Here is a 144179-nt window from a genome sequence, read left to right on the forward strand (position 1 = left end):
TCCTCACCTCTGTTTCTTAGAATCTTCAGATTCTTTTAAGATTTGGGTCAACTATCAGGAGACATTTCCTGGTCCCTTTAAATGGTAATGTTTCCCCTATAAGGCTTCCTTCAATCTACTTGTACCTTGCAATTGCTTATTTTGTACATATTGTCTTCCTTACTAAAATATAAGCTCCTTGAAGGAAAGGACTATTTTTACTTTTTCTTACATCCCAATGCTAAGCAGACTACTTGATACTGATAGCAAAGAAACATGACGTCCAAATTTAGAAACATCTCCACTCCAAATGTACATGTGGACTATTTGTGCCTGACTTGTGGTAGAGCCATCACAGTTCATATTGGTCTTATCAGCTATAGTCGGACACATGGTACATGGATCCCCACATGGTGATGTTGTCTTGGTCCTCTTTGATTACGAAGGAAAACAACCTACCATGTGCCAATTCCTGCTGGACAATGAAGGGAAAACAAAACAAAAAAAAATATAAGACATGATCCTGGCCCTCACAGGCTTAAAACAGCTAGGGAACTGAGGAGAGATACTATGTGCCAGGCACTGTGCTAAGCACTTTACACATTTTTATCTAATTTGATCCTCACAACAACCCTGAGAAGTAGGTTCTATTATTATCCCTATTTTACAAATGAGGAAACTGAAGCAAACAGAGGTTAAGGAACTTGTCCAAGATCACACAGCCAGCAACTTCCTGGAGCCAGATTTGAATTCAGTCTTCCTGATCCAGGCTTAGTGCTCTGTCCAGTGTACCACTTACCTGCTCCTATAAACATACATACATACATACATACATACATACATACATACATACATACATACATACATATACATGCATGTATACACTTACATAAGCACACAATCACTAGAAACTAAATAATACTACAAAGCAGACAAGTCATTTTTATAGTATTTCAGAGATGACAGAGCTAGGAACTGCAGCAGGCAGGGAAAGCTTGAGAGTTGAACTGCACATTCAAGTATGGAGGGGGAAAATTTTAAAAGTGGGAGAGAAAGGAAAAAAGACTATTTTACACGTAAGGAACAGCTTGAACAAAGGTTCAGAGATAAGATTGGACATGAAATGGGCTGGGGGCGGGGGTGGGGGGTGGGGGGGGAGAGTAGGAATGCCAGTATGGATTCAACCATTTGGTCTAATTTAGGTTCTGTTGTTGTTGCATGAGTATTCCTAACTCATATCCAATTTTGTTTTTAACACACTCCTCTAAAAATGTGGTCTTCTTCTAAATCATTACCTACGTATATACCTAAACTCCCCTTACCAACTTTGGGAGATTCCACTGATCCTGGGCTAATACTTTTAACCTTGTCTGTCATTGATAAAAAACAAAAAAGAACGGTGGTGCTTTTTTGTTTTTTGTTTTTGTTTTTTCTTTTTGCCAGGGTTGGGTAGTTTGATTTCTGTTTGCTCTGTTTCAGGACTGGTAGAGCACTCCTTACAACTAGATTATTAATGTTGTTGAGTTGTTGTTTTTTTAAACTGATAATAACAATCTCTTGTAATAGTTCTTAAACTCAGAGCTCTTTTATTTGTTGATTTTGAACTCCTGCTCTGTGAAGTAGATAAGATAGCTATTATCAACTCTATTTTACAGGAGAAGAAACTAAGGCATAGAGCAGTTAAATGATTTACCTAGGATACTTTTTTTAGTTCTATGACTGAATAAATGAAAATATGAAAAAATTATCTGTTTTCTTTCTAATTGGAGTCATAATTTTTTAAAAATTGAGAAGAGGCCATATTAACCCCAAATCTTAATGACAAATTACATGCCAATGAAATTTTGATTACACAGAAAAAAATTGGGGTTTTAACTAAACTCCTGAAACAAAATAATGTACAGCATGAGGGAAAAGGTCATGGTATAAATTATTTTCATAATTCTCTGTGGCTTTGCTTAATACTTTTCATCCTGACAATATAAAGAAAATGGCTAAATAGAACATAATTATCTACATGTCTGTTTTTATAATTTCTCATGAATAAGGATTTTTTTTTAAGTGAGGCAATTGGGGTTAAGCGACTTGCCCAGGGTCACACAGCTAGTAAGTGTTAAGTGTCTGAGGCTGGATTTGAACCCAGGTACTCCTGACTCCAGGGCTGGTGCTCTATCCACTGTACCACCTAGCTGCCCCAATAAGGATTTTTTTACTCAAATCTCCTTATCTTCTTTTCTTTTCTTTTCTTTTCTTTTCTTTTTTTAGTGAGGCAATTGGGGTTAAGTGACTTGCCCAGGGTCACACAGCTAGTAAGTGTCAAGGGTCTGAGGCTGTCCTTATCTTCTTTAATAGTGGCATCAAAACAGTTAACCTTTACATAAGGCTTTACAGTTGTAATTCACTTCACTTTGCATAATCTTATAACAGCCCTATGAAACAGGCACTATGAACTAATGAAAAAGCGTCCTTACTATGTGCCAAGCACTGTGCTAAATGCCATGAATACAAAGAGAAAAACCAGACAATCCTTGCTCTCAAGGAGCTCCAATTCTAAAGGTAGAGATTGCTTGTATAGATTTCAGCTTCACATCAGATGGAAAAGTCCTATGGTCCTTTGGGTACAGTGAAAAAGCTGATGGTAATGCATCTTCTTTGATGTCATTTCTGTTAATAAAAATCACATTTATTTCTGATGCTGAACCAAGGATGGTACTAAGGACTTTGATGAGAAGAACTTTTCTAGGTCTTTAGTAGGTGTGGCTGATGGCTGATAAGCTGTATTTCCACAAGGGTTGTTCTTTTCAATGACATCTGTGGAGGCCAGGCTGGGAGAAAGGTTGGTGGTCTGGGAGGCACAGAAATTCCTGAGGGGCTTGGGCTTTGGGTCCTATCTGGCACATGCTGCCTCCTATCTCTTTCTCTGCTGTTTGAGCTGGGTTGGCTCACCATTCCCATGGGTGGAAGTTGGTTGGGGATGGTGGGGAACATGGGACCCTTTTCCATAGGGTTTACCCCCCTGTATGACTGCTTCAGGAGCCAGGATAACTATTCTTGAGGCTCTTGAGTTTACTGGCTCAAGGTGACAGTTGTTCAGTGATTGGTATTGGTGGTGGCAAAGATGGTGTGCCATTGTTGGCTACCAGAGCTGGGCTAGAAGCAGAAGCAGTGCTTAGGAAAAAGGAGTTACTGCAATACAAATAGCTCTTGGGGTTTGCATTCTGGCCTACCTGTCTATATTATTAACCTATTTTACAGATTTAGAGATTGGGATTCCCAGAATTCCGTTTGCTTCCTGAAGGTTACACAGTTATAATAAGAGACGGAGTAGGGACTTAAAACCAAATCTTTTAGCATCAAATCTTTAGATATTTCCACCATATGATGATACTTCCATTCATTCATTCATTCAAAAGCATTTATTAAGTGCCTATTATATATATATGTATATATGTGTATGTGTGTATATATATATATATATATATATATATACACACATACACATACATATATATTGCCTGTGACACATACTGTATGTGTGATCCTTGCTAGGTCAATTCATTCCCTTCTAGGCTGCACTCTGGACTTACTCCACCATGCTCCAGAAATCTTATCCTAGAAGTTCATTCCAGCCCTGGAATTCACACATTGGAAGTACTGACTCTCCTGCCCTGCCTTCCCTGGGGGGGGGGGGGTCCTAGAAACCTCCATTAAAGAGCAGGAACTTTCTTCTTAGAGTTGCATTCCCAACATTAGCACAGTACCTTGTATATAGTAGGTGCTTGACAAATAAATGGTTGTTGACCGACAGCTTCACAGCACTGTAGGCTACTCTATGATTATAAATTGTGGAAGAGTTCCTTATTTCCAGTTAATAGAGGAAGTTTTTTTCTGGTTTTTGATTTTGTTTTTCACCAGGAACCACCTGTACCAGTGAAATTGCAGGTCTGTTCTAAAGAAAAGGCCAGACCCTATGCTACGTACTGAAGATAAAATTACAAAAATGAAACTTCTTTTTTTTCAAGAAGCTAACATTCTATTGGGAGGAAAAAGAACACACACAGATAAACTAATACAACCATATGTACTGAATAAGGACAAAGCTGATTGAGGATAGGCTTTGATTAGGAGGTGGTACTTGGGAGGAGTCTTTAGGAAGTTAGGGATTCTTAAAAAAAAAAAAAAAAAGGAAGTTAGGGATCCTATTAGGTAGAGACAAGAAGAAAGTACATTCCGGGCATGGGGACAGGCTGTACCAAGGTTTAAAGACAGGAAATGTATTGTCATGAACAGATACTAGCAATAAGGTCAATTTGGCTGGAATGTAAGTGAATGAAATACAATAATGTACAATGAATTTAAAAGAAACATTTTATTTATAAAAATACATCAGGCTCTCTAAATTAAAATAATATTTTGACTTGTTAAGGTAAGATGACCTTATGCTCACCAATAAGATAATAAAATATTCCAGAAGACAAGAATTGCAATTCTGACATGTCAATAAGGGGGAGGCAGATGAGACGGAGAGGGGAGAATGCCTTCCATTAGCATAGATTGAAATTCTATAACTTGAGATGAAATTTTATTAAGTTGCCTGATGCTCAGCAATAGTGAATGATTTCCCCAGGGTCACAACTAACAAGTATCAGAGGTAGGATTTAAACCTAAGTTTTCCTGACTCCAAGACCAGCCTCCTGCCACTGCACCATACTGCCTCTGAACCTTGGCCTACAAGTTTGGCTTACACAAATTAGGACTTTGCCTAGTTTTTAATCTCTTCAATTTAACCTAGATATGTAGAAATAAGGATGGAGGAGAAGCTCAGTATGAATGGAAGATGATTTTTAGAGTGTTGTGCAGAACAGATGGCAGGAGAGAGAAGACACAGAAACTGAGTGAGGAAGGGGTTTCTGTTGCTTAATCATGATTAGATACAGTGAGTAAGAGAGATGGAGTGAAATTATCTTAAAGCATGTAAGACAAAAAAAGGACAGTAGTTTTACTCTTTGCAATAGGAAGCCTGATAGGGAAGAAAGTTACAGGTGAAAACAAGCGAGTTCTGGGTTTTTTGGACAGTTCTAAAAACTCTCAAATGATTAAGAATATATCCCCTAACAAGTTAGCTTTTTATTTTGACCAGTTCTCTTAGCTGTTATCAAAGTGGGCTGCCTTGACCTTTGATGGAAATGAGGCCTTCTGTAATGTTGCAAGGTGGCTGTTACTGATGTTACTTTACTAATACGTTTGAAGAGTAAACCTTTTCTCATCCTGTGCTGTTTATATAGCCAAGCTTTCATCAATTAAGGCTTCATTGTGACTTTAACAAACATTATCTTCCCACATACCAGGAACTAGTGGACATTTTGTTTTACACAGGAAAAAATTATTTGTAATAATAAAGCAGGAACTTTTCCTTGATGTTGCATTTTTTTAAAAGCTCATTTTTCATAGAATTGGGCAGGATAAGGCTGTCACTGAGAAATACCCCCCCCCCACACACACACAGCTGTTTACTGTTATAATACCTTTGACAACAGGATATTTAAGTAGTTGCTATAAAGAGCCAACGTGAGAAAATCAGACAAAACATAGGATGTGCTGAAGCACAGTTTAAAGCAATGTAATTGAAAGTAGTTTGGGGAATAAGAGCAATACTCTAGGAAGCTATAACCAGAGCATATGGAACCAGGGACATGCAGCCACGGAGATCCAAAAAGGCAGAAACTCTCCAAAAAACTGACTTCAGTAGCCCAAGAAAGGAATGAGGTAGTATGTTCCTCATCACTTGTTGTTGCTCAGTCATGTCTAATTCTTTGTGATCCCATATGGGGTTTTCTTGATAAAAATAACCAAAGTGGTTTGCCATTTCCTTTTCCTGTGGATTAGGCAAACAAAGGTTAAGTGACTTGCCCAGGATCACACAGCTAGTGCGCATCTGATATCAGATTTGAACTCAGGTCTTCCTGACTCCAGACCCAGTGCTCTATCCACTGAGCCACCTAACTCCTTATCATTTGAGGTATCCAAACTGAGATCAGGATGTATCTCTCTGATAAGGGATGTTATAGAGCAGATTCCTTCAAGGGTTGTGTAAAGATTGGAATAACGCTACCTGCTGGAGACTTACTGTAGAAGAGTTCTGCCCATGAAGCGAAGGTCTTTGAGGGCAAGACCAGGAGTCTTTTCTTTGGCATCAGGAAGTGACGCGGACTAGTGGGAGGAGGAAGGAAGAGACTGGCACTCACTCTCGCGCTCTTTCCTGAGGACACTGGTGGAGAGGGGAGCTAGAAATGTGCTCTCCCTTTAATAGATAGGAATCTAGGCCTTTTCTTCTCTCTTTACCAAACTCTTATTCTCCTTGATAAATGCTTAAAAGTCTAACTCTTGCTAAAGCTTATAATTTATTGGCGACCACTCATTAGATATTTTAGACAGTTTAGCTAGAATTTTAGCCCTTAATAGATGTGAGGCTATATTTTAAGTGATCTCTAAGGTCCCTTCCAACAAATATTCAGTGACTTTAGACCCCTTCAGTTAAAATACAAACGGATTAACATCAGTGTTAGGTGGCTAAGTTAATATTAGTTAGACATCTGGTTAAATCTTGACAGAACTAACCGAATACTATTACCACTAAAATCACCATCAAAGCCCAGCAGTTATTAGCATTTTAAATGTGTGTGTGACTTGGTTTTCTAAGCATAGTTAATAATCAAAGTATTTTTGGTTAGTCAGAGTGAATATTAGCCAGACTATTAATGTTATCATTAGCTATAGTTTGGACCTGTCAACTCAATATGAAAAGAGCTGCTACTTTTTAGGCGCACCTAGAAACAATGTCATCAGTGGCATCCTTTACAAATAAAGAGGGGGAATACACAACTATATTTTTAGAATGGAGAATTTTCTATCAAGAGCTATAGCTTTCATTCTAACTCTTACACATTAATTATGTGATCTTATGGATGCCATTAGCAAATAATACATATATATGTAGATAGGTAAAATAAATGCTTTTTATTTAATGTATCAAACAACAGACCTCATACTACTATATACTTGATGAGTGAGAGTATGTGAAAAGTTCTACAACCAGATATTATTACCATAAGAATTTCAAGTTGAAAACTGTTAATGAAGCAAAGTTTAGCATGGCTGTTTCCTCTTAGAAAACATCAGAAAAATCAGGAAATACCAAAAAGGGGGGGGGTGAAATAAATTGTAAAATATTTAGAGTTCTGTTAGCCACAAGCATCCAGCAACCAGCATAAGGTAATTAACTCCAATGTAAAGATACAGTACATGGGTTAATAATCTCCAGTGTTAGAATATTTTAATGATTTGGCAAGTTGGGATAGGATTTTACTTTCTGCATTTCTGTGCTTTGGTCTAATTATTTCCTTTTGTCAGAGAGGAAGAATCTAAGATAAAATGTTCTTTTGAAACTAGTTTTAATACACAGGAAAACTCTCAGGAAATCCTTTTTCTGCCTCAGGCTTCATGCAAAGAAAAAGACATAAAACTCAGATATTCATATAGTTTGGTTTCTGTCTACGTGAACAACAGCTGTTTCTTTAGTGTATTAACTCAGTTTGGTTACACAATTACAATAACTATTTTATGGAATTCAATTGTTTTTTAAATAAAAAACCTTCAAAATGCATACTATAAAAATCATATTTCAAACATTTTTGGGAAAGCATGTATATTTATTTTTTCTAACAAAAGATATTCTGAAATTTTAAAACCATAAATGCAAAAAAAAAGAAAGAAAGAAGAAGAATTTGGTTAAATCACAAGGATTTTGAGGTGTAGCCTTGTCATGTAGTGCCTGCAAAATACTTTGAATCAGAAAAGTACAGGAAGAAGAAAAATATTCAGCACTGCTGATATTATTGTGACATATGCTATATTTAATGAAGTGATTATGTACTTTTAATCATAAATGGCAGCTGGGCCAGGCAAAATACCCCATGATGGCCTTGAGAAGACTTTCCATAAGAAGCCTCGAGAAAACAAAGTGGGAAGGAGGCAGAGCTGATAATGGTTGCTATGTAAGAGCCAGGGAAGTGATGCAAACCTGATGAAATGGTGCTGAAGATTCATGTCTATGCCACACTCGCATGTAAAAGTTATTGATCAAGAATGTTCCCTGATCAACTTGGTGAGTTCCCTTGATCAATTTGATGAAGCTAGAGTGTGACCTTGGCAGTACATTCTCTAGGGCTGTCCACATAGATGATAAGGTTGATGAGCATCTTGCCAGAGTTAGCTCAGTGTTTGGGAGGCTTTGAAAGAAAGTGTGGGAAAGTAGAGGTATCACATTGCAAACTAAATTGAAGGTCTACAGAGCCATTGTTCTAACTACAATGATGCATGCCTGTGAAACCTGGATGGTTTATCAGCATCATGCCAGAAAACAACTGCTTCCCCTGGAATTGTCTCAGGAAGATCCTGAAGATTACCTGGAAATATGAAGTATGAGACACTGAGGTCCTCTTTAGAGTTGAACTGCCAAGCATTTAAACTCTATTGCAGAGAGGGCAACTCCAACTGGCTGACCATGTAGCTTCAATGCCAAATGCATGCTCACTCAAAAGACTATAACAGAGAACTTACACAAGTTAAGTGTTCACAGGGTAGTCAGAAGAAGTAATATAAGGACATTCTCAAGGTATCTCTGAAGAACTTTATTATTGACTGTGAAATATGCATAGGACTGCCCAGCATAGGGTGCCCACATGAAAGAAGGCACTGTACTCCATGAGCAAAGCAGAATTGTAGAAGCACAATCCAGAGCCACCTTCACCCAAAATATTCTACCCCATCTGTGGCAGTACCTTCTGAGCTTGTATTGGACTGATTAGACACAACTGAACACATCATAACGTCATTGGTCTTTGAAAAATGAAGAACAGGGGCAGCTAGGTGGTGCTGTGGATAAAGCATGGGCCCTGGATTCGGGAGGACCTGAGTTCAAATCTGGACTCAGATACTTGACACTTACTAGCTGTGTGACCTTCAGCAAGTCGCTTAACCCCAATTGCCTTGCCAAGAAAGAAAGAAAGAAAGAGAGAGAGAGAGAGAGAGAGAGAGAGAGAGAGAGAGAGAGAGAGAGAGAGAAAGAAAGAAAGAAAGAAAGAAAGAAAGAAAGAAAGAAAGAAAGAAAGAAAGAAAGAAAGAAAGAAAGAAAGACAAAGAACAAACAATAGATTGTGACCTTGGTCTGGAATCAGGAAACCACTCACCTATAAGAATATGGGCATGCTGATTGGTGCCTTATTGAGAGGATATGGACCTATTTTCTCTCTGTAGAGTATAAACTCCTTGATAATTGGGACAGCTTCATTTTTGCCTTTGTATATCCAGTAACCTGTATAAAGTAACACAGTGACTGACATGCAATAGGTTCTTAATAAATTATTTTGATTGGAACTGGGGCTATCTCTAAGATGACTGGGAATCTTGTCAGAGGAGTTGCCCTTTCTCAAGGGAATATCAAAATGAACCTACATAGGCTCTTTTTAAACTCCTTTTTTTCTTTCCCTGTTTAAAAGAAAGACACTGCAGAATGAATCTGTCTCTATTGTATATGTGCACAGTGTCATCTCCCCAGGAACTACTAATAGCTGCTTTGGTATGGAACCATATGGGAATTATCCAGCCCAAGGGAAGAGTTTCTGGTAGAGCACTTTCTCAACCTAAAAGATGTCAGCAGCTGGAATACTAGTGGGTATTTCCTGGAGAAGCACAGGCAGATGTGTTTGGCCATTCAGATGGAGAGAAGTTGATAGACAATGCTCCTGAACCTAAACCTATTGTACAGAAGGAGATTTTTATGCCTAAGTAGCATGATCCTAGAGGTAGCCTTCTCTCTCTAGAAGGAAGATTTCCTGGTCAATGTCAGCTTTGTGAACTGACTCAAAAGTAGTCTTATATTCAAGAATTTGGAATTAAGTCTTCTGGAAATAAATTAATACCTATTTATAGATCCTGTGTGTCTTTTGTACCTTGTGTATTTTCTAAGGCTGAAGCCTGACCATATGCACTAGTTTCCTTGACATTATGTTAAATACATTTATAGATTACTAAATAAGAACTATATCTAAGCTATGTTTTGAGATTTTCATGGATTAAGCTCTAGGAAAGGGCAAAGAACCCAAATAAGAAAATGAACTTCTTGGGTCAGAGATGTATATGTGTATATGTGTATATATATATATATATATATATATGCACACACATGTATATATTCACATGTATATTTATGCATACATGTGTTCCATTTCTTATTTGGGCTCTTTGCTTAATTCACAATTTTTTATACACACACACACATATATATACATACATGTATGTACACACACATACATGTATCTATTATATATATTGTACATTCCCTACAAAGAATAGGCATAGAGGGACCTTTCTTTTTGCTGTCATTAAAAGCATCTATCTAAAACCAAAAGCAAGTATTATTCTCAATGGGGATACATTACAACTTTTCCCAATAAATATAGGAGTAAAACAAGGATACCCATTCTCCCCTCTATTATATGATATAGTCCTGGAAAAGCTAACAAGAGAAAGAAAAAGAAGGTGAAAAAAGATTAAACCATCCCTTGTTTGCTGATGATTTGATGTTATACTTGGAAAATCCTAGAGAATTAGCAAAAATACTAAACAAAACAATAACTTCAGCAAAGTGGCAGTCTACAAAATAAATCTTCAAAAATAAACAGCATTTCTATTTAATAATAACAGAACACAAGAAGAAATAATGGAAAGGTGAATCCCATGCCAAACAACTACAAAATGCATGAAATATCTGAGGATCAACTTATCCAAGCAAACAAAGACATATAGATTAAATTATAAAATGATGTTTAAAGAAATAAAGAACACTTTAAATAGCTGGAGGAATATTCCGTGCTCACAGCTAGGCTGTGCCAAAATACATAAAATGACAATTCTACCAAAGTTAATTTACATTTAAAAAAATTTTTAAATTTAAATTTTTATTTAGAATTTTCCCCAAGTTACATGTAAGGAAAGAAAAAAAACAAATTTTTCACATTGATTTTAAAAAACCTTTGTGTTCTAAATTTTTTTCCTCCTGCCCTCCCAGACCCACCCTAAGAAATCAAGCAATTCAATATTAATCATACATGTGCAGTCATGCAAAACATCTCCACATTAGTTAGGTTGTGAAAGAAAAAAGACAAAATAACTTTAGAAAGAGGAACTAACAAATAACATTACACTTCAATCTGTATTCAAATACCATCAGTTCTTCCTCTGTTGATGGTTTATATTTTTCATACATCCTTCTGATATTATTCTGCTCATCATTTCTTTCACAGTTACTATTGCTAACTGTATTACCCTCCATCCTATTCCCTCCCCTTGATATTTACTCTATTTTCTATCTTCTTTCACCCTATCCTTCCTCAAAAATGTTTTGCTTTTCCCTGCTCCCTCCCCCAATCTGCCTTCCCTTCTTTCACCTCTCCCCACCTTTTCCTATCCCCTCCCACTTTCCCTCAGGGCAAAATATATTACTATACCCACTTGAGTGTGTATGTTATTCCCTCTTTGAGCCAATTCTGATGAGAGTAAGGCTCACTCACTCCCCAACTCCTTCCCCATATTCCCCTCCATTCCATAAGCTTTTTCTTGTTTCTTTTATGTGAATTTTTTACCCCCTTTCCACCTCTCCCTTTCCCTTTCTTCCAGTGCATTCCCCTTACCCTTTAACTTTATTTTAAAGATGTCATCATGGGTCAGTTAGGTGACACAGTGGCTAAAGCATCAGCCCTGGACCCAGGAGGCCCCAAGCCCATATCCGGCCCCAGACATAAGCCACCCCACCCTGTCTTCCTCCTCCCACCAAAGGATAAACAAAAAAAAATGCTTTGCAGATATCATCCCTTCATATTCAATTCACATCTGTGCCCTCTTTCTAAGTATATTCCTTTCAGCTGCCCTAATACTGAGAAAGTTCTTATGAGTTAGAAGTATTATCTTCCCATGCAGGAATGTAAAGAGTTTAACCTTTTAATGTCCCTCATGATTTCTTTTTCCTGTTTACCTGTTTATGCTTCTTTAGGGTCTTGTATTTGAAATTTTCTATTCAGTTCAGGTCTTTTCATCATGAATGCCTGAAAGTCCTCTTTTACATTAAAGTCCCATTTTTTTTTCCTGAAAGATTATACTCAGCTTTGCTGGGTAGGTGGTTTTTGGTTGTAGTCCCAGTTCCTTTGCCCTACAGAATATCATATTCCATGCCCTCTGATCCTTTACTGTAGATGCTGCTAGATCTTGTGTTATCCTTACTGTGGCTCCACAGTACTTGAATTCCTTTTTTCTAGCTGCTTGCAATATTTTCTCCTTGATCTGGGATCTCTGGAATTTGGCTATAATATTCTTGGAAGTTTTCCTTTTGGAATCTCTTTCAGGAGGTGATTGGTGGATTCTTTCAATTTCTATTCTACCTTCTGCTTCTAGAATATCAGGGCAATTTACCTGAGAATTTCTTGGAAGATGATGTCTAAACTCTTATTTTGGTTATGGTTTTGTAGTAATATTAAGTTTTAGAGAGTGTTTCAATTTTTGTTTTTATTATATGTTTCATGTGTAACAACTGGACAATAATTGTAAAATCTCTAAAAGATTCTGAATTTCCTTAGACGTGTTTTTGAGAACTCTTATTGTTTAATTTGATTAGCAAAGCTATTTAAAGTTATGTTAAGCTCAATTTGGTAGGAAATATTCCTGGCTGATTACCAGTATCTACACATTTGAAACATCTGAAAAGACTTTCATTCCACAACTACAACCAGAGGACAGCCCAAGAATCATCTGAGAAAAGACTTCCAAAGACTTAAATGGACATTTTCCTGTTTTACACTGTTTGTAATGTCCACCTTCTAAAGGGCAGTGCCCCCTTTAGTTTATTGTCAATGGGTCACTCAATTTCTTTTTTCTTTACATTGTTCCCTTTACATTTATAGACATAAGTATCTGTAATATTATTGCTCCATTAAGGAATCAATGTTTCTTAATGAAGAACGGGGAGGAATATGAGAAAATAATGGGATTTGGCAGATGCTCAAAGGCTTGCCTGGAGATAAATCTAAACTGATTAAATTAAGTGAGAGTGATTGACTTTGCTGATTAGCACTTCAAGTTAATTAGATTGTAACCACACCTGGCTGGCCCTTAAGAAGGTATTGTTCTCAAAAGCTAAGGACTTTAAACTCAGCTGGAGACCACCTCCAAGTTCAGTAAACCAATGGATTTGGATGATGCTAACCAATCAACCTGAAGCAGTATGTAAGGACCACCTATACTCCAGAACTATAAAAAGCTTCCACACTCAGTTTTCTGGGGAGTTCATGGTTGAAGCAGGCTCATGGTAGAGAACTTGAGGAAGAACCAGACCAGGCTAGAACTCTAGGCTAGATAGGCCTTTTCTTAACTCCATGTTTTTTTTTTCTCTAATACCTAGTATGCTTTAATAAATTCATTTTGGGGGGGGGCAATGAGGGTTAAGTGACTTGCCCAGGGTCACACAGCTAATAAGTGTCAAGTGTCTAAGGCTGGATTTGAACTCAGATCCTCCTGACTCCAAGGCCAGTGCTCTATCCACTGTGCCACCGAGCTGGTCCCACTTTAATAAATCTTAATGCCCAAAGACTGGTGCTAAAGCTTCTAATTTAAGGCAACCACACATTTAGATTTTAAACATCACAGTTTTTAGGTAGTTAAATGATTTTCAAATTATTTCTCCTGGATCTATTTTCTAGGTCAGCTGTTTTTCCAAGGAGATATTTCATATTGCTCTCTATTTTTTTTATTCAGTTGGATTTGCTTTACTGTGTCTTGGTTTCTCATAAATTCACTAGCTTCCATTTGTTCAATCCTAATTCTTAGGCAATTATTTTCTTCAGAGAGCTTTTGTATCTTCTTTCCCATTTGGCTTTTCAAGCTGTTGACTTTTTTTCATGACCCTCCTTCATCACTCTCATTTCTCTTTCCATTCTTTCCTCCATCTCCCTAAATCTTCCTTCTATCTCTCCCACTTTCTCTTCAAAATCCCTTTTGAGCACTTCCATGTCCTAAGACCAATTCATATTTTTCTTGGAAGCTTTGGATGTTGGAGCTTTGATTTTTTTATCTTCTTCTGAGAGTGTATTCTGGTCTACCTTTCCCCCAGAGAAGCTTTCGATGATCTGCTGTTTTCTCTGCCTACTCATTTTGACCGTCTATTTCTTGGCTTTTAACTCCTTCTTAACATGTAGCACTGCTTCCAGGACAGACTGTCCCGAGTTACAGCATGGCTTGTCCTCAGCCTGCCTGGCCTATAAGTAACCATAGCCTGCTTTCTCTTTGACCCAGAACCAAATGTGTGATTGAAATCTGATTCCCTATGGTCAGAAGCTTGGTGTGCCCCTCCCCAACTAGGTGGCTGCTACTCAAGTTTGCTTTGCTGGTTCAGAACATGGGTGCCCCTCCCCAGTTTCAGCAGAAACTACAGCTATTCCCCCCAACCACTGGACCCCCTCACCAGTCCACGAGCCAGTCTTCAGAAGAAGGAGGTGAAGATTTCATGGCTCTGCAGGACCAACCTGTCTGAGGCTGATCCTGCTCCACATGCTGCGCTCCTCTCCCACCCTGAATAGCAGGTAATCTCTGTCACCTAATTAAGCTGTTGGGTTTTTGTTTTTGTTTTTGTTTTTTACTGGAAAATAGTCTCACTCTGTTCTTATGTGGGCTATGCTGCTCCAGGAGTTGTCTTATAGCATTATTTTATGAAGTGCATGGATGGGTTTGTTGGGAGTGAGGACAGTTACAGCCTTTCCTCTGCCATCTTGGTTCTGCCCCCAATTTACACTTTTAATTCTATAACAATTAAATTACCAAGGAAATAGTTTATGGAACTTGATAAAAATAATAACAGAATTCATTTGGAAAAACCAAAAAATATAGAATATCAAGAGAAATGGTGAAAAAAGGTAGAGAGAAGGGGGGAATATTACTTCCTGATCTCAAATTATATTATAAAGCAGCAATCATCAAAACCATCTGGTATTGGTTAAAAAATAGAAAGATAGATCAATGAAACAGATTAAACAAAGGTGAATAACAAACATTAGAACTCAATAAACAAGTGTTTGATAAAGTGGAAAACATAAATTACCTGGGGAAAAACTCCTTATTTGATAAGAATTTCTGGGAAAACTGGAAAGCAGTCTAGCAGAAATATATTGACCAATAACTTATACCATATTTAATAACATATTTCTTTTCTAGGTGAATTAAAATATTTATTATCAAATACATTTTATTATAATCTAGGAATCACATTTTGCACATTTATTCACAGTACATTTGCTGCAAATAATTTGTGTTGTCTTATTTTTTTTGAAAATGTAACCTAATCTATGATCCTATTCTGGTACTTTGTAGTGTCACAAGTATGATACTTTTTGGCAGGAGATCTTCAAGATTGCCACTTGGACAATTTCTTTCTCTCTTTTTAAGCACTTTTACAATTTTAAGTTCTAAACTCTTTCCCTCTCTCCAGCCCCTTCCACACTCACTGAGAAGGCAAGAAATATATCAATTATACATGTGAAGTCTTATAAAACATATTTTTATATTAGCTATGTTGCAAAAAAAAAGTAAGAAAAATAAAGAAGCTCAAAAAAGTATGCTTCAATCTGCACTCAAAGTTCTCTCTCTGGATGTGGATAGTATTTTTCACAATTAATACTTTGGAATTGCACAGATCATTGTATTGATCAGAGTAATTAAGTCTTTCACAGTGGATCATTACACTATTGTTATTACTGTATACGTCTCCTGGTTCTGCTCATGCTCACTTTACTTTGCTCAGTTCATATAAATTTTCTCAAGTTTCTCTGAAACCATTCTCTTGTAATTTCTTATGTCAATATAATTCCATAATAATCATACAACTTATTCAGGCATTCCCCAATTGATGAGCATCCCCTCCATTACTAATTCTTTGCCACCACAAAAGAGATGTTATAAATGTTTTGTACATATAGGTTCTTTTCCTTTCCTTTGATCTAGTGGTGATGAGTCAAAGCGTATACACAGTTTTATTGCCCTTTGATCATAGTTCCAAATTGTTCTCCAGAATGCTTAGACTAGTTCATAACTCCACCAACAGTGTATTAGTGTCCCAATTTTTCCACATCCCTTCTAGTATTAGTCAGTTTCCTTTTCTGTCATATTAACCAATCTGATAGGTATGAGGTGGTACCTCAGAGTTGTTTTATTTTGAATTTCTCTAATTTTAGTGATTTAGAGTATATTTTCATGAATATATATGAATTGAATATACGTATATATATATATACATACATATGTATATATGCTTTCACACACACACATATATATATATATACATATATATATATATATATATACTTTCCAATTTGGGTTGCATTGGTTTTATTTGTGCAAAATCTTTTAAATTTTGTTTAATTAAAATTATCCATTTTATATTCTGTGACCCCTTCTACCTCTTAAGTGATCATAAGATCTTCCCCTATTTATAGATATAACAGGTACATTTTCCCATATTTCCATAATTTTATAGTTATATCGCCTTTTATGTCTAAACCATGTACCAAATTTGATCTTATCTTGGTATAGAGCATGGGATGTTGTTCTATCCCTTGTTTTTGTCTGACCGCTTTCCAATTTTCCTGGCAGTTTTTGTCAAAGAGTGAGTTCTTTCCCCAAAAGCTTGGATCTTTGAGTTTATCAAACACTGGATTACTATGGCCATTTACTTCCATATATTGCGTGCCTAATCTATTCCACTGATCAACCACTCTATTTCTTCTTAGATGTTTTTGATGATTGTTTACTTTGTAATGTAGTCTGAAATATGTTAGGCTACCTTCCTTTACTTTTTTCATTGATTCCCTTGATAGGACCTTTTGTTTTTTTCCAGATGAACTTTGGTATTTTTTTCTATATTTATAAAGTAAGTGTGATAGTTTTTAAGGTATGCCACTAAAAAGTAAGTTAATTTAGTTAGAAGTGACATTTTTATTATATTGGTTCAGTCTACCCATTGGCAGTTGTATAGATTTGTCTGCATGAAAAGTATCTTGCAATTCTGTTCATATAGTTCTAATGTGTATGTTTTGGCAGTTAGATTCCCAAGTACTTTATAATGTCTGCAGTTATTTTAAATGGAATTTCTCTTTGTATCTCTTCCTGCTGGATTTTCTTGGTAATATATAGAAGTACTGATGACTTGTGTGGGTTATTTTATATACTGTAATTTTGCTAAAGTTCCAACTAGTTTTTTACTTGATTCTATAGTGTTAAGTATACTATCATCTGCAGAATGATAATTTTGTTTCCTCATTGCCTATTTTTATTCCTTCAATTTCTTTTTATTCTGCTCTTGCTATAGCTAGCATTTCTAGTACAATATTGAATAATAATGGTCATAATAGACATCCTGGTTTCACCCTTGATCTTATTGGGAAGGCTTCTCCTTTGTCCCCATTACAGATAAGGCTTGCTCTTGGTTTAAATAGATACTACTTAGCATTTTTTTGAAAGCTCCATTTATTTCTATGCTTTCTAGTGTTTTTCATAGGAATGGGTGATGTTTTTTGTCAAAAGCCTTTTCTGCACATATTGATAAAATCATGGTTTTTTTATTCACAATATACTCTAAATGGATATGTAACCTTAAAGATTAAAGATCATACTATAAAAAACTTAGAAGAGAAACAAATCCTATAACTCTCACAGCTATGGGTAGGAGAGGTTTTCTTAACCAAACAAGAGATAGAAGCAATTACAAAACATAAATTGCATAAGTTTAATAACACGAAACTGAGAAACTTTTCCATAGGCAAAATTAACACAGATAGGATAAGAAGGAGAGTGATCAAATGGGGGAAAAATCTTTGTATCAAATTTCCCTGAAAAGGGTTTGGTATCAAGTGAATTAATATATGTATAAGGCTAATAGCTATCCCCTAACTGATATAGTCAAAGGATATGAATGAAAATTTCTCAAAGAAGAATTGCAAAGTATTCACAACTTCATGAAAGAATATGGCAAATCACTAATAATAAGAGAAATGCAAATTTAACAACAACAGAACAACAAACCTCATGCCCTGAAATCTGGCAAAAATGACAACTGCAGGCTCACTAATATATTGTTGGTGGAGCTGTGAAATGGACAAGTATTTTAGAAAGCAATTTGGAATTTTGAAAATAAAGCAACTAAGATATTCATACTCTCTGAACCACTTGGCTTATACCTCAAGGAAATCATAGAAAAGAAGAAAGCCCCTATATACTCCAGAATATTTATTGTAGCAGCTTTTCTGAATGGAAAAAAGAATTGGAAACAAAGTACATGTCTACCATTTAAGGAATGGCTAAGCAAATTGTGGTATGTGAATGTAATAGAATATTATTGTGTTGTAAGAAATAATGTGTATGATGAATACAGAGAAGTATGGAAAGATTTATGTGAAATGATGCAGAGTGAAATAAGCAAGACCAAAACCAAGAAAACAATATATACAGTAACTATAATGATGTAAATGGAAAGAACTATACACCAAAAAATAAAATAAAATAAAAGGTTAATGTAACAAAATTATAAAGCTCAAGTATGACTCAAATGAAAAGATTTGAGTGGACTCACTTTCCTCCAACTCACCCTTTCATGGAGGTGGAGGTCCCACTGGTGTTATACATTGCATGTTTTTTGGACTTCTTCAATGTATTAATAAGTTGTATTGATTTGTTTTTCTTTCTAAAAAAAGACTCATTATTATATGGGATGGTTCTATAGTGGGAGAGATGAAAGGATACCTGAGATTACTATTGTGATATAAGAAAATACATGATAAAAGAAGATATTTTTTAAAAGACTGCAAAAAATTATTTTACAAAAAGAAAATGAGGGGATTATACAAGATGATTTCTAAGATCTAGTCCAACTTTATGATTCTATTTGATGATTTCCTACAACAAAAGTCCTAAACCAAGTGAATGTACTAAGGTGAAGGTCGCTGAAGGCTATATTAGCTTCAGTAAATGGAGTTTGAACCACCATAGATCTAGGATGAGGAGTTTGCTATGATTTCAAGACATTTGGGCTTGAAATCAGGAGGCCTAGGTTTTCAGTCCTAGCTCTGCTGCTTTTTAGTTTTGTGACCTTGGGTCAATTGATTTATGTGTGAAATAGGGAGAATAATACTTGCAATATATACTTTACAGGGTTGTTGTGAAGAGAATGTTTTATGAACTATTAAAGTATAAAGTTTTATTATTATATTCTCTTTTCTTTCATTTTATATTTGTTAGAGGTCAGAAAGAAGTAGTTTTGGGACAAGTTGCTGTCCAATTAGTGTTCTTTTAGGGAGAACTAAGCTCTTTTTACAAATATTATCTCATTTGATCTTCATGATGATCCTGGGAAGTGGGTGCTATTATTTATTTATTTATTTATTTTAGTGAGGCAATTGTGGTTAAGTGACTTGCCTAGGGTCACACAGCTAGTAAGTGTTAAGTGTCTGAGGCTGGACTTGAACTCAGGTCCTCCTGACTCCAGGGCCGGTGCTCTATCCACTGCGCCACCTAGATGCCCCCTATTATTTTTAAAATTGAGGAAAATGAGGCAGAAGTTAAGAGACTCTCCCAGAGTTAGTGTCTGAGGAGGAAGTTGAACTTAGGTCTTCCTGGGTCCCTGCGTGCCCTTAGGATTGTAGTATTTTGTCTGGATATTTTCTAAGTATCTTGCCCCATTTGTTTTCAAAAAATACACATTAAATTGGCATTGCAAGAGGGTTAATAGTTTTAAATATGGTCTTCCCTTTGAATTTTGAGTTTAGGATGCCAGTCTCTTGACATATGCTGCTATTAACTTTCTCTTTCATAACTTTATGCTCAAATTGTCTTGCTTGGAGAAGCCAAGGTATTTTTTTTTTTTACTATTTTCCCCCAGTGGTTCTGTTTTGACCTCTGCATTTAAGCTCAGAGCTATAAGCCTCTATTTTAAAAGAATTTTATACTTGTTGAATGATAATTTTATATGAGTTATTATTATTGTTGTTGTTGTTGTTATCTGATGCAATTCTGGAAGATCTAGTTGGGCTCTGGATAATCTTTCATCCAGAAGCATTCTAGGTAGCACAAACTGGATTACTAGGTATTTCCTAAACTATACATTCCACTTCATGCTTCTCTGTATTCATTCCCTTAAGTGGTTCCCCAAAAGAGGAAGGCACTCTCTCTTCATCTGTTTTTCAGAATCCGTTTAGGCTTAGCTCAGGTGGTAACTCTTCCAGGAAACCTTCCTTGAACCCTCTGTTGTAGGTACTTTCTTCCTCCTCAAATTACCTTGTGTAATGTTTTTCTGTGTCCAATAAGATGCCAGCTTCTTGAAGTTAAGGACTATTAGTTTTTAATCTCTAGTGCTTAATTCATCCATGGTAACCACAGGGGTCTCAAATGCAATTTGAGTACTATCTTAGCTTGAACCAGGTAGGAATTAGACCAGTGAGTAGGTGAGAAAATTCGTCTACCAACTCATATATGTAACTATTTTGCCACTTGCAGCTTTGGGAATTGTTTGAAGGCACTTCAAATGTCAAGTGACTAGCCCAAGGTCACCAGTATGTGTCAAGATGGGGAAGGGAATTCAGGTTTTTGGCTCTTTGGGCAGCTTTCTCTCCACTCTACTGTCGTTCATCATTTATTTCCATTTCCTGTTGCAAAAGGTAGTAAGGTTTATTCCAGAAAGTTATCAGGCAAAATTTGTCCCTGGGGATATGGAAGATGAATAACAGTTTGGGCCATTCCTGAAAATCTTCCTATTGGCCTAATATCGATAAGGAATCTGTCCCATCGTCCTTGTGGAATCCAGTCTTTGGGCTTCTGTTGTACTGGGCACTAAAACCCTACTAAAAAGGCAAGGTTAGGAAGAGAAGATTCACTTCTGGTTTAGTGGTAAAGTAAAAATCCCTTTCCACTTAGGGCTTTCAAATTGTAATGCCTTAGACTGAAACTGGGCTGCTTTCTTGAAAATTTTTGAAATTTCTCAGCATAGACCAATCAGATAGAGTCCACGTGAACAGTCAGTCTGTGAAGGCTAAGATTTCAGGTCGAGAAAGATTTTTTTTCATCTTTTGGTGGTTGTTATTGGCTTTTTTTTTTAAGTCCATAAATGAGACCTTGTGTAATCATTTTCTTCCTCATCATGACCCAAGCTGCTCCATCCTGAAAAGTTTCCCCAATTAAATGACCAAGACGCAGTCATTGGGTGTCAAGAGAATGCTTTTTGCTCTTTCATGTCTAAAACAGACAGCAAAGATCAAGATGAATAAATCTAATAAATCCCTCCCCTCCCTTCCTGCAGCCTAAGCAGTATTTGGTTTTGCATTCCCGGAATAGTTTGTAAGTCTTGCTGTAGGCACTGGCATGTGCTGCTTTTGTTATTGGTTACTCCCGAAACAGATCGGGGTTGTTTTGGTGCCAGCTGTGATTCAGGTAGATTGTAATCTTGAAGTCTTTTGAGGGTTGGGCTGATAAGCAAGGGTTGGAGAAGTTTGAGACCTAAAGAGAATTAAAAGTAAGTTCGGGGGCGGCGGGGGGAGGAGGGGAGTGAGAGGGAGGAGAGGGAGAGAGGTCGTTTAGGTAACTTTCCTACTGGGCATGAACTTTCAATCTTCCGTCAGCCTTTGACTCAGAATGTGCGGGGCAGCAAAGCGAATCCTCAGGTGAAAGAGATTGACTGCCCGGATTGGGTAGCCCCTGGGACCACCGGCTCTTTCCTTCTCTGCCCTTCTCAGGGTCCCGGGCGAGCAGGTTTGGAGGACCCGCTTCTCCCATCTTGGGTTCGTTCTTTTGCCAGAGAAGCAGAAGAGGCTGGATGTGGTCACGAGGAATGTAGTGGGCTTTTAAACGAAAAATGAATCGCATACTTAGTTCTAGTCTCTCCCAGACTTGGGGAAGGTGTGACTCAAAGTCACGTTCATTTCCTCATTCCTCACATTTCACTGAGCACCCTCCCGTCGGGGTGCAGCCCATCCTTCGAAGACACCCGTCTCCCCTTAGGGGAAAAAAATAGAAAAAATAAAAAAAAACCACTCCCCCCCATACTCCCCCACCCGGGCACCAAACTTTTTCCAAACTCCTTCCCGGCGGCTCCCGGTCAAAGACAGAGTGGGGAAAGGCGAGCCAAGCTAGACCCGCGTGTGTGCGGAGCCGCGGGGGGGGGGGGTGGTGGGGGGGGGCGGGAGGCCCCCGGGGCGTGTCCGTGACTCAGCAGCTGCGCCCCTCCCCCGGCCCGCCCCACCGCTTAATTCCGACGCTCGGGGCCGTGGGGTGTGAAAGAGCCTCCCCAGAGCTAGGAGCGCGCGAGCCCTGCCCGCGAGCCCCGCAGCCGCGCCGCCCTCCCCCTCCGCGCCCCTCCCCCTGCCGCCGCGCGCCAGGACCCGAGAGGCAGCGACAGCAACGGCCGCCGCCGCCGCTGGGAGGAGCCCGGGCTCGCAGCCGCCGCCGCCGCCGCCGCCGCCGCGAAGCTCCTTTGTGAGACCCCGGCCCAGGGAGGGAGGGAGGTAGGTTCCCGGCTCGGGCTCGCTCCTTCACTTGACGCACAAAGACCGGGGGGGAGCCGGAGGGCACGCGCCCCGCCGCGGGGCCACCCTGCCCGCTGCCCCGTCTTTCTTCGCTTTCCCGCGGAGACCGGACGGACGCGTGGAGGGAAGGGAAGGATGACAACGGGCTGCCGAGCTGCAAGGGGCGTCTTCAGCTGGCAGGCTGAGAGGTGGTCCCCTTTCCTCTCCTCCCCTGAGGCGCCGAGGGCGATCGGGGGGGGGTCTCAGGGGCCCCCAAGCACCGCGCTTCCCGGGGCTTGTTGCGGTGAAAGTTTCCCGGGGCATCCCTGTGTAGTGAAGGAAGGAGGTGGGGGGCCGATTGGCCGCGGAGAGAGGATGCCGTGGAACATAAAGGAGGAGCGGGTTCGGGGAGGGGGGAAAACGGGGAGAGGAAGCCCCTCTGTCGGAGCCGTGGATTTATTGTTGTTTTCTCGGCTCTGAAAATGGAGTGGACGTGATCTGAAGAGAGATGCATCGCGCTCAGCCATGTGCTCCCCCCACCCCCACCCCCTATCCACCGCCAGATGTGGAGCCCACATTGGGGGTAGGATCCCTTTAGCTGCCAGCCACTGGACCTAGCTGGGTGTCCAAAGGACGGGATAGGTCCAGGGCTTTGAAGGTAGAAGGCAAACATTTTGGCAAACAAAGAAGGGTGGGAGAATCGTCTTCCTACCTGGGTTTTTAGGGGAAGGGCGGCTTTGTTTGCCCGCAAGTCATCTTAAAATAACTTTGGTCCGTTTCGGACTGTGCCTGTCCTCATCTCCACTGTCCCCAGGACATGCAGATGATTGCTGAGGAGAGGGGAGAAGTCCCAAGTCCTGATGGCAGCGAGTCAGCGAGCCCAATGTTGGGTCTCTTGGTGGGAATCATGTTCGCCAAGTCACCAGGAGATGGTTTTGATCGAAATGTTGAACCTTAGATCCATTAATCAGGGATTTTTAATGCACAGCATAACTGGAGAAATAAGAGATCTTGTTGAGAGTTCAAGTGGACAACAGATGTGTCTCTCTGCTGCCATACACCTAACAAATAATCACCTAACTTGTTTCAAGTCTAGAAGTAGAGCAGTTATTTGCTTTAGTTGTGAAGAATTACTGCCAACTTAATAGGAAATGTGGGTATCATAAAGAGGATACAGAATTATTAAATGAACAAAATGACTACCCTTTTTGTGTTTTGCCGAGTTTACCTTCACCAAGAGCACGGTTACAAATCAATTACATTAATTTTCTCCCCACCAGTAGTGTCAGTAAAGTTCTGCTGTATTGCACATATCCTTTTTATATACCCAGGAAATATTTATATGTTTGCAATGTATCGGTTATGGTATTTTGCTTGAGTTGCAGTTTAGTGGACTGTGTGATAGACTTATGGAATCGAAAACAAACTTCTTGTCATCTCCGTTCACATCAGTCTGAAACTTGGCACATAGTGACCTTTGGCTTTCTATTAGTGGGGTTGCTTTCAGACCTAAAATGTCGTTATGCAAAGTCGTTCTAAAGTACTGCATGTGGTTTCCATATAGCCTGGCAAATAGCCAGTCATTTGCCCAACATAAACAAGGACAGTAAGAGATAATGCTGTTTTAATTTAATTGTCACTTCTTCCTCAGAGGTGAAAAAATAAGGATTAGCAAACCTTTTTTTTATTGTCAATTTTATATAAGAAGGAATTCCGTGCGTGTGAGAGAGTGTGTGATTAAAAGGTATTACCCACTGAACAATTTGGGTACTAAGGACCTAACATTTTAATTTTTCTGTCAAAAGAGTAAAATTCTTAGCCAGTTGATTTGACTTTCTACTTACCATATTGAGTAGTAAGATGATGTAATAAAAAGTCTTCAAGTTGACAGGACTTGCAAGAAGAAAATTGCTTTGGTAATGTATTGTGTTGGTGCTAGTGTTGGGGCATAAATGTTTTTAAGATTCAACAGTAGTTCCTTAAAGATAGGGAAACAAAACCATCAGAATTCCTGAGTCAGGTGTGAACCATGTGAAAACAGCTGAGTGGAGAGATGATTTCCTTTTGATTTCCTTTTCTTGAGGTCTTTCTCTGCTGGGACCATGCGCAGATCCTTCTCTTTTAGATAGGATGGCCACTTCATCCTGGTTTATTGAGATGGAAAATGTTCTGAGGGGAATAACAGAAGTTGCATTCCTTGATTGTTTAGAACTAGATTCAAATAAATTTGAGAGATGCTGTGGGCAGTCTGTCTATTCTGACCTCCAGGAAGGCTCAGGGGGTTGGAACAGATGACTTTTCTTTTTTTTTAAGCCTTGGAAGCTAGAGGTGGAAAGGACTTCATAACTTTTCTTTGGATAGTGGTAAGAGGCAGAGAAATATAACTTAACAGAAAGGGGGACTTAGTGCACAGTTAGAGAATGAGTGTATGGTATACTGGCTTCTACTCTCTGCACTGGACCCAGGGCTCATGTCTTTTTCTCAGATGGTACTTCAAGCTGTGAAAACTTTACATAATACTAAAGCAAAGGGCCTTACTTAGCTCTGGGGAAGGAAGAAGAGGTGCATTCAGCAGCCAAGCAAGTGGGAAATAGCTGTGGGGAGCTGCAGGTCACCTGATGGGGGGCCCTGTTGTAGTTCACTTCCTTTTCCTTTCTCATTTCACATCTCTCTAATCTTGACTTATTTTTGTTTATCTCCTTTAAATAAACCTTTTTTCTCCTATCTGTAGTCCAGAGGAAGTGCTGGACTTTGCCCCCTTTTGTGAACTTTGATTTGCCTTTGATATTTTCGGGATTGGATGAATAAGAGCCAGGAGGGGGACCTCAGAGGTAACCTGTTTTAGCCTCTTTATACCGATGAAGAAATTGAAACCCAGACATTTGTCCAAGTTCACACAGGTGGATAAGTAAGTAGCAGAAATGGGATTTGGACCCAGGTCCTCTTGATTCCATATATAGGCCTTTTTACACTAAGCCTGGGGCAACCCACTGGATGGGGATGGGAGAGTGGGGAATGGAAGCAACAAATTACCCTTCCTCTCATCTTGGAGGAAGGCAGTAGTAGTAAGGTAGTAAGTAGTAAGAAGGTAGTAAAAGGGATGATAAAATCAACATTCCTTTTTGTTTGCCTGGTAGAAGGTGCTCTTCAGCCACAATGGATATAGGTAAGGGCCTCTAGGGATAATATTTGCATTTGTTACCTTCAGGTTTATAGGAGGTTTACAAGCTCATAGCATTTGGAAGACCTTATAGCTCATTCAAATCAAACTCTTATTGTACAGGAAAGGAAACTAAAAGCCAGAGAGGAGTTAAGTGACTTGGCTAAAGTCATAAAGGTATTAAGTAGCAGAGTCTGGGATTCCAAACCCAGGTCCTCTGATCCCAAGTCCAGTTTGCTTTTCTCTATGACAACTATGTTCAAAGAATGGTGTCTATTATGTAAATAATTGTTTAATAATAATAGCTGCTATTTATATAGTTCCTACTGTGTGCCAGGCAATGTGCTAAGCACCTTACAACTCTTATTTGATCCTCAGAACAATCCTTTGAAGTATTTGCTGTTATTATCCCAATTTTACAGATGAGGAAAGTGAGGCAATCAGAGGTTAAGTGACTTGCCTGGGGTCACAGAGCCAATAAATGTCTGAGGCCTTGTTTGAACTTAGGTCTTACTGATTTAGGCTTGAGCCTCTGGGCCACCTAGCTAATCCTAATTTCATTTATGAGCTGTGTGGTTCCCCCCCCCCCCCCCAGTGAGAATGATACTACTTATAGTTAACGATGGATATTTGAATTTTTTTTGAATGTGTAATGTGAAGGATGATCTTCAGGTGGGTGATCATCTGTGCCGATGGGGGTCTCAGGGGTAGGATGATTTAAAATTACATTTACAATGATGCAGTTTATAGCTTTAAGCAGGTGCTGTGTTGCTTTATTGTACTTGATTAAGCCCTATCCTGTTTAGTGCCTTGTAATTCCCTGCTGCACCTAGTCTCTCCATACTTTCTATGTACATTGCAAGACATTGGTCCTGGGTCCCCAACAGTCCTAACTGATCTAGGAGAATTTGGGTCTGGTATTTAGGTGAGGGTGTGTGTGTGTGTGTGTGTGTGTGTGTGTGTGTGTGTGTGTGTTGGGATGGGGGGAGAGCATAGTTTAGTTTTATACTTACACCTAATATGTAGTTGAATGGAAAATTAATAGTTATTAGAGAGGAGTTGTAAAGAACAGAGAAAAGTTAAGTTTTTTGAAAGCATGGAAGGTAGCTTTGGCTTATTCATTTTTATGTATTCCAAGTACTCACTTTGGATCTAACAGATGTTTAGTACTCCGTAAGTGCTGAAGAAATATTTGTTGAGTAAATATTTTGAAACCATATACTTTTTACATTTAGAAGGGAAAGGAGGGAAGAGGTAGAGGAGGTACAAATTGAGGAATAGAGACCAGTTTCACTTCATGTCTGCTTTTAGCAGGATTGTTCCAAAGACTTTGTTTAAAAAAAAACCTTGCATATAGCAGTGCACAGCAATATCTAACCATCTAGTACTATCCATGAAATTGATAATTTAAGGTTTGGGGAGATAATTGGGAAATAGCAATATTCTACAATAAGGATTTTAGACTTGTCTACTGTGAAAGAAGAAGCTTTGAATTTAATGTGGTCACCTTATTTGAAGTCATGCTGTAGTTTGGAATTATCTGGGTATCATCACTTATATTCCTGGCTCTGTTCCTGAGTTATGATAGACCCTTGGATATGCCATTTTACTATTCTCTAGTTTCTACTCTGTCTCTAAATGAAGAAATGTGAAGATATATAATTTTTTTTTTTGCAGGGCAATGGGGGTTAAGTGACTTGCCCAGGGTCACACAGCTAGTAAGTGTCAAGTGTCTGAGGCCGGATTTGAACCCAGGTACTCCTGAATCCAGGGCCGGTGCTTTATCCATTGTGCCACCTAGCCGCCCCAAGATATATAATTCTTGTAGTGGTTGTGAGACTTAGTTAACTGAAGTGCAGTATTTTGAGATCTCAGCTCTTTAGACAAAGTAATATCTTGAAATGAAGTATGGCTTAATAGTCTCCCGTCATCTCCCTCAGGTTTTTTCTTCCTTTTTTTTTTTTGGTGGTGCAATGAAGGTTAAGCGATTTGTTCAGGGTCACACAGCTGGTAAGTGTCAAGTGTCTGAGGCCAGATTCGAAATCAGGTCCTCCTGAATCCAGGGCTGGTGCTCTATCCACTGTGCCACCTAGCTGCCTCCTTTTTTTTTTTTTTTAAATAGGCACTGTTACTGACCAATGCATCTCTTGTAGTGTAATAATTCTGGATTCCTGTTTGTCCTTATTCCTTATCAGGTACTTGATTATTTTCTAGTGTGTTAGAGAATCTATCTTTCATTCTACATAGAAGTATAACTCATGTGATGGAAGATGGGACAGGAATGTCCTCTTGGATGCAAGAGTACATACAGTAAAGAGACTCCTGGTCCATTCTATCTTGCTTCTCAGTCTTCTGATAACTAAATGCTTAGACCGTGACACTTTCATCCCTGATGCCTGCTCTTTCTTTATTAACTTGTCCTTTTCTTTTGTGACAGGCCCCTAGAATCCTGTTCTCGTCAGAATTAGCTATATAACTAGTTTAGTATATCATCTGGACCGTGACTTCCTCATCTCTACATTAGGTGAACTGTAAAAATGACCATTCCATCTACTTCCTCCTACTTTCATGCTTCATTGTGTCATGAATGTGGCACAAGGTTCTCCAAGACTATGACCATGGTGTCTTTCCTACCCAGCTGGTGCGAAGGCCTAAGGTGAGATGAACCATCTTTCTGTCAGCTGGCAACCTGCCTCGATAATTTAGAGAAACTCCTCATGGTGATTAATTTTTCAGCCATAACTCTAGAAGTTCTGCTAAGTGTAGAGGGGTTACAATCTAAGGTCATGGAAAGAAATATTTGTGAAATCAGCCAGTCAACAAACATTTGATAAGTGTGTGCCTACATGCCAGGCACTGTGCTAAGCCATGGGGCTACCCTCAAGGATCTTACATTCTAATGTTGGAGGCATCTGTGTAAATAGGTACATATAAGATACATGAGAGTGTGATGGAGTAACTTTAGAAAGCAAGGTATTAGCTCCTTCATAAAGTGAAGTGTAGGATTTCTCAAAAATCAAGACTTTTGGGACACCCTTTCTAAACAACTGTTAAAGTTTACAGCTGCACTAAGACTTTTGGGACAGTCTATAAATATCTACTTCATAGAGTTGTTGTAGGAGCAGAAGGCTTGTCCTTATGCAAATGTCTAAGAAATATTAGATGTTGTAGGCAGGGCTCTAATCCCAGTCCTCTCAGTTCTTCAAGTTAGATGTTGAGATGTAATGAGGCACTCCTGAGTCATTGCAAAGGAAGTTTACTGTGTTCAAGCAAGGATAGTGATCCTTAACTTCTCTGGATTTACCCCTAGCAGTCAGATAAGGTCTTGTTATCAATGGTTACTCAGTGTATGGTTATTTAATGGTCTTTGGTAACTACCAAGTCTGACAAGTCTGAAAGGCACCAACTAGATGGGGCTAGGACCTTTTATGCCCCTAGTCTAGGGGAGCTGGGACCTGTCTGGTTGCATGTGGGTAGGAAACTGTGTCGCGGAAGCTGAGGCCAGTGAAGTTTAATGGGAGGAGGAAGTCAAGGAAGCCAGGGATACTGGGCTGAGAAAATGCGAGCATTCTAGACAACAGTATTATCTTTGCTTTTCAACAATATCTTTTACTAATAGAAGGACAAGAAAAAGTGTCCTACATTGCTAGAATTAACCCCCATTGAAATAAATAGTCTTCTTATAAGTAAAATGTAAAGGTATTCAAATATATTTGATTGTATGGCTCTTTGATACTATTGGAATCACCGATAGGATGGCCTTCTTAACCAGGAGATAATAATTTGTGATCCAAGGGGAGAAAAAGTATATGTGTGTATCACGTATTTTAATTCTAGGGTTAACTAAAAAGAAATAACAGTGTAGTCTTGGAGTTTTTATATGGCACTCTTGTAGGAACTTTGTTGAAACTGAATTGCCCTTAATTAAAAACATACAGCTACATAATTAGGCAAGGCTTACTTTTTTTTTTTAGTGTGGCATTTGGGGTTAAGTGACTTGCCCAGGGTCACACAGCTAGTAAGTGTTAAGTGTCTGAGGCCGGATTTGAACTCAGGTCCTCCTGACTCCAGGGCCGGTGCTTTATCCACTGCGCCATCTAGCTGCCCCAAGGCTTACTTTTAAAAAATATATTTGTTCGTTCATTCATTCATTCATTCTTTACATGAGGTTGGTAGGAAATGACACCATCCAACAAGATAGTCAGATTTTTACTATTTTTGAATGGAAATTAACAATACTTAATCATTTGTCCCCACATATATATATGTATATATATTATTCTCAATTTTCAAAAAATATATTAAGTTCCATTAATTCTTTTGGCCTGTTATGAAGAGACCCCAATGCTTCTGGTCAGCTTCTGTTACTGACTAACTCAGTATATCACTATTTTGAACTACAGAGAACATTAGAGCTGGGAATGAACTTGAAGATCATTTAGTCCAGGTCCATTATTTTGCAAAGAAGTTCATTGGTATTGCAAATATTTGTTTTTGAAAGAAACAATATTTGTTAATAATCTAACAGAGTGTAGTGAACTGGTAATTGAGACTTGGGTTCTCCTCCTGGCCCTGTCAGTGAATTGTGGTCTAGGGCAAATCATTTAACTTAAGATTCCGAGTTTCCTTATTATAAAATGGGGGTAGTAGTGGTGAGCTAGTTATATAAGGATTTTTCAAGTTCTAAATGCATAATTCTAGTTCAGTCATAACATTTTAAAGCAGAACACTCTTGTCAGGAGTTAATTCCAGTTTTGCCCTTGGTAAGTTATGAGTATGGTGACCACATGACACAGATTTTCCAGTACAGACCTGATTTCAAGGGGAAAAAAAAGTGTACTTTTAAAAATGAGGCCTTACAAAAGGAATAGCCTTTCTCAACCCATGTGTCCTGATTTTTTAGTTCAGAAAATAGGGTCACTTAGAGCTAAGAGGAATTTGAAAGTTCAAGGGGATCAAAACTACAGACTCAACCCTGTTTAAATCTAAACTCTGGCTCAGTCCTGATAAAGTCATTTAGTGACATTTAATACCTGTCTGCCTCAGTTTCCTTAATTTCTAAAATGACTATAAAAATGTTGATTAGTTTTTTCAGAGAATAAATTTTAAAATTTTGCTTTAATCCTAGGTTGTGATTTAAAACAACAAACAAAATAAATGTTGTTGAGTCATTTCAGTTATGTCTGACTTTTCGTACTCCATTTGGGTTTGTTTGTTTGGTTGTTTTTTGGCAAAGATAACTGGCATGGTTTACCATTTCATTCTCCAGCTAATTTTACAGATGAGGAAACTGAGGCAAACAGGGTTGTATGACTTGTCCAGGTTCACACAGCTAGTAAGTGTCTGAGGCCAGACATGAACTCAGGAAGATGAGTCTTCCTTACTCCAGGTCTGGCACTCTATTCACTGTACCACCCTGCTTTTGAGTCACTTACATTCTAAGAGAAGACAATTGCATGATGCCAGAATTTTAAATTAAAGATGTTAGTCCTTGTATCTGGTAGGCTGTCCATTCTGGTAACCACCAAGATAAAGTACCTTATTCCATAGCCTTTATTTTTCTCTAGTTGGTCAAAGATACACAGGGCAGCTAAAGGCAATCAGTTAATCAAAAAAACATTAAGCACCTACTATATATGTAGGAAGAATGATGAACTATGCCAGATTTGTCAAGGATGTTCTTAGCTTCTTTCTTTCCCCCTTTACTTCCCCCAAAAGAAAGCAAGTGTGTGTGTGTGTGTGTGTGTGTGTGTGTGTGTGTGTGTATTCTAAAACATGCATTAAGGCAGCATTGGGGATAATGGAAGGAGCCCTTGGACTTAAAGGCGATGCTGTGAGTAAGAGTGGTAGAGCTGGAGTCAGGAAGACCTCAGTTTAGACATTGCCTCAGATACTTACTAGCTGTGTAGGCTAAACTTATTTAACTAAGTCAAGGCCTCTCAGCCTCAGTTTCCTCATCTGTAGAATAGGGGTAATGGTATCTACTTCCCACTTGTTTTGAGGCTCAAATGAGATAACAGATGGACTGTTTTGCAAACCTTGAGGTGCTACATAAATGCTAACTTTATTATTATTAATTATTACATAGGTGTAGGTTTGAATTCCTTCTCAACCATTAACCAAGCTTCGTTCTTTTGTACAAGTCACAGGACCACAGGACCTCAGGTTCTTCATCTGTAAAACTGGAATTGGCTTCACCAGCCTCATAGAATTTTTTTGTTTTGTTTTGTTTTTGTTTTTGTTGGGACAGTGAGGGTTAAGTGACTTGCCCAGGGTCACACAGCTAGTGTCAAGTGTCTGAGGCTGGATTTGAACTCAGGTCCTCCTGAATCCAGGGCCGGTGCTTTATCCACTGTACCACCTAGCTGCCCCCAGCCTCAGGATTTTTGAGGAAAACTCTTTCTACTATGCCCTGCTGTCTGGGTAGCCCATTTCACTTTTAAAAAGCTATCTAGAAAAGTTTGGACTAATGTTTTTCTCTGTATAAGATTCCCTTCAGCAATTTTGAATCGGACAGACATGTTACCCTCATGACTTACTGTGCAGGCAAAGGTGAAGTTGGGCTCTCAGAGCTCAGAGGCTACTATGGCAAAAGCTTGGGCTAGTTCTGTTATGATAAAAGACTTTAACAACAAGCGGCTGACAGGACCCTGCTTGACTTTAGGACAGGCCTAGGTAAATGGGAAGTGCTCATCATCAGAAAGCTCATCATCATGGCTGCTAGGTGGTGAATTTTTTCTGTCCACAATGATCCATGAAACATACACAATTCAGTTGAACATATAGCACTGAGATAATTGAATGTATCACTAGTGACTTCCATTTTGAAGGTTTGGAAAGCAGTATCCTCCCCAATTTGATTTTGTGAATCTACCTTTCTTGGCTTCCTCTTTCCATTTCCCTCAAATTACATCAGATGGAAAAAGAAGTCCCTTAATCCAAGGAGTGATAGTGTCAAAGATAGTACGTGGTTATGAGGAAGATTGGAATGCTAGTCACACAAATAATGCTTGGGGGTGCAAGGAGTATAGTATTTATGGGCTGATTATGTATATTATGTGTATATTTTATATATATATATATATACACACACATATATAAAATACATACATACATACGCTTAGGGACTTTTTTTTTCTTTTTTAAGGAGACACTCTCAGAGGTCACTAATTTAGTATGTTGTGGTACAGGGCACTTCCCTAAAATATCCCTGTCATCTCTGCTTAGCTCCTTTCTTTCTTCATTTTCTTTTTTGGGGGGGGGGGTAAGGCAGTGAGGGTTAAATGACTTGCCCAGGGTCACATAGCTAGTTAGTGCCAAGTGTCTTGAGGCCAGATTTGAACTCAGGTCCTCCTGAATCCAAGGCCAGTGCTTTATCTACCGTGCCACTTAGCTTCTGATGGAGGACTTATTATCATCTATCTTTTAATTATCTTAGTTTTAACACCTTTGTAGGGCATTTTCTTTTTACAGCTTTCCTGGTCCAGGGTCCAGTTGGTAGAGTTATGTTTGTTTCTCCTTCCCACTGCCTACCAGAGTCACTGCTTTTGTGAGGTCCTGGTAGAGAAACTGAAAAGGTGTTAATTAGCATTGAATGAGCAGAGCACTGAGCTTCAATCCCAGAATTAACTTTTAATATAACTAAGACTTTTCTGTATTTTTGTACACTCTTCAGGCTTTTATTGTTAAACTTCACTTTATCACAGGTACTTTAAAGATATAGTAAGAAAGTTGCTTTTAAGCTTCCAACCTGCAGTTATTCATAAGCTTTTTCTTTTTCCACGCTTTAAAAATTGAGATATGTGATGATTGAAATATTAAGGCTTTCCCTCCTTTTTTCTTCAAGGAACAAAATAACTGGCAAATACAGTTTAAAACATGTTGCTTACATATGCTTCATTGGGGACTATAACACATAGTAGAATAATTTCAAATATTTTCTACTTGTAATCTCATGTGTTGGACTCTTCCTGTTTCACTCATCAAAATTATGAAGAAAAAATACACATTTTAGAAAATTCAAATAAAATAGTTGAATTATATTTGAGTTCAGTGACTGGCACATAGTAATTGACTTAATGATTCAAAAGTGACAAATATTTTATTCAAACAACCTAAAATTCCTATAAAATGTGTCATTTTAGTCTTGTAGCCATTGAGGTATTTTTGAAAACTGTAGTAGAATCTTAGGACTTAGAGAGTGTGCCTTAGGACTCATCTGGTAAAGCACCTTTTTTGGGGGTAATATACTTCTCTTCTACATGTTTCTTCCTGTTACCACAAAACCCCTTTCACTTCACAGAAAGAACAATGAAACAATAATGATCCGTTTTAAAAATATTTTTATTATATGCAGACTGCTCCACTTTTGTCTTTATATCTCTAAAACTCTGCTTGACATTTAATAAATGCTTATTGATTCATCAAATGTCCATACTTTGGTTTAAACATTAATACATGAGACTAATGTATTGTGTGCCTTCAAGGGACCTTCATTAACCAAGGAGAAACATTTTAGGATTAATCAAATTTCCGGCATCATTAATTGTATTCATCCTGTTCCCTTGCTTCTGTAGGGCACTTGCCATATGACTGTATTACTCATTATTACGTGTTCAGTAAATTTCCAAATGTACATTGGTAGTAAACATTGACTCCTCCTTTGGATTTGAATATGTTTGAGTACTTTTTCTACATATATATGTATATGCATGTATGTATAGTGTTCTCTCCATTGTAGGTGATTTCCCAAGAGTTTGAGTTGTTTTTCAGGGTTACAGTGTTGCTGTTACCATATAAATTGTTCTGGTGTGCTTACCTTATTCTGCATCAGTTTATACAAACCAGTTTCTCCAAAACTGTTCCTTTCATCATTTCTTTAGGTTGTATTTCCCATTACATTCATTATACTATAATTTGTTCAACTATACCCCAATCGATGGGTACTCTCTTTGTATCTGGGTCTTTGCTGCTACCGAAAAGAGCTACAATGAAAGTGTTTTATACATGGGAATCCTTTTTCTTTCTCTGCTCTCTTTGGCATATAGGCCTAGGAAGTGATACCACTGGGTCAAAGGGTCAGCACAGTTTGTTGTTGGGAAGGAGGTTAGTTTCAGACTTCTTCCCAGTGCATCGGTGTGCCTCTCTTCCTGATGCTTCTCTAACAATTTTCATTTTTAGTCTTCTACTTTTAACTTCAAGAATACTTTGGTGGATCTGTAGTTTCTTCAGTATTGGTATTACCTACATCTGTACTGATCTCAACCCAGCTATATTTTCTCATTCTGTGATGGTTCTCATTCATGTTTTCTTATAGGTCTTTTCCCTACTCCATGATATGTGTCTCATGGCTAACATTACTGCAACAGTACTTGCTTATTTTCATTCATAGAATGTTGTCAGAAGCATAGTGGGCCAAGTCAAGAGTCTAAACTTCATTTCCCCTTTGGTCAAGGACATGACCAGGGATAGAATATTTTTCTGACTATGCCTATTAGGCTTAATTTCATCACACATGGAAGGGGGGAGGGGAAGAGAAACCGTTTATGCTTCTAACTGCAGACTCAACTCATTTGTTTTGTTTTGTTTTGTTTTTTTGTTTTTTTGGTGAGGCAGTTGGAGTTAAGTGACTTCCCCAGGGTCACACAGCTAGTAAGTATCAAGTGTCTGAGGCCGGATTTGAACTCAGATACTCCTTACTCCAGGGCAGGTGCTCTATTCACTGCACCATCTAGCTGCCCCATAACTCAGTTTTTATAACTCTGAAATACCACAAGACATAGGTTTTACCCCATTAAAGCATTGTCTTCTTTGCAACAAACATTTATTTTATTTTTCCAGTTACATGTAAGGGTGGTTTTCAACATTCATTTTCGTAAGACTTAGAATTCCAAATTTTTCTCCCTCCCTCCCTTTCCTCCCCCCTCCACAGGATATCAACCAGGTTATATATGTACAATCCACAAGTGCTCTTTTCATCAGTTCTTTCTATGGGGGTGGATTGTATGCTTCATCATTAGTTCCTTGTGATTATCTGGGATCATTGTATTGCTGAGAGTAGTTAAATCATTCACAATTGCTCATCCAACTATACTGCTGTCACTATGCACAATGTCCTCCCAGTTCTGAAGAGTGAGTACTTTTCATGGAACTGCAGTTCATACCTCACCTCTTTAACCATAGCTTTGTGACAGTCATTGAGTCATTTATGACCTTTCAGTGTTCCAGGTAACTCTCTACTCTAGAGGTTGACTAATTTTTCACACCAGTATAATCACAGGTGCACCAGACTGAAATTGCCATGTGCCCAAGTTTATGTATATATGTATATTCCTTTCTTTTTTGCACTGCTCAGAACAGAGTGCTTATTTTAGGATTAGTTTGGGTGCCAAATCTGTTGTGCTTTCCCAGATTGACTGTTTGTATTCTTTTCCTTATCAAATAGTATTTCTTTGTACTTGTATATATATACTGTATCTTTCCAGAGGAATATAAGTTCTCTGAGAACAGGAGCTTTTTGATTTGGCTTTGTGTCTTCACTGCCTAATACAGTACTATTAGTATAGTAGACATGTTCAATGGTTAGAATTTGTTGAATAGTGGGATGGTAAACTGGCAGCCCGTTTTCAGGGGGTTTTGGTTTTAAATGTCTAATTTCTTAACTGGTTAAACATTGCTTATAGAATCTTGAGTCTAAGTTTTAAGTGGCTGTTGGTTTTTTGTTGGCTAGATAATCACTTACAAATGACATTTCCCCCTCTTATATGGCTATTTCATTTTGTTATTGTTCTAACTTTTTATATTTATTTGCTTTTTTAATAGGGACACTGACTGAAAGTCTGTGGCGTTGTTCTCTACCCATAGCTACCCCCTTTTATATTTGTGTTCACTAACAATTCAAGTATGATTACTTGCATGTTGGGGAGGTAAGAAATGTCGGATAATTTGACTATATTTTTTTGCATGTGTGTGTGTGAGGCAATTGGGGTTAAGTGACTTGCCCAGGGTCACACAGCTAGTAAGTGTAAAGTGTCTGAGGTCAGATTTGAACTCAGGCCCTCCTGACTTCAGGGTGGTGCTCTATCCACTGCGTCACCTAGCTGCCCCAATTTGACTATACTTTCAAGGTGAACCATTTCATAGTTTCATTTGGGTACAAACTACTCATCCCTTTTCATAGAGGTTTTAAAATGAATTTGAACTACTTTAGGGAACCTAATTTATCACTCATATCTGTTCAATAATATTTAAGTACTGCTATTACAAAGGGCATATCTGAGAATTGCATTTTAATTTGTGTTGGTATCTATTAAAATTTATTGATGCATTTTAAAAAAAGTCATTTTCCCAATATGCCCATTGTCAACAGGCATTCTTTTAACACCATGTAGAAATCAATCTTTGTAACAAAAAAGTTAAGTAAACCTGATCAACAAAGTGACTATATCTGATAGTCTGCATAGCATTCTCTACCCATAGTCAGCCATCTCCCTTCCTATAGTCAACCATCTCCCTACTTAAAAAAGGAAAGTATGTTTTGTCCTTCCTCACATATTAAGATTGGTCATTGCATTCATTTTGAGTCTGAAAGCCTTTCATTGTTGTTTTAAATTATATTTTATTTAGCAAGGTTGTTATTCTCCTGGTTCTGCTGACTTTGGTTTGCATCAGTTCATATGTCTTCTCTGAATTTTTCTTTTTTTTACTCTACGATTATATTCTATTACATTTTTTCAGCTACTCACCAATTGGTGGGTAAGGTTATACCCATTGTTTCCAATTTTTTGCTATAAAAATGCTACAGTCAATATTTTGGTATAGATAGGGATTTCTTTCTGTCTTTAACTTCCTGGCAAATACAGTGCCAGTAGGGGAATCAATTCATAAAAGAGTGAAGAGTTCAGTGATTTTTATTGAATGATCCCAAACTTGTTTTCCAAAAACAGTTGGACCAATGATTATAGAGCTCCATGAACAATTATATTCATGGGCCTGTTTTCCCCATAAAACCTCTACAACATTCAGTTAGTCAGTAAACACTTATTGTCTACTGTGTGCCAGGTAGTGGGAATACAAAGCAAAAAGTAAAATAGTTTCCCCTCTCAAGGAACTTACATTCTTTTGGGAAGTCATGTAAATATGTAAGCATACACAGCATAAACAAAAGGCATTTTTTTGGGTTGGGAATGCATTAGTAACATTGACTATTTACATTTTTTATGCTGGATGAGATGAAGCCTCAGAGTTGTTTTTAACTTGTGCTTCTCTAGTCAGTGATTTGGAGTATTCATTTGAATGTGTGTGGGTTTTTTTTTAATAAAAGTATTATATTATTTTTCAGTTACATGTAGAGATAGTTTTCAACATTTGTTTATGTAAGATTTCCAATTTCAAATTTTTCTCCCTCCTTCCCTTCCCTCTCCCCTCCCCTAGACAGCAGGTAATCTGATATAGGTTATATATAATAACATTAAACATATTTCTGCATTAGTCATGTTATAAGAGAAGAATCAGAGCAAAAAGGAAAAATCTCAAAAAAGAAAAACAACAGCACCAAAAAAAAAAATAGTATGGTCCATTCAGCATCTATATTCCACAGTTCTTTTTTTTTTCTTCTGGATTTGGAGAGCCTTTTCCTTCATGAGTCCTTTGGAACTTTCTTGTACCATTGGATTGGTGAGAAGAATCTTGTCTATCACAATTGATCAACACATAATGTTGATGATACTGTGTATAATATTCTTCTGGTTCTGCTCATCTCACTCATTGTTATTTCATGCAAGTCCTTTCAGGTTTCTCTGAACTCTTCCTGTTCGTTGTTTCTTACAGCACAATAGAATTCCATTACATTCATATACCACATCTTGCACAGCCATTCCCCAATTGATGGGCAACCTCTCAATTTCCAATTCCTCGCCACCACAAAAAGAGCAGCTATAAATATTTTTGTGATTGTGTGTTTTTTAAATTCATTTTGCACTTAAATACAAAAAGAAAAAAAACCATTTTCATAGGTACAGCAGAAAATAAGAGGATTCAATATAAAACCATGAATTTGTACTTCCGTTTACTTTAAAAAACAACTATGTAATAAATACTACACTTCATTTTCAGACTACCCTGATTTTCTGTGCCTCCTTGTAAATTTTCTTTTGTTTTCTGATGTGTACTTTTTTCTCTCTCTCCACCCTGCTCTAGAGAAGGCTACCAGAAATAAAAAATGTGTGTGTGTGTGTGTGTGTGTGTGTGTGTGTGTATGTAAAATAGTACTATACATACTTCTATTTATCAGTTCTTTCTCTGGATGTGAATGATATCTTCCTTCATAGGTCCTTTGTAGTTGATTTAAATATTTATAATATGAAAAATAACAGTCGTTCAGAGTTATTCTTAGAACAATATTACTGTTACGGTGTACAGTGTTTTCTTGGTTCTGCTCACTTCATTCTTTGTTATTTTGTCTAAGTCTTCCCATCATTTTCTAAAGTCAATCAGCTCATCATATTTTATAGCACACTCATATATCACAACTTGTGCCTAATCAATGGACCTCCCCTTAATTTCCAGGTCTTTGCCACTACAGAGAGCTGCTATAAATATTTTAGAACATGTAAGTTCTTTTCCTTTTTCCCTTATAACGTTGGGAAACAAACCTAATAGTGATATTGCTGGGTCAAAGGGTTTTATAATTCTGGGATAATTCCAGATTGCATTCTAAAATGGTTGGATCAGTTCACAGTTCCACCAGCAGTGTATTAGTATCCTAAATTGTTCCATATCCCTGCCAACATTTGTCACTTTCCCCTTCTTATCGGTGTAAGACGATATCTCAAAGTTGTTTTAATTTGCATTTCTTTAATCAATAGTGATTTAGAGTGTTTTTTATATCATCATATATATATATATATATATATATATATATATATATATATATATATATATATATTTGCAGGGCAATGGGGGTTAAGTGACTTGCCCAGGGTCACACAGCTAGTAAGTGTCAAGTGTCTGAGGCTGGATTTGAACTCAGGTACTCCTGAATCCAGGGCCGGCGCTTTATCCACTACGCCACTTAGCTACCCCCCATCATATATAATTTTGATTTTTTCATGAAAAAACTGCCTGTTCATATCTGTTAACCATTTATCAATTGGGGAATGACTTGTAGTCTTATAAATTTGACAGAGTTCTTTACATATTTGAGCTATAAGACTTTTGTCTGAGAAATTATCTATAAAAATTTGAAAGTTTTTATGTCCCAATATATGATCAGTTTTTGTAAAGGTACAAGCTTTTTTTGTAAAGCTGCTGAGAAAAAGGTGTATTCATTTCTGAGCTTGAATCCCAATTCAGACACTTAGTAGCTTTGTGGTCTTGCCAGTCAGTTTTTCTTTGTGTTACCCAGTTGTCTCATTTGTGAAATGAGAGTTTGACTCTGAGGTCTCTAACAACCCTTTCAGCTCTGCATTATGACCAAATATAACAAAGCTTTTCCTGATTTCCCTGAGTTATTAGTGTTTTCTCCTTCCTTAAATTATCTTGTATTAACTTAGTGCTTATTGAGAATGGAGAATGTTTTTAATTTTTGTTTTTGTGTAGCACAGTGCCTAGTACATAGTGGATGCTTCATAAGTGTGTGTTGAATTGAATTTGGATAAAAGATTTGAATTCATAATAGGGAAAATTTCATGCAGCCCAGAAAATTTGAGATATACTTCTAACCTGAAATCTTTACAGAGATTTGTTTTTTTCTTGTTTTGTTTTTTTATGGCAGGGCAATGAGGGTTAAGTGACTTGCTCAGGGTCACACAGCTAGTAAGTGTCAAGTGCCTCAGAGATTTGAAGTAGTAGAAAGAAATCAAGATGACCTAAGGATATTGTTCATTCAGCTAAAGTTTATAGAATTCTTCCCACTCAATGTGGAATTGTGGGGGTAGAATAACTACACCCAACATTTATATAGCATTGTAAAGGTTGAAAAGCACATTTGCATACATTCTCTCTTTTAAAAATTTATATAGAAGTATAAGTATGGGCCCTGCCTTCAAGGAGCTTATACTGTATATGGAAAGAAAAAAAGTTAAATAGCAGTGCCAGTAGGAATTGGATTCATAAGGTAGCAATATATGTCTTCCATTTTGTTGTTTAATAGGTAGGTTATCTTGCAACTGAGATTAGTTGAGGAGCTTGTTTTGACAAACACTTAGAAGAAGAGATCCATTTCCTCCTGTTGAAAGCTTTGTAGTTCCCTTATGTAGGTGCATGAGTCTCAGTGCTGCCATATTTGGAATTAAAAGATTTTAAGAATCCCATGAGAGACTATTTAAAAGTCTTGAGGCTTAGGGCAAAACTCAGCTAAAAAGGATGAAGAACAAAGGGCAAAGTCAATTTCTTTTGGCATATTTCTTTTTTTTTTTTTGTGAGGCAACTGGGGTTAAGTGACTTGCCCAGGGTCACACAGCTGGTAAGTGTTAAGTGCCTGAGGCCAGATTTGAACTCAGGTACTCCTGACTCCAGGGCCAGTGCTCTATCCATTGTGCCACCTAGCTGCCCCTTTTGGCATATTTCTAATAGTACTTAAATTTAATTTAGCCAAATGAATTTGTTGACCTGCTTGCTGCCCAAATGGAAAAATAGCTTTACTATAAAAAACATAAGAAATAAGCCAGTAATAAACTGGTACCCTCAGACACCAATACGCCAATTCATAAAGATATGGGTTGCTAACAAAGTGAACGAGGTCCTCGCATGAATAAGAAAATTTATCCTTTTAGGTATCACTAAGAGACATGACCATGTGAGACCCAATACTGGAATTTGACACTGGAAGATTGAGCCATATTCAAAAGGAAAAAGGAAGTGATGAGGAATCATGGAATAAAAGAAAGTATGCTCATGTGATGAAATCCAGAAACCAGTGGGGGGAATCATGATGACTGATATTTGGGTGAAGATAAATGGAAGCAGAAACAGAAGCTATATTGTTGCTGAAATATCTTACAAACCACCTAGTCAAAAAGAGGAAATAGTTGTATTTGGGAAACAGATTAAAAGTCAAGCATAGCGATTTGATATAGTAGTGGGCAGAGTATTTCAGTTACTTAAACGTTTTTCTGAGCCTTACCTTTCTACCAAAAGAAGCTCAGCTAATCATTTCTTGACTTGTGTTACTAAGGATTTCATTCTTTGAAAGGAAGAGAAAACAAGGGGAAATTATATTATGGTTCCCTTATTCTATTAAAAAACTGGTTACCAGGTGAAAATGTCTAAAGAGACAAATAAGTGACCTTTGAGTTCTCTTTGAATGCAGAGGTTGGGGAAGCTTGGTATGGAATCAACAACGAAAACAGCAACAACAAAACCCTCTGCCTTATTAAATAGGGAATATTTCTCCTTAGTGACTGTCATGAAGAGTCCAAATACAAATTTTCAGCCATTTAAAACATCAAGCCAACTCTGTCTTCTGCATTAAAGGCTGTGTATTTAACTGCTGGCATGTGTTAGAAAATTGCTCATCCTTTTTATTCCCAAAGTTTTTAGAAATGTAGTGTTCACTTTTTGGGAAGTGGGTGAGAGAAGGAAGAAGAATACAATTTTCCTTGTGATATAGCTTGGGTTAGTTTTATTTATAATGTGAGTTTAAATAGAATTAGGTTTTGGGGCTTTGTGCTTAACCTGCTAATACTTTGGCATTTTGGTGGATCTTTAATTTCTTTGGTATTGTACTGCATGAACTGATGATAGAGATGCCATCTCTGACTCAATTGAAAGCTGATAGTTTCATGAACTGAGAGAGGGTAAAATATGATAGCTCTCCTAGAAGTATTTGAAATAGTGTTCCACCCCTAGATTGAAATAGTTTTGTGTGGTTATAAGTCCATGCTAGGCTGTTCAAAGAGAAGATTGGTTGCTGGGTTTAATGCCTATCTAGGAATAAGTAACGTATGGTGCTTTTGAAGAACAGCCCTGAAGTCCTATAGTGGGGAGTTTTTAGGCTCTTAACAGTTGGCCTGGTAGTGCCACTGTCAGGGAAGGCAGTGCCTTTCAATATCTGTGAGTGCTACTGGCCAACCCAAGGTCTAATTGATAGCATAAGAAAGGGACAGAAATAAGTAAGAGATAAGGAAGGGAGAAATGTTAAGAGAAATTGCAAAAGGAAATACATGAGGTAGAGTAAGTGATATGGTACCATTGATTGTCTCACTTATTGACACCTGTGTAGCAGGCTGCCTCTTTATTGCTATATTTGTAGTTCTTGATTCTCTTAAAGAAATCAGAAAGGTCACTGTGATTGCTCATCATTTGGTATTATTCTTCTTATAATAAAGCATTATACAATTTAACATGTTTTGCTTTTCTAATTACATGTAATGTACTCTGGATATTTCATATGTAAATTACTCTATTACTTAGATAACTGAGATCCTTTCTGAATTTATGGCCCTGTAGTTCAGTATAAGACACTTAAAAAGTCAGAGCTCAGGAGGGATTTGAATAGCAGATGTTTTATTAATTATCAAGATTTAAAAACTACAGATTCAACGTGGTGCTAGAATATTTTTTTGGATATCTATGAGCTCATATGTGTGGACCTTTTCTTCACTTATACAGATCCTAACCTATCCATGCTTACTTAGCCTTTCTTAGATTTTTGTTCATATCCTTGCTAGCAATCTTCCATAGAAGACCTGCCCAACTTTATGGAGAACTTTGTCTAATAATTGTGATATATTTAATACAAGTACAGTACTTAGACTCTTATCTGCTTCACTCTTGTTACATGACTGACTCACCTCCTTTTCCCATTTTACATGTCATTAATGAGGTCATTTTTATGGCATTTAACTCATACAAATAATTTTTGATAATATTCTGCAGCATTTCAAAATATACCTTGCATTCTTTTGATTAACTGAAATTTTGATTCTTCTTATATTGTAGTGATCTACAGGTGATAGCCACATAGCTTCACCCAGAGAATATTGGTATTAAAAAGCTAACCTTTGGTGGCAGGGAGTACCTGGGCTTAAGTAGAAGTATAGCACAATTTCCTAAATGCAAAATTCTTTCCCCTCCCCATCCCCACCTTAGTTCTGGGTATTGCTCATTTTCCATCTCTGGTGTTGATCCTAGGCATATGTATTGATGGAATAAGTTGCGTGTGTAGCTAGAATTTTAGCCCTTACACATGTCATAATCTGAACAAAAAAATAATATTGCTATAGAAAATTAAAGTTACTTGTCACCTCAAATTTTAACTTGTGGGGGCAGCTAGGTGGTGCAGAGGATAAAGCACCGGCCCTGGATTCAGGAGGACCTGAGTTCAAATCCGGCCCCAGACACTTGACACTTACTAGCTCTGTGACCCTGGGCAAGTCACTTAACCCTCCCTGCTCCACCCAAAAAAAATTAACTTGTGGTGAAACTATACAGTTAGTTAATAAATATTTATTAAGCACCTTCTTTGTGCTAGGCACTATGCTAAACATTGGAAATACAAAAAGAGGCAAAATATAGTCCCTGCCCTCAAGGTGCTCACAATCTAATCAACAAACACATATGTACAAATAATCTATATCCAGGATTAATAAGCTATATTTAAAAGAGGGAAGGCACTAGAATTTAGGGAAAGGCTTTGTGGAGAAGATGGAATTTTAACGTGGCCTTAAAGGATGCCAGCAAAGCCAGTAGTCAGACATGAAGAGGGAGAGTATTCTAGGAACTAGAGATAGCCAAAGAAAATGCCCAGAGCTGAGAGATGGAAGTTCTTGTTCATGGAGTAGCCAGGGGCCTAGCTATCAGTAGATGAGTACATGTCAGGGAAGAAGGTATAAGAAGACTGGGAAGGTAGGAGAGGCTAGGTTTTTAAAAACATTTTTTGTTTTGTTTTGTGAGGCAATTGGGGTTAAGTGACTTGCCCAGGGTCATACAGCTAGTAAGTGTTAAGTATCTGAGGCTGGATTTGAACTCAGCTCCTCCTGAATCCAGGGCTGGTGCTCTCTATCCACTGTGCCACCTAGCTGTCCCGAGGGGCTAGGTTTTGAAGGAATTTGAGCACCAAACACAGCATTTTGCATTTGATCCTGGAGGTGACAGGGAACCACTGGAGTTTACCAAGCAGGGAGGTGACCTGGTCAGACCTGGGCTTTTGGGAAATCGGTTCAGTGACTGAATGGAGGATTGCTAGGAATTAGGAGAGATTCGAGGCAGGCCTACCCACCAGTAGGCTAGTGCTGCAGTGCAGGCATGAGGTGATGAGGAGCTGCACCTCTGCGTGGTGGCCGTGTCAGAAGGAAGAAAGAGCCAAGTTAAGAAGGTGTTATAGAGGTTAAATCAATAGGCCTTGGCAACAGGTTGGATATGTAGGGTGGGAGGTGGTGAGGAGTAAAGGATAAAACATAGATTTTGAGCTCGAGGGCCTGGGAGGATGGTGTTACCAAAGGGTCATTTATATGGTACTGCTTTAAAGTTTGAAAGCACGTCACATGTAGTCTCATATTTGAGCTGTACAGAAACCCTTTGAGGCCAGTGTATACACTGGCATTTTTATCCTTATTTTATAGATGAGGAAGTGGAGACTCAGATTAAATGAGTAGACCATGCTGTCACCGTCACGCTAATAAATGTCGGAGGTGGGGTTCAGACTTAGGGCTTCCTTTCCCAAAGTCTAGCACTCTTATTAAGTATTTGAGATTATAGAATGATGCTCTTCCAGGAAGCGTTTTCAAATCTAAGGATGAAGATTTGGAACTGGACGGGACTTTAGGGAGAAATCACAGATGAGGAAACAGGCCCAGAGAGTTGTGGTTTCTTGTCCAGGGTCACAAAGGGTAGTACTGGAATTCAGGTATTTTGACTCCAAATGCAGCACACTTTTCACTGTACCACACTGTCTTACAGATTAGTCAGTCAACAAGCATTTATTAAGTGCTGAGCACTGTAATAAGCACCAAGGCTACAAAGAGAGGGAAAAAAACCTCAATTTCTATTGTCCAAGAACTCACATTCTAATGGGGGAGACAACATGCAAACAAATATGTGCTCATAAGACATATAAAAGTAGATGAAAGGCAGTCTTGGAGGGAAGACACTAGCATTAAGGGAGACCAGTAAAGGCTTCTTCTAGAAGGTGGGCTTTTAGATTTGGAATTTGAAAGCCATCCAAGGTATTTACCTTCTCTTAAAGTTACTTTTCCCCCTTTAATATGTTTCTTTATGAACTTGTGTAATAGAAGACAAGTTATGACCAGCCCCAGTTTTCACAATCTATTTTGCTTGACCTTGTTTTTGGAGGACCCCCTGCCCCCAAACTGACTGTATGTCCTGTTCTCTCCCTCCCTAACCCCATTTCAGCTTAAACAGAGTACAAATGGTATACTATTTGCTGAGCTAGTTGAATACAAAATAAACATCCTGCTTGTTCAGGAAGTAGCCATCTTTACATGTAAGTGTCAGTCGTTGAGCTAGGCCCAGTGGAAAAAGATGGGTTGAAGCCAGATCAAGAGAGTAATTACATTGAGCTCAGTTTGGTTTCTGGCATTTAGTCAGGCTGATCAGTATCTAGGAAATAAAGGTTAATCATTTTGAGCAACCTATACTTAAAGACTGACTAGAATTGCCAGGTCTTTTGCTATTTGCCATGATTTTACCAGTCCATGAGTATTTCCTTCCTCATTCTTTAAGGAAACCATTTTTTTGACTGGGAAGTGCCAATGAAAAGGCCGGGGGGGGGGGCATGAAAAAAAAACCCATGAGCATGTAGACACACATACAGAAGATGCAGTTACATATAAAAGAGAGGTAAAGACCCTGGCCCAGCTCTTTCCATGCTGATTAGGGATCTGTAATTCCCACTTAGTCTTCAGTCCATTGACACTGGCTTCCTGGCTGCTTCCTGAACAAGACCTCCATCTTTCAGCTCCAGCATTTTCTCTGACTCCATCATTCCTGGAATGCTCTTTCTCTTCATCTTTGCCTATTGGCTTCCTCAGCTTTCTTTAATCTATATCTTTCTATAATCTATATCTTAGGATGTGCTTCAAGACTGGTCTCAGAGATACATAAATGGTATGTTAATGTTAATGCATTTAAAACTCAAATTTTAATTAAAGGGAGAGATTCCACTAAGTCTAAACCTAATTAAACCTGGGGAGACTATTTGACTTGGTTTATAACCATATCTAACTTTTTGACCCAATAATGATAAACCATGAGTCCAAAAAGAATAAAGATGACAGAGAGGCTATGAATTTAAAATTCAGAAAGAAATATATTTTTGGACATGTCTAATATGAGAATTTATTTTTCCAGACTACATAGATATGTATCAAGGGATTTATTTCTCAGGTTTTTATGAAAAAATGTTCAGTGGTGGACCAGAGGAGGGTAGAAGGGGGTCAGATTAATTTACAAAAAAATTTATTTGAAAAATAAAAATAATAAACCAAAAAAATACCATATTCATCTTGCACCTTTGCTTGGTAAAGTGTTTTGTTTTGTTTTGTTTTGCTTTTTGGAACAGGGCAGTGAAGGTTAAGTGATTTGCCCAGGGTCACACAGCTAGTAAGTGTCAAGTGTCTGAGGCCGAATTTGAATTCAGGTCCTCCTGAATCCAGGGCTGGTGCTCTATCCACTGTGCCACCTAGCTGCCCTGGTAAAGTGTTTTTAAGGTGTGTATGATGCCCAATGAAATGGAAAAACAGTTCTAAATTTGAAGTAGCACGCTAATGTTTCTGTTTCAGAAGTCTCACTGTGACAGGATCATAGATTTAGAGATGGCAGAGACCTCAGAGGCCATCTAGTAAAATCTCTCATTTTAAAGAGAAGGAAACCTAGGCTCAGTGAGGTTTAGCCACTTGCCTGAGCCTCACAGGTAGGATTTCAGTCTTAGCACTGACTCCAGAGCCCGCGCTTTTTATCCTCTATTGCAATAGAAAATTTGTCTTATTTAACTTTGGAATTTGAGTCATAGAATAGTTAGTTTTGCATAGTCATATAGCTAGTAGCTAACAAAGGCAGGAAAAGGCCTAGGGTCTCCTAAGACTTGGCTTGCCTAAACTGGATGTCCTCGTAGAAATTAGAGGTCCCTTTTTGTGTTTATAGTTCTAACTTGGTTACTATTATGCTTTTCCTATTTGTCCTTATCTGCTTTGGTTTATTCCCTGTATAGATTTCCTAGGCTGGTCGTCTGTAAGACTGTTTGTGAGTGACCCATACCCCTTGTTTATTACAGATTCATTCTTTCCCACTCTGTTCTCATTTCATTGGCTTGTCTCTCAGTGATAGGTCACTCTTGGAAGGAGGCAGCATAGAGTAGTTCAAAGAACACTGGTCTCTTTGTAGAGGACCTGCTTTTGAGTCCTAGGTTGAAATGTTCTCACATATATAAGTCTAGATCTCGCCCTGATAATCCTAACTGAGAGTAATGGCATTTCCATGCCATTTGGTTTCAAAAATCCCTTGGGGGTATAGGCCATTTCACTTACTTCTATCTTTAACACTTAGCATGGTGCCTAGCACTATGTAGGCACTTTATAGGCTTGTTAATTGAGTTATTGGACGCTGAGTACAGATAGGAAAGTTATGTAGGGGTAAAGGTGGGGAAGGAGATGACATCAACCCCTCCTTACCCAGCAAGGGTATCTCCCCAATCAGGATGGGAAGAGCTTGGCTGAGACCTTTGCCTCTCTTTTATATCTCTCTCTCTTGTTTTTCTGTCTGTATGTTCATGCTTTTAAAAAACGTTATTGATGCCCCATCCTTCTCAGTGGCACTTTCCAGACCAAAAAAAAAAGAGTTTTTCTTCAAGAATGATGAAGGAAGTTGTAATGAATTGGGAACATCTTGACAAATAGGAAACTTGACTGGGCAGTTCAAGTCTGTTATCTTTCCTGGATTCTTAAACCTTTTCTGTGTGATCCTAGGCAAGTTACTTAACCTCTTGTTGTCTCAGTTTCCTAATTTATAAGAAAAGGTTAATGATATATGCACTATCTACTTCAGAAGGCAGTGATATGTGAACATTAAAGGACTACATAAGGACGGATCTATTATTATTATTATTATTTTCATGGAATCTTATAGTTGAAAGAGAACTTAGGTCATCCAGTTCTGCCTGCTACCCCTCTACTTCATCCTTGACAGGTAACTATTTTAAACTCTACTTGAGTGCTTCCAGGAACTGAAAACTTACTGCTTTGTGAGGTTGGTAGCCTGTTCACTTTTTGGATAGGCTCTTTACATTATGGAGCCAGTATCTGTCTTCTCTGTTAAATTCTCCCCATAGATCTGTTTGTTCTCTGTACCCCTCCTCCTAGTCTTTTTCCTGTAGGCTAAATATCCTGTTTCTCTTGGTCATCATAGGACATGGTTCTTACCAAGGGTAACTATATTCTAGATTTATATGACCAACAAAGAATACACTGAACGATAATAATTTCCCTGTAACCTCCTGTGCTTATTGTTCAGTCATTTCAGTCATGTCCAACCCCATTTGGGGTTTTCTTGGTAAGGATACTGAGTGATTTGCCATTCCCTTCTTCATCTCATTTTACAGATGAGGAAACTGAGACAAACAGGGTTAAGTGACTTACCTAGGGTCATATAACCAGAAGTTCCTGAGGTAAAATTTGAACTCAGGTCTTCCTAACTCCAGTCCTGATGCTGTACTCACTGCACTACCTAGCTGCCCATGTGCCTGGTATCTTTTAAAAATGTTTATTGATATCCTTCAGTTTACAACTTTTGGCTGTAATCTTTTTTTTTTCAGGATATCTTTTAAAATTCAACTTTTTTGTGTGTATGCATTTTCTCTTTAAAACAATTCTAATTATTCTGAAAACAATACATTGGGTACTAAGTGTGCTGCTTATCACTGATGAATTTCTTTGATTTGCTATTGGCTTCAAAGTTCATTACCATTTAATTTGAGTTTTCTGCTCTGTTAATTTCTCAGCAGAGGGTATTTACTGAATTCTTTTTCTTTTATTGCCACTGTTCAAAGGTGATAGATATGGCAAAGTAGGAGCATTGGAAAAGGCTAAGTGTGGGGCTGTTATCTGGAAGTAATTCATAATCTTACTATCATCCAAAGTAACCATTAAAATAGAAAATGTTTGACAGAACTTGTGTTAAGTTATTTTTAGGAGATACTTGGATGCTTCTATGTAAATGAATTAAAAGAAAATTCACTTGACTTCCCCCTACTTGAGATTTATGGAAGGAGTACATAGCAATAGTTACTAGGGAAGAAGAAGCTTTAGCTGTCAAGGAATAGGGGCCAGTGGGGAAGTGTTCAGAGCCAATTAGAGAGCCATTCAGCTTACATATAATTCCTGACTATATGTGACTGATTTGGTTTAGAGGCACATGTTGGGGAGATATATGGTATCCTGCTTTTTTTTTTTTAATGAAGCAATTGGGGTCAAGTGACCTGCCCAGGGTCACACAGCCAGCAAGTGTCAAGTGTCTGAGGCCGGACCTGAACTCAGGTACTCCTGACTCCAAGGCCAGCGCTCCATCCACTGCGCCATCCAGCTGCCCCTATCCTGCTTATTTTTAAAGTGTATGTATGTATATTATTTCATCTACCTTTACTCTAAGATGCCAAATCTCAAAAACCTACTTTAAAAAAAAGAATATTAGAATTAAAATCCTGTATACTAAGATCTCTCTCAAAAGTTTGTTACATTGTAACAGGAAAATAATAAAATATTTTTAAGATTGAAACAAAAAGTTAGCCTTGATTAGAGCTGGCTAATTGAATAGAAACAGTGATATTTAGCCCACTGTTGGCTAGTGATTGGCAGCAGCGGTATGTGTAATGTGATAGTGAAATTCACACCCATACACCCACACATACCCTTCTGACTCCATCTTGGATTTGAGGTAGAGATGATAGCCACACATCTGCAAGAATTTAGAGAATTGGAAGTTTGGCAAAGTGGAAAGTGAACAGAGAAAGACTGATTTTCCCTCTTTGCCCAGGTATTAAGGAATACTTGTTTGTTGAATTTTGTGATAGTAAATAATAACAGCTCAACTTTATATAATGCTTTATGTTTTACCAAAGTGCTTTCATCACAATGACCCTTTAAGATAGGTTGTGAAAATATTATTATTATTTCCATTTTACAGATGAGGAAACATCTATTTCTCCAATAGATGAAATGACTTGCCCACACAACTGATAAGTATTGGGAGTCAGGACTGAAACCTAGGTCTTCAGATTCCTGAGTCTAGTAGTGTACCTTTTCAAAAAATATACACATACACACATATTGAACTCTTCTGTTATAAAAACAAACATTAAAAAAAATGCAAAAACTGTTTTCAGTGAATTATGTTTTTTTGTCTTTACTAAAAGAGGAATCAGATCCCTAAGTATATAAACCAGTTCTTCTGACGTTAATTTTATACTGAGATCAGTGCAGCATCATTTTCTGAACGAATTCTGGGGAGTTGGGGCTGAGTAACAAGAACAATAGATGAATGAATTCATAAGGTCCAGTGTGTTTTGTGTTTTCTTTTTTACTGTCAGATTTTCAATTGGAAGAGAAGGTAAATATAAAAATGTGGATCAAACAAACAGCATTACTTATAAATGTTTCTCCCCAAAACATTAGTTGATCTCTGCTTATTTGGTTGCCTCAGTTTTCCTTTGGCTCCATTAATGGAGAGGAGGAATAAAGAATCCCAGGGATATCTGTTCCTGATTTGGCAGGGCAGGATGTGGGTTACAGTGAATTCATTTTAACCATCCTCAAAGTTAATTGAACCAATAAATATACTTCTTGGCATTTAATAACACTCCCTAACAGTTATTTTAATAGTTTCTGGGTTGGGTTTTTGTTTTTGTTTTTTGTGAGAACATAAAATTTGCCTCTTTTAACTTACTTGGCCTTTAAATTATAGACTCATAGAATTTTAAATTTTAAATAATATTAAGTAGCACTTTATTACTAAATGTGTACTTTTAACAGAACAACCCTGTGACCTAGGATTAGTTCCATTTTTGTACATGATTCAAAATGATTTGCCCACTGTTGCAGTCTTGTTAATGTTTCACCTGGCATCACAACATAACTTTCTTGATTTGTAAGTGCGTGTTATTTACACTCTACTACACTTTCTTGAAGAAACAAAACAGCCTCTTTTTTTTTTTTTTTAAAGTGAGGCAATTGGGGTTAAGTGACTTGCCCAGGGTCACACAGCTAGTAAGTGTTAAGTGTCTGAGGTCGGATTTGAACTCAGGTATTCCTGACTCCAGGGCCGGTGCTCTATCCACTGCGCCACCTAGCTGCCCCTAAAACAGCCTCTTTTAATAAAGTATTTCTGATGCTCTGAGTCCTAGATTTCATTTTTCTTAATAAAAAAATAAGCCTCTTAAAATAATACTCTTAAAATCTACATGTAATAGATATGACATCTTGGCAAATCAACCTATTTGAGGAAGATATTTATAGAAAGCTGGAAAAGAGATAAAAGAGTAGGGATAGGGAATCAGTGTTATTTTGTAAAAGTGTAAATGGGGGCCTCGTTGCCATTCCCGGACTGAAGATACCTATTATGTATTACATACTGTCACACCACTTAATGAGGGAGTTGGTTCATAAGTGGCAAATGTTTGCTTTAGTGAATAGATTTAAATTAACTTGTACCAAGAGTATTTACATTCAGAGTAGCTGGTCAGTTGTGCTTACAGCTCACTCTCAGAAACAGCAGTTTCCATTGGCTCAGGCAATCAGTAACTGGTACTAGAGTTTCTCCATTCTGTTTTTCATTGTTTGCCTTAGTTTCTTTGCCATGTGAGGTCATTCAGCTGTACACAAAGACTGGTATATGCAGACATAACTCTTTTCTAAAAGTTGCTACTGGTTCTCCTTTTTTATTTTGGGCACAGATTTGGCTTCCTGAAAAGGTAAGTTTTATTTGGAAGTTCTCTTTTGCCATAGGGGGAAAAATTAGCATCTGCCTTCTTAATTCTGAACTTTTTGAGTGTGGTCATGGATTTGGAAGCTGTATAGTTAGTTATTCTAGGTGGTTAATATTTGGATTTTGTATCCTTTTTCATCTAAACAAAAAATTAGGTGGAAGTATAGTTATAGGATTTTGTTCTCCTCCAGCAATTTTTCTTGCCAAAAAGGTTTTTTTTTCTTTTCTTCCCCAAACACTTTTTATTTTGCTAGTTACAGCAGGAACTAGACACAAGCCTCAGAAAATATGTACCTACTGGAATCTTCTTATAGTTTCTTTGTAGATAAAATATTTTGCTAAGAGGAGGTATGAATTCTTAAGTTGTAGATTAAAAAACATAAACCCTAGGAAACTCAGATATTTTACTGTCTATGCTGTGGTGTTACTGAACATATTTTATTTCTGTGGGAAAATGCTATAAAGCAATAGTGATTGATTGTCTCCTTATCACTCCAATTCTCCCCCTCCCTCCCAGAAAACCTAAACTTTATTTGCTACTTTAAATTCATTTCCATCTAAGTTGCCTTCCTCATCCTTCTCTCCTCCCCGCCCCTTCCTCTTCCCCCCATTCTTGTGTTCAGCTCTGTCTCTGGCATTTTGGTTATGTTATATTAAAATGAATGCAAAAATAAATACCCATTATATACAAGCCATTGTGACAGTAGACCTGGGGAATTCAAAGCCAAAGTTAAGTTGTGGGTTTTCTTTCCTTATAAAGTTGTTAGCTTCACCGAAATAAACAGTCTTAAATGAAAACTATTGAGCTGATCTAATATTAATATATGAAGTTTTTTAAGATAAAGTAGTTAAAAGCTTTTAAAAAATTGTAATCCTCTTAATTCCTCATTCCTTCCCTCTAATTTTTTTTCCCTTATAGTTGCTGAAGTCTAAGTTGAAGTGCCATTTCAGAAAACCTTTGTAAATGTAATTTGTTTCTTACTATTTTTTTGGCTGTGATCAGGGAAAGTTTCTTCCTCCCTCTGGGGTGCTTTCCATGACTAAGGACTGAAGCAGTGTGTTTTCAGGAACAGTTACAGTACTTGAAAACTCATTAGATACTATTTTTCTTTTTTCTGGGGATTCCTATGTTCATTTTTGCAGTAAGTTGTTAAGAAATCAGTCCTGGGTTTTTAAAAATCCTACCTTTAGCTTCATGGGATGTCTGTGCTTTCTTGGTACCCTATTTCTATCTTTACTGATTTCTGAACTTTTACTGATCTCTATTCCCAGGCTCAAAAATGTTGAGCTGCCTTAAATTCAGAAACTTGCTGCAGTAGATCATGTATTCTCTTTCACATCTTTTACCTGAATTGGATATCCAGTTCCAGTATCCTCCTTCTTCCCTGTCGCATTTGAACCAACTTGAGTTTAAGGAAGGATAGTTCTTTATGAGGGGAGAGAGGATATAAATTCAAATATAAAACAATAGCAGAGGAATATGTGTAAAAAATCCATCTTTTGAGTCTGTCCTGTCCCTCTGAAGGTCTTGTGGACGAATAATACATAACGTAAATGACTTTTTAGCTTAGATACCATATCAAAATAATGTTCCTGTAAGCCTCTTATGGTCCCCCCTCTCCCCGATAGAACTTGGCCATTTTAGGGTTGTCTCACATAGGTGCTCTCTATCTGGACTGAGCTCTTTTTTTCCTTTCCAAGCCAAAGATCATTTTCAACCAATCAGGCGACTTTTGGATTGCTGCAGGACATTTGGTGACCCACCCACAATCTTTTTACATGATTGTTAACTCCTCTTTCCTTACGGGGAGGAAAGAAGAAAAACCACTCATTAAATAAATTGCGGGTTTACTCTTTGCCCAGATAAAAGAATAATTCAACCTACTGCTCTTTTCTCCAAGAAAATTCATGAAAAATTATTCCTTATTAACTATATAGTTCATGTTTTTCTTGGTTAAATGGATTTGCAATATCCCTGTTTAGAAAATATGGGCTGTTTTTCTCAAAATAGGGTGCTGATTGACTTCATGTTTAGTTGTACAAAAACTTTTAGTTATGTGAAGTTAAATTTTTAACAGGTTTCATAACTGTTGTTTAGCTTAATAGTTAACCTAAAGTCTTAATAAGAAATCTTATCTTTTTTGAGTAATGAAATAGTTCTTTATTAAATTAGTATAAACTTCATTTATTAGGTTGGGGTTTATTCTTATAGTCCCTATGTGTACTTTTACAGGTAGACAGTTTGGGTTCCCATCAGGTTTTGAGGCTCCAAGCCTTGCAGGCCCACTGGGGTGGTGGTTCTACCTTTGGGTAGAACCTCAGCCTCTACTATTGATTTGGTCTCCTTTCTTTGGAATCTTGCCCCAAATTCATGGAGGAACTAGGAAAACACTAGCTGAATCTTGACCAAACTTGAACAGCTTTAGAATGGACCTGAGTCCCAGCTCTTCTTGTTAAGAGTGGCTTGTGGGACCATAAGTTGAAGGGTGGAGCACAGAAAAGTGCTTGTGAAAGAAGTAAAGTTAGACATTCCCTGTATGTTCAGGGAGGAAAGGAGTTTATACCTCTATCCCAAAGGATTAAGGAAACATTATATTATATGTCCCAGACAGTTGACTACTTATGGAAGTGCTAGGGCACTTTTGTGTCTTTTCTGTTACCTGTCTCTGTGTCCCCAATTTTTTGTGGGGGGGCACAGGAGAAATCTCTGAGGTGAGAAGACTGGAAAGACTTCTTTCCTCTGCAGGTCTTTCCCATCCTCCATTAGGATTAAACGTTTATATGAAACAATAGACTCTGTGGGTGAGTTCCCTTGGCTAACCATCGGGCTTATTATCACCAGATGGTAGAGTCTTTGCAACATCCTTCCTCCCCACCCTAACCCCCATGGAGAAGGATTAAATTTTTTCCTTTGACATTTACTAGGAAATTTATTTTCATACTGCTTGTTGCTTACTGGAGGTTACATCAGCAAATCCATGAGGATTTCCTGGATTTATTTTTTAAGAAATGAAAACTGGCATTGTAATGTATATGTATTCATTTTCAGTCTCATTTTTTCCCAGTGTTAATATTGTGTGTCTGTAATTCTGTTTGTTCATAGAGGGCTATATAGTTCCTTAATAGTGCATTGGGAATAACTTTTTACTTAGAAATACTAATAACAATAATATTAAATAAAACAATGGATAATAAATAGGAAAACAAACAAAGGTCACAAATCCAATTCCTATATTAGTGAACATAATAATATGGACAAATATATTTGATTCTGGGAAGTAAAGAATGGGAAATCAAGATAGCAACAATACAAGAAACCATTTAAAAAGATTTGATGAAGCATGAAGTGAATTGAAGGGTAGATTTACTTTTCTAGGTATAAGAATTCCTTTAAGTTGTTGAGGAAATTTAATTTAATGAGCATTTGTTAAGCACTTTGTGTAGGGTAAGATTTAATATGATATGGTATAGTGGGCAAAGTGTTAGAGTCACAATGACCTGGGCTCATCTGTATTTGACACTTGCTGGGTAACTATGGGCAAATCATTTAACCTCTCAGTGTCCCAGGAAATTCTCTAAGAATCTCTAGTCAATTAATTACTCATTACACAGATCATAGAATTAGAGTTGAAGGGGATTTCAGATAATTAAGTCTGTATCTGTGGAGATATAATTTGATATGAATTTGATATAAAGGTGAAAAACAGTCCATGTCTTCTAGGAATTATATTTCTCCTGGAGGGGGAGAAATATGCAGGTCAGTACACCAGGCAGGATCTATGATTTTAATCAGGGAGAATTCCTTCCACCAAAGCAGATAAGACCTAGTAGGATTGGGTGAGGGTACTAAAAGCTAGGAGGATCAATAAAGACTTCCTATTGGAGGTGGCTCATGAAATAAGACTTGAAAAAAGCTAATGATCTAAGGGGTGAAAATAATGTGTATATTCCATGAATGAGAGATTTTTAAGGGATATTTCATTTTTCCCCCTGACTAAAAGAAAAGCCTCCTGGATTCTTCTGGGTTTTAGAAGGGGCTGCTGACTCTTGGCATTTCTCTCTTTGGCTTTGTGGATCAGAAATGCTGAATATATGCTCTTATATAGAGTCTGAGGAAGAACCTCTTTCCTTTTCATTTTATTCATTTTCAAGATAGGCTTGACTTTGAGTTCAGATCACTTGCTGTTCCTTGAACAAGATATTCCATCTCTCGACTCTGGACATTTTCACTAGTTAGCCTTCAAGCGTTTAATGCATTCCCTGTCCGTCTCCATCCCTAGCTTCCCTGGCTTCCTGCAAGTCCCAGCTGAAATCCCGTCTTTTACAGAAAGCCTTTCCAATTCCTTACTAATTTTAGTATTTATTTTCTATTGATTAATTCCTGTTTATCCTGTCAGGCTTGTTTGCACATAATTGTTTGCTTAGTGTCTCCTCTATTAGCTTTTTGTTTCTTTGAGGGTAGGGACATTTTTTCCCCCTTTATAGGCCCCGTGTTTTAGCACAGTGCCTAGCACATAATAGGCACTTAATAAATGCTTATTTCCTTGCACCCTTTCTTTCTTCCTTCCTTCTGAAAAAAAACCAGAAACATGTGCAACATCCCTGGACCTCCCACCTCCTGAGAAGGGATAGTTTGGGAGTGTCCTCTCAAATCTCTTCTTTTGACCCATGCTTCTTTATAATTTCGCAATATTCACTTTTGATTTTGTGGGTCTGCATGTTGTAGTTATTATGTGTGTTGTGTTTTTCCTGTTTTGTCTCAACTTACTATACTTTGCATCCGTTCTTGTAGAGCTTTCCATGCGTCTCTGTATTCATCACACATATTATTTCTTATAGCATGATAATATTCCATAGCATTCATATACCACAATCTATTCAGGCATTCCCCATCTATGGGCATCTACCTTGTTTCCAGTTCTTTGCTATTAAAAATACTGATATAAGTATTTTAATGTATCAGTGGCCTCCTTAGGGTATAAGCCCACTAATGGAATCTCTGGTTCAAAGGTTTTGGACATTTTAGTCACTTCATTTGCATGATTCCAAAGTGCTTTCCAGAATGGTTGTACCAATGAAATGTTCCTTCAACCTAATGTCTTATCTTTTAACTATTATTTCCCAATTTGCAGGATATGACGTTAAATCTTAGTGTTGTATTATGCATTTCTGTCATTATCATTGTTGGTGATTTGGAGCATTCTTTAATATGGTTGACAATATTTTGCAGTTCTTCTGCAACAGAGAACTGTTTTATTCATATCTTTCAACCACTTATTGAAAAATCACTATTTGTCATACGTACATGTTAACATTAATTGTTTATACATCTGGGATACCAAACCCTTATCAGGGAAGTTTGACAGTCTGCATGCATCTCCCTCTTCCATTCAATCACTTCCCTTTTTATTTTAGGTGCACTAGTTGTGTCTGTATTAGGAGCTTTTCACTTTCAGTTAATCAGATTTACCTATTGTATATCTTTTGTAATTTCCTCTATCCCTTGTTTGCTTAAGAATACATCTATTGGGGCAGCTAGGTGGCCCAGTGGATAAAGCACTGGCCTTGGATTCAGGAGGACCTGAGTTCAAATGCGGACTCAGACACTTGATACTCACTAGCTATGTGATCTTGGACAATTCACTTAACCTCTTCTGACCTGCAAAAAAAAAAAAACAAAGAGGAAAAAGAATAAATTTCCTACCTGTAGCTGTGTGAAGTGTATAATCTTCTCTTCTAATTCTTTTTGGTCTAAGCCTAATTCCTTCCGGAATGGTTTCTAGTTTTTCCAGGAGTTTTTATCAAAGGGTGATTTCCTTTCTTAGTAACTTATTTTTCTGATGAACTCTGGGTTAATGAATTCCAGTGTTCTGATTCTTCCTTGTCTAGTCTCTTCCATTTATCTATCTTGCTATTTTTAATCTGTTATTTGCAGTTTTTGTGATATTTCATCTATTTTAATTTATAGATTATTTTTACTAGATGGTTTTGATGACTGCTTTATAATATAGTTTAAGGTTTGAAAGTGCTAATCCCCCCTTCTCTTTATCTTTTCATCATTTTTCTTGATATCTAGATTTTTTTGTTTTTCAGAATTTATTTTGCTATGATTTTATCAAATTCTATAAACTTTAATAATTTAGTATATCATTAAAAGTATAAATTAATTTTGGTATTATTTTTATTATGTTGGTATGGCTCAATTATGAGCACTAGATATTCCTCTAGCTATTTGGATATTCCTCTAGCTATTTATTGTTCTTTATTTCTTTAAAGAGCACTTTGTAATTGAATTCATAAGAGTCTTTTGTGTGCTTTGATAGATATATTTCCAGGTATTTATGTACTTTATAAGTCACTTGGAGTAAGATTTCCCTTTCTATTATTTCATTTTTTAGGTTATTATATGGAAATACAGTTGATTTTGAGAGTTAATTTTGTAGCTTCCAACTGGGCTGAAGCTATTGTCTTGATTAATATATTTGTTGATTCCCTAGATCATCAGCAAATAAGGATAGTTTTATTTCTTTACCTATCTTTATGCCTTTAATTTCTTTCTCTTATTACTGCTGCTAGCATTTCCATAACTATAGCACATGATAGTAGAGAGAGTGGTATTCTTGCTTTTTAAATTTCTTTTTTTACTCCTGTATTTTTTGGAAAAGGTTCTATTATATCCCTTTGGTATATGATGCTGGCTTTTGGTTTTAGGTAGACACTTTATGATATTAAGAAAAAGTCCTTCAGTGCCTATACTTTATAAGGGTTTTTTTTGTTTTGTTTTGTTTTTGTTTTTGTTTTGGCAGGGCAATGAGGGTTAAGTGATTTGCCCAGGGTCACACAGCTAGTTAGTGTCAAGTTTCTGAGGTCGGATTTGAACTCAGGTTCTCCTGAATCTAGGGCTGGTGTTTTATCCACTGCACCATCTAGTTGCCCTTGAGGTTTTTAAAGTATGTGTTAGCATAAATGAGTTTTGTACTTTTTCAAAGACTTTTTCTGCTCTATAGGAATAATGATGTGGTTTTGGATATTGCCTATTTCAGAGTAGCTTAAGTCAGGTAAGTTCAGAGGCTACTGAAGAAGGTTTATCTCTGTATCTTGGATAAATTTCCTTTTAAAAAATAAATTTTTATCAAATTTTAAAATTTTCACATCACCTAGATTTCCCCACTCCTCCCCGAAAATAAGCCATTATAACAGGGAATTGAAAGGGAAAGAAAAATAATAGAAAAATAATGGAACAAAACATTCAGCAAAACCAATCAATACATCAAAAACAACCTTACATTATATGCTATAGTCCTCTTCTATAAACCTCACAGCCTCTGTAAAGGAGTATGTAGGAAGGGGGCTTCTCATCTTTTCATTAATGACAAGCTTGTCATTTATAATTTCGCAGCGTTCAGTTTTTTATTGTTTTGTGGTAGTGGTTCTTTCCATTTACCTTGTAGTAATTGTATATATTATTTTCTTGGCTTTGTTTTATTTTTCATCAGTGTACATAGGGACATTCATCAGTACAAAATTATTTTTTTCCAGTCTTCAACACTCTGTTATATTGTTTTGCCCTAAAGAGGTGTTTTTCTTCATAGTACTATCAGCTTTTTTTTTTTTTTTTTTTTGTGAGGCAATGAGGGTTAAGTGACTTGCCCAGGGTCACACAGCTATTAAATGTCAAATTGTGGAGGACAGATTTGAATTCAGGTCCTCCTGAATCCAGGGGCAGTGCTTTATCTACTGTGCCACCTAGCTGCCCCTTAGCTATTCATTTTTAAAAGCTGGTTTTCTAGCTGCTCTTCCTATTTCAAGAAGCTTATAAAGAGAGGTAGAGAAATTAATAACAGCACCTCTAGCTGTCAGTTTGTTAGTTCCCTCTGAAGGTCTTTTCTTTTTTCACCTCTCCTTAGAATAAATTAAGCTATTTTGCAGCACTGGTTTATCTATTTTTGGTGATTTTATTTATTCAATGACACTTTATTTAGCTCTTTGGTTTGACTGAAACTGTTTTCATGCGGACTTTATTAAATAGTGCTTAAAGCACTTGAGTTGCCCAGATCTAAAACTACAATTTCTCTTATAGTCATTGAAGCGTGCTCTATAAGAGTTACAACTTTTGCATGTTTCCTTCAAATTATATATCCTTTAAAATCATAGTTAACAACACAACAAAAGAGAAAAGTGCAACACTTAAGTATGGCACAAAATTCAACATTCATCTGACAAAACTAGCTAAAGGTGCGAAACCGGCTCAATCTATTTTCCACTAGTCAAGGTCAGAATGACAATCAGTGGAGAAGTGCATGGGCATGTAGCTGACACAAAATGGACCTGCATTAAAATAATTGCATATCCCTACTAATTTGCATAGCACCATATTATTTGTCCTCATTTTATTTGTAAGCTCTGAGGCTCAGAAGTAGGATTTAAACCCAAGTCTTTCTGATTTAAGTCCAGGACATCATCCGCTCTTTTCCACATTGCCTCTATATTGTCAGTTTGTTGTTCAAGAAGTTATGTTGTAGGGGCAGCTAGGTGGTACAGTGGATAGAACACCAGCCCTGGTCAAGAGGACCTGAGTTAAAATTCGACCCCAGACACGTGATACTTACTAGCTGTGTGACCCTGGGCAAGTCACTTAACCCCAATTGCCTCACCAAAAAAAAAAAAGTTATGGTGTTTCCTCTTGTCTCTTATCCTTTTGCCTGGTTTGCCTAAATAAAGGATCACCTTACCTATCCAACTTAATTTCTCACTTTTTCCTAATATAGATGACCTCTAGTTTGGCTTGAAGCTCTGAATCTAAAATCTAGCCCCAAATTTAGTCTGATTTAGGATTACTGTCCTACATATATTAGCTCATATGCACTGAGCCTTTGCCAACATTGTATTCCCTTTCCTGGAATACCTTCCCTGTTCCTTTTCTCTTTCTTTTTTTTTTCCAGGGCAATGAGGGTCAAGTAACTTGCCCAGGGTCACACAGTTAATGAGTGTCAAGTGTCTGAGGCTAGATTTGAACTCAGGTCCTCCTGAATCCAGGGCAGGTGCTTTATCCTCTGTGCCACCTAGCTGCCCCCCTATTTTATTCCTTCAACGTCCAGTTCAAGTTGTCTTTTCCATGAAGCTGTCTCCAGTTTCTTTAGGTGACAAATTTATCCCTTTCTCAAAATCATTGATTTTCAAATGATTTCATGTATATGATTTTCAACTCCCAAAACAGATTATAAATTTCCTGAGGGTAGGAAGGATGTTCTTCAAGTTAGCAAATACTTTGCTGAATAGATTTTTTTTTAGTAGAGTGTCTAAAGGATTTGGAATCAGGAGAAACTTAAGTTCATGTCATACCTTTGATATTTACTGTGTCAAATGGGACATATTTCTAACCTCTTTGAGTGTGTCTTTTCATATGTAAATTGGGAATAATAATACCTGTAGGACTTGTTTGATAGGGTAACTTTGAAGGTCAAATGAGATCTATAAAAAGTCCTTTGTAGTTAAGCCTTATATAAATATCAACTATGGTTATAATAGGCACTCAATAAATACTTGTGAGAAGGGGTGGCATGTGGTGCAAGAAAATTGTTATCTCTGGATATGGGAAAGTCTGGCAGAAGGTGTTAGCCATTGATTTAGCATTATAGTGCCTTACCTTTTTTTCTGGAAAAGTATGAAGTTTACATATTTAAGCCATAGCACACGTGAGAAAATGTGACATGCTACCTACTATTTTATTGAGTACTTAAGAGTATTGAATTCAGTTTGGTTGCTTCACCGTACAAGAGGGAGTTAGCAGATGTTGACAACTTTCAGAGGACATCTACAACACAGAAACATAGAAGGGAACATTTATAAACACCGAAAACAAAATTTATGAGTTTAAAAGCTGGGATTATTCTGTTTGGAAAATGGAAGGATAAGGGGTGATTTAGTAATGACCTTTAAATAAAAGACTCAAATAGTAAGTAGTGCCAGCTTTCCCTTTGTTTCTGCTCAGGAGGAAAACAAGGAGGAATATGTGCTAGAAGGACTTAGGTTAGATCAGCATTTATTAAAATAATTTAGCCATGGTACTTAGAAATAGCCCATAAGTATTAGTTCAAAGACCTGAGGTTGGAGGATGGGTAATAGAATACTTACTGGACAAAGGGGAGTTTGGTAGACTTTTGGGAGTAAAATATTGGAAATTGAGTTTATTTTTCTATTGAAAAATCACTGCATATAATATGTATTTTCAATTTAATATTGAAGAGAGGAAAATTAGCATTGAAATGTTCTCTTGTTATACCTACTTGAAATATATAATGTAAAAATATCACTGATTATAATTTGCTAGATGTTATGAACAGGAGTTTTTCTTAGAGAGGGAAGGATGGATTATGTGAGTGTGTGTGTTTGTGTGTGTGTGTGTGTGTGTGTGTGTGTGTGTGGTGTAAATCTCTTCAGTGGTCTTTAAAAAATAAGAAATTTGAATTTTCATGGCATGGTTTTAGCTTATTGCAGGGGAGGAAGTGTCAAGATGGAGAAAACGAGGGAATGATTAGGTGAAAAGGATGGACTGAGTGGCCTATCATGGTCCCTTTCAGTATGTATTCTCCCATAATTACTCTATAAAAAGAGTACCAGGTATGGATTTTCATGGTCATAATTGAGCATATATAAAAAATTGAATAAGACTGACTTCAGGATTAAGAATATAGGCAGTTTCCCTCTTCCTCACCCACTACACTCGTTTTCCAAATCCTATGAATTCTGCCTCTGGGATATCTTATGTACCTCCCCCCCACACACACACACCTTCCTTTCTTCCACCTTATAAGATTCAGGCCCTCATTTCTTCTAATTGCAACAGCCTCCTGATTAGTCTTTTACTTCCAGTGTTTTCCTTCTGTGATCCATTCTTCAGACCATTGCCTGAATAATTTTCCTAATATAATGCTTTAATTATGCCCCTTCTTTTAAAAAACCTCAGGGGTTGTCAGCCCTCTGTAATGCTAATATATTATGCTAATGGACTACTATGAGAAACAAAAATCAGTGCCATTTTGAGGCTAGCAATAGAAAGGTGAAAAAGAATAGGCAAGAATGTGACCCATTGTATATTGCTAACCTTAAAATCAGCAATCATTATTATTTATTTAGTTGGTTTTCTCCATAAGCCTTTGAGAAAGGGATGAACTGGGCAGTCTAATTTTAAACTCATAGCTTCATATAGGAAATTGAAAAGTGAAAGTACATGATTTTCATGGATTCTCCCTAGGGAAAATCCAGTGGAGTATAGGGGAAACCACATCACAGACACGTCTTTTTACAACATTCTTTCTTTCAGGGGTCACAGTTCTCTTATCGGAGTAATATTTCTGAACCTTTCCCGAAGTGATGGCAGGCTATCTTTACCTAGTCCAATGAAGGGACTGAGGTGGTAAATAACTAGTCACCCTAATAATAGTACTCTAGCTCTCATTCCCTATCTAGGTTCAGTTTTTAACATCTCTTGTTGGTCAGCTGGGTTGGGCTCATGTTAGGATGACCTCTGCAGTGATGAAGAGGAAAGATGTAGTTAAAGTACCTGGTAACACCTTGAGACTCTTTCTGTCCTTCTTCCAGTGGCAAACTGACCAGTGAAAAAGACAAGCAACATGGAAAGTACTGGCTTAGGAGTCAGAGGACTTTCATTTAAATACTGTCTCTGATATGTAAAGTGCTTTGCAAAATTTGTGTTCTCTAAATATGTTAGTTCCTGTTATCATCATCATCATTATTATTATTACTATTACTACTATTTGTGTGACCTTTAGGAAAGTCACTTCACTTCTTTGAAATACTAATGGCCGTTTAAAATTGTTGATTTTCATCTGTGAATAGGGAAGTTGTTCATTCTAACTTAAAAGTTAGAAAAGTAAAGGTAGAAAGGAATAGTAAATCTACTGTCTGACCCTCCCCCCCAAGATGGCAGAGTTTACAGTATTTGACTGAAATGATTGCCTTAGGTGATTGAGCAAATGATTCTTATACTTCCAAAAAGCAAATGAAGTATTTGCTATGCAAGCACTGTGTGCTGTGGATAGAAAGATGAAATAAGCTTCATCCTCAAGGAGCTTACATTCCATTGGGTTGAATAGTCATTTTAAGGAAGTAATGTGATTAGGGCAAACTGGAGGTCCAAACTGTTATGAAAACCCTGAAGAGCATGAAATTACTTTAAGCAGCAGGATTGTAGGGGGTGATAAAGGAGAGAGTGGAGAACCTGTATCAGGGAAGGAATCTTCATGTGAAAGGAGGTAGAACCTATGTCTTGGAAGAGGGAGGTATTTCAGTAGTTTCAACAGGGTCTCTTTGTTTGGAAAGCTTGATAGTTGCCAAACAACAGGTGTAGCAGTGTACAGCCATATTATCTTTTAGGTTTCTTTTTTTTTTCTTTCTAGTTTGATAGTTTTAAGAGATCTTCCTTCCTTGGCTGAATGAATTGTCTTCACAGTTCACAAGGAACATCTGTGCTCTATAGGAAGAAAGCTTTTGATGGAGGATATCTTTTGTTGTTGTTGTTAGCCATATTTTGATCCCACTCAGAGAGTGTATTCAGTTTGAGGTTTTATGGTTTGGGTGGTCTTAGTGATGATTGTTTTCATGAGGCTTGGGGCAGCAAATAACTCAGTCTTAAAATCATCACTGAAATTAACCATATCTAATTAGAATTTTATTGTTTTCCTGAAGATTTCACTTTTCTCTTGACCACTATAATTTTGTAACATCTTTTAAGGTTAGAATTGTGTTGCAGGGTAGAGACAGAGAAGATGTGTGTGGTGGAAGTGGGTTGGAAGGATGAAACTAATGGAAATTTTTGTTGTGTTGTTAGATGTCTGCCTTAATCTGTTATGAAAGAACTAAAGCCTTGGGGGCTTTGAAAGAATTTGGTAAGCTGTGGGAATTATTTTGACTGTGTTTTAAGTTTAGGTAGGTAACTAAGCAAAGGATTAAATAAAAAGTACCTAATGAAAAAAAATGCAAAACAAAAAACACAAACAATTTAAAAGGAGTTTGACTTGGTTAGCTGGATTAGTGATTTTTAGGAAACTGAATGTGCCTTTCAAAAGGCTTTAATTACCGCTGAAACTTGATTTATTTAAATTACAGGGTAAGAGAAGAATAATTTTATTGAGAGCATTCCTTCTCTTCTTGGCATTGTAAAGGAGCAAATTATAAATGTATAGAGGGATGTATGAATATGCATATTTAACTCCTTTAGGTAACTTAGTTATATATTGACAAGTGTATCCAGTCTGATAATCCTAAGGAACTAAGTATCAGTATATTTGTTTCTCTGTGTTGTCTTGGTTTTTAATATCTAGCTTTATTTCTTGAAATTACTGCTTAAAAGAGTAATGTTTGTGAGTAGTAAACAAAATTTATGTAAAGTACCTTGCAAACCCTAATATACTAGATAAACATGAGCTGTTCTTATTTTTCATACCCTCTCAGGGCCCACCCAGTGTGCCTAGTATACATAGTAGGCAGTATTTGCTGGATGAATTAATCGTATCTTTTTGTTTTTCTTGGCTTGTTATTTAGCAAAAACTGCACCAGAAGACTGCAATATTAAAACTATTTTAACCCTAAAACTAAAATAAACCCTAGGTAAAACTTTTTTACTTAAAACTTGTTAGACTAGTCTTGAAATTTAAAAGTGTAGCAGAAATGGCTAACACAATACTATTGAAATTTCTTGTTAGAGAAGTCTTTTATAATTGCTCTTCCGGAAAGGATTAACAATTTCCTTTATAGCCTACTGTAAGGGAAGGACATATTGACACACCATCTGTCCTGCCCGCTTACTTCCACAATTAATGAAAGTAACAGGTCTAGTAGTCCCCTGCCTTATATAATATGTGTGTCCTAAAAACAAATAACATAGCAGTCAAAGAGGATTAGAACCTTTATTTTAAAAGAGCTGAGTGAGGCATTAATACCATTGGGAAATTACTGGATACAGTTAAAGTGCAAAGTTCTTGAGCAATGAGTCCTGTTACAAGAAAAACAGCCTAAACTTGGGTAACTCCTCAGGAACACAAAGTTCTTTAAATCCTATGTAGAACTGGCCTTAGTTGGTTTATCAAAAGCCACTAAGATCTCCAACTCTTAAATTCAGTGTTTCTTTTACCCTAGGCCTTGTACTTAACACTTGGTGCTGCTCTGAAGTATTTTGATTCAGCTGATGTTCTTGGACAGTAAGGAAATCCTTAGATTTGGTTAGTGTGTCATTAGGTATTAAAAGCCTTGGGTTAGGATGGATCAATGATTACTAGCTACATGTAGATACTTTATGACTCTCAAGTTTATATGATTAGTCATTAAGTTATTTTGGTTAAGAAGCAGTGAGTTAATAAATACACATACACACATCTATCTATGTCTGTCTATATGTGCTAATCCTAAAATTGTGATCATTTTATTTTTTACCCCACTCCTTTCCCTTTTCCTGTTTTAGAAACTCAGTTCTTTTCAGAGTCCTTTAAGCTGTTGGAACTGCTTCTCATTTGCTCTCTCCAGTGACTCTTTTTGTAATGGTGCCTGACATCCATGCTTCAAACAATATATATTTTTGACAGATGACAGCCCCAGTAGTTCCAGTGATTTTAGATTTTCTTTAAAACTGGCCTTGCTGAACTCTTATAAATTAAAACTTCAATATCACCTAACCTACAAAAAGTGGGAACAAAGGCCAGTCATAATGATTTTTAGAATAAAAAAAATTTTGTTTTTTAAATCTTGGGTTATATGTTTCTATTATCATTCCAAGTTGGTCATCTGGTATTTGCAAAGTTCTTTGCTGAAACTTTGTGATTGTTATGATTCTGTTCTTTCTTGAAATCTTCAAATTATCTTTGGTTTATGATGGAACAAAATATGCTCGGGATTCCATTTTCTCTTATTCTTTAGGCTCCAGTACTGATTTGACAGTTGCTGTTTTAGGTGAGGACAGTGTGAAGGAGAATGAAATAGCTATTTATGGTAAATTATTTGGTGGCTAGCCTCTCTTGTTTTTGTTTTGCTTTAAATATGCAAGTCAGCCTGTGGGAAAAGAGAGAGGCAGCCATTCCAGCCTCCTAAGGGAATTGGATTGATGGGCACAGTGCATGCAGAGACTGAAGATGAAATGAAAATGAAATTTAGTGCTTGCGTCTATTTATTGAAGATGTAACTATACATAAACAAGGAGAGTGTTTGAAATTTTCAAAACTTTCAGTTTAAATAGAGATACTTCTTATGAATGGAAAAGTTAAGCATAAATGCATGCCATCAAGGCTACCGTTAATGAGAGCATAAACTTCTTGTACCTTATTACAGAACCTCAAAGTCCTGCACAGGAAGTTATTACTGCTGTGGTTACCACTTTACTGCCTTGGAATTAAAGTGCAGATGGGCTGACAACCCATGCTAGTACAGAGAGCCATTAATGGCTACAACTCAACACTCAAAACCCACACAGCCCTGCAGACTCGAACCATTAGGTTAAAGGCAGTTGGATTTATTTCATTGGTAGGAGGATTCACTTCCCAGTAAAATGGAGACATTTTCCTCCTTCGGTTTGGAAGATAGTATAGGTAGGGTGAAATTGCACCCTCTGACATTGCTCCTTTCAGTCAGAGTTCTTTTTGGTTTGGAGTCCTATCCTTGGTTTAAGCGTCAGTGGTGAGATTACTACTTTGTTATCCACAGAAAGCCCAAAGGATCAGCACAAACCATGGCAGGTTGGAAAACAGACTTTAATTGAAAGCACCTAGGCTGTATAAATAGCTAAGCCCTAGAGTATAGCTAGACACAGACAAGCCTCAGAAGACTGATGAGAAATGCTTGATTGTTTAAATCCTCATATATTTATCTTCTTCAAAACTGAGCTAAAAATTTAATAAGACTAATTTTTCTTCTTTAAAAGTGATTATTCACATTCTCATTAAGCTTAGAAAGCTCCAACTGACATTTATATTTTAAAAGTTGATTGTATATATTGGTTCTTTTGAAATTATATTTTCCACAGACAAAATGTTAGAAATGGTAATTAGGGTCTTAGCCTATTCCCCCTTTCCTCTATGCTTATGTAATTGATAATGTAGCTGAAGTTCTAAGCATTTGCCAAGAAAAATACTATTATAAGTAGAAAGGGTCTTGGAAATTATCTAATTCTACCCTTTTATTTTACAGAAGAGAAAATATAAGTCTAAGGGTTTTAAGTGACTTGCCAAAGTCACTTAAGGTGACAGCTACTAAATGATTATAATCTAGGTTTCTTGAATATAGCCCAGGGCCCATCTGTTATGACATACAATACTGGTAATGAAAGCAAAACAACAACACCCCCCCCCAAGCCCCAAAATTAAGTTAAACTTTCTTCATTTATTTTGAATTAATACTGATATTTGAAGATAAACAGGTTTAATTGGTAGATATCGAGGAGATAGGAAACTTGTGGAAATTCTGAAGGGAACTCTGGAGTATTTTTAGAATTTTAAGCTATAAGTCCCCACTCCTCCCAACTCCCCCTTTTTGGGAGAGGTATATTACTAGGATTAATAATATTTTAATCAACCATGACTGAGGTTGTGTTTTGATTTTGAAATGGTAATTGAGAGAAACTTTCCTGAGCTAATTGGATAAGAGAACAGAAAAGTGAAGGAGAAGGGGAATTAAAGGAAGTTTTATCTGTGCTTATGATAAAAACATTGCCCTAGCAATGGTTCAAAAAGTAAAAGAAAGGATCTTTACCTGTTTTATTATGAACCTCCTAAGGGAGCCAAAAGCTCTTGGTTGGTGTTCATAATGGGGTGTTTCAGTTTCTCTCACGGTCAAATCAAATTTTACTTAAGAGATTTGGGGTCTCAATCATAGGTATTTTTGTGGTCCCTTTTACCAAAATTCAGAGGATGGGTACAGGTGCCCATGTAAAGAATAGTTGGGGTGAAAATATGATGAGTTACACAGATAGATACAGGCCATTTTTTTTCTATACTAGGGTAACTGTTCGTATCTATTCAGGAACACAAAAGTCAGGTCATCTGTAATCTAAAAAAAAAAAAAAAGTAGAGCAAAATGTGAGCCTCCTCTAGAAAAAGAGGATACCTTGCCTTGTCTATGATTAGAGGGAGGATACAGAGATATTTCCCTTTCTGTCTTCCTAGCTGGTATGTAGTCACGCATCACTCTACTGTAGGCTGTATCCACCCATATAACTCCTCAGCCAGCATTATTTTATTTATTTATTTTGCAGGGCAGTGAGGGTTAAGTGACTTGCCCAGGGTCACACAGCTAGTTAAGTGTCAACTGTCTGAGGCTCGATTTGAATTCAGGGAGTCCTAAATCCAGGGCCAGTGCTTTATCCACTGTGCCACCTAGCTGCCCCCTAGCCAGCATTATTTAAAAAAAAAATGAAACTACTGTTATAAATCATCCACCTATTTTACTTTATAGTAATTTTTCATATCTTTTATTCTAACTCAAAAGAATCCTTAGGGGGAAAATGCTTACAATGTAAGGATAAAAAAATTAGTTTGGGTCTCATTTTACTTGGGAGAACTTTTTTTCCTAAAATCCTCATGCCTCCAGCTGTGTTTGTTGTCACAATATAGTTTGTTGCAACAATGTAGTTTAGCTTTATTAAGCAAGTTTTTCATTGATTACCTGAATCTTTGTAGTAGAGTTACATCACCACTCTTAAATCAAAATGAAAAGTGGAACAGAGACATGGTGGAACAGAAGATATGACTAGACACTTGTGTGATTGTTTTTGTTTTTATTTTATTTTGCTTTGGTCTCCTTATGAACTAATTCTTGCCTTGTAAAATCTGCATTTGCTTCTGGGCTGGAGTTCAAAACCTTATCTGGGAAATTTGATACTAGTTAATTAGTTGCTTAGTAAATTATAGTCTGTTCACTGTACTGTTTTAGGTTCTGTACCTCAACAAACTGTATGACCCAGTTCACAAGTACTTGTGATTTAAGTAGTACATGGATAAGACAAACAAAGGCTCCTTTTCCCCACAAAGTTAAGAGAGTGAGGGAGAAAGAGAGTTTGACCCATTTTTCAGTTTAGTTTTAACTCCAATGCCTCAGACAGTTGTCTAGGATTGACCTGCTAAGTCATAGTTTTCAGTCCCTTTTGGTGCATAAACTTCTGAAACAGAGTTCTCTCCACTGAGAAAGTCATGCTTGCCCTATCTACCTCATTGGGCGGTTGTGAAGAATGGAATTTATAGATTTTAAAGCATTACATACATGTAAGTAACTCTTATTGTGTCTATCCAGTTCATACTTCACTGCCCCTTGTGGTGTTGGAGTGGCCTTGGATTCTTTTTGTTTTGTTTTGGTGGGGCAATGAGGGTTAAGTGACTTGCCCAGGGTCACACAGCTAGTAAGTGTCAAGCATCTGAGGCTAGATTTGAACTCAGGTCCTCCTGAATCCAGGGCCGGTGCTTTATCCACTGTGCCACCTAGCTGCCCCCGTAGTCTTGGATTCTCAAAAGCTATGTCGATGAGATACAAGTCACCTTGTAGGTCTTTCCAAGTTTTTTTGGGGGGGGGGTGAGGCAATTGGGGTTAAGTTACTTTCCCAGGGTCACACAGCTAGTAAGTGTCAAGTGTCTGAGGCCTGATTTGAACTCGGGTCCTCCTGACTCCAGGGCTGATGCTCTATCATACACTGCGCCATCCAGCTGCCCCTCTTCCAAGTTTTAATAGCTTCAAGTGTGGGTCTGCCAGTGGGCTCTAGAGGCTTAATACCTTTATGCTGGCCAATGGGCATTGACTTCCCCCCACCTCACCCCCAGCAACTCAGGAGAATCTAGGACTCTTGTCTTTGAGTCTAGTGCAATTTTCTTATATTATATTGCCTCTTAAATTGGGGGTGAATTTTAAAGTAGAAAAATTATAGGTGCTCTAAAACCATGATTTTGGGGGATTTGCCAGATACTTCTTACCTGACTCACTCAGAAAGCAGAATTTAGCTTTCCATTTATTTCCCCAAATTTTAGTTTCTGAAGGCATTTAATCATTGTTAAAACTAAGGGCTGTGGCTCTGTCAAACGCATAACTAGTTTTCTATTTAAACAACATTATTCTTTTTCCTGTTGTTCTACTCTCTGCATCGCCTCATTTACTTGGTTTCCTTTAGCTTTGTGACAAAATGGGGTCCGTGGGTTCCTGTAATAGCATCTCCATGGGGTTACCACAGCCACTCCTTTTTCTAGAACTAGAGTAAAGTAATGAAATGCTGCTGTCATGTGAAGAAGGGAAAATACCTCTCATCCCAAAGCCTGTAATGCTTTATATCTCAACTTTCCTGAAACAGTTTCTTGATAGCAATCCTGTGACTCTTTAACTCAAATAATTTGTGATTTTCCATCTGTATTCTGAGGACCCCTAGGGTTTTATGAAGGTATTTAACAGGAAAGATAAGGTTTTAGTTGTATTTGTTCAGTGAATGATATATCTTATATATAAAAATGTATATTTTAGATTACATGTAATATATTTATGTGCAGATATTTATTTCTTAAACTAATAACTTTCTCTTCTAACAGTACCAGTCTTCTGTACTCTCTAGACACATACTTGTTAACAAGTATAGTAAGAAATTTCAAAATCCTTATACCTTCTCATCCTTAGCGATGAAGCAGATTCCTGGCTTTTAACTCATTATGTTTTATTGTAACCTCACAATTTTTGTCCCCTTAAGTTTCCATCTAAATTTTTTTTCTCCTTTTCCCCCAACCTCCATTCTAGATTGGATTATCATCTATAAAGTGGGCTAACTTGTGTTTTTACCATTTGCCTTATATAACACATAGGATCACAGCTTTAGAACTAGAAGGGATTTACTTCAAAGGACATAACCCCATCTCCTCATTTTGTAGACGAGGAGACCAAGATTATGGAACTTATGATCAGTTCAAAGTCACATAGGAGCTACTTAGGGTTTGAATATATGTCTTCTGACTGCAGAGCCAGTGTTTTTTCTACTATATCACACTACCTTTTTTTTCCCCCAGAAAATTAAATGTATTTCAGACTGATTAGTACTGTGACTTTAAAAAATATAGTAAAGTTAATACCTAAAATTTTCAAAAATCCCTATGTTTGACCATTGTGCTAAAGTTTATAAGTTTGGTACTTCAGTGGGCCACTTAACTTGGTTTTATCCAGCAGTTATACAGACCGTTTGTCTAATACCAGGTTCCTTGTCTTGACAAAATCCATGTCTCTTAAGTCACAGAGAGAACTTGATAAGGGTGTTCATGGATTAGGACAAATCTAACATTGTTAGAAAAACTCCTCAAAACATTTATCTTACAGAAAATAAATCTTATAAGTTGAAGAAACATTATTTCTTAGGAAAAGTAGAGGGAACCAAGGCTGTTAGTTTCATTCATTTTCTTACCTTAAATAATTCTGGCATTCTGAGATAGCTTTCCCATTCTTTTTTTTTAACTTAATATTTTCCCCAATTAAATGTAAAAATAATTTTTAACATCCTTTTTAAAAAAAATTGAATTCCAAACTTCCTGTCTTCTTTCCCCCCTCACTGAGAAGACAAGCAATTTGATATAGATTATACATGTATAGTCATGCAAAACTTATTTCTATTTTAGTTACATTGTGAAAGAAAACATAGACCAAAACCAAACCAAAAATAAGAAACATAAAGTTTTAAAACAGTATGCTTTCACCTACAGTCAGACTCCCATTATTTCTTTTTCTTGAGATGGATAGAATTTTTCATCATAAGTCCTTCAGAATTGTCTTAGGTCATTGTATTGCTGAGAATTGGTAAGTCACTTACAGTTGATCATTGTACAATATTGCTGTTACTATGTGCAGTGTTTTCCTGGTTTTGCTCATTTCCGTTTGTATCAGTTCATGTAAGTCTTTTCAGATTTAAAAAAATAATAATAAACATTTTTTATTTATAGTTTTGAGTTTCAAATTTTATCCCTCTTTAACTCCCTCCCTTCTCCCTAAGGCAGTAAGCAATCAGATATAGGTTATACATGTGCAATTACGTAAAACATTACCATATTAGTAATTTTGTACAAGAAAACTTGAATAAAAAAAATGAAAGTGAAAATTAGCATGCTTCAGTCTGTGATCAATCAATATCAATTCTTTCTTTGTAGGTGAATAGTATGTTTCATCATTAGTCCTTTGGGACTGTCTTGGAACATTTTATTGCTGAGAATAGTTAAGTCATTCTCAGTTCTTCATCAAACAATATTGTAGTTGCTGTGCACAGTGTTCTCTTGGTTCTGCTCACTTCACTATATGTTAGTTCATACAAGTCTTTTCAGGCCTTTCTGAAATCATCCTGCTTGTCATTTCTTTTGTTGTTATTGTTGTTTTTGTGAGACAGTTAGGGTTAAGTGACTTGCCCAGGGTCATACAGCTATCTGCTTGTCATTTCTTATAGCATAATAATATTCCATCGCCTTTATATACCATAACTTGTTTAGCCATTCCCCAATTGATGGGCATTCCTTTTATTTCCAGTTCTTAGCCACCACAAAAAGAGCTGCTATAAATATATTTTTTTTTACAAATAGGTCTTTTTCTCTTTTGGGGGATGTCATATTTTTCTGAGAGCAATCCCCCTTGTAATTTCTTAATAGTCTTGTCATTTCTTGTAGTGCAGTAGTATTCTATCACAGCCATATATTATTACTTGTTCAGCCATTCCCCAGTTGATAGACATCCCTTCACTAGAAAAAGCCACTAGAAAAAGAGCTGCTATAAATATTTTTGTACATAATAGGTCTTTTTCTTTTTTGTTTAACTCTTGGGATACCAATTGTGATACTAATACCAAATTGGTATTGCTAGGTCAGATGAGTACGCATGGTTTTAAAGCCCTTTGGGCATAGTTACAAATTGCTCTCCAGAATGGTTGGATCAATTCACAACTCTACCAACTGTGCATTAGTCTCACTTTTCCCACATCCCCTCCAATATTTGTCATTTTCTTTTTCAATACTATTAGCTGATCTGCTGTGTCTGAGATGCTGCCCCAGAGTTTTAGTTTTCATTTTTTTAAACCAATAATGATTTAGGCATTTTTATATGACTATAGATAGTTTTGATTACTTAAACTGAAAACTGCCAATGCATATTATTTAACCATCTATCAATTGGGAAATAGTTCTTGTTTTTATAAATTTGAGTCAGTTATCCATATGTTTGAAAAATGGGGCCTTTATCAGAGAAACCTGCTGTAAACGGTTTTTCAGTTATGATTACTGAGTTTTTCCCTTCATCCTATTTCTCCCATTTATCTTTTTCTCTCTTCCCACTCTATCCATCCTCAAAGGTATTTTGCTTATGGCTACCACTTCCTTCAGTCTTCCCTTCCTTCTATCAACACCTCCCTCCTCTTCTCTTATCCATCTCCCCTTCTACTTCCCTGTAGGATAAGATATATTTCTATACCCAATTGAGTGTTTATGTTATTCCCTTTTTGTGTCAGTTGTGATGAGAGTAAAGTTCAAGTACTCCTTCCTACTTCCCACATTTCTCCCTCCACTGTAAAATCTCTTTTGTACTTCTTGTATGTACCTCTCTACTTCTTGTATGTACCTCTCCCACTTCCCTTCTCTCTGAGTACATTCCTCTTTCTCACTCCTTAATTTAGTTTTTAAAATTTCATCCCATCATAGTCAACTCACACTCATGCCCAAGGAGATTTGAAATTTGTCTATTATATTACTGGGACTTTTCATTTTGGGATCTCTTTCAGGAGGGGATCAGTAGATTCTTTCAGTTGTTTTTCTCTGGTTCTAGGATATCAAGGTAGTTTTATTTGATCATTTCTTGAAAGATGATGTCTAAGCTCCTTTTTTTTTTTTTTTTTTTTTTTTTTTTTTTTAGTGAGGCAATTGGGGTTAAGTGACTTGCCCAGGGTCACACAGCTAGTAAGTGTTAAGTGTCTGAGGCCGGATTTGAACTCAGGTACTCCTGACTCCAGGGCCGGTGCTCTATCCACTGCGCTACCTAGCTGCCCCTAAGCTCCTTTTTTGATCATGGCTTTCAGGTAGTCCAATAATTCTTAAAATGATCTCTCCTGGATCTAATTTCCAGGTCAGGTTTTTTTTTTTTAATGAGATAGATATTTCACATTTTCTTCTATTTTTTCATTCTTTTGATTTAAATAATTTTTTTACTGTCTCATGGAGTCGTTAGTTTCCACTTGCCCAAATCTAATGTTTAAGGAATTATTTTCCTCAGTGAACTTTGGTACCTCCATTTCCATTTGACTGATTCTATTTTTTAAGGAGTTCTTTTCTTCTGTGCATTTTTGTATCTTTTTCCATATTGCCACTTATGCTTTTTAAGTGTTTGTTCTTCTCTTCAATGCATTTTATGCCTCTTTTACCATTTGGCTTATTCTGTTTTTTAAGGTGTTATTTTTCTTTACCAAGCTGTTGACTCTTTTTTCAAGATTTTTTTGCATCACTGTCAGTTGTTTTCCCAATTTTTCCTTTTCCTCTCTTATTTGATTTTTAAAATCCTTTTCAAGGATTTTCAGGAATTCTTTTTTGTGTCTGAGACCAATCCACATTTTTCTTTGAGGCTTTGGATGTAGCAGTTTTGAATTTGTTGTCTTATTCTGTGTTTGTGTTTTGGTCTTCCCAGTCACCATAGTAACTTTCTATGATTAGGTTCTGTGTGTGTGTGTGTGTGTGTGTGTGTGTGTGTGTGTGTGTGTGTGTGTACACCTGTAGGGGGGGGTGTTACTAATTTTCCAGCTTATTTCTTTTAACTTTTTGTTAAAGTTGGACTCTATATCTGCAGTGGAGGGGACACTACTTCAGACTTTTTGTGTAACTCTTTAAAAAGCTAGTTCTGGGGGTCTGTAAGCTTTTAGTTCTTCCAAGATGGCATGTTCTAAGAAGAGATGTGTTTACGACTCTCCTGGCTTGTGCTATGGTCTGTTAGTGACTATAAGCATTCTCCTGCAGCTCTGGTGTGCTAGTGCTCCTCCTTACCCTGGGACTATGACCCAGATCATATGTGCACTGCAACAAAATTCTGCCCCCAGTGCTGGCAGAGCAACACCTGTAATCACCTTTTGACCAGTTGTCCAACCCCTTTATTGTCTGTGGACTGAGAGCTCCAGAAGTTGCTACTGCAAATGTAGTTGCCTCTTAAGACTTGATAATAGCTGGAGATGCTACTAATGTGTTGCCTGCACTGGATAGCACTATGCTCTCAGCCCAGTGCACAGACCTCTCTTGCTGATCTTCTTAGTTGTCTTGTACTGGAAGATTGTTTCACTCTGTCCCTTTCTGGGTTCTGCCACTTTAGAATTAATTTTGAGGTATTATTTAAAATTGTTTGGAGGGGGATTTGGGAAACCTCAGGTTAGTTCCTGCCTTTTCTCTGTCAACTTGGTCTGGCTTCCCCTTTCTAAAGAAAAGGAACCAGTGGGTGCAGCTACCTCTTCTCATCTTCATTAATAATTATAATAGTGGATCATTTAAAATATATTATTTTACAAATTGCTTCAAGTTCTACCAAAATTGAAAGGCTTTGAGTGTGAGTCCCAATGATGGACTTTGTCTCTTGTCTAAGTGCCAACCAAACTGTTCTAAGAGGGTCATCAAATCAGGCTGATGAAACTTATCCACAATAACACTTGAAGACCCTTTAACAAGTGAAAAGAGTACTGGACTTGAAAACAAAGGGATCTATGTTCAAATTCTGCTTCTTGCACTAACTACATGTATAACCTTAGTCAAGCCTCATTTTCTCATCTATAAAATAAGGGTATTGGGCTAGATGACTGACTAAAGTCCCTCTCCAGTTCTAAATCAATATTGTCTGGGTGTTATTCAGCTGTTAGAGGTTGTTTTTTTCTTTTTAAAATCCTTTCCAAATCCTCCTTAAAAAGCAGAATTAGTTAAATGGAAATGGAGGTACCAAATACTTAAGTGCCTATTATAAGCAAAACACAGTCAGGTATTGGGAATATAAAGATGAAGATAAAATAGGCCATGACCTTAAGGAGCACATATGCTGGGGTTACAGTCAGAAGAGGGGGACTGGATGACATTTTAGATGTACTAAACTATAGGAAAACTATCTTATAAAATACTTTTTTTTTTTGCCACTGGGCGACAATTTGACAAAGAAAGAGAAGAGCCCTCAGTATAAAACTAGTTTGAGAAAAGACACACACACAGATGGAAAACCACTAGAGAACAAATAGAAAACAATTACTGACCCTTCAGTTTCCTTTATAACAGTTTTGGTCCCATCTACTCCAGGCATCTTAAAGAGATCTGGATACTGAGCTTGAGTACCTACGGTTTTCCTAACCTTTGCCTCATCTATCAGCCCTTCCCCTGGGGAGTTTTGGCTGTATTGTGACTCATAATTTCCACATCCCTATTTTTGATAGGGCAGTAAGGGAGAAACTGGGAGACTTAATGCAGTATATTTGGGAGGAACCAGTGCTGCTAAACCCAGTGCTTCAAATTGCTTCACACTACTGATGGAACTTTGATTTTTAAAAATCTTTTCCTCTCCTTTTTCCCTTTCTTTCTTAGGGAGACCCTGATTTGGAGTATGAGGTTTATCTTTTTTCTTAAAAGTTTATCTTGGAGGCAGCTAGATGGCGCAGTGGTTAAAGCACCGGCCCTGGATTCAGGAGGACCTGAATTCAAATCCAGCCTCAGACACTTGACACTTACTAGCTGTGTGACCCTGAGCAAGTCACTTAACCCCCATTTCCTGCGCCCCCTCCCCAAAAAAAGTTTATCTTGGGGCAGCTAGGTGGTACAGTGGATAAAGCACTGGCCTTGGATTCAAGAAGACCTGAGTTCAAATCTGGGCTCGGACATTTGACACTTATAGCTGTGTGACCCTGGGCAAGTCACTTAACCCTCATTGCCTTACAAAAACAAAAACGTTTATCTTTCTATTTTTAATCTTTTATTTTGTCTCTTAAATGAACAAATATGATAAAAGCTGTTAGCCATCCACATTATTATGAAAAAATGAAGCTGGATTAGATGGGAAGAAAGAAGCCAAATGGCTGTATTTTTGCTAGAGCAGGATCTCTGACTGGGGGCTCAGAATTTAAAAGAAAGTTTATTATTGCTTTTCTTTAAAAAAAAATCTCACAGGACAAAGAAAATATACTTTTACTGGGATTTCTCTAGGCAACTTAATCAGTGGTGTCTGGGCTGGTATTAGGGCTGGCATCCAACACATTTTCCTAGGTTTAGTTTGAGAGGAAAGCCTTTCCAAGAGGGGAGGGGCCAGCAATAATAAGTGAGAGGGGTTGGTAAGAGTGACTGACAGCCTTTGTCTGCCTACTAACCACAACACCATTGTTGGACCTATATAAAATTGATTTACTAAATTGTCCCAAGTCTCCTAAAGGTGCCCTGGGTATTGACAAGGTCAAGGAGGAAGGTAGCCTTGGTTAGCAGATTCTGACATACATGTGTGTGTGTGTGTGTGTGTGTGTGTGAGAGAGAGAGAGAGAGACAGAGAGAGACAGAGACAGAGAGAGACAGAGACAGAGACAGAAGGCCCCGGCCTTCAGTTTTAATGGGTTTCCAGTAGTACTGATGATACTGGACCTAGTTGTCAAATTATTGATATAGGCAGGAAATTCTATTATAGACAACATTTCAGATAAAGGTGTATGTTACTGTCATTTGGGGCTGTCAGGTAAAACTTCATGGAGAAGGTAGAATTTGAGTAAGATGCACAGAATGTTGGTAGGGAAAAAGGAAAGCAGCAAGGCATTTTGTCATAGCAATATATTACTTATAACATGATAATTAAAATTGCATCTTCATGTTTTAGGTGTATATCTTGCCTGCTCTAGTCCCAGTTCTGCTCCCAGGTTTCTAGTTTAACCCTCTGGAAGAATGATAGCACAAAAGTCAGTAGTGGGAGTCAATTTGAAGGAAATGATGAAGCATAGTTTTAGGGGTTGTTAAAAATTTAAGGCAGTTGCAGCTTTGAGGTTAAGTTATTCATATAGATAAAAAGACAGCATGATACAATGGAAAGAATACTGTCTCTGTACTCAGGGGACATCTGCAAAATAAAGAAATTGCACTAGATGGCCTCTCTGAAGTCTCTCCCAGCTACAAATCTATGATCCTATGTTATTTGATGCTGTGAAAGGGAATGAAATCACCAAGCGAGAGAGTGAAGAAAAAGGAGAACAGAAAACCATCGACTAAACTGTGGGGAAACCCTCCTATTTAAGGTTTAGAAAGAAGAGATGTCACCAAAGGAAACAAAAGTGAGAGATGTAGGGAGAAAATGAATATGAATCCAAGGGAGGAGGAAAAGTTTCAAATAGGAAAGTTTGGTCTAGCCAGAAGCATCTAGGACTTTAGATAACTCCCCAAACTAGAGAATGAGAAAAGTCAGCTCCTATCTTTATGAACTCTCCTTCCCCCTAATGATAGAAATATCCCAACCGGCTTTTGACCTTAGTAAATGAGAAGCTTGCTTCTTTGATTCTCGTTTTATATCATGCTTGATGCAGTATTTCCTTACTTGACTGCTTATTGTTAACAGAAAGTAGAGCTATTTCTATGGGGTTTGTGACCTAGCCTAGAGGGAAACAAGATAGGACCTTTTCTCTGAAAAAACATCTGGCCCCACCTGGGTGAATAGAGGAAAAAGTTCTGAGTCAACATATAAACTGAAGATTGACCTGGACAATAGCATTCCAAAAGGACCAAAATTTCCATGACTGTACTCAGGTGGAAGATTCCTCAGCTTAAGTGGTTTCAGGCTGTTTTTTGTCCTTGTTCTTGAAGAGGACCATGACATCAAGAGGTGATGACATAACTTGCAATGATTGAAAGAGATTTAAGTGAGGGAGGGCCGTGCAAGGTCACCAACCTCACTTTCTCCTCCAAGGCCGTCTGGGTCCAATGACAAGATATACATTAGGATGAGGGAGATAACCCCAAATGATTCAAACATCTGGGGCTAAGTGACTTGCTCAGGGTGTCACACAGCTAGTAAGTGTCTGAGGTGAGATTTGAAATCCGGTTCTCCCAACTTCAGGGCCAGTGTTATATCTGTCACCTAGCTGCCCCAGGCACTTTTCTGGGAAAGGGACCTAAATTCTTTTGAGTTTATTATTTTAAAATCACTCTAAGCTTTTTTTCATCCAGGTAATTTTAAACAGGGTTAGCCCAGGCTGATTAGCAGGTGTAGTCTAGTTTGATTTGTGGGTCTCTCTTTTGCCCATTTTATACACAGGTATGTTACAAGGTCAGAACCTGTTTGCTCACAAGCAATACATTGAGGCTGGCTGCTCAAGCTGGCCTGCTTATTTGCCTTCTGGGTTTGTATTCATTTGTATTTGACCTAGGTCTCTGAGCCTCATTTGTAGTAGGTGTGAGACATAAGTTTTACCAGAATAAATACTTGGCTCAGGGTATCTCTAGGATTTTGTTGTCTCATCAACCTCCTGTTGTCACTTAGTAATCCTATAACAGATTCAGAAAGCTATTGAGTAACTTGTTGACTTAATAAATAATATGTGTTTATTTTTTCAAGCTTATGTAGATAACTACTGTGATTTAATAAAATATAAACAGTTTTTACGTACAAGTTAGGGTGCTCCAGTTTATGTGGTAGAGTGGAAAGACCACTGGATTTGGAGGACCAAAGCTGTAGTCCAGCTAGCTTTGTGACTTTGGGCAAGTCAATACCTCTCTGTTCAAACATTTGTAAAATAAAGGTGTTATATTAGATATCTTCCTAGCATACTTCATTAAAATTCTATTAAACTTATAATTTATTTGATCTGGTTTTTAATGTTATCTTGTTATATATGTAAAATGCTATTTCATCATTCCCTAGTGTTTTTCCCACCTTTGTTTTTAATTTTACTTCTGCATTCGTTCCAGAATAGTCTTTGGACACTCAGCTTCACAGTGAGAACCAGATGTTTCATATTTGATTTTGCTTTTTTGTTACTTAAAAAAAATCTCTGGATTTTAGAAATTTTTAAAAATAGCATGGACACTTAAATCCCATTCATTGCAAGTCATGATATCACCTCCTGATGTGATGGTCCTCTTCAAGAATGAAGGGCAAACAACAAACAAACAGTCCAGCAAAGCTATGTGAGGTACTTTATAGATTATTTTTATGAAACTATCTTATTTATTAGTCCAGGTATCATTGGAAGATCCAGGCCAAGAGTTCAGCCCAGGTTCTGTGTTTATCAGTGTCAACCACTAAATATTTATTGACCATGTTCTATTAGGTATCATACAACTGTGCTTTAGGAGTACAGAAGAAACATATACTCTCAAAAAATTTTAATTTTTTCCCCTTTCTTATCTATCTTGTCCCTCTTCTCTCCCTGTCTCTCCTTTAATATATGGACATAAATATAAATTAGATGTAAAGTAATGGTAGAGGGCAGAGGAAGGTATCAGAAAAAAAGGCTTCAATTAGAAAACAATATGTGAAATAAGCCTTGAAGGAATCTAGAGATTCTAAGAGTTAGAGGTAAGAATAGAGTATATTCTAGGTATATACAAATTGAGTGTAAAAGATCTTCTAGTTCTTTATTTTTTAGGAGAATTTTTTTTCAACTTTTCAACATTTTTATTTGAAGTTTTGAGTTCCAAATTCTATCCCTCCCTCCTTTCTCCCTCCCTGAGACTGTAAGCAATCAGATATAGGTTGTATATGTGCTGTCAAATAAAACTTCCTTATTAGTCGTTTTTTACAAGAAGACTCAAACAAAAGAAAAAAATGAAAGCAAATGAAAAGTAGCATGCTTCATTCTGTATTCAAACAATATCAGTTCTTTCTCTGGAGGCAGATAGTATGTTTCATCATTAATCCTTTAGGATTGTCTTAGATCATTGTATTGCTGAGAATAGCTAAATCGTTCACACTTGATCATCATATAGTATTTCTGTTATTGTGTACGATGTTGTGGTTCTGTTCATTTTACTGTTCATCAGTTAATGTAAATGTTCCCATATTTTTCTGAAATCATCTTGTTTGTCATTTCTTACAACACAATAATATTTCTTCACCATTATAAACCACAGCTTGTTTAACCATTTCCCAATTAATGGGCATCCCTTCAATTTCCAATTCTTAGCCACCACAAAGAGCTGCTATAAATATTTTGTACAAATAGGCCCTTTTCCCTTTTTTGGGTGTCTTTGGGATATAGACCTAGCAGTGGTATTGCTGGGTCAAAGGGTGTTCACAGTTTGATTGCCCTTTGAGCATAGTTTCAATTTGCTCTCCAGAATGTTTGGATCAATTCAAAACTCCACCAACAGTGCATTAGTGTCCTAGTTTTTCCATAGCCTCTCCAACATCTAACATTTTCCTTTTTTGTCATCTTAGGTAGTCTGATAGGTGTAAGGTGGTACCTCACATTTGTTTTAATTTGCATTTCCTCTAATCAGTGGTGATTTAGAGCATTTTTTCCTATGACTATAGATAGCTTTGATTTCTTCATCTGAAATCGACCTGTTCATATCCCTTGAGCATTTATCAAATGGGGAATTGTATTCTTATAAATTTGACTTAGTTCTCTATATATTTAAGAAATGAGGCCTTTATCAGAGAAACTTGTTGCAAATCCCCCCCCCCCAAGTTCTCTGCTTTCCTTATAATTTGGGTTTCATTGGTTTTATTTGTGCAAAGGCTTTTTTATTTCTATACAATCAAAATTAGCTCTTTTACATTTTGTAATGCTCTCCATTTTCTTTTGTCCTACTTTATAAATCTGACAGATAAACTATTCCATGCCCTCTTAATTTTCTTATGGCATTACTCTTTATGTGTAAATCATGCACCCATTTTGACCATATCTTGGTATATGGTATGATATGTTGGTCTATACCTAGTTTCTGCCATACTGTTTTCAGTTTTCCCAGCATTTTTGGCCATATAATGAGTTTTTGTTGCAAAATCTTAGATCTTTTGAGTTTATCATATACAAGATTACTGTCATCATATACTATTATGTAATTTGTAACTAATCTAGATCCACCATTCTATTTCTTAGCCAGTAGCAGATTATTTTGGTAATTACCACTTTATACTACAGTTTTGAGAGTCAGTATGAGATTCAGTACAGCTAGACTACCTTCTTTTGCATTAATTCCCTTGATGTCCTTAAGCTTTTGTTCTTCCAGATGAATTTTGTTATTTTTTCTAGCTCTATAAAATAATTTATTGATAGTTTGATTGGTATGACACTGAATAATTGGATTTATTTAGGTAGAATTGTCATTTTTATTATATTGACTCGGCCTTCCCAATGTTTTTCCAGTAATTTTGTTTTGATTTTTAAAAATGCATTTTGAAGCCTTTGTCTTTAAATCAAAGTCATTTTAAACCCTTTCTAGTCATAAAGAAAGACAATTATTCAAAAAACATGCACTGATTGAATCTGACAATGTGGTATATATAGTGTTTTGTAGACCTCTTCTTTTGAGGGGAAGAATTCTGTGAAACCTTTATTGGTTTTTCTATTGTTCACAACTTTATTAACTTTCCAGTAGTGCTGTACTAAAGAGTTCTACTTCAGTTTATATACATGTAGATGTTCTCTTGGTTCTGTTTATTTTGCTCTATATAATTTTAAACCAATTTTCCCATGTTTCTCAGAATTTTTTCTTACTGCACAATAATAGTCCCTTCCATTAGTAGTCCATAGTTTTAAAGCCAGTCCTTTGTGGATGGACACCCCTTTTGGTTTGTATTGTTGTAGCTACCCAAAGAGTGCTTCTGTGAATAATTTGGTGTATGTTAAACTTTTGTTTCTGACTTCCTTGTTGTATATACCCAGTAGTGAGATGACTGGGTCAGTGTAATCACCCTTCTTGCCTAATTCTCAATTAAGTTCCAGACGATCTAGAGTATTTCACAGTTCTGACAGTTCATCAGAGCCTCCTATCTACAGGAGCTTTTTGACAAGGGAGTGACATGGGCAAACCTGTGCTTTAGGAGAGACAGACAGACAGACAGAGTTGAGGCAGGGAAACTAATTAATAGTCTATCACTGGATTCCAGGCAGGAGATGAGATGTGAGATGAGGGAAAGACAGTAGATAAAAGGTCCAGTGGGAAATATTGGTGATATGAGACTGGTTCTCAGGAGAAAAAACAAGGCAGAATATGTATGTGTCACCCTAGGAAGGTGTGTGGAAAGCCCTGGACTTTGGAGTCTGGAGTGACCTGGGTTCTAATTCCATTTCTGGCATTTATGATTATAGAAACTTGGTTTCTGTGAACCTTAGTTTCCTAATCTATAAAGTGTGGATAATAACCTATGGGATCAGAGAAAGAGCTATATATAGAACCATATCATATTCCAGGAATACAGAGTAAGTGTTATGGAAGTTCAAGGGAAAGAAAGGTGTTTTCCAATACTTTACAGTTAGAGGATAGGGAAGGATAAGGGAAGGTTTGATTAACTATTTTATTAATGTTATCTGAAGAGTCTAGCAACCAATTAATCGATTACTTTTCAAGCATTTATTCAGTGCCGACTATTTACACTTAAATGGGAGACAACATGTACAAGGCTAATATAAAATCTCTTGGATCAGGCCTATTCGATTCTTGATAAACCAAGGGTAGGAATTATTGATTGCATTTCTCAAACTGAATGTGTTATTAATTTTTTATGAGACCTGTGGCTTCAGTGTAGGGTGAAGAACTCGATCAAATCTGTACCTCTTCTGAAATTTATCTTCTTGGTTGCCTGGAGTACTGTGAGGTTTGCTTTAGATCAGGCAGCCTATTTGTGTTGGAGGTGGGAAGTTAACTCAGGCATTTCTGATTTCAGTCTTCTATTACCTTCCCCATTCTGTTTTTCTAAAGATTTTAAGTATGTGAAATAACTCAACTCCACAAACATTTATTGAATACATATTACGTGTAAGGTGGTGTGCTGGGCACTAGGGATATAAAGACAAAAAAATTAAACACTCTGCCCTCAAGTAGCTTAAATCTACTGGGAGTACACAACACACCCACCCATAAATACAGAGCATTTAGAATGTAATACAATAATAATCTCTTGTAATTTAAAGTGAGAAGGTAGAGAGATGAAAGACTGACTTAATGACACCTGAGTGGTAAGGGGTAGAGGTGAGCACCTGGGTGTGCATTCCAGACGAGTACAAGGAGGCTTAGAGATAGGATGTACTGTGATGTGAACAGCCAGCAGGCCAGTTGTACTGGAACCAGAACAACAATTTACCCTCCCCTCCCCTCCCCTCCCCCACAGACTCAAACCATGAGAAGGACCCTCTGCTATCCAGTAAGAGGAGTGCTGGCAGTTCTTCCAATAGTCCTAAAAAGTTGTGACCTAATGTCTTAACTGACAGCTGAAAGGTTAGAAGTAGGAAGAATATGCAGGTGTCAGGAACATGGTTATTATGTAATCTTAGTGTTCGCTCAGCTGTAAATTCTTTCCACGTAACTTTGATAACTGTTTTCATAAGATTTACATAGGAAAGAACCCCTAAAGGTCCTCAAGTCCCAGAGTTCTTAACCTGACCCCTTTGGGAAGTCCAGTGAATCCTATGTGTCCCTTCTCAGAACATAGAATTACAAAGGAAACCAGTTATATTGAAATACATTTACCGAAAAAAATTTTTAAGTTTATGGAACCTACCCAGGCTGACCCCCTACTTTAGTTCAGCTGCCTTATTCTACAGATAAATATAAAGGGGAAGTGACTCTCCCAAGGTTACATAGCCAGTTAAGTTAAGTGGTAGAACTGGGATTTGAACCTTGGTTTCCTGACTTCAACTCCCGTGTTCTTTCCATCACATTGTAACTGCTGCAGTAGCAATACCAAAAACATCCTTTGGTTCCAAAATATATTTGTTCCTTTTATAAAACGTTTCTGAGTAGTCTAATGTTGTCCTATAATACAAATTCATTAATATGGTTTAGGGAACAGGTTGAGAAATTAATTACTCTTTATTTTTCAGGTTTTAATAGTATTTAGGATACCACGACTAGTCTTGACTAGGGAGGTATGCTTACCTGTACAGCCAGTGCCACCTACTGGCCAATGACACAGCATTCCTAACATTTCTGTCTATAACAGTCTCACATCCAGCAGTCTGGACTATGTCTTCTCTTGATTATAAGTGTCTTTCCCTTCATTTTCGTCCCTTGAACTTTAAATTTGTGATGCATCTGCAAAGGTACACATTGTGGGGAGGTAGTAAATGCCTTTGACATTTTCCCAAGCATGTCATTCTTTGGCATTTACACAGAAGTTTATTTGCCTAGTGCTTTGCATTTACTTCTGTTAGATGTTATTTCTGTATAAATAGAGATTTGGAGAGCCTCCGAGGGACTTGCTTGGAGGCAGCAATGGAGCCAAGAAGAAAATAGAATGAATGGTTCATGCATGCTTACAGCTTGCTTTTTGTACTTTTATCCATATATATATGTGATCTGTCCTGCCCTCTGGTATGGTAAGGGAAAGCAGTGGTTGGCTTTAAGCATGATTCTGTGGGTCATGTCCAATGCCCATGACCAGTAGATGACTTCAGTTGCAGTGGCCATTATAGTATTTTTTAGTCTCAAACTTGTTCTCTGAATTTCTGGTTCTGCCTTACAGGATATAAAAAGTCAGATAGGACCCATGGATATTAGGGCCAGAAGATTGTCCAATAGAATCCTTTCAGTTTAGCGTGTTGGTACCTTCTGTGTGCAGAGAGCACTCTGCTGCTCCCAGTAGATGGGAGAGAAGTGCCAGGGTACCTGTCCTCCTAGAGTTTCCCTCTTGAACAAAGATATAGAGAAACCCTCTGTTTTCTTCTATTTTCATAGGATCATAGATATAGCATCTCAAAGGTTATCTAGCCCAACTCTTTTGTTTTACATATACATAAAAATCCCCCCCTTACAAAGTGATATAATTTGTCCTTTATTCATCGACACCTTAAGTAGTTGAGAAGACACTAATGCTAGAGTACCCACCATACATAAGAAGTACCATAAATCTAAACTTCAAAGGTCATCTAGTCCAGCCTAACCTCATTTTACAAATAATGAAACTGAAATCTGGTTAAATTACTCACCAAGGTCCTAAGTGACTTGTCCTAGATAAAAGTCAGAGGTAGGATTGGAATCCAGGTCCTCTGAATAGAGCTAGAACTTTCTGTTGTAAGGAAAATTATGATAGGATCTGGAGGAGTTCCTTTCTTCTTCAATGTTTATATTCCTAGGGTTTGAAAACTTAGTTATGGCACTGCTAGTGTTTTTCTTCTAGAGCCTCTTTAAATTGGAGACTGCGATGATGGAGACCACAATGTGGACTGAATTTCTCTGAAAGAATGCTGTGGAATTACCTGTAACTAAACTACAAATGCTTCAGTTCAGACACCAAAAAGATATGAACCTTTTACAAAAAGATCTTTTGATTGGTTAGAGTAGACTTAGAACATATTGGGCCTGTTCAAATGGTAAAGTTTCTTGAGATTGTTTAAAAAGTGATTCAAATATTAGTGCTTCTGTGCAGTATAATTTCTAAGTCTAGGCAGATGAGAGAATTATGATCTATGATTTTATCTCATGGTTCTGAATTTTACATTTTCATTATAATACAAATGAAACTTAACAAATTTACCCTTTACTGTTTGGATGAGTTCTTGACTGGTGTGGAACAAAGTATTTGTTACCATAGTGTAGTTGGGAAATTCATTGCCATGAATGGTATTTTCTGCTGTAAACAACACAAAAAATCCAGAGGCAGGAACTGGAGGTGGAGGTAGAATATACCTTTTGAAATAGAATACAACCCCCCCCCCTCCAAATAAACAATACTTACTCTTAAGGCTAAGATTTGCTTATACTCCAGGAAATATAGAACTTGAAGATTTACCTAGCCTTCTCAAATCCTTACCTGATTCCAGTTCCTGCTTGTAACATTTAAAAGTTTTGTAATCAATGGCAACTCACTTAGTTTTCTCCTATATAAAATAGGGACATGGTTGTGAGCATCAAGGATGATGATGTATCTAAAGCTCTCTGCTAATCTTATCAAATACAGTAGCAGTATGTTTATAGCGCTTCATTAACAAGATGCAGCTGCAGGACAGGCTGACAAACAGCTGTCAGTGAGAAAATTATGATTCAGATCCTGGGTAGTTGTGAATTTGTTTACTTTTCTTCTCCTGCTGTCAGACTGAATCTGGAATGCCATCTGTCTTGGCTGTGCCCTCCATTATTTGAGAAGAAGAAACCCAGCCTTTTTGGGAATCATATTATGCCTTTTGAAATGATTAACCAGATTGAAACTGCTGCTATTTTTTATGTACACCTATAATAGAATAAAGGCAGTACTTTTGGTACCTTAGGGTGAGAACAGGAGCATTCTGTATTGGGGCAACATATACAATCAGGGATGACTGTGATTAATTCATTTGTCCAGGATTTGTAAATAGTTGAAAGTTTTGTTATAGTATGCTTTCTAAAAGGACAGTGTTTGCATCTGACAGGTTGTGTTTAAGGTATTTGTTATATAACTTTAGTAGTGAGTTTTCAGTGTTGCTTGATTGAATTTGGTTTTGTTACAGATAATATCTCAATAGTTTCAAACTTGTTATCTTGTACTTAGAATATATAAATATATTTTTTAAAATATCATGCATGCTTTATATGAAGTTTTATGTACATTTTGTTTTTACAACTTTTTAGTGTTCTTTTTTTTAACCGTCCATTTAGTCTTTCTTTAAAAAATTTCATGTTGGGGTAGCTAGGTAGCACAGTGGATAAAGCACCGGTCCTGGATTCAGGAGGACCTGAGTTCAAATGTGACCTCAGACACTTGACACTTACTAGCTGTGTGACCCTGGACAAGTCACTTAACCCTCATTGCCCTGCAAAAACAAACAAACAATAAAACAAAACAAAATAAAAAATCTCATGTTGATGGCAGTGCATAATCTGGAAACTATTTTCCTTAATTCTGTAGGAGACTGTGAAAAAATGTTTTAATACCTTGTTTTTAACAGCACCTTCCTTGGGAGATTTCTAAAGCACCATATATAACTGATCACTGGGGATTGGGAATTACTTTGCAACTAAGAAAACTGATGAGTTAAGTGAGTTTAAGTCCTTTAGTTCAGTGTTTCTCATTCAAAGCATCAGCATACATGGTGCATTGTGAAGATCTGATTGATGTAACTGAGTAGTCCCAGCTACTCCTCCTCGGAGAAGAGTTACCTTTTCCACTGTTTCATCATCATGTGTGGGAACATACTGCTGTTGTCACGAACAGGCATACAGGGTGGGCTTTGTCAGATTTAGAAATCTAAGGGAAAATAAATTTTAAAAAAGAAATGTAGGGGTTAGACTGTGGAAATAATAACTCAGTGCATTGATTGGGACAGAAACAGAACAGAGCCTTACTTCCATCAGGAACTTTTTGTTTATCATACTATTGACCTCCTGACAGAGGTGATGGATTCAGGATGCAGTCTATAACATATTTTTTTGATATGGCCAGTGCATTAATTTATTTTGCTTGACTGTGCATATTAGTTACTAATATTTTCCCTTTTTTCTCAAGGAGAGGGGAGGGAGAAAAAATAGACTTTTTTTTTGTTTGTTTTTGGCAGGGCAATGAGGGTTAAAAGACTTGCCCAAGGTCACACAGTTAGTGTCAAGTTTCTGAGGTCAGATTTGAACTCAGGTCCTTCTGAATCCAGGGCCAGTGCTTTATCCACTGCTCCACCTAGCTGCCCCCCAAAAAATAGACTCTTGAGAAAAATTTAATAAAAAAAAATAAAAGTATGACCATAAAATGCAAATTACTAAAGGATACTCAATTTTTTTGTAACTAAAACGTTCCACTTCAAACTTTTTTTTGTTTCATTTATGTTGGATATGATCATAAGGGTCATCTTATTCTCATTTTACAAATGAAAAGGCTGAGCTATCATGAGGTTATAAAAAACCTACATGTATAAGCTAGTATATTTGCTCTTGAGGAATATTTCCTCAAGGGCATTTGTTACTCATTGCTTCTAAAACATTAAGAGTATTGAGGTGGCCAGAGAACCAAGGAAGCTATATTCCCCTTGGCCTAGTAGAGACAGCTGCAGTATGTTAGCAGTTCTATCACAACACATTGTTTGCCTTGGGGAGGAGTATGATGTTGAAAATCAAAGAATCTGTTAGAAAGGACCTCAGTGGCCATATCTAGACCACGGGTGAAGGGTTGAGAAAGTTTATTTCACACCTTCTCTGGGAGTACCAGAATTACATCAGCCTTAATGCATGTTTCATCAGTTTAGAGAACTCACTTCTTCCACCACCACATAGTACAACATCCCATCTCTGTCTTATTAAATAAATCATCCAGAGTTGGCCAAGGTTTATAAAGGTAAAATAACTTGCTCAGGAACACTCAGTTTATGTTTGAAGTGGGATTTGAACCTAGGTCATTTCTGTTCAGAAGAGAGGCAACTATGGTGTAGTGGTTAAAGTGCTGGCCTCAAAACCAGAAAGACTTGGGCTCAAGTCTAGTCTTTGACACAACCTTTCAGTGGGCTCTCAGATGGCTTGTTTGACATCTGCTTTAGGTAGCTCTGTAAAACTAAAAGTTGTATAGAAGGTACCAACCTGCATTGACATAAGGAGTTTCCTCCACCTCAGAAGTCCTTATATCAGTGACATCACAGGTTGGGATATTACAGTAGGTATAACCCAGGAACTCTAGGGTGTGATGGTGAGTCATCCATCCTGAAACTTTAATCAGACAATACAACCCTTCTTCTTGAGTCCTTTCAGTCATCAAACGGTAGTTAGCACATCCTTTTCCATCCCTTCCCCTTTATCTTGCAAAGCCTTTTTATAAATGTAAGAATGGCCTTAATATTTTCATATATTTTAATATGACATTTTACACATCCCTAGTTCCACGAAAATCTTTGAAAAATAGACTGCTTACAACTGTTTGTATTTCTGTTACAGATAATACAGTTGAGGATCCTGAACTAAAAGATACCACTCTCGTTCCCAAAAATATCATGGCTGAACCTGACTACAACATCATGGCTGAACCTGACTACATAGAGGATGACAATCCTGAATTAATCAAGCCTCAGAAATTAATCAATCCTGTCAAAATTTCCCGGAACCATCAAGATCTTCACCGGGAACTTCTGATGAATCAGAAAAGGTAAGTTGGTCTTTTGACCTGGGGGAGAGGGGGAGTTAGAAGAGGGGAGAGGGAGAGGGAGAGGGAGAGGAAGAGAGAGGGAAAGAGGGAGGGACTGAGGGAAGAGGGATCTCTTTCCCAAGTCTGTCTTTGGGGTAAATTAAAATGTTAGGTATCTGGGTTAAAAGACCTGCTTCTGCTGGGGTGGGGGGGGGAGTTCTCTGGGAGCTTCTTGCCAAAGCTCTAAAAGCTGCTTTTCTATTCTTGCTCTGAGGGCTCACATCTGGGTCCCAGATCATTCCACCTGTGGGCAAAGTTAACTCAAACTGTCTAACATCTGCTCACTACATTGGTTTTAATGGTAGACTCTATGTACTAAAGTTCAGAGGTACCAAAAGAGCACAAATACACCTTTATGTATATTTTATCCACACAAAATGTAAAATTTCATCCTATTGTAATTTTCAATAGTCTTAGAAAGACTCCCCTTATCTTGTAACACCTCTCTCTGAAGTCACACTTATGGTTTGCCTTATAGATGCTTACCACTGTCACTGATCAGTTTTTCAGTTATTCTAGGATCCTCTTCTCACCTTTGACACTGAAGAAAATTTTAAATGTTAGAAAGATTTTAATTGGGGGATCCTAAAAGGCGAAGGAAAGACATATAGTACTTATAAAGATGTGTAAAATCTCAAATATCTTCTTTTAGAGATGTGAATTGCTTCCCCACTACAAAAAATTAAAAGTTATGAATTTTTATTTTGTGGGAGATTAAGAATTAGGCATATATACCTACTGCCCAAATTTTGGGGCTTTTGGGGGAGGGGAATAGATAGTAGGGTATGTTTGCTAAAGAATCGTTAGTTTTACATTTAAGAAAGTTCTCATAAAATGTTTGGATATAGGCCCATAATTTATGCCAGCTAAGGAAAATACTTTCTTTAAGTTGTTTAAATATAAACCATTTATGGGCTACTTTGTTTTTGGCCATAAGTGACTTGAGCTGGTTTGTTTTGTTTTGTTTGCTTTGTTTTGTTTTTAATTTCCTAGATGCTTAGCATAGTGCTTTGCCCAGCAGGTATGTCCTGATCGAAGCCTGACTCAGGCCAGTTCCCTAGTACTTTGATAATGGAATAAAATGAGACACTTGTAAGCTAACTGTCAACAGTTATTAACAAAAGAAGATTTATTTAGGCATTATAGGTGATGGATATTCTACAGAGACAGGCATTGAGGAAGCTTTGAGTACATTCAGCCGATTTACCCTTTGTCTGATGGGGCCTGCATTACTTTTTATGATATACCAGCCAAATCTTACTCATCTACCTCACACCTCTCCTCCTCCCCATCTTTTGCTTTGTATTCAGGAGATAAAGAAGTGGCATCCACAGCTTGAGCCCTTAGTTCCCTGAACCAGTGAAGTCTGGAGGAATGGCTCAAAACCTTTTAAGGAAAAACTAGAGTAAAAACTGGCCTGCATGGGAGGAATGAGTTAAAATATTGTTCTTATCATAAGATGCTTAATAAATGATCTTTTGTGTTTTGAGAGAAGAGACTATGAGATAGACATAATATATGCTGCTTATGAATTGCATAAAGCTGTACACATATAGACTCCTCTGGTCATAAATTATATAGGGAAATAAATGCAGATAGCTTACTAGCCCTAAAGAATAATGATATTGGTTTACCTAGAGAGAAGTTTCCAGTGAGGTTATTCAGGGATCTGTCCTTGGCCTTATTCAGTTAAATTTTTTAGTCAATGACTTGGAAGATAATTTAGATGTTATGGTTACCAAACCAGGGTGAGAGGTATAGATAGATGGTACCATGTATGGCCAAATCAGACTCCAGAAATATTTCAACAGGGTGGAATGGTAGGCTGAAGGTAAAACGTGCTTAAATTTAAGAAAAAATAACTGCATAAATAAAGAATGGAGGCACATGAAACTAAAAGGTAATTCTCATGCAAAAGACCTCTATTTTCTTCCATGAATGAGCTAATGTAACAAGACAGTTAAAACTCTAATGTGACCATAGACTACATTAAAAGGAATATAATGTCCAAGTAAAGGAAGTGATAGTCCTGTTTATCTTGCTGTGGTCAGACTACATCTAGAGCATTATGTCCAGCTCTTGGTACCATATTTTAGGAAGGACTGTTGATGGATTGGAGCAAAACTGAAGTAGGGCAAGTGAAAGAACTTGAAATCATGCCATGGGACAAAACTTTTTTGATCTTGCACCTGTAAATAAAATAATATTTCTGTTTTTACCTAATCAACAAAAAATGAGCATGTAACTCCAATCTATGCATATTTTCTTATTTATAAATTACATACTTGTACTCATATACCACTATACTAATTGTATATATTATAAAACTTCCACAAAAATAGAAATTAAGAAAGGATAAGATAAAGATGAATAGTGTTTATTTTTGAAGCTATTGAGAACCACAGACTGAGTCATACCTTTACTTTAGGAATGTTACTTTGCCATCTGTGTACAGGATGAATCAGAATGGGGAAAGACTCGAAGCATGGAAACCAAGTAGGAGGTTTTTGGAATAGTCCAGGTGAGAGCTGATAAGAGCCTAATCTAGGGTAGTGGCCCTGTGAGAGAAAGAAGGGGGCAGATGTGAGAAATGTGGAGGTAGTACTGATAAGATTTGACAGCTATTGGATATATGGATATGGGATGATGGGGAAAATGAGAAGTTAAAGGTGACCTGTGAAACTAGAAGAATGATGATACCCTGAACAGTAATAGGGAAGTTTTGAAAATGGGTGTTTTGGGGAGAAAAAGATGATGTAATAATAATTGAGATCCATATTGTAGTCCTTCCATACCTGTCCAGTCCTTTATGAATCACTGTCTGGAATTTGGTTACAATATTCCTTGGAGTTTTCATTTTTGAACCTCTTTCAGCAAGTGATCAGTGGATTCTTTCATTTACTATTTTATTGTGATTCTAGGATATCAGGGCAGTTTTCCTTGATAATTTTTCTTGAAAATGCTGTCTAGATTCTTTGTTTTAATCATGGCTTTCAAGTAGTCCAATAACTCTTAAATTATCTCTTCTGGCTCTGTTTTCCAGGTCAATTGTTTTTCCAATTACTATTTTAGATTTTCTTCTATTTTCTTTTCTTCTTTTGATTTTGTTCGACTGATTCTTGATGTCTCATAGAGTCATTAGCTTCCACTTACCCAATTCTAATTTTTAAGGAATTATTTCCTTCAGTTTGTCTTTGTGCCTCCTTTTCCATTTGCTCAGTTCTACTTTTTAAGGAGTTATTTTCTTCAGTGGATTTCCCCCCTTTCCCTCCCCCCCCCAATTTGGCTAAATTATTTTTTAAGAATTGTTTTCTTCAGTTGATTTTTGTCCTTCCTTTTCCAAGCTCTCTTGCATAACTCATTTCTTTTCCCAATTTTTCTTCTACCTCTCTTGATTTAAAAAATCCTTTTTGAACTCTTCTAAGAAGTCTTTTTGGGCTTGAGACCAATTCATATTTCCCTTTGAGGCTTCACTGGTAGGTATTTTGACATTATATGTTTCTGAATTTGTGTTTTAATCTTCCCTGTCTCCATAATAGCTTTCTATGGTCAGAGCTCTTTTCCCTTTTGTTCATTTTTTAGCCTATTTCATGACTTTCGAAGTTGAGCTTTCTTTCTGGGACACAGAGAGCACTGTCCCAATCTTCTTGTGCTGGGGGCCAGAGGCTTGGTCACTAGCTTTCTGCTCTGGGGCCTCAGGTGCTGATGGTTTGCCCACTGTGCTGGGGTGGCCTGGCCTAGTCATACTTGTTGTGCCCTGGGTTCCAGGGCAGGTAGCTTGCCTTCTGCACAGGGACTGGAGGCCTCACAGCTGGCCTGCTGAGTTAGGACCAGGTGGGTTCAGTTGCTGATCTGTGCTATGGCTATGAGCCTCCACAGGCTTGCCCAGATACCATCTATTATGCGCTGCTCTCCCCTTTTGCCCAAGTAAAGTCTTTCTAAGTTATATTAAACTGAAAAAGTATTTCTTATAGGTTCTGTTGTTCCAGAATCCATTTATAGGTTTGATTTAATGTTCTTGCTAAGGAAAACTGGGGGAGAGCTAGGCATCTTCCTGGCTTTTCTCTGACATCTTCGAATTTTAACAAAATCACCATGAAATTTGATAGTCAGAATTTTAAAATTGTTACACCTTTTGCCCCAGTGATCCCACTACTTAGGGATTATAGATAAGAGAAAGAAAAACTTTCCAGATATAGCCCTTGCAGCATTCCACCCCCTACCCCCAAATAGCAACAACTGGAAACAAACTAGATTTCTAGATTTTGGGACATGAGTAAACAAATTATAATAAATAACCACATTGGACCATGAAAAATAATTAATATGAAGAATTTGTAGAAATATAGGAACATATGCAAAAAGTGGTATAGTATAAAGCAGAACCAAAAGAAATCAGCATTGACTATAGTGACTTAGTGAAACAGCACTCATGGCAACAAATGACTTGTAGACAAAAAAAGTTTAGAGAACAAACATAAGGTGGTTAGCATTATTTTAAGCCAATCTATATGTATTTGGAGCTAGAGTTATCAGAAACTAATCAAAACTTTATAGATAAAATGTAAAAACATTCAGGGGTTTGTTTCTTTTCCATGGTTATATTCCCTTACTTATATTCTTATTTATATATTTGAATACCTAACTTCCATTGATATTAATTTACATTATAAAATTTACCTTAATTTATATTAAAGTATACAACTGCCAAAGTTCTTTTATGTATGTTTGATGGTGACCTTTGAAAGAAGCTTCTTGGCCTGTGGCCTATGTGCTGTGTCTTCTATTCCATCTTGATTATCTTCTTTCTGCCCTGAATTATTAAAGGACCATGAAGAGTTGCCTTCAGGAAGAAAGCTTGAGGATATTTAATTTTCTGAAATGAATATAACACCACCACGATTTCCAGCATCTGGAATCACACTGATTTTCTTTTCTTTTTTTTTAACCTTTTCAGTTGTTTCTGAAGCAACTACCACAACTGTTTGTTTCCCTCTGTTTGATTTGAGTGGGTTGGTTTCTTTCATAATTAGATAATAGCACTACAGATGATTGCTTTTTACCTATTCTTTAAGAAAATATTTATTTATGTCTTTTTTCCCCTTTAATTTTTGAAAACATTCCTCTCCCTTTCCCCACTATTCTAAGAAGGATAGATTTTCTTTCATTTTGCCAGGGCCATAATTATAAACTCACAGGCTTTCTTTGATTGAGAGAGTCAGAATGACTTTTCTTGTGTGTGCACAGAAAATTAAAAGCAATTCATTGTAATGAAATATTAATTAAAGTCTTACAACTTTTAGTTTATTTGAAATATTGTATACATACCATTTTTCTTAGTACTTTGTTAATAAATATTTTATATTATTGGTGCTATTATATAAAAACTTTAAGTAGAAATTGAATATTACATAATATTTAAACTATTCATATATTGAGGAGAATGTCAGCTTCATGGAGTCCTGGGTTTTACATAATCCAGAAAATTTGATAATTGTATAAGTACATTAAGCTGATAGAATAAGAAAATGAAGCCTAAATTTTAAATGATGCAAGTAGTGAAATTACTTGACCCTAAAAATTTTAAGCACATGGTAATATAACTAATTAATTTACTGTTATTAATTATAAACCCAGTCATTAAGTTAGGCTACTTACTAAAATAATTTGGTAGCCATTTCATAAATTTTTAAAAAGAATAATATTATTGAGTGCAGTTAGGTGGCACAGTGGATAAAGCACTGGCCCTGGATTCAGGAGGACCTGAGTTCATATGTGGCCTACTTACTAGATGTGCAACCTTGGGCAAGTCACTTAACCCTCATTGCTCCACCAAAAAAAAAAAAAAAAAAGAATAATATTGTTACACTTTGATATGTTACCACTTTGATCCACAAAATGTAGACAGCCTACACTGAAGTAACAGAACCATAAAAAAATTTAATGTATGAAACTGGGATACCTTTACTTTCCCCCCTTTTTAAAATGAGCAAGATGCTGTAAACATATGATTGAAATGTATTTCCGTTATTGAGACCAAATGTATTGTTTGAAGCCTCTACCAAGAGCACTATTTCTGTTACTTGATTTTTAACAAACTACACTTCATCCTTGGGTTTTACACCAGTTTACGAATTGATGATGCTACATATGAAGAGTACTTAGAATTACTACATCAGGCCTTTTAAAATTTCTAATACCCTATTCTACCCAAGTTATTATTGTCCTTTTATTTCCTAAAATTACTTTGTATAACTTTGTTGTATTGTGTAATGTTGAAGGCTAGGACTGATTGATTTTTGTCTTTCTGTATAGAGGTATTTAATAATGATTTGTTGAAGACTGGAAAGGAACATGGGGAAGAAACTTGGGGTCTCTCAGTGAGTCAAAGGGATATGTCCATTTTATATAGAAAGAGAATGAGCTACTGATTAATGAAAATGCTACACTGTATTCTTTGATAGTGGATTTCTGTTTTTATTTTTGTTTTAATAATTATCTGCATTCTTGTACTACCTGAATTTTTATGGATTTTCTTGATTTAAGGGTATGTATGTTTTTAAGCTTCTATTAAACATATAAAACAACCTACTCCCCCCATAAGAAAATGATTACTCAACTTCTAAAGCTTAGATGTTTGAGAGTAACCAGTCCTGTTTTTTTCCCTATCAGATGCCCCTGAATTTTTCTCTCTGTTTATTTTAAAAGTCATGCTTTTAATATTTTCTAAGGCTGAGGAGTCCATGACACAAAAAATATTCAGAACCCTGATCTGAACAAACCTTTTCATTTTATAAATGAGAAAACCTAAGCCTGGAGGAAGGAAGTGATTTTTTTTCCCAAGGTCAAGGTCACACAAGGAGTGAATGGCAGAGATAGGACTTGAACCTATCATCACTTGGGCTGAAATGCCAGTCTTTCTTATCACAGTACTCCTCCAGCACTATGGAGGATAGCTTTCTTTAACTGTGGATCTTAAAAAAACAACAACAAACAACAGTATTCTTGTTAAACTAGAAATGTGTTTGCTTTTGAAGGGGTCTTGCACCTCAGAATAAACCAGAGCTACAGAAAGTGATGGAGAAGAGAAAACGAGACCAAGTGATAAAGCAACAGAAGGAAGAAGAAGCCCAAAAAAAGAAATCTGATTTGGAGATAGAACTGCTAAAACGGCAGCAAAAGTTGGAGCAGGTGAGTGGATGGGTGGGATACTACTATTGTCTACTTGGTGAGACACAAGGAAGTTGGATTCCAGCTGAAAAATGTATAAAAACTCTGGGATAGAAGACGTGTTCAGTTAAGGAAATGGGTTAAATGAAACTAAGTAAAGTGAAGGAAAAGCATATGATGGAGAGACAAGAACAGAAGTAGGGAGGAGAAGGTCAAAGGATTCTTAGAAGGCACCAGAAGCAAGAGAATGGCTGTGCGAAGGATACAAGAAGACTCTTTTTTTTAGAAATTGTTTCTGAAGTTGCAAATAGTTTGGGGAATAACAGTTTACAAATCAAGCCTTAATAGGACACTAGGCTTTTACATAAAGAGAAAAGCAGCATTGCATAATAGTGGATGGAGGAAGTATCTAGCCTGGGTTCAAATTCAGTTTAGCTCACGTTCTAAGTGACCTTGGGAAAGTCAGTCAACCTCTCAAGCCCTAGCCAGTTTTTTAAGACCAAGTTACCAGTCTTTGTTGGTGGAAGGAGTTCCCATGTTTGTAATTCTCCAACACTAGAATCACAGGTTCCAAATAAAAATATCACTAGTGACAATAAGAACATACAAGTGCTCTGGACACAATATATCTACAGGCAGTTCTTGCTTTACTGTAAATTTGTATTATGCAAATTCAGCCTTATATAAAGAATTCTGAAAGAAGTCTGCATTCAAAAAACCACGTATATTAACTTTACTGTACAGTACTGTGTTCTCTCTCCACTCCTCCCCCAAGCTTGACGTGCTGCTACCTCTTACCCCTCCACCAATTAAAAAAACAACAATAAAATACTTCAAGAATGGGCATTGCTGCTGCTGGATGGGGGCTTGGCCTTGAGACCTCCAGAGCTAAGAGAAGAGATCTTTGGCCTGCTCTGTCTACCCATCCCCATGTCTGAGTTCAGTACTGAGTATCTGTCCCCTACCCTGGCATGTTGCCTATCCTCTCTTGTCTGTGTCCATGTCCGCCTCCCACATTTTTGCCCCGTTTTATCTCTTTGTTTCTGTCCAGGTCCCTATGTGGCTGGCCCTAACCCCTGTGTATTCCTCCTCTTGCTCTCACTTTTTGTTTACAGTCCCCACGTGTCCTTGAACTGTGTGCCAGCCCCCTCCCTTCAAGGGCACCTGTTCCCCTTCTAACATTTCTCCCTTCCTCACATCCTGCTGCTTTACAAACAAATCCCTTTACATTGAGATCAGCAGAATGATCCATTTACATAAAGTCAGAATTGTCCCTAGTACTTTTTATTTGCTAAACATCCCCCCCCCAATAATTACACTGGAAGATAGAGAGGCAATTATTTTACAAATGAAGATACTGGAGGTTCCTTGAGAGGTTAAAAGGTTTAACCAGGGAAGTAAAATCTATAAGCTGTGGGCCCGGGATAGATGCTTGGTCTTCTGGCCTGCAAAAAAGGCCTAAGGCTCTTTGCATTACATCTCACTGTCTGGTGTGTTTTTGTTCTGGAAAGGATGGGGAAATGGGGAAATCTTTATTTACAGAAAACTTGGATTTTAAACAATTTGTTCATGAATAATTCTCAACTAATTGTTTTTATTTTTTTATAAAGCTAATATTGCTAAGGAGAAGTAAGCATGTGTGTGTGTTTATCTCATGCACATAGACATATTAGTATTAGTCTATAGTATTATTTGATCTCTAAAATGGGATCATAGTTTTTTCTTCATCTTGGTAGAGGACAGTAGGAGAAAAGTTGGAGTTTGATGGATGTGGGTAGTGACTGCTGGGAAGGAAGGCATGAGTGTTCTGAGAAATTTGTTGTTCTAAATAATCATATTTTCCATTTGTGACTCTCATTTAAGCTTGAGCTTGAGAAACAGAAGATTCAAGAGGAGCAGGAAAATGCCCCAGAATTTGTGAAGGTGAAAGGAAACCTGAGAAGAACAGGCCAAGAAATGGCAGAAGTCCAGGATTCTTAGGCATACACTGTACAAAAACTTGTTGGATTCTAGCCCCTTGCTGCAGAGAGGCCATTCCTGTAGGATCATCTCCAGTGCTGCTTCTTCTTGAGCCAATAGTAGCATGGAGAGACATCTGTTTTTGAGAAAATGCCAGCCAGCAGAAGTTTTAATTTTTAAAAGGGGTTATTTTGTTTATCATTTTTTCCTTGAATCTGGGGGGGTTAAATTGACTATGATAGCTGCAGTTCAGATTCGCCAAATGAAATATGTTGACCAGCAGATAAGCAGCTTATTGTTGGTATAACAGACTTGTCTTCAGAGACTCAAAAAAAAGGATGAGGACACTGGAGTATCTTAAGTGTTGCACTACTTGGTTTCTTCCAACCTAATTGTAGTGGGGACATAGTATTTTTATTTTTTCTTCTTTTAAAAAATGTTATTTTTCTAATTCTTGTTTATCTTTTAAAGAATTTAACTTACACAGAAATGTGCTTAATTTGTTACTTTTCATAACTGTAATTCTGGTTTGGAAAGCCTGAAAATCTTAGTATGGGGTAAATCTTAAAACCTAAGTGTGGGAAAATATTCATTTGTATTGAATGGTCAGCACAGGTTGTATCTTAGTTGATCTGAAATTAAAGAATTAGGAGGTGGTGAGGAAGTTTTAAAATCTGAACTGTGAACCCACTTTTAGGAAAACCATAATACATAGATCATGTAGGGTTTTTTTCTTTTCTTTTTTTTTAAGTCATTTCTGTTTTTGAGCAGCAATATATTATTTGGTTAACATTCCAACCCAAAGAAGGGTATTTGACAAATTTCCCGATGGTTTGATAGCATAGTTGTCCCTCTCAGTATTTTCTTTTCCTGTTCTTTCCAGCTTGTTTGTTTAGGTAAAATGTTGGGAGTCTGTAGACCCAAGTTCAGTGTTACAAGTAGAGGTCAAGATCCTTAAATTACTTTGGTCTGCTCTTAGCCAGATGGGGAGAATCCTAAGTGGGAGCTCTGTAGCAGGATATTTTAACTTAATGTGTGATGCAAGTGTGAACTGGTCTCAAGGAGACTTACATTAGAAGATTTTCTTGCATTTGTACATTTTGAATGTTAGAACTGAAGCTTTGAAAATTTTTGATTAATGATCACATATGCCTTTACTCTTTTTTTTTTCCTGTGAAGGCAGCATATTCCCACTGTCTCAGTGATAATGACTACTAAATTCCCTCTCTCAGGAAAAGCCAACATTAAGGAGAGACTGCTGAGATTCCTCTTGCTAGCCAGAGCACTGTTGTGAAGCAAACTCCCAAGTATAAATAACCGCTAAATATTTATGCAAATGTATTTTCTATCTTTGGCATGTGCAGGAGTGCCTCCCTTTTGGGATGCATTTGGAGATATGGAATTGGGAAAAGTGTAGCTTCAGTATTATTCTCTGTCTAGGATATAGAGCCAGTGACTTCTTCAGGCAAGACACTATTTTTGCCTGACTTGGTATAAAGTTCAACCTTGAAGCCATCTGAAGGCCTTGACAACCATAATGGAAATTGGCATCATTGAGGGATATTTTGTAGGACCAGATTTCAAATCCTCAAGTGAGCAGCTTAGCAGCACAAATACATAAAGTTACAACATAGAGATAGAGAACATGTTATAGGAAATTATATTTTAAATAGATCATCCAGCGTGTCAGTGAGGATTATTGCTCTAGAATACAACTGTGATTATCAGGCAGAAATGTTATTTTATACTATTAGTTTTGTCTTTGTAAAATGAAATGGTGATGAGTGAGATTTTCTTCCTATTTTTCCCTTTGAAAAGAGGAAGTATGGTGATGGATCATCTCAAGAGTACATTTCCAATCTCATGTTGATTAGGATTTCTTCCTTTTGTGTGTGGGATTAATGGAGTGATTTATAATACCAGGATTTAAGATAAGTCCACAACTCTTTTATTCAGCACAATCTTAGGTCTTCAGATCCCTACACTTGTGTAATCCCCCATTTGACACATATCTTGAGCTATTTAAATTGAAGAGATACCCATCTGCTTTGCCTGCTCAACACAGTCCTTTAAAAGGATCTTACTATCTCTCATCATCTTTAGTCTGTTTGAAGCTTATTCTTCTATGGTTGTGGGGAGGAATAACAGAAAGGAGTAATAGTGGGTTTGGTATTTTCCTCTCAAACTCATTAGCAGGTGTGCTGAGTGGTTTTCAGCCTAATAGACAAAATGCCTCAAAACAGCCCTGTAAATATAGTGTGAAAGTAAGGTTTGTTGTTACAAAACAAGTAGAATGTATAGTTAGTGTTCATCTTAGGATCCTGATAGGCCCAGCCTATAAGTCTGAGTTAAAACATGGCAAGCAAAATCTCCTTTAAAATCAAAAAATTATACAACTTGGTTGGAATTTGTAGAAAATTTCTAAGCAGTTCTGTTTATTGAGCCACTTTCTAATTTTGCAATGGTCCAATGTTTTATTTTAACTGTTCTTCTGTCCTCTTAAAATATTTGAAAATTTTGTTGTCTCCCACTTTGATAGCATGGTAACAAATTTGTGTTGCTTTCTAAGCTACACTATGACTTTATTCTTCTATTCTGAAAAACCTTGACTTGTTTGAGTGTATATAATATATATAAAGGGAGCCTTAACGGGTTTGTTTTCATAATTTCATAATTTAATATTTTTTGTATTTGCTCTTGTATAATTGTTTTTAACGGAAAGTATTACAGAAATGAGGGTGGAATACTTAGAACCAAAGTTATGCTTAATAAAATCTACTACATGCTTGAACTATACAACTGTGTCTGTCTTACAGAAAAGAAATGGCTTTAACTTAAAAGTAGTTCTGTTCAGCTTGTGAATTAAGTTTGTTTTATAATACATTCTTCAGGCAGCTAGCTGGCCCAGTGGATAGACCATTGGGGCTGGGAATCAGGAAAACATCTTCCTGAGTTCAAGTATGGCCTCAGACACTTACTAGGGTCCCTTGCCCTGAAACTTGTGTGACCCTGGGCAAGTCACTTAACCCTCTTTGCTTCAGATTCCTCATCTGTAAAATGAGCTGGGGAAGGAAATGGCAAACCACTGCAGTATCTTTGCCAACAAAACCCCAGATAGGGAAGAGTAGGTCATGACTGAAAATGACTAGATGATAACAACAACATTCTTCATGTTTGTTCCCACCACATCCAATTCCTTACCCTCTCCCTGTTCCCAAGTTGGGCATTTAGACTGAGCTAGTATTACATTCCTTCTGGTCTTCACTAGGTGACTGAGCTATACTGAGTCATGCTAGTGTAGTGTCATGGGAGGACTGGGCCCAGTTGGAGGCTTTTCCTGTGACAGGTGGAGCAGTTGATCAACTTGTTGGGGTCAATTAGAAGGTACTCTTCCCTTGGAAAATCAAGGCAGTTAATCAACCAGATACTACTTCATTAGGATCAAGTGGTGACAATAATCCCTACTTGGACAAGCATCTCCACTCCCTAATAGCTATAACTCCACCCCCCCCATTCATTCCCCCTATAAAAGCATTGTCTTCTCTCTGGCTTTGGGAGGAAGATGTCTTAAATCTACTCCTCCCCAGGAGCTGAAGACTTAGACTTCTCCTAGCCACATCCCCTCATTCCAAATAAAAATTTTACTATCTCTAATCAGAACATGTGTGAGAGTTAATTCTTTAACAGAGGGATATTCAGAACCAGTTTTTCCCCCATGACACTAGGATGCTAATAGGTATTAATGTCTTAGCAGATAACACTTCTCACATCATAGGTTTATTAATAGGAGCCTTCAGTTCTTTCATCCAAGGTATTGGAAATTTCAGTTATTTGGGCAGGACCATAAAAGTACTTTTGAGGGATTGGGGGGGCGGGCAGGAAAGATCTTTTAATGTCTCTGAAGTCACCATGAAGACACCTGCTTTATCTACCTTCACCATTAGGGCTTGTTTACTACTACAGGATTACTGTGAAGATCAAGGGAAATATACATGTGAAAAAACATTGTAACCTATAGTGCATTTCACAAATCTAAGGTGATATGACTCCAAGTAAGAGACTGATTATATATTTTTTCAGGAATATCCCCATTTCATTTCATAGGACATCATGTAGTTGCAGTTTTCTGGGGCGGGGATGTCTACAGATTTGGCAAATTTGCCTTCAAAAAAGTGTCTAGGAATCATTTAGGTTTTAGTGCCTTAAAATGTAATGGTTTTATAATTCTGAAAGAAAAAAATTTAAAATTTGATCTGTAAGATATTTTAGGAAGTTTCTAAGAATTTTTTTTTCATTGCCAAACTCCTAAAAATATTTATTGTGACTTGATGGAGGTGAGTCTAAGGACATAATGTAAAGGCCAAATTTAGTATGGGAAGAGTTAATTGGGTGGCTCACCTTAATATTGAGGTAAGAAAAGAAACAGCCTTTTTCTTTCTTTTTCTTTTTCTTTTTTTTTGGCAGGGCTATGAGGGTTAAGTGACTTGCCCAGGGTCAAACAACTACTAAGTGTCAAGTGTCTGAGGCCAGATTTGAATTTAGGTCCTCCTGAATCCAGGGCTGGTGCTCTATCCACTGCACCACCTAGCTGCCCCAGAAACAGCCTTTTTCAAAAACAAAACAGGTTTATTAATGGTAACAAGTTTAAAACACAAGTGAGAGTTAATAGAACTAGAAACAATGTATAAATCTCTGGAGTAAAAAGGCCCCAGGCACCCTCCAGCCCAGCTAGCTCCAAAGAGCTTGCGTTGCCCCCAAAAAAACAAAACAAACTTGCCACACTCGAAATCTGTAGCTCTAAGGAGAATTAGCCTGAAAGTCTGTTCTGTTTTTGTCTGAAGGTCAAACACCATTAGCTCCTCTAATTGTCTGCCTTCCTTCCTTCCCCGTTTCTCTCAGAACCCTCTCTAACTGCCTTTCCTCTAACTCCCTCTAACTGTGTCTAACTGAATCTCCCACAGGAAGGGGAGGGGCGGTTCTTAGCCATGCTGAGTCTCCAATGGGCTAAGCACACCCACATGGGCGGGGAGGAGCTATTAGAGGGAGGCTCAGTTACATCGGTTCAATAAGTGTTCCCTGTGGTCTGAGTTCCTCTTGTTTGTTCAATTATCTCTCAAAGTACACACCCATCTTCTCTTAGGCTTTTAAGCTGACTTTTTTTTTTCAGTCTGACTATAATAAAGCAAATATAGGGTTATGAAAACCCCAAATCACAATTAATTCCTTAGAATAGGAATGAAGGAGAATTTAAAATCCAGTCTGCCCTGTGTATTCCAGCCAAGTTGGATTACTAGTAGTTCCACTGAAATCAACAGACCATCCTTGCTGGCCTCTGCATATTCCTGCAGTCTTCCACAACTCTCAGTGGAAAGAGCCCTGCTTTCCCACCTCTGATGCAGACTTATGTTACCTTAGTTAACGTTAAGGGGCTAGGTGCCAGCCTCTCTCTGGGCTAGGAATGAGTCATTTTACTTCTCTGGGCCTCAGTTTTCTCATTTGCAAAATAAGGAGGTTGGGCCAAAGGGTCTTTGAAGTCCCTCCCAGCTCTAGAGCTGTGATCCTTTAATATCTGCTTTTCAGAATCCTCTTCTTTCAAGGCTCAGTTCAAGTGCTATCTCATCCACGAAGCTTGTCACTCTGATGGGATATCTCCCTCTTCTTCCAGATGAAAGTGTTCTTACCTCCACTCAGATTTGTCTAGAGTGCTCTGAATTTCACATGGGATCATAGATTTAAAGTTGGAAGGGACCTTAGAGGCCAGAGTACAACTCCCTCATTTTATGTCTCATACACAGAGGTTAAGTGACTTCCCCAGGGCCACACAGCTTGTAAATGTGTGAGGCAAGATTCAAACCCAGGTCTTTCTGACCCTAATATTCTCATGCCCTGTCTACTATACCAGATGGAAACACAGGTCATATCACAATCCCAAGTGGGGCAGAGCCAAATTTAACATGTAACTGGGAATTATTTAACCAAATAAATAAAAGTATGATAAAACAGATAAAACAATTTTAAAGCTTAGCATATGAGCCACAAGGATTCTTGCAGGTGGATTAGTGGCTTTGCCCTTTCTACCTTCTGTCTCCTTACAGTGTCTGTCCCCTTCCATTCCAGGACCCTTAAGCTTGTATTTAGGGGTATGCTGGTAAATGTTTATTTAGAAACTGACTCCAGAAAAAAATGTATTAAACATTCTTAACTTTTATTTGCATTATTCACATTTTTTCCCATCACTTTCTTAGGGCTAGAAAATCAACAAGTCCTGCTTTATAGCATTTGCTGATTTCTGAGCATAAATGTTCACACTAAATATTTAATAACTAAATATTTAATAACTTTAATAACTTCTCTTTGTAGAATATAAGTTCATTCTGGATGGGGACTGACTTTTTTTTTATTCCTATACTCTGAACAGGAAACACAGTGCTTTGTATATTTTGAATAGCTATCAGGATTGTTATCTCTTCCTTTTCCAGACCACCAAATGTGTGAAACACCTTCAGCTCTGTGGTCCAAGCACAAGCTGCAGCTCTCAGTAGTGTACCAAAAGGGTACTATCCATGGGGATACAGGGTTAACAAGCATCTTTCAATCTCAGGAAAACAACTTTTCCCCTTCAGTTTTTTTTTCCACCACTACCAGCAATTAAAGGAATTGTGGGTTTGATGCTTGCGAGGATTTTTCCCACAGTTATTTTTATTGGCTGGCATCTAGGTGTATAGGAATGCCAGGAAGTGGTAAATAAATAATGAATTACTGCTTTTCTACAGCATGATAAGCTTTGGAATTAGTCCCGGAATATTTAATGAACTAATTTCTCACAAATTTCCACTCTTGGGTGATGCAGAAACTCTATTGTAACAGGATAGGATAATTTACTAGCCTTTTTCTTGGGACTGCAAATGTAACCTTTTAACTAAAATGAACTTTCTTCTCACCATCTCTTTTAAATTCAAGGATTCGGTTAAACCTCAGAGCAAAGAGGGAGGGGATTGGAAGACTTCCTTGGTGGCCACAAAGACCCTGAATAGGAACTGGAAGTGGTGACTGAGGGGGCAGCTAGGTGGTGCAGTGGGTAAAGCACCGGCCCTGGATTCAGGAGGACCTGAGTTCAAATGTGACCTCAGACACTTGACACTTACTAGCGTTGTGACCCTGGGCAAGTCACTTAACCCTCATTGTCCCCCCCCAAATTGATTATTGTTCATTAAAAAGAAAATTTACCTCTTATTTCTTTTCTTTCTTTCTTTCTTTCTTTCTTTCTTTCTTTCTTTCTTTCTTTCTTTCTTTCTTTCTTTCTTTCTTTCTTTCTTTCTTTCTTTCTTTTTTTTGGTGAGGCAGTTGGGGTTAATTGACTTGCCTACGGTCACACAGCTATTAAGTGTCAAGTGTCTGAGGCTGGGTTTGAACACAGGTCCTCCTGAATCCAGGGCCAGCACTCCATCCACTTTGCCACCTAGCTGCCCCTCTTTTTTCTTATTGTAAGATAATTAGAACATCATAAAACCACTCCCAGGTCCTCTATGTTATTTAAACTCTCTTGGAAGAAGCAAGTCAGAAGTGGAGAAAATAGATACTTTTTAACTGAAAAAAATTAAAAAGACAAAAATCAAATTCTGTACATTTATCTTAGAACATTATGCCTAGAGGCAGCTAGATTGGCATAGTTGAACTGGATCTGTAGTCAGGAAGACCTGAGTTCAAATGTGTCCATGGACTCTTTAAAAACTGGGGAATTCATTTTAACTGCTTCAGTTTCTCCATCTGTAAAATGGGAATCAATCACATACATTATTCATCCATTTTCAAAGAGGACATCACAGGTGATGCCTTAGCACATGAATTGGACTTAGCTGAGGTGGAGTTTCAGCCTCTCAGTCATCAAAGTCAGGTGGCAGGACAAAAGATTAACAAGCATTTATTTTCTTTCCTTCCCACTTCCCCGCCCCCAACTGAAATAAGAAGAAAAACAAAACCCTTGTAACCCTTTTAATGACCCAGGATGTGGTAGATGACCGTGGCATCTTCGAAGTCTGACCAAGCTCTAAATGTTCCACAACGCCTGCTTCAGCCACCTTTGTGACCATTGTAGCATCGTTCTCATTCACCCCCTGCCCCAATTCTGCCTGAGGAAGTCTTCATATGGTTGCGGTAGACACCCCCACAACCTACTGACAGGTTTGCAGCCTGTTGGTTATCTTCAAACTGGTTTAGCTCATCTGCTGAGACAGTTTTACCAGGGTGTGGTCACTGCATGCTACAGCTTCTTGGCGGGGTGGAAACATCGAACGAACAGAGACTGACTGACTAATGATTGGTCATCTCGAAGCCAAAAGCCATCACAGAGGCATAATAAGCATATGAAATATCACCTCTACACCTCATTTCGGATGTGGAAGACAGGGATGGGCTAGTAGCGTGACAAGTAGTATCTACCTCCTTAGGGTTGTTGTCAGAATCAAATGAGGTATTTCTAAAGGACTTTGCTAACTGTTATTATTTTTGGACTGAGCTTATCCTGAAAATTGTTTTGCTTGACTAAACTTTTGTTATAAGGGTTTTTTCTTTCTTCTTATTTCAGTTGGGGGGAGGAAGTGGGGAGGAGAGAAAATAAATGCCTGTTAATTTTTAAAATTAATGACTTATTTATACAGAAACTTCTGTTCAACTACATCAACACTGGGCCATTCAAGCTGTTTATTGAGTTTTGTACTAAAAGACAAATTAACAGACTAACTTGAAAAGTATTCTGGGTAACTTGCTTATAGGAATGGATTTTGAACTTCCCTGATAACTCAAACTCAAAATCATTCTTCAAATTCCAGGAAACACACAATGTATCTTCCAGGTGCTAAGATGAAAAAGGAGCAAAGTTAAGTGATTCAGAAAAATCTACTGTCAGCTAAGAAAGAGTGCTTGCCTTATATAGAGTCAACAATCATAGAATTCAGATTTGGCGGGGAAGCTAGGTGGCGCAGTGGATAAAGCACTGGCCCTGGATTCACGGCCAGTTCAAATCCGGCCTCAGACACTTGACACTTAATAGCTGTGTGACCCTGGGCAAGTTACAACCCCCATTGCCCAGCAAAAAAAAAAAAAAAAAAAAAAGCAGTTTTGGAAGAGACCTTTAGAGATCATCTAAGTCTATACTGCTCCTTTCACAAATGGACACAGCAAAGCCCAGAGAGGTTAAGTAATTTGTTCAGGATTGCCCAGCTTGGCTGGGATTGGAACCCAGGTTGCTTGACTAAATCTAGCTGCATTTTTTCCCATGATGCCACATTTCTAAGTGGAACAACAAATCACAGCCTTTAGCAATGGATTCAATTGCTTAATTATCCTAAATATAGATGTGGGAGACGAACACTATATATTTTGTTTCAGTTCTTTTCTCACTTCTCCTTCAGTGCCTTCTCATACCATTTTTTCCTCTCTTCTTCCTGAACAAGAAGTTCCTACAGATGAGTTAGTCAACCAGCCAATGCTTACCAAAGTCCTCTTATGTACTGCCCTCAAACAAATAACTCAAAACTAGGGTTGCATGATAAAACACAGGGAAAGATAACAAAGGCTAAATGGCTGTAAGTGCTAAGTGCCCAATGAGTGAGTCCCTGACAATAAATGCTATCATAATAGAGTAAAAGAGACAAAATAAACACATTGACCTACGCAAATATTTAGCGAGGGAGGTAGCTACAGTGAAGGGCTCAAACAAGGTTTTCAATACTTCATTTAGCTATTCTTTTTAAAGCAAAACAAGACACTATGAAAACCTGGGTCCCATGAGTACCACAAACAGAAAGAAACAACCCCCCCTCCCAATTTAATGATTTTATTACTCCTCGCCTGTTATCCTGGATTACTAGGTAACCTTTGTTTGTTTCTGGATTGCCGATGCCAGCTGTACTCATTTGGGTTATCAATGAACCTTTGTTCTCCTCCCAAAGGTGTCAAGTCTATAGCTCTGGTATATTTTGCCTCTAATATAGTTGCTGACAGGCATTGTGGTTTAGGGCAGGGATGTCAAACTCTCAGCCAGAGTGAGGCCAAAACCAGATTAAAATGTAATTGAAAAACGTTTGGCAAAACATATGATACACCATACTGTGGGTATCCAATTCAATTTGCAACAGGCAGAGATCCTTTCTATTTGACTTTAATACCACTGATGTAGGGGGATAGAGGAAGGCTGTCCTAGGAGATAGGATAACCCGGATTCAAGTCCTGCCTTTGACTAATAGTAGCTATCTGTTTGTGACCCTGGACACGTCACTTAATCTCTTGGTGTCCCAGTCAATCGTCCAAGATTCCTAATTGCAGATTGGTTGCTGATCTGTATTGATAGAAGGAGTTCCCTTTATTGATAAAATTTCAGGTCTATAAAAAAAGTACATATTTATTTTGTGACTGTCATTTGAACGGCAGACTGTCCCTTACAGCATACAATAATGGGTCCGGGTAATGGAAATGAGAGTTTTAATTGGTGCTCAATTGACATTTCCCTAAGCTTATCCGAAGATCCACTTCTGCTCCTGATTAGTGCCTGGGGTTACCGGCCCATGTTTGTCCATTGAGAATACTGGCAGTTTTCCTGGGGGCTGATCTTTGGATTTCTCTAGATTGCACTCTCATCCTCTGATATATTCATTACTCTAATTCCCTTAATTTGTTATAACCATGATATGTTTTAGAAGGGGAAAAGGAACTATCATACTTCAAAAGTAATGGACAACCTACACAAATTTTAATACCAGTTTCTCCTCAGGGCTGCCTCGTTTATAACCTTGAAGCTTTTCAGATGAACTTTTATCAATGGAAAGAAAATTTATGAAGTCAATATCTCCTTTTGTGACATTATGCTACCAAATGGTATCCATTCTGAATAGTTTGAATTCTCTTTCTATGGGCCTATAGCTTCAACAAGTTATATCTAGGCCAAGGGTCGACCACCCATGCCAACGGTGGCAAGAAGACTGGTTTTGAGGGCCCCATAGAGACTCGTGTAGAATTGCTTGTACAAATGAGTATCTGCATTTATATGTGTGGGAAAGTCAATCCCACAGCCCTGCCTTTTTTCCTGATCAAGTCTCAACCCTTACACTTAGGTTGCTATGCTGCTAAGAACCTGATGCTTGGTACTTGCAATCATGTCTTCTGCCAATGGATTCTGTTGGGCATTTTCCCCAAGTGAGTCTCTGGTCCAAATCCCTGAGTACTGTGTTTGGAAAATCTGTTACCCTGAGAGGTCATAAATTAATGAAAACTTAGCAAGCCAATTTTGAGAGATTGACTTAGCTCATCTAGGCTGCTCACTGCCTGTGGCTTAGCCACAGAATCAATTATCCGACATTTAGCTGCTGGGTTCATATACTGCTTTGGATACATCCTGGACAAGTTACAACTTTCTCAGGGCTCTAGGTAACTTTCCTATATATGAGATTTAGAGAAAATCATTACCTGAATTGGTAGAGAAAATTCAGGAGTTCCTAACACTAATGAAATCACAGGTCCAGCCCTTTGTTTAAGCTCAGGTACTAAAACAACGAAACAAGCAATCTCATAAGTTATACTAGCTGAGGTCAACATGTGTTTGCAAATTTGAAACCTTTCATTGAATTAGAATCAAAGAATGTTAGAACTGGAAGAAAACACTACAGAATGTACCCCCTTCTTATTTTGTATATAAAGAAAGAGGTAAGGTGGCATCACAACTCCTCAGAGTGAAGCTTGGTGCAGATACCCTATGTAATAAAAACATTCTAGATTATATTTGGAACTTTGGGGATTGGTGAATTCCATAAGGTTCTCCACCAATTTCTGCCTACTGATAAATCCTCTTCCCCTACTCTCAAATGCTATTCCAATCTATTTCTTATTACATTAGTTCCCCCCATACCTGTCTTCTAGCATGACTGTACTAGATGCAAGTTGCATACTACTGCTGTCTTTTCATGAGCATTTATTACAATTCAAATTAACTCTCTCCCCCCAGGCCCATTCCAACAATGTCCAATCACTCCTGGTTCATTTCATTGAACTCTTTGGAAGCCCCATCTTTTTAACAGGCTTTTCCTAACCTCCCTCCAACACTCTTTCCATCCCCCTGTTCCACAAATAGCAGTTTTCATTTTTTTCAATGAGAATATATCAATAGATCATAGAAACATAATTTTAGAACTGGAAGGCAATTCAAAGACCAGCTAGCACAATCTCCTCATTTAACAGATGAGAAAACTGAGCCCCAGGTAGGTTAAGTGACTTGTTTTTCAAGGTTACATAAGCATCAGTGATAGAGGAAGGAATTGAAACAGTCCTCAGCCTTCAAAATCAGTACTCTACTATTTCACATAGTCTTATTCTCTGGGTCAATCTGCAATTCCTGTCCAAGATATATGTATGAACCAATGGCCTAATTCAATGGAGAGAGGGACATCAATAACTAATACCCATAATAAATATGTGTATCCTTGATGAAAAAAAAAAAAGAGAATTAGCAGGCCTTTGCAAAGTATTTTCAACAGCAGATCACATCATCACATTGGGGAAAAAATAGCCCTAAAACACAGAGAATATGTTCTTGTATTGTTTATTGATTACATCACTTATAAGAAAGCATTTTGATGGGGAAGCAGCTAGGTGTCACAGTGGATAAAGCACTGGCCCTGGATTCAGGAGGACCCGAGTTCAAATTCGGCCTCAGACACTTGACACTTACTAGCTGTGTAACCCTGGGCAAGTCACTTAACACCCCTCCCCCAAAGCCCCACAAAAAAAAAAAAGAAAGAAAGCATTTGATGTATCGCAGAGAAAAATGAACCCTGAAAAGTTCCCATAAGATACTTCCTATGTATATAATCAGATAACACAAAATTCCACGATGTAATCACAGACACCACGTTGTCCACCACGTTGTATCCTCTGGTAAGTAATATCCAATGAGGTCCAGAACAGGAACATAAAAAATGATTTTATTTTTTCTCATCATTTGGTAGCTTATCCTCTTTGGAATACCTTGAAAATCAGCCATTCAACATGCCCAAAAGTGTGTTGTACCTAGCACAAATTTTTGCATTTGCTTGGTCTGGTCTGTTCTCCCCATCTTCATTTTCTGGAGTGCTAATAAATTTCACTTTCACAAAGACCACACTGGGCTCTTTGGGCTAATATAGCTTATGTGGTGCTATTGAGCTCTCTACTAATTTGTCTCTTCTCTGCCGTTTGCTGTTTTGTGAGGTGATGATGCTTATGGCTTTTTACCATCCTCTTCCATATTTTGCAAATGAGTTAATATTCTAAATTGGTATTACCCATAACTGCCATGTCTCTTGGCTAGGTCAGAGACATTGACCCAAGCAATTTTTAGAGTTTTCATAAGCCTCCTCATTATGGCATTATTTTATATCGATAAAACATCTATAGGAGAGAGCAATAATCACTCATTTCCTTTAACAGCTTCTCAGTAACTGTTTTGAATGGTTTAGGTTGTAAATCTCACAATTATACAGGGACGTCACAGCATTCCTTTTCTTTTAGTAAGCTGTTGCTTTTTACCGTTGCTCTAATTAGACAGTGGTCTGACTATACACAGATTCTGAAATGACTTTCATGCCCATAATCAGTCATTTCCTGTCTGTTAAGATACAGGCCCTAAAACAAAGGCTTAACCTTTTAGTGATAATATTCTTTCAAGTTTGTTATATAACTCTGAGTCATGCAGCACTAAAATGTGAAATTGAAATTCAGCCAAAGGACAAAGGAGAGACACAAGGTAGGAATGAGCAGGACATGCCACATTATAGAAAGAGTCATAAAGGAGAAATAGAGTCAAAGATGTTATCAAAGAAATGAATGAATACATGCATGCATGAATGCAAAACAGGATTAAACCATATTCTCCAACATACTCCTGGACCAAACTTCATACTGAAGTCACCAAATATCAAGGTGTATATTGACATAGTTTGGAGAACCTTATCAAGTCCTGCATAGAATTTCTCTTGCCCTTCATCCTCTGTAGGTGTTGGCATATAAGCTTCAAGAAGAGATAGTGAAGACATAAAACTGGAAGTGTAAACCACAGGGTAATGGAGAGGATCCCATGTATGTTTCAGCAGATGTCCTTTCAGTTTATAAGAAAAAGGTTGTCTATAGCAGTGATACAGGGCCCAAGTGGCATGGGATTTCTTCCTCACTCTTCTCATTGACCTTTCTCATTGAATCCACACTGGGTTAAGTCTTGGGTGGAGGCAGTGGGGTGGGGTGGGGAAGAAGGCAGCCTCTACTAAAAAAAAAAAAAGTTAGGCTCTTTTTTTCTTTCTGAACATACATTCATTACCAGGTTTAAAACAGGCTTCAGCAACTCATAACTGCTGTTATATTCTCCTGAGAGATGGATACTTAAGCCTCATCAAAACATAAAGCAATTTCCTAAACTGCTAAGTAAGCATAGTTATATTTCACTGCATTCTTATACCGTCCCCACCACCCCCACCTTCCCCCTCCCAAATTCCCTGTCTTCTGAACAGCCAAGTCAGGACTTGGCCTTGTCTTGACAGTAGTCCTTGCTGCAGAAGCTTCATCTGTTGGCAATCTGCTCTACCAAATGAATCCAGGATCTCTAGAATTCATAGGAACACCTCCAGACTTGGACACACTCATCTCAAGCTAGGGAAAATAAAATGGAAAAGGGAGCAAGGGGTCCAGGCTCACCTGGTTGAGTTCCCCTTTCCTAGGGCAGAGGAAACAAAGCAGGAGATGTTAGCTATCATCAAATATTTGAAGAGCTGTCAAGTAGAATAGTTATTAGGATCGTTTTGCTTGGCCCCAAAGGGCAGAGCTAGAACCAATGGGTAGACATGATAGAAAGGCAGATTTAGTTGAATAAAGATCCTTTAAATAATTAATAGTGTCTGAAAGTGGAATGAGCTGCACTAGAGAAGTGGCGAGTCTGCTTATAACCAGAGGGTTATAAATATAGATCAAATGATGTCAGGAAACTTATAAATGGACTAGGTGACACAGTGGATAGAGCACTGGGCCTAGAGTTAGGAAGAGCCTAGTTAAAATATCACACTACTGTGTGACCCTACACAAGTCACTTAACTTTTGTCTGTCTTGGTTTTGAACAAGATAATATCAATGATATTATCAATGATATCAAGGGGGCAGCTAGGTGGTACAGTGGATAGAGCACCGACCCTGGAGTCAGGAGTACCCGAGTCTAAATCCGGCCTCAGACACTTGACACTTACTAGCTGTGTGACCTTGGGCAAGTCACTTAACCCCAACTGCCTCACCAAAAAAAAAAATATATATATAACATCAAATGAGAGGATATCTGTAAAAGCACTTAGCATTGTCCCTGGAACACAGGAGGTAATTAATAAACTGTTGGTTCCCTTTCCTTCCCCTGGATATTGGTTGTGCTAGAGAATTTAAAGTCCCTTCCCACTCTGATCCTATGTCTTCATATAGCACAGGTGTAGAGCATGCCCTGAAGGCATCAGAAGGAGGAGGGAAAAGTTAGAGGAGGGTGCAGAATGAGGGACTGGTTGACCATTGAAGACAATCTATTTCAAAAATCTGAGGCCCTGTTCAAGTCTAATGCCAGGTGGGTACTTGGAGCCTAGTGGAAATCCTCAGGAGGCCCCTCTACCCTATTGGGAGGGGGGGGGACTATGCAATAATGAAGAAATCTCACACCCAAAGGGCTGATTCAATGTACAAAAAGCTGTCCATTTATGGGCAAATATGACAAACAACTATGATATGTCTTCAGAATATAAGGTAGATGAGAATAGAATTCAGCAAGCCAACTTTTTATGCTACTAAAAGAGGGGAACAACAGCTGTTTTAGTTCATTGGGACAGTGTTTTTTGTCTCAAATACTATTAACTTTTTTTGAAATACTTAATGCTGCCATCTAGTGCCTGTTTACATATATTATACGTGGACATATACGTGTGTGTGTATATACATAGGTGTGTATATAGATATACATATAGATGTACATATAGTTGCTAGATAGAGTTCCTTGTTTCCTTAGCATCTCAAGATTCTGAAGAACTTCAGGTCCCTTGTGTGTGAGCCCGGCTGTTCTGTACCACGATGAGTAATCCAGCTAAAATCAGATCTCTCCAGATCACTTTCTGCAGATGACTTTATAGGGAAATAAGTAATTTTAGATAGAGAGTTTATCCAGGTACTTAAAAAAAATCCACATGTAGCCTTCTATCCATGTCTGGGTACAGGCTTGGAGGTAGAAGATAAAGTCAAAATGGTCAAGAAAAGTACTTCCTTCTCTGGCCCCCACCTTTGGAACGCGGGCTTTGCTGGCCTGGTCCATCCGCACCTTTTCTCAATTATTACTTGGTAGCCACTACCCTCAATTGTACTACAGCAAAAAGCAGAGAGGATGGCAGGTGGGGGCAGGGGGAAGACAGAGGAAGGATTGAGTGAGGGCAGCATCCTCAAGTTGTCCCAGACAGCAAAACAGTGCATCGACTAACTTGTAAAACAAAGCAAAGCAAACCCCAGTTTCAGTTTATTTCTGTCTTTTGGGAAGATCTGGAATCAATAAATCAAAACCATAAGATTCTCCATCAGTTTGTCTCTGCTTCCTTCCCGGAGAAAGTTTGGCACTTTCATAGATGATGCCTCAATCTCTCTAGTCTTTTTAATGTCCCTGTCTTCCTTCTGTAGCTCCTATCTTCATAGATAAACCAAAGGACCAGCATCAGTCAGATTTTATCTAACCACAAAAGTAATTCATGTTACTTGTTAAAAAGAAATTAGAAAAGTCACTTCAGAACAAAATAACCTTTGAAATCAGCTTCTGTACTATTTTGGCAAAGAGGGGGAGTAAAGGGTGTACCTTACCTCATAGTCCTTTAACTCCTCTAGAAAACAGAAAGTCAGCAACCATTGCCCCATTCTGCTGGCCGAAAGCAGACAGCTACAGACCATGGGGCTCTGGCAGCTACAGATTTATGGGCCTCAAAGCTCAGGCAGTGGCCCCTCAAGCTAGAGTAAATACCTCAATGCTCAGCTCCCAATCTCGGGTCTCCCTCTTAATCTACCTGCATTTTCATTTCCTCCCAGGAAACTACTGCCCCAGCCGTAACCTGTGAAAAACAAAACACAAACACCCCATAGGCACAGCAGCGGGAGAATGCCACACTCACATTCCTCTCGGTGAGAGCAATTAGTGAGGTGGGTTTTGACCTTCTGAACTTCAGCTCTCCTCATGTCATCTCCCTCTTGGAGAGATACCACTCTTTTCAAATGATGAACTAGTTCTCCTTTTTTATATCAGTTCACACGTGCCAAAGATTAAAATTCTTCTTGCCTTTCTCTTCTTTCAACAAGGGCACATTGGGAACTTCTGTCTCATAGCAGGAGACGATTTTACACTGAGATCTCATGCGTGAGCTGTCCTGTTCCCACTTAAAGAATTTGGAGAAGTGCTAATTAGGCAGATGGCCCACCTTTGGGGCCGGGAGTCCAGGGCTTCTCGTTCTGGCTTTGCCTAAACCAAGGATCAGTGACTCAGTGTCGGCTTCCTGATCTGTACAAGGATGTTTGGTTTTGCTCTCTCACGGTCCCTCCTGGTTCAGACAGACCATGATTCCAATCTCGCCTCCGTGGCCTAATTGCCCCAGCTGAGGATGTTACTTAATTGATTCTATTAATCAATGTCTTTGGCTATAAAGTGAGTGGAGCTGCCCAACTTCATATGAATATGATGAGCAGTCTAGAGAAATATTAATGTAAAGTGCTAAGGGAAAGAAAACGAATAAAAATTCAACAAAGAGCAAAATGAATGGAGACGCTACGTGTATTGCCCAGGAACAACCACTGAAAAAGGTTCTCTTGAGCCCCCTAGTGGTTGTTTGTTGATTCTCTCTTTTATAGCTAGCTAGGTAGTTAACTCTGAAATGTTTTCTTTTGCAGAGCACATCAGGGTTTTGAAAGACTTAAAGGGATAATAGAATCTGTGTTGCTCAGAGAAATGATTAGGTTGTTTAGGTTAGGAGGGTTTCTTGGAAAATGTCAGATCTTCCAGGGCAATGATCTCCAAACTTTTTGATTGTGTCTGCATATCAATAAAAAATCTAAAATGATTTAAAAGCTCTATCTATAATCTATATATGTATAATATATTTATAAATTATCTATATATGTCCAATATGTATACATGTGTACATAAATATGTGTCTGTATATAGGCATACAGAATGCATGTATATAGGTGTATACATGTGTATATGTGTTTGTGTGTATAAGCATATCTATGCATGCACACCTATCTATCTACCTACCTATCTATCTAATAGTACAACTCACTGTCCAACCCAAAACAAAAAATGGGGGTGGAGGTGGGTGGTAGGGAAGTAGGACTGAGGGGTTCAGAGGGGAATTTCCTCATTGCAGGCTTAGTTGAACCCTCCTCTTGCTTGATCACAGATCAGTCATCCTCCCCCAGCAAGATCCAACCCTATTTTAGAGGCTGCTCCTTTAAGGAATATTAGGCTCTTCCTCCCACGGGCCTTTATCCTCTCTCATTAAAAAAAAAAATTGTAAGGCTGCTGGGGTCCCAGAAATTGCTATTGTACATAATCTGTCCTGTTATAACGTTAGGACATGAATTTATTTCAGCACGATTGCTATGTTAAGGAACATTTTGAGCATATCTCGAATTTCGGGTTTGCTTCTGCTCCATTTCTTAGGAGAGAAACAGAGATTGAAGAAAACCATCACTTCACAGTAACTTAGGCTGCAACTCTTCGACGCCCATTTCTACAGCAAACCTTGGCTCTTTGTCAAGGTAAAGTACCATATTTATTGTGTATCTTCTGTTGCAGTAGGTGCTGGGAAAGGAGTTGGTCCGCCCCACCCTCACCCCCACCCCCACCCGGCCCCTCACCCCCACCCCCACCCGGCCCCCCACTCCCACCCCCACCCGGCCCCCCACTCCCACCTCAACCTCAGGTATGAGACCTAGAGCTGTTGTCTGCCAAGCTTGCTTGGGCAGCCCTGGGGCGAAACCTGAACAGCAGCCTCAGCCACTATTTATTGTACATACGGATTTCTTAACCATTCTACACATGTAAAACTCTGCTACCATTTTTATTAGGTTCCTATCCTTTTTATATGTCTCTCAAAAACTTTGAGTGTCCTGCTGCTAACTCCATTTCCCCCATAAGCTATGTGGTTTTTGTAGCTCAATTTTGTATAGCGTGGGGCTTTGGGGGAGAGCATAAACGGTGGTATAGTAGAAGTTTCTGTCTCTATTTGTACTTTTTTGGATTTTCAGCCTGGGTCTACAAAGTAAGCAAACTTCACAATATAGTTCTAATTATATCCATGGAAAGAGAACTTAGCTAAACCTGAGATAGAAAAGAATGTATTATCTATATAGCAAGCAATTAATTAATTCATTATATTATAATGTAATCATATTAGTCATATTAATTATATATTAGCTTCAGTTAATTTTTGGGGACATAGCTTTTTAAAAATGGAGGTGGGAATAACTGGGGTGCAGCCTATTACCAGTGATAACTTGAGTCCAGGAAGTGAAATAAAATGGATAATTGGAAAAGGAAATAGGCCCATCATGTACTAAAAGGTGAGGAACTAGAACAGCTTATAAACAGGCTGGGAGCTGGCCAGGAACCAAGAGACGCTCATCAGGTATAATGGTGTTTTCCCTAGGAGAATGTAAGGTCTTTGAGAGCCTAGTCTTTGTATCTGCATTGCCCAGCATCTTATGGTTGCCATTAAGATAGACTCATTTCTGCTGGGGCAGATTTGAAAATAACCTAAGTCTGTAGTAATTCTGCTCTTGGAAGTAGAAGTATGAAATGGCTTATAATGATGCCGATAATTAGAGAGCAAAAAACCCCTCTCTAACAATAGCCTGTGGAATTGGGATCCCTCCTAGCCAGGAACTGAGAACTCATTCTCTCAGAGGCCTCCTTCACGCTCGTGGAGCCAACCAGGAAATGTAAGGACAGAGTCAACCATAGGTGTTGATGAAAAATAATGTTAAATCTGTCAAATGTAGTCTTTAAAAGAATATATATGGGGGCAGCTAGGTGGTGCAGTGGATAGAGCACTGGCCCTGGAGTCAGGAGTACCTGAGTTCAAATCTGGCCTCAGACACTTAACACTTGCTAGCTGTGTGACCCTAGGCAAGTCACTTGACCCCAATTGCCTCACCAAAGAAAAAAAAAAGAATATATATGTATATATGAGTATATGTGTATATATATACAGATGCATATATGTGTGTATGTGTATATATATGTATATACATATTTATATTTATATATCACCAATAGACATTTATGCTGAGGTAAGGTAGGGGCAGGGAGAATAAGGTCTGCCAGTTCCTTGACTTTGTGTTTTCTTAGCCCTCCAGCTACAAAAGCCAGTGCCTGAGATTTAAAAACAGGGAAAGGGAGAGGGTGAGGGCGAGGAAGAGGACAGAGAGAAAGAGCAAGCCCATATACTTCCCCACTTATTTGTTTAGGAGGATACCTTTCATCATCTTCTATAGAGGTCCTGCAGTTACTACATATATAAATGCATGTTTGTAGGTATGTGAATTCCTATCACTTCCATTTTTTTCTTTCCTTCTCTCCCCTTCCTTTCCTCTGTCCTCCTCCTCCTCCTCTCTTCCTTCTCCTCTCTTCTTTTATTCCACCTCCTCTCCTCTTGTGTTCCTCTTCCTCTCTTACTCCATTCCTCCTCCTATCCTTTCCTCTAGAGAGCTCCAAAATTCCTCTAGTAGGAGAAAACTCCACTCTCCAGGCCTGATCTCAGCTTAGTTTCCTCTTCTTCCCAAGCTGGGAAGAAATAAATACAACTGTTACATATACAATAGATGTTCAATAATTGTATGCTGAATTGAATAAAATTGGGTTGATCGTCTTTGGAGGCTGATAGAATATAGACAAGAATTGTACAGGAGGAAGTATGGATGGATTATGGTCTGTAGTGATGGAAGGGAACCCCTCCCCTCCCCCATTGATGAGATCATTGATTTGGTGAAACATTCAGGATTTTCAAAGCCATCCCTAATAATCAGTTTGTATGTAGATAGAAATGTCATGATCGTTCCTGAGGTCCTTCAAACAGTAATAGAATGTATGTGGGGGGAGGAAACATGGTACAAGAGAGAAACCACATATAATATCAAAGAGGGATTTAAATTAGATTTGTTTTACATGTGGTAAAAAAAAATATACAGTGAGGAAACTTAGGAAGTCATCCTCCATAGCCAAATGGTAACTAAAAGCCCCATTAACCTTTTCTCCTGGGGTGGGGGGGCACACTTCTCAGAATTTCTAAAAGGATTCATGGCTCAAGACACACATCAGTCAGTGTTGTAGGGATCAACCCAATCAGTGTAGCTCAGCATGAAACAAAACATAATCTGATTGAATCAGTGAGCAAAACCTCCCAGGTCTTCCAGGGAGTGTATTTTCTCCACCTTCCTTGTTTTGATTTGTAAAGACACAGGGCTGTCATGACAGCATCTTTTGGCACATTCATACATTTGGAAAAGACACTGGATTAAAAAATTCCAGGATAGGGCAGCTAGGTGGTACAGTGGATAAAGCACTAGCCCTGGATTCAGGAGGACCTGAGTTCAAATCCAGCCCCAGACACTTAACACTTACTAGCTGTGTGACCCTGGGCAAGTCACTTAACCCTCATTGCCTTGCAAAAAAAAAAATCCAGGATAAACTGGTGTTGAATATTAAAACATAGTTTTTGTATCTGCCTGTCTCCTACAAACAGATCAGAGAAATAATGTTTAATTTCTCCTACAAAATTAATAAACAGATCAGAGAAATTATAATATCTCTTACTAACTAGAAAGAGAACATAATATCCATACTTGTCCTCCTACAAAACAGATGAGACAGACATAAAAAAAATAATATCAATTTAATATTTTGTCCCAAGAAGAAAGATAGCACAACATGATCATGTGGAGACTTTCCTCCTAAGAGAGAAGCTCAGGGGACTCCCCATTTCTGAGGGTATATATAGTTCTAGTCCACTAATTACAGGGTGTTGTCAGTTTCAATTGTATGATACAGAAATCAACCCAGAAACAAAAAGCAGTTTAACAATTTCAGTTATAACAAGTATGAAGGGAATACAAAAGCATCATGATAAGACTACAGGATTCCAAAAAAGGGCTTGGCAAAGATGAGAACGCCCAGATGTTACCATAAGATAGGAACTTACTATCCTGAGGGAAAAAAAATCAGTAGGTAGGGCTTTTTATCTGCTAGCTATCTGGGTTCGGGTTTGGAGTTCAGTTGAAGGACATTTTGCTTCTATTAACCCAGGGTTTCATGAAAATACTTTTGGATAATAAGGTACCCCCATCAAATCCAGGTGATCCATATATTCATATTTACACTGGGAAATAATCAATTGTACTTTGGGTGTATGCCAGTTAAATGTCCTAAATCCACCTGAAAAGAAGCTTCTCGCCAACTAAACAGCCACTGAGAAAAAAAAAAAAAGACACAACACATGTTATCTGGGGGAAGACAGCACATATTAAGATTCATCCATGTAACTATAAGACAATAGAATTAAACCAAACTGAACCCCTGAAACTGACCATAGCTCATTCTACCACCCCAGTGTGTATCTTTTAAATGAGTCACACTAAGTGACCTGAGTACAAATCCTGCCCCAGATACTTAATTAGCTGTGTGACCCTGGGCAAGTCACTTAACTTCTGTCAGTCACAGTTTCCTCATCTGTAAAATGGGGATAATAATAGTACCCACCTCCCAGGGCTATTATGAGGATAAAATTAGATAATATTTGTGAAGTGCTTTGTATACCCTAAACATAAATGCTATACAAATGATGTTATTATTATTATTGTTGTTGTTATTATTATCCATACTCTTAGTCCAGTAATGCTGGAATACTTCTCATTTCAAACTGCTTTCTGAACCATACGGAGAGAGCAGTCACTGTGTAATTACATCTCATTAAGAGAGTATTACCTAGGCGCAGCTAGGTGGCACAATGGATAGAGCACCGGCCCTGGAGTCAGGAGTACCTGAGTTCAATTCGGGCCTCAGACACTTAACACTTACTAGCTGTGTGACCTTGGGCAAGTCACTTAACCCCAATTGCCTCACTTAAAAAAAAAAAAGAGAGTATCACCTAGTCTGATCACCTACTATGTTTATCAGGCTTCACTTAAAACGACTGTTGTTGGTTGTTTCTAAAAATGAAATCCATTCTTCGTGTGTCCAGAGGAGGACAATCAGGATGAAGAGGTGAGAAACATGTTATATGAAAATCAATTAAATGAACTGAGAATGGTTACCCTCAAGATAAAAAAAAAAAGCTTAAGGAGTATATAATAGCTGTTTTCAAGTAGTTTAAATGTTTTCTGATGAAAGATGATTAGAATTACAAAAGGAGAGAGTTACTGTCTAGAATATTAGAAAAATTAGAATTATCTTGTTTGGCCCCAGAGGGCAAAACCAGGAGCAGTGGGCATACTCACAGAGAAATAGAGTTTGGCTCAGTATATGCAACCTGCCTAATCTCTAGGGGCAGCTCATAGGACATTTAAAAAATATAAATTAGGTAAACAAACTGATCAATTAATTACTTGAATGAGAGTAATGATTTAGATTATATCTTATTATAGTTTACATATTATATATCTTTATAATTACATTATATGTGATATATCACTATGCTATTATATTTATATATTATAAATATATAATATATAGACTTCACTAACATCCTTCCCACTTGGAGAAATCGCTATTCTGAGGCCTCGCTCTTCTGATTGTATATGTGTGTGTTTGTCCACACACACACACACACAGAGTAAATAAATGTAAGGCTTTATGCCAGAAATGACACCTGAACTGAACATTGACACTAGGAATTCCAAGAGGTGGAGATGAAGAAGGAATAATCCACTGGAGGCTTGGGAAACAACCTGTGCAAAGGAGATGGTATGTCAAGTTTAGCGAACAGCAAAGAAGCTCATTTAGCTGAAAAAAAGAAAAAGTACATGGAGAGAATAATATGAAATAACTCTGGAAAGATAGGTTGGAGCCAGATTGTAAAGAGATTTACACTTCACAAAAATTTGTATATCATCCTAGAGGCAATAGGGAGCCACTAAAGCTTAATGAGCAGAAGAGTGGCAAGTCAGATCTGCTTTAGAAATATCATTATGGCAGCTGTGTAGAGAATATATCAGAGAAAGAAGAGATTGGAGTCAGGGAGACTAAAAAAAGTAGGAAACTATTGGAGTAATTGAGGTGAGATGTGATAAGGACCTGATTAGGGTGGTGGCCAGGTGAATAGACACGGGGAAGACAGGTCTATTTGCAAAGAAAGGGAAGGAAGAAGTGGTGAGGGAAGAAAAAAAACCTGCTGATGCTGGAGAGAGAAGGGATGGGTATGAGAAAAAGGACTCAGGAGTTTGAAGAAGATGAAATCCAGGCCATAGACATAGCAGTTAGCTTTAGAAAGGAAGAAGAGGGGGGCAGGTAGGTGGCACAGTGAATAAAGCACCAGCCCTGAATTCAGGAGGACCTGAGTTCAAATCTGGCCTCAGACACTTGACATTTACTAGCTGTGTGACCCTGGGCAAGTCACTTAACCCTTACTGCCCTGCAAACAACAACAACAACAAAAAAAAAAGGAAGAAGAGAGGAGAGGTAAAGTATAGAGCTACATTGAGGTTGGAAGGTCATTAAATATGTATGGTGCCCAAAATCTAATTTTTCACTTTTTGTTCATAGAACTAATTACAAACTCCTCCAGGAGAATATAAACTACTTGAAATCAAGAATTTATATATATATATATATATATATATATATATATATATATATATATATATACATATGTATATATATATATATTTAAAATTTTTGTATTCTGAATGTCTATCAAAGTACCTTGCATATAGAATTATGTAACAAATAGATGTTTTTAATTGAATGATTGAAACAAGGGAAAGATAGCAGAGTAAAAAGAGGTGACACATGAAAGACTTCTCTAAAAACACTAAATAGTTCAGTGGTCAAGACTGCACACATTCACCCCTTAAAAAATTAATGGTACTAGAGGAAATTGTGCTAAGGTACTAAGCCTTATTGTGAAGAAATATCAACCAAATAAGTTAGAATGATACAACTTTCCAGTTGCCTTTTCCCATAAAGCCACCCTAAAAAAGTCCCACAGGTGGATAAAGCCAAGTTGTTCCCAGTGAGCTCATGGTGGTTTCTGATAGAAAGAAAAACAGCAGGTGTAGAAATCAAGGTTTGTAAGGGAGAATGTTCAAGAAGAGCACAGGGGATAGAGTATAGAGCCACTGAAATTGGAAAGCTTCAGGAAATAAAGTAAGATGACCTTTGCATAGTGGACCAAAGGTCTCTGCAGTTCCCTGTGATGTTAGAAATTAGAGGAATGAAATAGGAAACAGGTTAAATAACTGAAATCAACATAAAATAATGTTTTAGTCAAAAGATAAATAGAACTATGCCTACTATTATTTTTTTATTAGTAGAGCAATAGAACATTATTTTCACAATGTTGTCAGAATGCACAGAAAATGGAGAGTTAGGACCCTTTTTTCCTTCCATCTTCTACTCTCTACCTCTTTTTCTTCCTTCTTTCTTTCCTTCTTCCCTCCCTTTCTCCTTCCCCCTTGCTTCTTTGCTTTTTTTTTTTTTTTTTGCAGGGCAATGAGGGTTAAGTGACTTGCCCAGGGTCACACAGCTAGTAAGTGTCAAGTGTCTGAGGCTGGATTTGAACTCAGGTCCCCCTGAATCCAGGGCTGGTGCTCCATCCACTGCACCACCGAGCTGCCTGCCTGCTGGCTTGCCTGCTTGCTTGCTTTCTTCCTTCTTTCTTCAGGACTGACAGTGCCCATTAGAGAAGCTGCCTTCACTGGTTGATACTAAGATTAATAATTCCAACCAATAAACAAACATTTATTAATAACTTACAATGTGCCCATAGTATTCAAAGCTCTGGGGATGCCAAAGTAAAATGAAAATAATCCCTGACCACAAGGCCCTTACATTCTAACAGGGAGGCAACATGTCTGAGGTGGGATCTTTGCATATTTGGTAGTTACAGTTTTTAGTAGTGAAAAAAGAAGATTTAGGCTGTCTTAGCTTGGTGGCAATGTTCCTTGATAGCATTCATTTTACAAATTCATATTTTATAGTATCTTAAGGTTTATAAAAATACCTTTTCTCATAGTAACCCAGTGAGGTAAGTACTGTATCATTATCTTCATTTTACAGGCAAGGTAACTGAGGCCCCAGAAAGATGAAATGACTTGCCCATGGTAAATCAGATAATATATATATTAGAGTCAGGACTGTAACCCAGATCTTCTGACTTTAATACCAGTGCATTTCACAGTACATTTTCTATTGTTTAGATTCAGTGAGCATTAAGCATTCATTAATCTTACATAGGGTAGATGCTCCCTACTTGGGGGCGGGGGTGGGAAGTGTACCACTCTTTTGATAAGAATTATCTCTCTCTCCTTTCTCTTGATATAGGAAATTCCAAAGATACAGACCAGCAATTTGTCTATAACCTAGAGTCTTAAAGAGCTGCTTAGAAAACTGAAAGATTCAATGACTTGCTCAGGGTCACAAGCCAACGTGAGTGAGGGGCAGAACTTGAATCCAAAGTCAGCCCTCTGCTAACCCAGCCATTACTTGTTTTTTTGTTTGTTTTGGGTTTTTTGGTGGGGCAATGAGGGTTAAGTGACTTCCTCAAGGTCACACAGCTAGTAAGTGTAAAGTGTCTGAGGCTGGATTTGAACTCAGGTCCTCCTGAATCCAGGGCCAGTGCTCTATCCACTGCACTACCTAGCCATTACTTGTTAATAAATCCACATTCCATTGAAAAATCCATCTGGGGCTATGCAAGGCAGTTCTCTTAAGACTTGATACACCATGGGTAATCTGATATTACAACTTTTGAATCTGGAGAGCTGTGAGTGGCTACCATTTTTGTAACAGATGTAACTGACTCAGAATTCCTAAGCCAAACATCTTCTTAGCAGCCCCATACTTCCACTTGATTGTCACTGTTGAGATTCTTTGTTTTGTTTGTTTACGAGCTTATAGCTGCAGTATAGCAAAAGGGTCATCATTACTCACAGGTGAAATGAAAATAGAATTGTGCTCAATGACTGCATTTAATTGGTTCTGCTGCTCCCTTGCTGACATCACTTTGTTAAAAGCTCAATTCCTTTTTGCCATTCAGGTATCCTCTGGTGTGATTTATAGAAGACTATGAATGAAAATAGTGTTACAGTAGAAAAAGACTTATTTAAAACATGCTTTTGTTTTCTCATTCCTAACAAAGGAGAAAGTAGCTGCTAGAAATAGCCCATAAATTACCTGCATGAAGGGCGAATACCTTGTTTAGAATGACAGGCAACATGGTGCAGTGGAATGAATGTGGCAATTTGGAGGTCAAGGACATGGTTTCAAATCTTGGCTTTGTTACATGCTACCTGCGGGACCTTGGGCAAGCCATTGAACCTCTTTGTGCTTCAGTTTCTTCATATGTAGAACGAAAGGGTTCGATTCAATATCACTAAAGTCCTTTTAAGCTCTAAATCTATTATCCTGTTATCCTAAGACTTATATAACCAAGGAGTACCCATAGAGAATCACAGACTATCAAAGCTGGAAAGGACTATAGAATTATCGTCTAACACCAGTACCCTGATCATAGACCTAGAATTGAAAGGGATAAAGAGTATTTAGTCTAACCCTTTTACTTAACAGTTGAGGAAACTGAGTCCCAGAGACATTACATGGTCTTGCTCAAGATTACATGGGTAGTAGGCACAAAAGGTGGGCTTTGAACCCATGCCCTCTTGGTCCAGGCAGCTAGGTGACACAGTGGATAGAGCCTAAAGTTAGAAAGACCTGAGTTCAAATGTGACCTCATACACTGACTAGCTATGTGACCCTTGGCAAATCACTTACCCCTGTTTGCTTCAGTTTCCTTATATGTAAAATGATCTGGAGAAGGAAATGGCAGACCCCTCCAGTATTTTTGCCAACAATACCCCAAATGGGGTCACAAAAAAGTAAGACATGACTGATATGATTAAACAACTACCTCTTGGTCCAATTCCTTTACTTTATAGATTAATGCAAAGAGGTGAATCCACTTGACAAGCATCATGCAGCTATCAAGTGATGAAGCTAGGACTCAAAACCCAGGTCTTCTTAAGTCCAATAGTTTTTCTTTTATCCAAGGGATCAGCAACATCTTTAGCCTTGAATATAACAACCCTGTGGTTACCAGTAGGAGGGTTCAAGCACAAACATGGGATAAAAAGGACTAGAGAAATAATGAAAGGGAAAAAGGGAAATGTTGCATTTTGCAAGAAATGATACGAGTGTTACTAACAATCACATTAGATTTTACCAGATGGCACCAATGTTACTAGTTAAGTATCTTCTTGTCTTCTGCTTAGACCTATAAGCCAGAATGGCAAGAATCTCTTCTCTCAAAGAAACTCAATACATGTTAGTTTGACAAATATTTATTAAATATCTACTTTGTGCATGAACTTTCATTGACTTTTGCCATTTGTCTCTCCAACTATAAGAATGAGGGGAAGAGCGATAACAAAGAAACTAGAAGCTTTTGTAATGGATGGAGTCAGTGGAAAGCCCCCTCAATTCTAATCTACTAGACAGGAGCATTTACTTTGGAGCCAAGCATATGCCCTGGCCCTTTCCAGTGGATCCCATGTTTTGGTTCTTTGACAAAGGACACAAGAAACCAGTGGCTTTTACTTAGAGTATGTCTATTACTTGGCATTATGTCAAAGAAGGTTGACAACTGAGCCAGTGGAATGGGCAGAGCCTCACAGACAGGTCCCCTACTAGTTTAGGTCTGATATTAGAATGAAATGAGACACTAGATTTACTTAGCTATAGTATAGAAAGGATACTCAACAAGAATGGCTTTGGGTCTTTCTTGCTTATTTATTACCTCATACTGCCACTCCTCCCTTCCTCCCTCTCTCTCTCTCTCTCTCTCCCTTCCTACACACACACACACACACACACACACACACACACACACACACACACACACACACACACACACACGTTTTTAATGTATGCTAGTGTCATCTTCCCAACCAAACTGGAAGGTTCCTTAGGGCAAAGATCCCATTTATGTGTCTTCTAAGTACCTTATATAATTATGGACACATGATAGATGCTCAGTAAATATTCTTTGCTCAATTATGGCCTTTTAAAATCTTATTTATTAGATTATGTATTTTTGCTTACTTTTCCAAAAGTAGTTAAGCCCTAGAAGAAGGAAAGGATGTCCCTCCTTTTTTCTTTTTTTAATACAAAATTTGAAGTCCTAGTCTCCTAAGTCTAGCACAAAGAAAGGACAAATAGTAGGTATTTAAGAAATATTGGATAGAATTGAAGAGTGTAGTGAAAAGAATATTCATAAACAGGTCACTACTGTGAGGCAGAAAACTAACTTAACACTAGAGGTCCCTCTCTTCCTAGGATCATGTTCATGTGTCTTTTTTTTTTTTTTCTAGAATTCAGTCAGCTCCAACCTTGGAATAAAATACATAGGGCAGTAGAGAGGAAATTCACACCCACAAATTCTTTCTAGTCTGCAAATTAAATCTTCTGCTGAGGGCCTGAGCCACCATAAGCTTTGCCTAGAGATGAGGATGGGGCATTAGCCCAAAAAATACTAACACATTAGTGTTACATGAAAATACACATAAATGTGTGTTTAAGATATATGTGCATATGTATGTTATATATTATATATAACATCTATATAATATACATATGTTTATATACTATTTCTTCCCCTTACCCCCTTCCTACCTTCACCCGCCCCCCTCTTCCCCTCTGCACACACACAACCAAAGCTCATCATGCATCTGAATCATGGTTTTCCAACTGTCCCTTAGCTACCTGAAACTGTCTTATAGGCTTCTTAATTTCTCTGGCTTCCTTAAAACCCAGTCTTTTACAAGATGCCTGTAATGCCTTATCCTTTCCTTTTACTATCATATACTCTACATATATCAAGTATGCACCCAGATTTTTACATGTTTTCTTTTTCATTAGATTGCATGTTTCTTGAAAGCAGGAACTTTTTGGCTTCTCTTTGTGATTTCTTTTACTCCTTTTGCCTTTCTGTCTCCAGTTTTTATCATCCTGTCTGGCATATATTAAGTGCCTAATAAATGTGGTCTTTGAATCATCTCAACTGCACTGGCCTTCAGTTTCCGGTCTGGGTAGGTAAGACCATTTGTGCTATCATTTGAAAGAGGCCTGTTCAGAGTGCTGAGCTGTGAAGTCCACCCTCTGAGTGGCACTTTCCAAGCCATAGCTACCTACAATCCTTGTTGCTGCTTCCATGATCACCCGTATACTCTTATGAAGTGCTTTATTGGTTTAACCATAGATCATACTTTCCCCTCCAAACCCTGAATATGGCCTACACATTTTGTGATTTTTTTGAGATTATGCTTATTTTTCCTTTCAAAGAAAACTTACTTTAGGGATGTAGCCTATATTCATACCAATACATTAAATGGTGGACATCCCCAAAAGTTTACTTTGTATGGAGAAAAACTGAAGAATAGACCTGGAATGCATCCTAGATTTCCTCCAGACTGTATAAGAGGATTAGCTTCAGTGGAAACTTTTTAAAAATCACTAACAGCAAAATTATTCAAAGTACAATTTAAAATTTCCAACTTTATGTTATGATTAGTAAAGAAAAAACCAGAAGTGAAAAGAAAAGGTAAAGAGAAGAGATAGAAAAGGAGTAGTAGATAAAAGGAAAGAGAAAGCTATGGGGAGAATGAGATACAACAAAAAGGAAAAGGAGATGGAAAAGAGTGAGAAAGAGATGAAAAAATAAAAAGATAAAAGAGAGAAAGGCTAATTAGGTTGGGAAGTGAAAATATTAGTCAAATGAAATTGCTTTTGGTTCAGTTGGGCTGGTCACTAGAATAAGTATTGCATATAATTTCTAAAATTTGGATGAGCTTTTTAGCAACTGACCACTATTCTGAGTTCTTCACTGCTCTTATGCAACCATCAAGCAGCTCTGCATCAACTGGCTGAAATAATGTCCCTCCCTCACCAAGAAGAAAATTATTCCCTAAACAATAGTCAGGGCAATGTGATCATAGGACTGGATAAAATTAAGTGGAGAGCAGGTTTCCAGGCAGTGAAGTTACTCACTCTTTGACTAAGAAGCATTAAGTGAAGACACTCTTCCTTACTTCCATGAGGGGCTTAGTTAAGAAGATCTGGCTCCTGATCAAAAGGTTTGAATTTTATCAATAAATAGGAGAAAAAGAAATGGAGAAGTTATAAAAGGCCATGACTTTGGGGGAATCACTCTGATTTCTTTAGAGGTAAATGTTACGTGTGGAAACAATTCTAACTGTAATGATTTTTATTTTCCTGGTTTAGGAAAATGCCCCTTAGGGAGTTAGATTCACACTCGTGTTGTTTGTGGAGGTGGCACACTGTCCACATTTTTCCAACTGACAGCCCACAACTTATCTGCTCATCAACATTACTGGGACATCTGTTGCAAGGGCTGAAATTCTATTTAAGTTTATGCCAGTTTACTACTCAAATCTATGACTCCAGTAAAACTCAAATGAACATACATTTAGTAAGCTCCTATCTGTGAAATAAGGTGGTCAGATCTGATAGCCTCTGAGGTTCTTTCCAACCCTAGATCTGTGATCTTATGGTCCTGTTGGACATGGCCTGGAGGAGATAGGAACTTGGTCAAGACAAATTCCCAGCTCTCATTGAGTTTGCAAAAGGCTAAGACATATAACGCTTTTAATTATTACAACAGATAGATAAGTGCATCTGAGATGTAAAACAAAGTATTTTGTAAGGGGAATGTGGGGACAGCTAGGTGGTTACATACATTGAATAGAGTTCCAGGACTGGAGTCAGAAAGACCTGAATTCAAATCCAGCCTCAGACACTTACTAGTTCTGTGACCCTGGGTAAGTCACTTAACCCTGTTTGCCATCTGTAAAATGACCTGGAGAAGGAAATGACAAACCATTCCTATGTCTTTGCCAAAAAAACCTCAAATGGGGTCATAAAGAGTCAGACACAACAGAAGCAACTGAACAGCCAAAAGGTAGGGGAATTGTTATTGACAGAATCTAGAAAGGTTGGTGTTTGGGTTGAACTTTAAAGGAATTCAAAAGGGGAAGAGGTATTGAGAATATTCCAGAGACTTTAACATTGTTTCCTACTTGACTGTGGATGGCAAGACCAGTCATTGGACATGACAACTGGATTACTAGCATTGGCTCCTCTTTCATATTCTTCAAGTATTTCTAGTGCCACTCTGAGGCTTACCAGAGTTTTAAGGCAATTTTAAGGACTGGGTGCTAGTTACTGGAAGGGCATGGTGGAAGAAGAAAACATAGCTGGAAGAGGGCAGCTAGGTGGCATAGAGGATGGAGCACTGGCCTTGGAGTCAGGAGGACAGGCATTCCAATCTAGCTTCAGACACTTGACACTACTAGCTGTGTGACCCTGGGCAAGTCACTTAACCCTGATTGCCCCAAACATCTGGGGCTATCTCCAGTCATCCTGATGTATATCTTGCCCCTGGACTCAGATGGCTCTGGTGGAGAGAGTGAGGATGATGACTTTGACAGCCATCCCTCATTTAAATTCAGTTCACTGCAAGTTCATGTCATCTGTTAGGGTCTTCTTTGAGAATAAAGGACTGGAAAGGGCTGAAGAAACTCTAAGCGTAGGAATCTGTATGTCATAAATGATTGGCTGACATAAGAAAAGTATAGGAAAGAAGAGGGGTTGAGATTCTCATAGACTATGCTTAGCTCTACGTACTGGGGAGGGATAGACCCTCTCTCCTGGTCACTACCCACTCCTGGCTTCATGCCCTAACCCTCCATGGGGGGTGGGGGAGGGGAGAGGAAGCTTAGCAGTAACCTCAAACGCAAAGGTTGGTTCAAGCTCTTTACGCCTGGTTTCAACAATAATGCATGGCTAGGTAATTTTTATAATAAAAGTTAGTGACTCTTAATTAATATTTTAAAAGTTCCATTTGTCGAGAGAACTTTATAATTATTCACAAATGTGGGCTGTTGCTTGGTTAGTGCCCAAAGAGAGGTCACAAGACCTCCCCAAACCAGATCTTGAGGATTCTTGTTTATATACTTTGCACAATATAAGAACCCCTTAGGGCTGTTCCTCAGCTACCCCCCCCTACCCCATTACACTCTAATCACAAGTAGCCACATGCCTTTATACAGTTCAAACTCATTTATACAAATAAGAATCAATCTTATAAAGTAGTATGTTTGTGGCAGAGGTTCGGGAGGGAGAGGCAGGGAGGGCAACTGTGAGACAGTTTTCTTTTAACTCTCTAGAGTAGACAGAGGAGTGGGGAAAGGTGAGAGCAAGGGTGCTGCCCCTCAGAAAAAGTCCACTGTCTCTTAGGCTCCTAACAGTTTTTGAGAGCATGGACAATGCTGGCTTACTGGGCAGGGAGGGCGGGAGGGAGAAGAGAAGGATCCTTGCTTTGCTGGACCCCATTCATTAGCTCTTTTCATGCTCCACATTCTATCTGCTCCCTTTTTTTTTCTCTTGTGGCCTGACTCTCCCCCAAATCCCTTTCCATTCAAACTCCTAACTCTCCCTCTTTGTCTCAGATCTCATTTGATGTTTCCTTCTTCTTTCCTCAGGCTGGAGAAATGGAGGGCAGGGTAGGGAACTACATTTCCCTCAGGGGCTCTGTGATTACTATCTAGCCTGCAGGCTACATTCATTCATAAAGATAGTGGTATTGAGCACAGAGCAAGGATACATGTTTACAATCCCTGCTGCTAGTTCTGGTTCTGGTCTTGTTCTAATTAGTGCTGATGCATTTCTGGTTCAGGGAAGCACCATGACCTCTCTGCACAGAGGCAATATCTACAGTCATGGCCATGCAGTGCTGTAGGGTGTGGTAAGAGACACTCCAAGTCTCTGTGTCCCCCAGGCGGTTTTACATGTTCTGTGAACTACAGAATGCTGTATTACCAAAGCAAAGTCTTCAGTTACACATGAAACAAAGAAAATTTTATGCTTTAGCTGCCTTTGTTCGAGGGAGCTACAATCCCTCAACATTCCCTATAATTTCCAGAGTCCTGAAAAGCTATAGGTTAGGGACTTCTCTGTGAAATTTTATTTGCTGAGCAGCCTGGGAACTTTTCTATTGAAATCAGATCTGTACTGTTGGACATACTCCCTCCCTTGTAATATATTTAGGGGCCATAGACTATCAAAGGCTTTGAGTGTTTATCTTCAGTCTCATAAAGATTCTACAGAGGTGCCAACCCCATACTGCCTGCACCTTGGGACAAGAGGGAGGTGAATGGAATTTAGTTGACCTTACTCAGCTACAAATTAGTTCCCAGGCCCTTTAATTGAGAAGATTAAATCTGAAAGTCTAAAGCCTTGGGTATATGGTTCTTTTGTGAGTCAGATGGGTGAAACTGTGAATTGACTAATAGCTGAAAATTTATTGACTAACTCTAAGGCATGTTGTTCCAGATACAAAAAGAAGCTATTGGACCTCAGTTGGTATTCAGACAGTGCTGTATGACCCTGGGTAAACCACTTAACTTTTCTGAACCTCAGTTTCCCCATCTGTAAAATGGGAATAGTCACAAGGTGATTGTGAAGACTAGATGAGATAATACACATAAGGTGCTTTGCAAACCTTAAATTGCAGAAAGAAAGAAGGATAAGAAAAGAAAATGATGATCTCTTTATATTAGGATAACATGATGCTCTGGATGACTTTCTGGAGCCAGGCTGCCACATCTACCCCTCAGGATTTTTTTTGGGGGGGTAGTGTGTGTCTGTGTGGGATGGAAAGGGTTAACCTTGCGAAAATATCTCTTCTCTACTGATATTAGCTTAAGCCCCAACTATGTTCCCCACATTGTTAAGGGGTGAGTGACCAACAGACCAATGGCATTGAACCACTGAAGATCAATTGGCTTTTATAAAGGGCTATTTACTTTAAAGATATAACAAGAACAAACTTCCAAACATTTCCTTCCAGTATCTCCATGGCATAGTCTCCGCTATTTTATCTTGGTCTCTGGGGGGAGTAGGCTTAAATCTTTGCTCAGTTCCTATATAGCATTGGTCTTACCAAGTTCACCAAAGATGGCATTATTGCTAGATGAAGCATCCCTTGGGCAGGGGAAAGTGCTACTGAAGAGTCCTCCTTGCTGAGGAAATTCCTGGACCATTCTGAGGAGCTTCAGAAATGTAGTTGAGAAAAAGGAGAGCACAGTTGGCATCTAGGGGACAAAGTCATGATGATTCAAGTGACAGAAGTCTTCCAGGTTTGATGGCAAAGCAGAAAGCACACATCTCTAATTCTTTCCTTATGTCAGTGTGAGTTTTTCAGGGATTTATTCTGAGAGAAGGCCCTATGTGTGAGTTTGTGGGAGATTAACTCATTAGTATATTGGGAGAGTAAAGGAGTGGTGTACTGAGAATGATTCTCAAGTTTGACTTTTCCTTGTTATTTGCCTTTTTTTTTGGAGGGCGATGAGGGTTAAGTGACTTGCCCAGGGTCACACAGCTAGTAAATTTCAAGTGTCTGAGGCCAGATTTGAACTCAGGTCCTCTTGACTCCAGAGCCAGTGTTCTATCCACTTCCCACTTAGCTTCCCTTTATTATTTGCTTTTTTAAAAATCCTATCCAAATTACTTGCTTTGTTATTTTGTTTCCTGCCTGGACAATCAGAAGGGTAGGTACTGGACAGGGACTTTATGTATTGGCCTTATCTTGAAATCAAAGATTTCACAAAGATTTCAGAATGAGTGGGGAAAAAAATATATGAACACATATATGTGGATATGTGTATGTGTGTATGTACGCATGCACACATGTATGTATATTAGTTACAATATTACCATTCATTTAAAAAGGTAAGTGTATCTTGGGTGTGTTAGTAAAGAATATGATCCTGAGCATAAGTAGTCCATTTCCTCACAGTGATAAGAACTGATTGTTGTTTTTGTTTCTGTTTAGTCACTTTTCAGTTGTGTCTGATTCTTTGCAACCCTTTTTGGGGTTGTCTTAGCAAAGACACTGGAGTGGTTGCCATTTCCTTCTCCAGCTCCTTTTACAAATGAGGGAACTGAGGCAAACAGGGTTAAGTGACTTACCCAAGGTCACACAACTGTAAATGTATGAGGCCAGAGTTGAACTCAGGAAGAGCAGTCTTCTTGACTCTGGGCCTGGTACTCTATCCACTGCACCACCTAGCTGCCAAGAACTGATTCCAAACATCTAAATCAGGAAATTTCTTTGTCATCTCCTGTTTCTTTTCCTCTTTACATTACTGTTTCCCCTTCTTTCCCCTCCATTCTTTTGTCAAACTTCCCTAGGACATCAATTGATATAGGGCTTCTAGGGATTTACAGGAGGAAAGAGAAGTGAATAGATTCTTTGGTCTACTTTCCCCATCCCTTAGCAGCAAATGCTTTCTAAATAAGTGATTTTTGTGGCAAACCAACTATTATCCTTAAGAATTGAAAAGAAGGCCATGCACAAAACTTACATGCCATAACAAAGTTTATTGAAATATTCCGTACACCTGTCCAGGTGTCTAGTGAAGAATCAAAGGCTAAAAGCACAGGGATTATAAGTTTCTTCAAGGTCCTTCTAGAAGAAAGAATATTTTTTGTTCCAGTTGTAAATAGAGTCTCATGTTTACTATATTTCCGCACTAGTGCCAGGTTCACGATAGGTTTGTGATATATATTTATAGTTCATGAGATATAGCTGCACAAAAGTGATTTCCTAGCTTTATCTTTACGTACAGAATAAGTCTCATCTCTGATATATATTTTGTTTATGCTTCAACAATTTCCTTGCTTCTCAGGAATTCCGGGGCAGTGATCAGGGAGACATGATGCTATCTGTTGCCTCTATTCACAAATTTATGCTTTGGGATCTTGGAGCATTATAACCACTTGAGGAGCTGAAGGAGGGAGAAAGGGAAATAGGGGAAAAGTCTGGCTCACCTTATGGCTGGCAGCAAATTTAATATCCCCTAATAGAGATGACCATTTTTTCCATGCTCTTGGAATAGTGTCTGGGAGATATTTCTTATCTGTATAGTCCCAGAGCTGAAGATAACAAATAGCAATAAAGAAAAGAACAAATATGTTGTTTTTATCCAGGGAGTTGGCATAATACAGAGGCAAACACTAGCTCTAGAATATTGCTGGGTTCACATCCCACCTCTGATGCCTACTACTTGAGTGACATTGGAAGATAACTTACCCTCCCTGGGCCTCGGTTTCTTTTATCTGTAAAAAGAGAGGATTGAGGGGCAGGTAGGTGGCACAGTGGATAAAGCACCAGCCCTGGATTCAGGAGGACCCGAGTTCAAATCTGGCTTCAGACACTTGACATTTACTAGCTGTGTGATCCTGGGCAAGTCACTTAACCCCAATTGCCTCTCCCCCCCCCAAAAAAAAGAGAGGATTGGTCTAGAATACCACTGATTTCCTTCTGGCTCTAGCTCTATCATTATCCTATGTTTAAGTCTATCCATATCATATCTATTTGTGAACTCAACTCTCCTGAACCAGTCTCCAAATTTTAAAACATGCAATATAGGTACAGTAAATAGCTTAGCATTCACTCAGGTTTTTAATTCAGCATTTCACATAATGGAGTTTTTCATCTTTGAGATGAATCAGCAGGCAAGGAGATGAGAAAGTGCTTCCCCTGCAGGGTACTACTGCCTTTCTGTAATTGAGCTTGCAACCTCAGAGTTAACTTTTAATACATTGTTTTCTGTTCCCTCCTTCACCTGACTCCCCATTTCCAATTAGTTGCCAAGTCCGCTTGGCTTGATCCTTTCTCCTTATCTTGCACCTGATTCCTTCTCTCTATTCACATGAATATTAGCTCAGTTTAAGCCCAGGCTATTGCAATGGCCTTCTAGCTGATTTCCCTTTCTCCTTTCTCTCTTTTCTAATGAATTATCCACACACTTGCTAAAATTATTTTTTTAAACACGGGTCAGACAAAGCGAGTCACTATATTGCTCAGGTATCATCAGTGGCTCCATTCAGCTTGTTTCTACTATAACATAAAAACTTTTGGGGATGGGTCCCCTTTATCTCCAAACAACAACTGACCTAGAAAACAGAGGAGAGATAATATAAGAATTATGGACTACCTGAAAGTTATGATAAAAAAGAATCTAGACATAACACTCAAGCAATTATTAAGGAAAATTGCCCCAAAGTGCTAGCACTAAATACTAAAATAGAAATTGAAAAACCCACTCATTACACTTAAAAGTGATCCAAAATGAAAACTCACAAGAACATTGTAGCTAAGTTTCAAAGATCCCAGGTTAACAAAATAATTTAAATATTGTAGAGCTACAGTCAAGATAACACAAGACTTGGTAACTTGTATATTAAAGGATTGAAGGGCATGGAATGTAATATTCTGAAGAGCAAAGGGTCTGAGTTTGCAGCCAAGAATAACCTAGCCAGGAAAAAAAATGAGTGAAATCTTTAAAAAAGAAAAAAAAATGATATTTAATGAACTAAAGAACTTTCAGGTGTTCTTGAGAAAAAGACCAGAATTGAACAGAAAACTTTACTTATAAGAACCAGGAGAAACATAAAAAGGTAAGTGTGCAAAACTAATTATAAGGGACTTAATAAAGATAAACTGTTTGCTTCTTATGTGGGAAAATGATATTTGTAACTTTTAAGAATGTTATCATTACTGGGGTATTTTTAAAGAGCATAAATGGAAGGCTAGGGATGGAGGTGATTGTGATGGGATGATCCTAAAAAATAAATTTGAGTAGGAAGAGGTAAAATAGGACAAATTATCTCATACAAAAGAGGCATGAATAGAAGAACTGTTATAATGGAAGGGAAGATACAGTACAGGATGGGTAGTGCAGCGTCCTTATTCTCATAGGAACAGGGTTAAAGAGGGAATAACATATACATTTAAAAGTGTATAAAAATCTTCTTAACTTAAAGAGAAGATGAAGGACAAGGGGATAGGATAAATGAGGGACTCTTAGAAGGGTGTGCAGATAAGGGAGGCAGTAGTCATAAATAAGTTTTATTTCTGAGGAGGGATCGAGTAAAAAAGAAAGAGAGAAGGAAAAACAGGGAAGAAAAATAGAATGAAGGGAAATACACAACTAATAATTATAACTTAATGTGAATGGGATGAATTCACCTATAAAATGGAAATGGATAGCAGAATGAATCAAAAACCAGAATCCAACAATATGTTGATTACAAGAAACACATTTTAAAATGAGAGACACACATATAGAAAAATAAAGGGCTAGGGGCAGCTAGGTTGGTACAGTGGATAAAGCACTGGACTTGGATTCAGGAGTACCTGAGTCCAAATCCGGCCTCAGACGATGGATTTACTAGCTGTGTGACCCTGGGCAAGTCACTTAACCCTCACTGCCCTGCAAAAAAAAAAAAGCTGTGAAAAAAAATAAAGGGCTAGAGTAGAATTTATTATTCTTCAACTGATGTAAAAAAGCAGGGGTAGCAATCATGATTTCAGACAAAGTTAAAGGTAAAATAGATTTAATTAAAAGAGATAAGAAGAGAAACTATATTATATTAAAAAGTACCATAGAAAATGAAGTAATGACAATTCTAAAAATATATTCACCAACTGCTTTCAAATTTTAAAAGGAAAATGTGAATGAATTACAGGTGGAAATAGATAGCAAAATTATAATAGTGGGTGGTTTCAACTTTCCCTTCTCAGAACTAGATAAATCTAACAAAAAAAAATAATAGGAAAGAAGTCAAGGAGATTGATAGAATCTTAGAAGAGCTAGATATGACAGATATCTGGAGAGAAGTGAATGGGAATAGAAAGGAATATGCCCTTTTCTCAGTGGTACATTGTAACTTTAAAAAATTGGTCATATACTAGAGCATAACAACTTTATAGATAAATGCAGAGAAACATAAATATTAAATGAATCCTTTTCAGATTACAATGCAATAAAATTACATTTAATAAAAGACTATGTAAACATTAAAAATTCTTTGGAGACTAAATAATCTAATCTTAAAGGGTGAATGTGTTAAATAACAAGTCATAGAAACAATAAGTAATTTTATTAAAGAGAATGATAATGAGACAACATATCAAAACTTAAAGCATTCAGCAAAAGTGGTAATGAAAGGAAAATTCATATCTCTAAATACTTACATCAACAAAATAGAGAAATAATAGATCAATGAATTGGGTATGCAATAAAAAAACTAGAAAAAGAACAAATTAAAAATTCCCAATTAAATACCAAATTGGAAGTCCTAAAAATTAAAGGATAGGCTAATAAAATTAATGTAAGAGGGGCAGCTAGGTGACGCAGTGGATAAAACACTGGCTCTGGATTCAGGAGGAACTGAGTTCAAATTCAGCCTCAGACACTTGACACTTACTAGCTGTGTGACTCTGGGCAAGTCATTTATCCTTCATTGCCACCCCCCCCCCAAATTAAATGTAAGAAAATTATTGAATTAATAAATAAAACTAGAGTTGTTTTTATGAAAAAAACTGATAAAATAAACTGTTGGCTAATATGATTTTTAAAAGAGAGAAGAAAACCAAATTACTAGTATCAAAAATGAAAAAGGTGAATAAACAACTAATGGGGATGAAATTAAAGCAATTTTTAGGAGTTATTTTGCCCAATTATATGCCAAAAATTTAACAATTTAAGTGAAGTTGAATAATACTTACAAAAACATAAACTTCCCAGATTAACATAAGAAGTGATAGAATATCTAAATAAACCTATTTTAGGAAAAAAGAACCTGAAAAGGCCATAAATGAGCTTCCTAAGAAAAAAGTATCAAAACCAGATGGATTTAAAGTTAATTCTACCAAACACTTAGAGATCAACTAATTCCAATATCAAATAAATTATTTGGAATAATCCACAAACTTCTTTAATGAAACAGATATGGTGCTGATACCTACTAAACCAGGAAGAATAAGAAAAGAAAAAGAAAATTATAGAACAATTACTAATGAATATTGATGCAAAAATTCTAAATTAAATACTAGGTAGGAGACCACCACAATATGTTGCAAAGATTATACATTGTGATGAAATAGTATTTATATCAGGAATACAGGGCTGTTTCGAATATAAGGAAAACTATTAATATAATTAATTATGTCAAAAATAAAAGTAACAAAAATCAGATGACTATACCAATAAAGGCAGAAAAAATACAACACTCATTTTTATTAAAAACACACGAGGGGCAGCTAGGTGGCACAGTGGATAGAGCACCAGCCCTGGAGTCAGGAGTACCTGAGTTCAAATCCAGTCTCAGACACAACACTCACTAGCTGTGTGACCCTGGGCAAGTCACTTAACCCCAATTGCCTCACTAAAAAACAAAACAAAACACATGAAGGCATAGGTATAAGAGGGTTTTTCCCTTCAAATGATAAGAAACATTTACCTAAAACCATTAACAAGCATTATCTGTAATGAGGATAAGCTAGAAGCTTTCCCAATAAGATCAGGAGTGAAATAAGGATACCCATTATCACCAATATTATTCAATGCTATAGTAATGCTAGCAATAGCAATAAAAGAAGAAAAAGAAATTGAAGGAATCAGAATGGGTACTGAGATAACAAAACGATTTCTTTTTGCAAATGATAGGATGGTATACTTGGAAAATCCTAAAGATTCAACTAAACATTTAAAAAAGCTAGTTGAAACAATAATTTTAGCAAAATAGAAGGAAATAAAATAAACCCACACAAATTATCAGCATTTCTATATTTTACCAACAAAGCCCTGAAAGAAGAGACAGTAAGAGACTGTTCATTTAAAAGAAGCATAGATAATATAAAATACATGAGAGTATACCTGACAAGACAAACCCAGGAACTATAGGAATATAATTATAAAACACTTTTTATACAAATAAAGTCAGATTTAAATAATTGGAGAACTATTAATTTTCCTACGTTGGCTGAATTCTATCTAATGTACTTATTCAGGGTCATCCCTATTAAATTACCAAAAATTATTTTCTTAAGCTAGAAAAAAAAATAATATCCATTTGGAAGAATAAAAGATCAAGAGTATCAAAGAAATTAATGAAAAAAAGTGAAGGAAGGAAATTTAACAGTACCAGATCTTTAATTATACTATAAGGCAGTAATTATCAAAACTATCTGGTAATAGCTAAGAAATAAAATGATGTATCAGTAGAATGCAGTATATTTACAATACACAGTAATAAATGTGTTTTGATAAATGTAAAGATTTAAGTTTTTGGGATAAGAATTCACTACATGGTAAAAATTGTTGGGAAAAATGGAAAACAGTCTGGCAGAACCTAGGTATAGACCAATATTACCTAGATACAAAGGGAGATATCATAAGTAAATTAGAAGAACATGGAATCTATTACTTGTCAGATTTGTGGATAGGAGAAGAGTTTATGAACAAACAAGAGAAAGAGAGCATTGTGAGATGTAAAATGGTTAATTTTGATTACATTAAATTTAAAAGGTTTTATACAGATAAAACCAGTGTAGCCAAGATTAGAAGGAAAGCAGAATGCTGGGAAAAACATTTTATAGACAATTTCTCAGATAAAGGCCCTACATCTTTTATTTATTTATTTATTTCACTTATTTATTTGTTTATTATGTGGAAAGACTTACATGAAATTATGAAGAGTGAAATGAGCAGAACCAAGAGAACATTTTATACACTAGCAGCAATATTGTTCAAAAAGTAAATATAAAAGACTAAGCTATTCAGGAGTTATATGAATATTCAAATCAACTACAAAGGACCTATGAAGGAAGATACTGTCCACCTCCAGTGAAAGAACTGATATATGGAACTAAATA

The 144179-nt window shown here is 37.6% G+C and overlaps 1 protein-coding gene across 4 annotated transcripts; it reads left to right on the forward strand.

The window, feature by feature from the left end:
- Nucleotides 1–21514: 21514 nt before the first annotated feature.
- On the forward strand, nt 21515–103896 carry FAM107B (family with sequence similarity 107 member B). Of its 4 annotated transcripts, none has more exons than XM_043968198.1 (4): nt 21515–21552; nt 91725–91932; nt 99009–99162; nt 101005–103896. In XM_043968198.1, exons 2-4 carry the CDS (start codon nt 91781–91783, stop codon nt 101119–101121), a joined length of 423 nt encoding a protein of 140 aa, XP_043824133.1. In that variant the 5' UTR covers nt 21515–21552; nt 91725–91780; the 3' UTR covers nt 101122–103896. The 4 variants fall into 4 exon arrangements, with proteins under 4 accessions (XP_043824133.1, XP_043824130.1, XP_043824131.1 ...); XM_043968195.1 differs by lacking the exon at nt 21515–21552 and adding an exon at nt 22421–22622; XM_043968196.1 differs by lacking the exon at nt 21515–21552 and adding an exon at nt 22636–22831.
- The last annotated feature ends 40283 nt before the right edge of the window (nt 103897–144179 follow it).

The sequence above is a fragment of the Dromiciops gliroides genome, chromosome 5 (assembly GCF_019393635.1).
Source record: "Dromiciops gliroides isolate mDroGli1 chromosome 5, mDroGli1.pri, whole genome shotgun sequence".
In the NCBI taxonomy this organism is placed as follows: Eukaryota; Metazoa; Chordata; class Mammalia; order Microbiotheria; family Microbiotheriidae; genus Dromiciops; species Dromiciops gliroides.

Bases quoted from the DNA above. Each gene is read 5' to 3' on its own strand.
- FAM107B (XM_043968198.1), top strand. From the start codon at position 91,781: ATGGCTGAACCTGACTACAACATCATGGCTGAACCTGACTACATAGAG. The intron at 91,933-99,008 runs GTAAGTTGGTCT...TTGCTTTTGAAG, and splicing joins CTTCTGATGAATCAGAAAAG to GGGTCTTGCACCTCAGAATA. The intron at 99,163-101,004 runs GTGAGTGGATGG...CTCTCATTTAAG, and splicing joins GGCAGCAAAAGTTGGAGCAG to CTTGAGCTTGAGAAACAGAA.